The 124,155-nt window shown below is 45.3% G+C and overlaps 2 protein-coding genes, 1 long non-coding RNA gene and 3 other non-coding genes across 7 annotated transcripts; 1 reads left to right on the top strand and 5 right to left on the bottom strand.

Annotated features, from left to right (window-relative positions):
• Positions 1–16,323: 16,323 nt before the first annotated feature.
• Positions 16,324–41,410, bottom strand: LOC122673568 (sodium-dependent phosphate transport protein 2B-like). Its single transcript, XM_043871469.1, has 13 exons — positions 41,317–41,410; positions 30,198–30,312; positions 29,959–30,093; positions 28,908–29,036; positions 27,490–27,633; positions 26,205–26,316; positions 23,959–24,154; positions 22,979–23,074; positions 22,452–22,572; positions 21,099–21,266; positions 19,618–19,734; positions 19,397–19,521; positions 16,324–17,789 (listed from the first exon to the last, which is right to left on the bottom strand). The coding sequence occupies exons 1-13, from the start codon at positions 41,335–41,337 to the stop codon at positions 17,175–17,177; spliced, it is 2,094 nt and encodes a 697-aa protein (XP_043727404.1). The 5' UTR covers positions 41,338–41,410; the 3' UTR covers positions 16,324–17,174.
• Positions 41,411–44,419: 3,009 nt separating this feature from the next.
• Positions 44,420–44,523, bottom strand: LOC122673643. Its single transcript, XR_006334767.1, has one exon. It is a non-coding gene; the product is annotated as a U6 spliceosomal RNA (small nuclear RNA).
• A 2,452-nt stretch (positions 44,524–46,975) lies between these two features.
• Positions 46,976–76,324, bottom strand: LOC122673567 (sodium-dependent phosphate transport protein 2B). Of its 2 annotated transcripts, none has more exons than XM_043871466.1 (13): positions 76,083–76,324; positions 61,347–61,461; positions 61,108–61,242; positions 60,077–60,205; positions 58,504–58,647; positions 57,558–57,669; positions 55,579–55,774; positions 54,591–54,686; positions 54,064–54,184; positions 52,711–52,878; positions 51,230–51,346; positions 51,009–51,133; positions 46,976–49,392 (listed from the first exon to the last, which is right to left on the bottom strand). In XM_043871466.1, exons 1-13 carry the CDS (start codon positions 76,101–76,103, stop codon positions 48,766–48,768), a joined length of 2,106 nt encoding a protein of 701 aa, XP_043727401.1. In that variant the 5' UTR covers positions 76,104–76,324; the 3' UTR covers positions 46,976–48,765. The 2 variants fall into 2 exon arrangements, with proteins under 2 accessions (XP_043727401.1, XP_043727402.1); XM_043871467.1 differs by lacking the exon at positions 76,083–76,324 and adding an exon at positions 75,917–75,950.
• Positions 76,325–79,477: 3,153 nt separating this feature from the next.
• Positions 79,478–79,584, bottom strand: LOC122673641. Its single transcript, XR_006334766.1, has one exon. It is a non-coding gene; the product is annotated as a U6 spliceosomal RNA (small nuclear RNA).
• A 25,563-nt stretch (positions 79,585–105,147) lies between these two features.
• Positions 105,148–106,254, bottom strand: LOC122673307. The gene is made up of 2 exons (XR_006334663.1): positions 106,084–106,254; positions 105,148–105,670 (listed from the first exon to the last, which is right to left on the bottom strand). It is a non-coding gene; the product is annotated as an uncharacterized LOC122673307 (long non-coding RNA).
• Positions 106,255–117,616: 11,362 nt separating this feature from the next.
• On the top strand, positions 117,617–117,695 carry TRNAR-UCU. Its single transcript has one exon. It is a non-coding gene; the product is annotated as a tRNA-Arg (tRNA).
• Positions 117,696–124,155: the final 6,460 nt, after the last annotated feature.

Here is a 124,155-nt window from a genome sequence, read left to right as displayed (position 1 = left end):
GAGAGGTGCTTTTACAGATTTGTCAGGCAGCCTTGCGCACCTCCCATCTTGAGCTACTCTGAATAATTCTGACATCTTCTTAGGCTGTTAATAGAAACACATGACTCCTCAGGGTTTCACTCTGACTATCAGGATCAAGTCCAAATTCCTCAAAGAGCATGCACTCCCTTCTTTATCTGGATCTGAGCCGGCTTATCGACCCTTCCAAGCTCATCTCTCACAGGCTTCCACTTACAGCCCAACCTGCTACCCTGTAGGCAATTCCTTGAAAATGTTCGAATGTCCTGTTCTGCTCCTAGCCTTTGTTCCCCTTTTCTTGGAAAGTGCCTCTTTTAGCCACGCCCCCCCCCCCCCCCAGTCTCTTCTCACTTATCTGATGACCCACCATAGGTCAAAATTCAGTGTTGTGTTCATATATCACCCCCTCTGGGTAACCTCCCCCCGCAACCCCAGCCTTAAGGCATCAGGTCCTCTTACTTCCTCTGTGCTTATTTCTCAGAATTAATAAAATCGTGTGTATTTAAGTCTCATCTGAAACAATATAATTAAGAATATAAAAAAAAAATCCATATTTCCCTGCCCCAAGTATGGTATTTATGCCCTGTGGGGTTACATGAAGTGTTTCTACGGGAACTTGAATTTTTACAGCTATGCATTTGTTTTAATGTTCATTAGAAGAAAAGATAGGACTCATGCATCAAAACCAGGATTTCACGAATATTGCTGCTTAGGAAGCAAAGACCCCTGGAGAGACTCCCTGGAGAAGTAAATGGCAACCCACTCCAGTATTCTTGCCTAGAGAATTCCATAGACAGAGAAGTCTGGCAGGCTACAGACCATGGGGTTGCAAACTGAAGCAGCTTAGCTTTCGTACTCAGGAAGCAAAAATGGGGGACGGTATTAATGAAATAATTGTAGAGGTTACAGGGAGGTGGAGAAAACATTTTAAAGGAGAGATGATAATAATTCCTGAGGCTTGGGACAATCTCATTTCAGTCCTTACAACCACCTGTGAAATAGCTATCTTCACATTTCTGAGACAACAGCTCCTAAACGTAACTTGCCTCAGGCCACAGCTTTAAGGAAGGACTAGAATTTGCTCCAGATTGGCTTGATTCCTCCTGCCCTAGCAAAACTCAACACTGGCTTTGTGTAAGTGTGTTTCTTTCTCTGGACAGCTGAAGTGCCTTGAAAGCAGGAAAGTGCCTTCACTGTGCGTATAGCCCATGCCCAGTGCATCCTGAAGCACAGAAGAACTTCCTAAGGTTTTGTGGGAAGCACTGAAGGCTGCAGGGGTGACGGCTGGGCACAGTTTGAAAAGCACTTTCACAAGCATCTGCATTTGATTCTCCCAAGCACCTTGTGGTGTGAGGCGGAGGCGGGGTGGGTGGGGAGAGGAGAGGCACCCCGCCGGGCTCTGCAGGCCCAGGCCAAAGGAACTTCCTGGCCGGACAGCACACGTGGTCACTTGGGAGGCTTCTTTGCAGTCACAGGAACACCCCCCTGGTTCCCTCATTTCAGTTGCTCAGTCGGGTCCAACCCTTTGTGACCCCCACGACTGCAGCATGCTAGGCTTCTCTGTCCATCACCAACTCCCGGAGCTTACTGAAACTCATGTCCACCAAGTCAGTGATGCCATTCAACCATCTCATCCTGTCGTCCCCGTCTCCTCCCGCCTTCAGTCTTTCCCAGCATCAGGCTCTTTTCCAGTGAGTCAGTTCTTCGCTTCAGATGGCCAAAGTATTGGAGTTTCAGCTTCAGCATCAGTCCTTCCAATGAATATTCAAGACTGATTTCTTTTAGGATGAACTGGTTGGATCTCCTTGCAGTCCAAGGGACTCTCAAGAGTCTTCTCTAACACCACAGTTCAAAAGCATCAATTCTTCGGTGCTCAGCTTTCTTTATAGTCCAACTCTCACATACATACATGACGACTGGAAAATCATAGTTTTGACTAGACAGACCTTTGTTGGCAAAGTAATGTCTCTGCTTTTTAATATGCTGTCTAGGTTGGTCATAGCTTTTCTTCCAAGGAGCAAGCGTCTTTTAATTTTATGGCCGCAGTCACCATCTGCAGTGATTTTGGAGCCCAAAAAAATAGTCTCTCACTGATACTAGGAGACAAAGACTTGTTCTTGAGCAAGGAGATACTCAGGGGTCAAATCTGGTTTCCCAATTGACACACTCCTAAAAGTCATTCAAGTTTTTATTTTCTTTATTTTATTTCTTTCCCAGTGACAAAACAAATTCAAAAAATTGGAAAGAGGGCCAAAAGACATAAATATAAGCATTTCTATCTTCTTATGTATTCAAATATAATGACTAAATTGTTGCTGTTGTTTAGTCACTAAGTCGTATCTGACTGTTTTGCTTCTCTAGGAACTGTAGCCCATCAGATGCCTCTGTCCATGGGACTCTCTGGGTAAGAATACTAGAGTGGGTTCTCATTTCCTTCTCCAGGGGATCTTCCTAACCCAGGGAATGAACCTGAGTCTCTTGTGTTGACAGGTGGATTCTACATCACTGAACCACCAGAGAAGTCCAATGGATAGGACATGTGTATACACACACACACACACACACACATATATATATATATAATTTTCTTTATAAATGTTTATTACCACCCAGGAATAACTGCGAACATTTTTGCATGTATAAGAAAAATGGAGGAGGAGGAAGGAAGGAAGAATGGAGAGACAGAGGGAGAAAAGGAGAGAAAAAGAAAAGGCTTGGCAAACTATATGAAAAAGCTTCTTCATTTTTGCCCTTTGCTGAGGACAGAGTCTCTCCGGGTATGATTTGAAGATTAGCAGCATCAGGATTACTTGAGAAATGAACATTCCTGGCCCTCCACCTACTGAGTCTGAGATGAGGCTCGGGGTTCTGCATTTTAACAGGTTCTGTGAAGTTGCAACACTCCAGTAACAAGGGACCCATAGACGTCATCCTGGAGACAGGCGACGGAGGAGCTGCTTTAGGTGGAGGAAAACCACTCCACGCTCATACCAGGGCCTGACCGGGACACCTGCGGTTTAGAAGGAAGAGCCCCACCATTCCACAGGGCCCGGGATCAGGGTGCCCGCCTCAGCTTACCAGAATGCTCACTGATTTGGGGACTCCTCTGTGGACACCCGGGATACAGGGAGGGAGTTTGGAGGTCCCGGGGCGTGGGCCAAGGGGAATTGAAAGGAGGCTGCGATCCCAGAGGAGGGTGCTTGCTCTGCAGAGGGAGCTAGGCCAGGGAACAAACCGGCCAGGTGAGCACAGGAAGCCGACAGGTGGAGGTGAGATGGAAATTTTGCATCTTGCCTTGTCTGCCCCATGACATTCTCAAGGTTTCAGGAAAGCCTGTGACTTTAACGCAGTTTCGGTGCTTTGGGAGTGGAATGGAAAGGGCGAAGTAATACCAAGTGAGGAAGCAGTAACCAATGAGTCCAGCTATGAGCAGGAGACAGTGCAGCTTGGAACCAAAGGTGGCCAGTCACAACCAAAGGTGTGAGCACTCCTGGCAAGCCTCGAGTTACCAGGAATGAACCAGAATTCCTGTTATCCTCGACTGAGGGTGATTTTTAAAGGAAACGTCGAGAATATAGAGACTGGGCTGAGGGTGACAGTGACCCCTGTGTCTCCACACACATCCACACACACAGACCCCTCACTTCTGCCTCTCTCCAGCTGGGCCCTAGGAGCATGGAAGTGAAAAATAAAGTTGGCTTCCAAAGACTCTATCTTGCCCTAGGCTGGGGCCTTTCACTCATTGGGAAGAGGTGGGCCCTTAGGAGGCTGACTGCCCCAGGGGCCCAATCTGCACACTATCTGGGATTAGAGGACTTTAGCCAGATGGAAAAATTTTATCACATGGCCTGCTTGCCCTCTCGTGACTTTTACAGCCATCTAATTATTGGCAAGTTTCAGCTTTGACTCACTGAGGAATTTGAACCCCAGTGGTTCATCCCTGAATGTCACACTCAGCTTTGGAAGAATAGAGACATATTCCAGGAAGTGGTATCTCCTAAGGTGTCTTGGGGAAAAGAGGGCAAGCACCTGGCTTCCCAGGTGATCCCTTCCCACCTTCCCTCTCCTGATGCTGCAAACTCATCCCTTTGTCAACTCCAACTCTCTCTCTGTCTCTGGATTTTTTTTGTTTTGTTGTTGCTGTTTATCTTTTAATGATCATACAGTGTATGCTTATGTTAATGGAAAGTTTAGGAAGGTATAATAAAAACTGCCTATTAATTATACACTTTTTTCTTTAATAAATATTACATTGCATATGTAATTTTGATTCCTCCTTTTTCCACATTTCTTTCTAGGCTTATTTCTGGGTAGCTAATGGCATTATTACTATTGTGAGTGATATTTCTTTGCACTTTATTTTAGAAATGGTTTAGACTTTTGGAATCATGGTATTTAGTTGTGATGGTAATATGAATCTTTGTCTTGTTCCTAATTTTAATGAGACTCCTTTTGGTATCTAACTTTTAAGCGTGATACTATTTTTTTTTTTTAAGATTTATTTTACTTTTTGGCTATGGTGGGTCTATTGCTACAGGAGGGCTTTCTCTAGTTGTGGCAAGTAGGGGCTACTCTCTATTGTAGTGCTCAGGCTTCTCACTGCAGTAGCTTCTCTTGTCGCAGAGCACGGTCCTAGGTGCCCCAGCTTCAGCAGTTGTGGTGCCTGGGCTTAGCTGCTCCTTGGCATGTCGGATCTTCCCAGGCTAGGGATCGAATGGTGTCTCTTGCATTGCAAGGCAGATTCTTACCCATTGGACCACTAGGGAAGCCCTGATATTAATTCTTATTTATACATGTTAGAGATTGGATGTTGAGATGGATGTTCTATATCATGAAGAGAAAGCATTTTTTTTTTTTAATCAAAGTTCACTTTTTAGATAAATCAGAAGTGGATATTGGAGTTTATTAATTTTTTTCAAAACTATTTGGCAGAGAATTGATGTGATTTTTAAGAATAGAAGTTCTATAATGAACCTTCCTTAAATTTCTGCCATAACATAATTTGTTATTTTATGTACTGCTTGACTTATTTACTGGAGTTGTGTTTAAAATTCTTGTCTCTATATAAGTAAACAACATATACATCATTTATCTTTTCTTTTTAAACTTTGTGTCTGCGTTAGCTTTAAAACTGAGTTGTGACAGAACCCATAGTTTCTTCTATCCTTTGTTCTGCAACAATTTCTTTCTTATGGGAATTATTTATTCCTCAAAGTTCTTTCATAAAATCCAAGATGTGTTTTCCTTTACAGTGTATCTCAATTCAGATGCTAAATTGTCATCAGTTATTGCTCAGTATTTAGATTGCATAAAATTTACAGTTTCAAAAGTAGATTCACATATCCAAATTGTTCTAAACATTCTTTAAAAATTGTCAATACTGAATCAAGTATCGTTTTTAAAATTATAATAAAATTAATTAAAATAAAAATTTAATTTCCCAGTTACAGTAAGCACAAGTACTCAACACTTGTAACTACAACATATTGCATTGGGCAGTGAAGAACTATGTCCTTTATTTTACTTATTTTTTACTGCAAGATCTACTAAATAGATGTATATTAAAATGTCCAACTACTTTAAATAAATTATTGTTAATTTTTAAGATATGCTAATGGTATTGTATTTTTTAAGATTTTTATTGAGCTATAACTGACATATAACATTCTATTAGTTTCAAGTACACAACACAATGATTCATTGTATTTATATATTATAAAACAATCACCACAATGTCTAGATAACACCCATCATTGTGTGACAATTTTGTTTAAAGCATTCTTATCTTTTAGAAATGCATGTTGAAATGTTTATGAATGAAATCATATGATCTTTGAGCTTGGTTTTGAAACAACCTGGGAAGGGAGAAAGTGGGTTGGGGTATAGATGAAAAAGTACTGGCTCTGAGTTGATAATTACTGAAGCTTAGTGAAAGGCGTGTAGGAATTCATTATACTTTTTTGTTTAGTTTTTTTTGTGACTAAAAAAAGAAAGCATCAAAAAAACACTTTGGAGTAAACCAAACATTTTCCCTTATGAATCTTTTTCTATTAAATGTTCCCTGCATTTTGTTTTATGTATTTCAGTGCTGTATTTTTTATCTTTAAAAGTTGTTTAATGGAAAGTTCTTTATTTGCTTCCTCATAAATCACTATAATTTTTCTAGTCCTTGTTAGGTTAAGAGAAAGTCTTAACTTGGAAACAACCTGATGCTCATCCATGGATGAATGGATAAAGAAGATGTAGTGTATACACACATACACACACACACACACACACACACATACACATAAAGGAGATCAATCCTGGGTGTTCGTTGGAAGGACTGATGCTGAAGCTGACACTTCAATACTTTGGCCACCTCATGCGAAGAGTTGACTCATTGGAAAAGACTCTGATTCTGGGAGGGATTCAGGGCAGGAGGAGAAGGGGACGACAGAGGATGAGTTGGCTGGATGGCATCACCAACTCAATGGGTAAACTCCGGGAGTTGGTGATGGACAGGGAGGCCTGGTGTGCTGCGATTCATGGGGTCGCAAAGAGTCGGACAACCCTGAGCGACTGAACTGAACTGAACACACACACAAACACACACACACACACACACACATATATATATACACAATGAATATTAGCCATAAAAAAGGATGAAATAATGCCATTTGCAGGAACATGGATGGATCTAGAGATTATCATACTAAGTGAAGTAAGTCAGAAAGAAAAGACAAACTTTATGATATCACTTAGTTTGGAATCTAAAATATAACACAAATGAAGGACTTCCCTGGCTGAAACTCTGCGCTTCTTGTGCAGGGGGCATGAGTTCAATCCCTGGTTGGGGAACTAAGATCCCACATGCCATGGGGTGTGACCAAAAAGTAATAAAATTAAATATGACACAAATGAACTTATCTATGAAACAGAAACAGACTCACAGATAAAGAAAGCAGACTTACGGTTGTCAAGGAGGGAGGGTTCTGGGGCAGGGATAGACTGAGAATCTGGGACTAGGAGATGCAAACTATTATATATAGAATGAATGAACAACAAGGTCCTACTGTATAGCACAGGCAGCTATGTTCAACATCCTATGATATAAATGATAATGGAAAATAATACGAAAAAGAATACATATAATTGAATTGCTTTGCTGTATGCCAGAAACTAACACAGAATTGTAAATCAACAATACTTCAATTTTTTTAAAAAGCGTTAGTTTTGAAAATGAACTTATGGTTATCAGGAGGTAAGCGTGAGAGGGAGGGATAGATTGGGAATTTGGGATTGACGTACACACTGCTGTATTTAAAATAGATAAACAACAAGGACTTAGTGTAAAAGAAAAAAATTAATTAAAAAAAGAAGAAAACATTTAAATTAATCACTGTATGTTAAAAGAAAACAAAGCAGAAAGCAAAACTATATGTGAATAAACATGTTTTGATAGGTTTGAGCATGAGAAAAGAAAAAAACCTGAAAGAATACTTCAAAATATTGGCACCAGTTATCTTGGAGCGGGCAAGCATGAGTTCTTCTCTTCAGTTTTTCCTTTAATGTCTCTATGTTATTTGCTGGGGAGTACTGACTCTATGCTGTTTTTCTAGATAAGTAGAAAATTCAGTAAGATATTTCTTATCAAAAGCATGCAAAAGAGGAAGATCTCAAAGTGTTCCAAAACTTTTTGTAAGGAAAAAACTCCTGTTTTTTTTCCTCCCTATTAAGTGAGCTGTACTGACTTGTCAGCCTTGAAACAAAGGAGGACTTGGGGCATCCTTGAGCAAACTTGCATTGTTCTCAGGTACTGAACGTTCTCCCCTGTGATATTGTTGAAATGATTAACATACGTTAGGAAGGAGGGACTTTCTAACAAAGGTGAACTTCACTGCTGCCTAAATTATATCCAAAAAATTGCTTGCAGTGTTTGAATATTGAGATTAGAAAAATCAGGGACCTTCTTAACGGCTCAATGGTTAAGACTCTACACTTCCAAGAGGGCAGAGGGCATGGGTTTGATTCCTGGTCAGGAAATTCAGATTCTTTTTATTTTTCTTTTTCCATTTATTTTTATTAGTTGGAGGCTAATTACTTTACAGTATTGTAGTGGTTTTTGCCATACACTGACATGAATCAGCCATGAATTTACATGTATTCCCCATCCCGATCCCCCCTCCCACCTCCCTCTCTACCCGCTCCCTCTGGGTCTTCCCAGTGCACCAGGCCTGAGCACTTGTCTCATGCATCCAACCTGGGCTGGTGATCTGTTTCACCCTAGATAATATACATGTTTCGATGTTGTTCTCTCGAAACATCCCACCCTTGCCTTCTCCCACAGAGTCCAAAAGTCTGTTCTGTACTTCTGTGTCTCTTTTTCTGTTTTGCATATAGGGTTATCGTTACCATCTTTCTAAATTCCATATATATGCATTAGTATACTGTATTGGTTTATAATAGCCAGGACATGGAAGCAAGCTAGATGTCCATCAGCAGATGAATAGATAAGGAAGCTGTGGTACATACACACCATGGAATATTACTCAGCCTTTAAAAAGAAATCATTTGAATCAGTTCTAATGAGATGGATGAAACTGGAGCCCATTATACAGAGTGAAGTAAGCCAGAAGGAAATTCAGATTCTATATGCCACACAGTGCAGGAAAACTGAAAAAATCTAAACAAAAGATCCCCTTCAGAGCAATTTCAATACGTAATTGATCCACCAGTGAGCATTTCTGTGAGTCCCAGAAGGTCCCTAGATGTTTATCATAGAGATAAAGAGAAAAGTCTAAATACACATAAAAATTAGAGAATGTAGTGGGACTAAAAGTAATCTCTCTACACAGTGCCCAGTTTTAGTGCTGTAGATCAAAGAGTGAAGAAATGAATAAAGGCTTCCGGATTTGGATAAATGATACAATGAAGATATCTGCATAACTGGAAATAAAATACTAAATAAATAGTCTTCAGTTCAGTTCAGTTGCTCGTCATGTCCAGCTCTTTGTGACCCCATGAATCACAGCACGCCAGGCCTCCCTGTCCATCACCAACTCCCGGAGTTTACTCAAACTCACATCCATTGAGTCGGTGATGCCATCCAGCCATCTTATCCTCTGTCATCCTCTTCTCCTCCTGCCCCCAATCCCTCTCAGCATCAGGGTCTTTTCCAATAAGTCAACTCTTCGCATGAGGTGGCCAAGGCATTGGAGTTTCAGCTTCAGCATCAGTCCTTCATAGACCATTCAGGTATGACCTAAATCAAATCCCTTATGATTATACAGTGGAAGTGAGAAATAGATTTAAGGGACTAGATCTGATAGACAGAGTGCCTGAAGAACTATGGATGGAGGTTCATGACATTTTACAGGAGACAGGGATCAAGACCATCCCCAAGAAAAAGAAATGCAAAAAAGCAAAATGGCTGTCTGAGGAGGCCTTACAAATAGCTGTGAAAAGAAGAGAGGTGAAAAGAAAAGGAGAAAAGGAAAGATATTCCCATCTGAACGCAGAGTTCCAAAGAATAGCAAGGAGAGGTAAGAAAGCTTTCCTCAGTGATCAATTCGAAGAAATAGAGGAAAACAACAGAATGGGAAAGACTAGAAATCTCTTCAAGAAAATTAGAGATACCAAGGGAACATTTCATGCAAAGATGGGTTCAATAAAGGACAGAAATGGTATGGACCTAACAGAACCAGAAGATATTAAGAAGAGGTGGCAAGAATACACAGAAGGACTGTACAAAAAAGATCTTCATGACCCAGATAACCACGATGGTGTGATCACTTACCTAGAGTCAGACATCCTGGAATGTGAAGTCAAGTGGGCCTTAGGAAGCATCACTACAAACAAAGCTAGTGGAGGTGATGAAATTCCAGTTGAGCTATTTCAAATCCTGAAAGGTGATGCTGTGAAAGTGCTGCACTCAATATGCCAGCAAATTTGGAAAACTCAGCATTGGCCACAGGACTGGAAAAGGTCAGTTTTCATTCCAAATCCCAAAGAAAGGCAATCGCATAGAATGCTCAAACTACCACACAATTGCACTCATCTCACACCCTAGTAAAGTAATGCTCAAGATTCTCCAAGCCAGGCTTCAGCAATACATGAACCGTGAGCTTCCAGATGTTCAAGCTGGTTTTAGAAAAGGCAGAGGAACCAGAGATCAAATTGCCAACATCTGCTGGATCATCAGGAAAGCAAGAGAGTTCCAGAAAAACATCTATTTCTGCTTTATTGACTATGCCAAAGCTTTGACTGTGTGGATCACAATAAACTGGAAAATTCTGAAAGAGATGGGAATACCAGACCACCTGACCTGCCTCTTGAGAAACCTGTATGCAAGTCAGGAAGCAACAGTTTGAACTGCACATGGAACAACAGACTGGTTCCAAATAGAAAAAGGAGTACGTCAAGGCTGTATATTGTCACCCTGCTTATTTAACTTATATGCAGAGTACATCATGAGAAACGCTGGGCTGGAAGAAGCACAAGCTGGAATCAAGATTGCCGGGAGAGATAACAATAACCTCAGATATTCAGATGACACCACCCTTATGGCAGAAAGTGAAGAGGAACTAAAAAGCCTCTTGATGAAAGTGAAAGAGGAGAGTGAAAAAGTTGGCTTAAAGCTCAACATTCAGAAATCTAAGATCATGGCATCTGGTCCCATCACTTCATGGGAAATAGATGGGGAAACAGTGGAAACAGTGTCAGACTTTATTTTGGGGGGCTCCAAAATCACTGCAGATGGTGATTGCAGCCATGAAATTAAAAGACACTTACTCTTCGGAAGGAAAGTTATGACCAAACTAGATAGCATGTTAAAAAGCAGAGACATTACTTTGCCAACAAAAGTCTGTCTAGTCAAGGCTTTGATGTTTCCATTGGTCATGTATGGATGTGAGAGTTGGACTATAAAGAAAGCTGAGCAATGAAGAATGGATGCTTTTGAACTGTGGTGTTGGAGAAGACTCTTGAGAGTCCCTTGGACTGCAAGGAGATCCAACCAGTCCATCCTAAAGGAGATCAGTCCTGGGTGTTCATTGTCTTAAGATCTCTTAACTCACAAATCTAATGGGGTGGGTTAAAGATGGCTGCAAATTCTTTGCCATTCTTCCTATGGAATGGTGGAGTCTCTTCCCCTTTTACTGGGATTGTCGTTGCTTTAAACAATAAAATGTGGTAGGAGTGATGCTATATAACTTCTGAGGAAAGGCCATATATAAGAGGTCCAGAGCTGCTTCTTCCCAAGTCTTGGTCCAATCCCATTTTGAGCCAGTCCCCACACTTTGTGAAGCCCAAGCCGCAAGGAGAGGTCACATGAAAGAGAACCATGGCACCCCGGTTGACAGTCACAGTTGGGCTCCCAGTCAGCTTGAATTTGTGACGTAAGTGATCCTAAGACTGTTTATTTATTATATATCTTATTTCTGGTTATGCAAACATTTCCACTATAGCATTTATCCAAATGTGGCAGCCTTTATTCATTTCTTCATTCCTTGAATATCCACAGCCCTGAAAGTAGGCAATGTGTAGAGAGATTATTTTTTTTCTCATTACATTCTCTAATTTTTATGTGTATTCGTGTGAGTGAGCCATACTGGACATCATTCAACTGTCTGTCAGATAGGACTGCTGCTATTTCTCAGACACAGCCCTTTTTTCTGACATAAGATGGGTCCCCAGTTGTGGGACACTCCTACCTCACTCTCTGAGGGTTTCACTGAAGTCATCTCACCAGACCTGAGTGCAAGGCAGCATGCCTGTCTGGACTGGTATTCCTACAGAAACATGTGAGGGAGTCGGGAGCAGGAGTTAATGATCACAGCTACCAATTACCAGACCTGTTTCTACCCTAACTAACTCCCTGCTCTATCTAAAATAAGTCTCCTGATAATATCTTTTCACCACCACACTTAAATTCTTAATGCCTTCCTTCCTTGAGGAAGTTTTCTTGAGGAGCAAAAATGACTGTCAAGAGGAACAAAGAAGGAATGTGACTCCTTTATTGTTTTCAGAAAGAATGAGGAGAGCTAGGAGTAGGATAAGGTCAGGGGATGTTCACTTCCTTGAGCAAAGCTTGCCTGTTGTCTTACTTGGGACTAAAACTCCAGGGGGAAGAAAAACGCCCCCTTTCTCACCTCAACCGTGGGTGTTTGGGAAGTGACTTGCGGCCTTGACTCAAGACATGTCCAACACGTACTTCACTCAAGGACCAGGACACCTGTGAGGGCAAGGGAGCTGGCCTTGGGGGTTTGATGATGCCCCATGGGGGACACCTGTGGCATTCACATCTGCCTGAGTAAATTGGTTTCATTCCAAGGTGGAATGTTAGCAAGCTTTTCCCCTCTCCGCAGAGCTAAAAGAAAGCCATGTCTTAAAAATCAGCTTCTTTAGTAATACAATGGATATTTTCATCTCCATAAGTCTATATTCTGCCTTATTTTTCACTTGATTCCAAATTCTATAAGGGAAAAAAGGGACAATATTTTTGGACTTCTAAGATTCCAGTGGAAAATGTAAATACTCAGCACTAACGGGCAGACCCTAGAACCCGTCTGCAGACTATGTAATGAACTTGGGCCAAGTGAGGAAGCACTATTCTATTCTATTTATGTTTTTGCCAAAATTGTGGGATCTTAAAGTTTCCCCACCAGGGAGTGAACCTGGGTCCAACCTGGGTCCAACTTGGGCCCTGGCAGTGAGAGCACCAGGTCCTAACCACTGGATGAGGCAAATGACAATGCTGACAGTTGTAAACTGTCTCCAACTATTGGATTTTTAACCTTGACACAAATAATGTAAAAATCCTGTAAAACAATGCCCACTACCACATCCTAGACTGTGGCTAGAAAGTAAGTCACTTGTTAGAGGACAACACCAGTCTGTTTCCTAGTGATGCTTTGCATCCTATCCCCCACTTGCTCTCACCCTGTCTCTCAGCTGACCCCAGATCCACTTGGAGATGCACCATGAGACCCTAGTCCAGCTCATCCTAATAATGAATCCAAGGCTAGTTCTGACCTCTATGGCTTGGGTTTGATAGTAGCTTTCTTGACTTGGTACTTCACTTTAGAAATACTCAAGGAAACAAAAATGCAAAGAAGTGTGGGAAGTGTATATGTACCACATATGTTAGTCCAATATATTTTGAGGCATAACTGTGTGCCAAGCACTTGGAGTAAACCAGCTCTGGGGCTAAATGTTTACATATATTGTTGTTTAGTCGCTAAGTTGTGTCTGACTCTGTGACCCAATAGATTGTAGCCTGCCAGGCTCCTCTGTCCATGGGATTTTCCAGGCAAGAATACTGGGGTAAGTTGCCATTTCCTTCTCCAAGGGATCTTCCTGACCCAGGGATCAAACCTGCATCTCTTATGTTTCCTGCTTGGCAGGCAGATTCTTTACCACTGAGCCACCTGGGAAACTTACATACATTACTTCGTTTTAATAACCATAGGAAGCCAAGTGTTTCTGTCCCATATTCCAGATGAGAAAATTGACACCGAGAAAGGATACTAGGCTTGTTAGTAAACGACAGAGTCAGGGATGGAACCCGATATTCAGATGATCCCAACCCCCATTCTGGGGCCTCATTCTTTAGCTGAAATGCTCTGTTGTCAGGGTCCTGAAATTCTTAACAACTTTTTCTTTTAACTTAGCTTGGTAAGTTAAGTGCAATGAGGCAACGGGGCAGAAGCAGATGGGCAGTGTGCATGCCTGAGTTCTCTGCCACCCGACTCACACAGAGCATGTGCAATGCCCTGGTGGGTCAGATAGTAAAGAATCCACCTGCAATGCAATGGAGACTCCCACGGACAGAGAAGCCTGGTGGCCTCAGTCCATAGGGTCCCACAAAGAATCAGTCACGACTAAATCAACTTAGCACACATGCATGAGTACAAAACTTCAGCAGATCACAAGTGGGAGTACAGCAAGACCTCAAAGTATCGGTGTGCTACATCTATAACTGATCAAACAAGGGCCCCCAAGAGGCCATGCTTCCCATTCAAACCAGAGTTTTGTCCAAATACAACACAAGAAATAACTAGGAAGCCATATCACATCTTTCCTCACCACTGTTACTTTCCTGTGTTAGCGATCCACTCAAGGCTGAAAATGCTGACACAGAAGGAAAGGGTAACCTTGAGTTCTCCCTTTCATTGCCTCCTTACTCATCAGTAAGGTAGGGAACGTCAGCAGAATGTGCACAAACAAGAAAAGAAATTAAAACAATTGAGTGAATTCTGTGAGGTGTCCCTGCTGTTCTGGTGGACACAAACTAGGTGTCCGAGCTAACAGACACGAATTGTGTACTTCTAGGAAAACCGCATTTGAGTTAAAAAGTTCTTGCTTGTATTTGAAGTGAAGTGAGGTGAAAGGCGCTCAGTCGTGTCTGACTCTTTGCGACTCCATGGTCTGTTCATGGAATTCTCCAGGCAAGAATCCTGGAGTGGGTTGCCATTCCCTTCTCCAGGGGATCTTCTCAGCCCATGATTCGAACCTGGGTCTCCTGCACTGCAGACGGATTCTTTACCATCTGAGCCACCAGGGAAGCCCTGCTTGCGTCTAAAGCTGGCATCACAATATAAAGAGGAAACATAAAATTCACACTAATAATTTTAAAATTTCAACTTAAAATTAAGTAGTCCCATCAGCAGATGAATGGATAAGGAAGCTGTGGTACAATACACCATGGAATATTACTCAGCCATTAAAAAGAATTCATTTGAATCGGTTCTAATGAGATGGATGAAACTGGAGCCCATTATACAGAGTGAAGTAAGCCAGAAAGATAAAGAACATTACAGCATACTAACACATATATATGGAATTTAGAAAGATGGTAACGACAACCCTATATGCAAAACAGAAAAAGAGACACAGAAGTACAGAACAGACTTTTGAACTCTGTGGGAGAAGGTGAGGGTGGGATGTTTCGAAAGAACACCATGTATATTGTCTATGGTGAAACAGATCACCAGCCCAGGTGGGATGCATGAGACAAGTGCTCGGGCCTGGTGCACTGGGAAGACCCAGAGGAATCGGGTGGAGAGGGAGGTGGGAGGGGGGATCGGGATGGGGAATACGTGTAAATCTATGGCTGATTCATATCAATGTATGACAAAACCCACTGAAAAAATAAATAAATAAATTTTAAAAAAATTAAGTAGTAATTTTTTAAAAAGTCAAAAAGAGGGACTATTGAAGAAATGAAAACTTGATATTTTTAGTACCTCTCATGGCATTTTTTCCTGCTTTTCAAATGAGGGACTCCACAAATTACATAGCTGGTGCTGTTGGTGAGTAGTGACATTAAATGAGGGAACGACCTCAAATTTTTAGGAAATAGATCTAGGAGGTCTTTATTTCCCTATGACTGAAGACAACTGGCTCCTTTGGGGTTTTGAATATCTTTTTTATTTCTCTCACGTCCCACAACCAGTTAAAAAAAAAAAAAGATACAATCAAAGCAGGTAAAAGGATCCAATTTTTAAAAATCAGAGTACAAAGAGGACCACAGCCCTGCCCAGGTCTAACTTACATATTTACATTTATGGAGAGGTGTGTGGTGTGGGTGTGGCTGCAGAAGCACGTTTAAAAGGCAGTATTACAAAATATACAAAGGTCGTCTTTCTTAGTAGAACCTGGCCTAGTTTCCAAATGAGAGCGCTACATAACACCAATCACAGTACTACTTACTATGTAACTTGCGAAAAATGCTGTACAGTTGCAAGAGTATAAATATAGAGTATAAATGGCTCTGTTTTGGAATCTGTATCTATACAAGGAAGGTCAGGGAAGACTCAGTTCGGTATCCCAACCTGCTAAAGTGATTGAGAAGCTAGGATAGGGACGGACAGGGTCTGGGAGCATGGCTGCATTGATCCCATTTCCCAGGCTTGGTTGAAGCTCACTCTCCAGGGAGAACTAGGTGTGTTGAGGGTAAGAAGCAATGGCAAGAGGAGGTGTAAATAATAATACAACAGGGGCTCTCGAAGGCACAGAGAAGGCATCTGGGCCAAGAAGGAGCACACTTCTTGGATCCACAGACCAACTGTCACTTGATGATCACGGTTCTGTGGGCAGTCCAGCCATGCCCTGGTTTCTACCCTCAATGAAAAATTTGGAGCTTTGCAGACGTGGAGAGAGGGCAGATGAACCAAAGTTCATTTATGGATGGGACTATGGGAGAATGTCTGGAAAGAGGTTCTGGCTTTGAGGGATGGATGGGTGGGTGGAAGTATGGACGGAAGCTGACCACTGAAAGCTGACCCAGATAGTCATTTTGTACAGAGAGAGGTGTAGAGCTGTCCTACGCTCAGGTGCTTTATGCTTCAGGGGGCAGAGTGGAGGGGACTCGGAACCGGCATATCTTACTCCAGAAGACTCAGCAGGGGTGATTTTTATCAGCACTAGGCTTTAGCCAGGACATATGCTGATTTGGTTTTTAAATTAGCTGGGTTAAGAAGCACCCAAGGCTCTTGTGGCAGAGATGAACCATCTCCCTCAAATGTTCCTCAAATTCCCTCAAATTCCCAGCACTCATCCTCCACCTGAGAGCTCAGGGCCAGGACTGCTCTTATGAAAACCCTGCCAGGGGATGTGAGGAGCCCTGAGAAGGGGAAAAGGCCACACCGACGTATTCTCCAAATCCCAGGCAATTACACCATTTCCCCTGGATTGGGCTGCCCTTGGACTGTAAGGGAGCGGCTACTCTTGGTTGAAGCCAGTCTTTGGTAAAAGAGAGAAGCCTGAGCTGGATCATAATAAAGAAAGGTGTACTGAATATGCACCTCTGAGAACCTGCTTTAAATTCCTCCCTTGGGGCTTTTCCTTTGGAAGAGGATGGTCAGGGGAGAAAAAAGGCTTATTGACCAACCCAGCTGTGTGCTGGGGCAACTGTGATCATCTCTCTGGCCGGGTTTCACTAATGCTCTTTCAGTGTTGTTTTGCCCCTTCCCGAGCCTCGAAGGCCCAGGGAGCATGGGGCTGGGATGGAACTACTGTGTGGGCTTGATACACTGGGCCAAGGGAATGAGAGCTGGGATGGATGTCATTTCTCAGTGGGGAAGGAATTCCCCTGAAATGGAGGAAGAGCCAGGAGGGAGGGAGAGCGTGTGGACTATGGGGCCCTCCTCCCGCCTCCGGGCAGCCCCTACCTACAAGGCTGTGACGCTGGAAATGGTTTTGGTGCCTGAGGCATCCACCTCAGACTTGGTGACCCCATCCCAGGCCTCTTTGTCCATGGCCAAGTTATCGAATGCCTCAGGGGCCTTGACGGGCTCGTCCTTCACCTCCTCCAGGTCTTCGCAGCACTTGCTGCAGCGGCAGCACTGGCAGCAGCCACACAGCTCACAGCAGATGCGGCAGCAGCAGCAGCAGCGCCTCTGGAAGCAGCTGGTGAGGGAGGAGATGAGCTTGTCCCAGGGCTCCAGGGAGCGCATCCACACGGGCAGGAAGGCCCAGCTTCGGAGCTTCTGGGGCAAGGCGCCAGGGCAGAAGGACTGCAGGATCTTGAGGACCAGCACCAGTAAGATCACAAGGACGCTGGGCGAAGCCACGCCCACCAGCACCGGCCAGCCAATCAGGGAGAGGCCAAACACCGCCAGAGGGATCAGGAAGAAGAAGACGACCAAGTAGACGATGGCGAACCAGCGGTACTTAGCTGAGATGCTGCCCAGCCGTTTGGCCAGGAAGATGGGCAGGCGAGTGAACGGGATTGGGTACCACAGAATGATGCCTGAGATGTTGAAGAAAAAGTGGCACAGGGCAATCTGAAAAGCAAGAGGTTGGAGAGGTGAACCGGTCTGCCGCACGGCGGCATCGGAGAGAAGAGAGCGTCATCTAGAAGTGGAGTCATGGGTCTTCCTCACCTTTGTACTCAGCCCAGAGTCGGAGGGATTACATTAGCTGGGGGCCTAATACGTTTCTTCGTGAGTGTTGCGGAGAGGCCGTGGGGACGGGGGACGGGCAAGGTTGGGAGAGGGGAAGGCAAGGGAAGTGACCACCTGAAACACAGGTCATTAGTTTATAGGGCCTGGAGTCCATTAGGCCAAATCTAACAATGAACTTTGAGAAATTGAAGCACTATGAGGTTAAGTGATTTTCCTCAAGTCACACAGATGGGAGATGGGATTCAAACCCAGATAGCCTGGCTCCAGGGGCCACACACTTTGTACTTTCCTATGTGTTCCCATCAGGCTCGGAGCATGATGTTAGGGGCTTTGGACCAGCCCTATCCGATACATTAGTCACTATCCACTGAGATGTGGCATAAGTGTAAAATATCTACTGGATTTCCAAGACAGTCCAAAAAAGTTGTAAATGACTTTCCTGGTAGTCCAGTGGTTAAGAATCCACCGGCCAATGCAGCAGACATGAGTTCGATCCCTGGTCCAGGAAGATTCCACATGCTATGGAGCAACTAAGCAAGCCTGTGCACAACAATTACTGAGGCTGTGCTCTAGAGCCCATGCTCCACAAGGGAAGCTACCACAACGGGAAGCCCACTCAAGGCAACAAAGATAGCTCCCACTCACTGCAACTAGATAAAGCCCATGTGCAGCAACAAAGACCCAGTGCAGCCAAAAGCAAATTAATAAATGGATTAATAAATTCATTTTAATAAAGGAATATAAAATATTTTTAATATCAGTTATAGGTTGAAATGATAATGGTTCAATCAAACACATTTAAAATTAATCTCCCTGTTCCTTTTTGACTCCTAAAACTGTGGTACTAAAAGTTTCAGATTTCATGAGTGATTCACATATTCTATATTCATTCTATACTTCTATTCACAGCATGGCTTTAGAGAGAGCCTCATCAGATCTTTAAAATAATCCTAGTGAGCTAGAGATTATGGTTCCCATTTTTCAGATGAGGGAATTGATGCTCAAAGGTTAGGTCACCTGTCTAAGGGCACTGGGTGTGTAAATGGGGGACAGTGATTCAGACATCAAAGGTCATCTTGCCCAAGGTCATCTAGCTGATCCAGGCAAGGCAGATCTTCCTGATTCTTCTCAACGCAAGGCTTAGGACACAAGTGACCTCTCATTGTTCAGGCAGACTTTGCCAAGAGGAGGGCAAGGAGACAGGAAGTGGTATCTATGTTTCTGGAATACCATTTCCTCCTCCAGCAAAACAGCCACCTCACCTTTGTTTAAACAACCTCTGGTGACAGGAGCCTGACTACCACTCTAGGGATCAGGTGCCTTTGGTTGTTCTCAAATCTGTCTCCCTGAGGTATCTCCACCTCACAGTTTTGGACACAACAGAGAAAAGCTTGACTTGGTTTCTTGTTTAGAAACCATGTGCTTACAAGACCATGGATGGGTTTGGATCCCTCCCAGAGCCCCTGTCCCGTGAAGCATTTCCTTACCTGGAGTGAGCTCTTCAAAGTATTGCCTGGGCTGGCTAAGGCGGCCAAGATGGCGGTGGTGGTGGTGCCGATGTTGGCACCTAGCGTTAGTGGATATGCTCTTTCAACGGATATCACACCGATGCCTGGGGGGATGAAAATACAAAGCCCGTGACATCAGCCCCAGAGGATGGCAGGAGATGGTAATGAAAGACAGAAGGAGACCCGGGGGAGAAACTCACCGATCAGTGGGGTCATAGCAGACGTGAACACAGAGCTGCTCTGAACGATGAAGGTCATACCTGCCCCCACAAGGATGGCCAGGTAGCCAGTCACCCAGCCAAAGGGGTAAGGGAAATCTGGAAGACAGAGGATAAGAGATGCATCACAATCCTTCTGGAGGAGGCATGGGTTGGGAGGCCCAGCTGGCATCTCCCTAGGGCCCAGGCAACACAACTGGGCCAGAGGTTTAGGTTGTGTAAACTCCTCTCCATACCCACACAGAAGTCAGAAGCTGCAAATTGGATTTTTTAGCATTCTTTCACCTTGCATATTCGAGTGGTGGAAGCAATGATGTGTTGCCAAGACAAAATCACATATTCACTGGAGTTTCGAATGCTGAACCCATCTGTTATGCATGGAATGTCTGTGTCATTTCCCCCACCCCGAATCCATGTGTTAAAACCCTAATCCCTAATGTGATTGTATTGGGAAGTGAGGCCTTTGAGAGATGGCTAGGTCATGAGGTTGGAGTCCTCAGGAGTGGATTAGTGCCCTTTTAGAAGGGAGAGCTTGTCCACCTGAGGACATGGTGAAAAGACAGCCATCTGTAAACCAGAAAGTGGGTTCTCACCAGAACCCAACTGTGCTGGCACCCTGACCTTAGACCTCCCAGTCTCCAAGACTGTGTGAAACAAATTTCTGTTGTTTAAACCATCCAGTCTATGAGAATTTGTTACAGTGGTTGGACCAAGATGTCACCCAAATAACAGCAAAGCACTCTGAGCATTGAGACTCTAGCTTTCCTGCTCTCTTGGTCTCCCAGTCCTGCATACCCTCCACTTTTGTTTCCACTTAAAGGGGCACTGAGGATGTGAAGCAGCTTGGAAGCCCCAGGAACCCTGTTCTTGGCACCACCAGTCCAGGACCATGCCCCGCATAGCAAAAAGCACCCAGAGAAGAGTCACTCAGCTCACCCTCACGACAACCTTGGGAGGTAGACATCCTCAGCCCCATTTCACAGGCAGAGTTCATGGGGTATGTTTTCATTGGCCAGGATGCCATTCTCAGCAATAGAGTCTCACTGGCTATTTCAAAACGCTGATGTATTTATCCAGAACCACATGTTCTTCCCAAGAGCTGAAGGGAAGTAAGGGTCACAGTAGACTTCTGCTACCCTTTATTACCTAAGGGATTCTCATGGACTCAGTAAGTCCTGGGCAAACAGGGAACCTGGCAGGAAGGAAGGCCTAATTCACAGCAATTTGAACTTAAGCTAGCTCTTTCTCCAGACCTTGCAAACAAGTGCTTCCCAGGCTCCACTCAAAACACTAAGGAGGATTTCGAGGGCAAGTGGCATTGTAACTTTCACAGCTTCTCAAGCCAAGACAGAAACTCCATGTGGAGGCTGTTGCTAGAAGAGAATCAACAGGAGCTCCCCTCTAGGGGAGGGGCACAGTGACACCACCCCTAGAAGGTCCAGAATGAGAGGCGGCAAGCTTACCAGTGTTGATTGTCTTCTTGATGACAGTAGCCACCTGCCCCCTGAGCACAGAGCCCAAGAGCTTGACGATTAGGATCAGGCAGGTACAGAGGATCAGCAGGGAGGTTACCAGCAGGATGGTGCCAACAATAGCATCTGAGAGGTTCAAATTCACGAAGATGTGCCGGCCTGGAGAGACCATAGACAGCCCTTGTTAGGAGGGCATGGAGCCTCTGGCGGCCACAGATTGTTATTGATTCCCCAACATCCTTCTCTCTCAAAGGAACAGAATCTTGGTTGTCAGCTTGACACAGGGCAGCCCAGAATTAAGACCACTCTTTCAAGCTTCCCTTGCAGCTAAGTATAACCCTGAGGTTATGTTTAGGCCAATGGGATCTCATGAGGGTGAAGATGTAGTAAAATTCAGGGGCAGACTCAGGCTTCCAGCTCCATTCTTCTGCCTCTAAATCCCATTCCGTGTTTTACTCATGATAATGAGGATACCTACAAGTATTCAAGGAGCAAGTTGGGGCAGGAAGGGAAAATCAGAGTGGTAGCAATTGTTAATTATAAAACTGCTTGTGTTTTTTTCTTTTTTTAAATCCCTGTGTGTCCCCATGTTGATTCCAGAAAAAACATAGTTATTTTATTGGATGTACAGCAGCTACAATAGAAGAGGTGATACATTCACATGATTCTGTGAGGTAAACCACAACTGGAGTAGTAAGGTATATGGCTCAGAATTAATGTGGGGATGGATGGAGAGGAGGAGATGCAGAGATATGCAAATGGGCAGATAAGGAATAAATAATTAGAAGAAATAGCATCAGGGCCATAAAAGAGTCCAGAGGCAACAGTATAGTTTCTTAAAGAAATGGAGCATCACTGTTCCAATTGGAGCCGTCAGCTCACCGCTTTCTTCAGTGCTATAGCCCCAGTGCCTCAAACGGGGCCTACTGTACAACAGGGACTCCTGACTCAAGGGTGATGGTATCTGCTGTGTATATGCCCCACACCACCTTCAAATCAGTCTGTCATCTCCCTACAGTTACTGCCAAAGAAATACCAATGCCCATGGAGAGAGTGCTTTGGAATCTGTTGATGAGTTCTGAATTGGTCTGAAATGGCCAGAAGAACTGAGTTCCAGGTCCTAGCTCTTCCCCTTACAGGGGGACCTTTAGCCTGCCCCCCGGTCCCCAAGCCTTAGTTTCTTCTGCCGTGAAAGCTCACAGCTCACTGTCCCATGTAGGATTGGTGTTCAGTGACTCTCACTGCCCTTCTTTGCCTCACTCACTGGGGCTCCACACAGATAGGAAATCACCATCACCCCAGACAGCCTGTCCCAATGGCTGATGCTCTGTGAGTTCCACTCACACTTGGCAATGTTCTCCTTGTAGGTCACGTTCTTGATGGTCCAGGTGTACAAACCATCCGTCCAACAGAGGGAAGGGGAGGTGCAGTTCTCAGGCGAGGGGACGGTGACATTTCTCTCAGTCTGAGTGGCAAACATGAGAAATACTATGCATCGTCTACAACCCTCTGGTTGGGGAATGGAGGGAAATTTGGGGCATCAGAGAAACTCCTTAAGTGTGGTACACTGCTTTCACAAATCCCTCTATAAATGGAAGCAAGGTGGCAGCCAGAGATAGGCCAGGAGACATGAACATAATTAGCCAGCAATAACGTGTCCATGATGTGGGCTGGTCCTGTCTGTCCTACAGCATGTTTGTCCATCTAGAATTCAAGGACTTAAGGATTCTCACTGTCTAGATTTGACTTTTCAGGAATCCTTGATTTTTCTTTCTCCCGTCCTTTTATATGCCCAATCTGAAGGCAAAATCTTACTTTATCCAGTACAGACAAAAGGGCTAACTCAGCCAGCAATATTCTGAGAAACTTACCATGTTAGTAAAAGTTTTGCACCAAATCTTGATCAAACTTTTGTTTTGGACCGACTTATCATTCATTGCAATTTGGTTGAGAATACTTTTATCCAGCTGAGGAAAACAATGGACAGAAGAGAGTTAGCCCATTGTCAAAACCGCTGTGGGACAGATGTTAAGCTGTTAGGAGGGGCTCTGAGGATGTGAACCAGATTGCAGCGGTGAGCTGGGACTCACCCTATCTGCACTCTCAGGGTGGAGCATAGCACCTTGATGTCAGTGAGTGCTCAATAAATGAAGGACTGGTATGAACAATGGACGTGTATCTAGGAAGCATGCAGTAGAATATTCATTGGATAATCAAATAAGAGAAAAAAAAAATGAAGGTAAGAGTGAACGAGCAAGGTCCAAGCTGGCCCCTTCTCCAAGGCAACATCTACAAAGCCTTCTTCCATTTATTTCAACAATATGGACAGACCCTGGTGAGCAGAGGGATAAGATGTGAGGAAAGGCAGTAAACTCTTTTCTCTGGCTGTGAGTAGGATGTGACTTTAATCAGTGAGCCCAGGGGTGCCAAGGTCAAAGGTGGGAACGAATTGTCCAATGCAGAGTCTTTGATTCTCGAGAAGTGCTCACTACCACCCACCACTCCCACGCAGATGATCCAAGTGTGCTAAAGTCACAGAGATAATAAATACCAATTTCTCCAGGAGAAGTGGATGGCAGAGGATGAGATGGTTAGATAGCATCACCAACTCAACAAACATGAATTTGAGCAAACTCCAGGAGATAGTGAAGGACAGGGAAGCCTGGTGTGCTGCAGTCCATGGAGTCACAAAGTCTGACACGACTGAACAACTGAACAAAACTCTATCCCATCTGGTGTTCCTGAAGTTCTGCCTCCCTTGGTTTTTTTCAGTGGCAGCTAAAGGGCAGTGATTACAGACCCTCATCCATCTCTTCCATCCCTTTTCCCTCTATGCAGGAAGCCAGGTTACCTGGATAATGAGCTTTGTGAAGGGATCTGTGATAACTTTCAGAAGTTCTGGGGCTTCCTCTCCATTCTTGAAGTGGAAGCTCTCCACTACGAAGTTGGTCAGGCGCTCCAGGTAACCGGTGGCGGCCTCCAGAGGCAAGAGCACCAGCACGGAGAGCCAGTTGAAGAAGTCGTGGACGGTGGCCCCCGCAAAGGCCCTGCAGGAGAACCCCACCCCGAGACAGATCGGTCATCGAGTGGCTGGGTACCACCTAGGCAGGTCATCACTTGCAGGTGACTTACAGGTCGTCACTGACAGGTGTCACCTACCTATATGTATATAGGTATGCAATATCACTTTTCTTCTTACAGCAATCCCCAAAGTGAGTGGTATTAATACTACCCCCTGCCCCCGCCATTCATCAGATGGAGAAACTGAGGACCAGCAAACACAGGAATTGAAGATCACTGCATAGTGCTGGGCCCAGGAATCTCATCTCCTACTGCCTTGCAGTGCCTTTCCTACCAGATCAGACAGTGGACAGTTTGCTCTGCGTGGTGGAAGGGAACTATCAATAGAGGTTATTTTGGCTGCAGTTATTAATGCAGCAAGTGGCTGTTTGAAAAAACTTCATCAAGATTGCTTCTGAATTGTGCATACTGAACACAATCTTCCTTTATAAATTTGCAATTTGTTTGCAAGTACAAATTTTTACTTATGCTTCCGGCAGAGGGTGATTTAAGACATTTTCATACACTGCTGACTCAAAGTGTTACAAATATTTCTTTGTAGTTTGGAAAACTGTTAAAAAGCCTTATAGGTGTTTGATATAGTTGTTGTTGTTTCAGGAATCTATCGAGGAAAAAATTATCAGAAAAGAATAATACACATCTCCAAAGATGTTATTGAAAGCAATCTATTTAAATTATCTCCAAAAGGGGTGAGCTAGATCAATTATAGTCCATGTGTAAAAACTTTCATGTTTATACATCCAGAGGTAAAAATCAGTGTAACAGTGAAAAGAACCCAGAATTTCCAATAAGAAAACCTGGATCGAGTCCCAGCTATACTCCTCAGCGAAGTTACTTAACCTATTTGTGCTTCTATATTAATAAAATGGTGCATAGAAAAGTCTACTCAGTTTCTTAAGATCAAATTAGCAAACACCCTGGGTGATAGGTATTATAATATAGACCTCAGAACATTTTATCATGGACCAGGAGTTCAGCTATCGTTGACAGAAAATGAACGGCTCTGAGGACATCTGGTGCCTGCCAGTTCACCCATGGACGAGGCATGGTGTTTGCTGACCACCCCCAGCAGCCTGTTTAATGTCATCTGTCTGATGTGACAGTTGCAGTATAGTTGGTGTACAATATTATATAAGCTACAGGTGTTCAATACGGTGACTCACAATTTTAAAAGGTTTTATTCCATTTATTAGAAAATATTGGCTCTATGTCCTGTAGTGTATTTTATACCTAATAGTTTGTACCTCTTACTTCCCTACTTCTATCTTGCTCATCCCCCTTTTGTTTCCTGGATGGTAACCACTAGTTTGTTCCCCAATCTGCAAGTCTGCTTCTTTCTTGTTTTATTTATTAGTTTGCTGTATTTTTTAGATTCTAGATATCAGTGATAGCATACAATTTTTGTCTTTCCCCGTATGACTTATTTCAGACACTTAGGTTGCTTCCATATCCTGGCAATTCTAAATAATGCTGCTGTGATCATTGGGGATGCATTGTACCTTTGCAAATTGGTGTTTTTGGCTGTGTTGGATGGGGACTGTTTCACTATTTTAATAAGCTCTGGAAAAACCCATAACCAGTCAGAAGAGAGGCTGGGCATTGTGTTTAATGGACGCTTTAGGAAGTCAGAATTATTTCCAAGTGAGATAGTAAATGCTATTCTAACTGGCCTTGTTTTAACTATGCCACAGGTCAAGCTTCTAGCTAAAACTTGTAGTCAGGCAGCCCTGACTAGGTGCCAGGCACCTTGCTAAGTATTTATCTATATGATTGTGTTAATTTCTTTAGGCAACATGGAGGTTGATAGATACTGTTATCCAAGCTCTGCAGATCAGGGAGCTGAGTAACCACCTGATAAGTATGTGATCTGAGCCTCCAGCCCTACTCCACTGTAGCTACTTCTAAGAGGTCCAGGGATAACAAACATACTCTCCTAACAACAGTTAGGAAAACTCGACCAACCCCTATATGGGCCTGGTGGTGGCCAAGGCTGACCGAGGTGGCCAAGCCTCCTACCTTCTGAACTCTTTCCGATCTCCTGCTTGCATGAGCGCCACGAGGGTGTTGGTAATTGAAGTCCCGATGTTGGCCCCCATGACAATGGGGATGGCAGCACGCACGGGCAGCACTGAAGGGTGGAAAAGAGGAAGCTAGCAAGTTAGTAAAGTTGAGGAAGGCATCTTGGCTGTGTTCCCGATGTGGCCCAAGGCAAACTGACCTCATTCAAGCTGGTAATTCCCTAAAGCACTAGGTTTTAATCTCTGTAGGGTCTGACCTCACTGTGAATCTGAAAAAAATTTGGGTATCTCACTATAGAAATAGGCACATATGCCAAAAAAGATTAAAATAAAAAATTTCAGCACTTAATTGCAGGGAATTCAGAGACTACATAAAACTCTCCTGTTTAAAAGTTTCAGTTTAAAAGTTCCATTTTAAATCCCTCTGTCCCCCCATTCCAGATGGCAGGGTAGCTTAAGGAAGACCAGGAAACAATGTATAAGGACTTGTGTATTTATTATGGAAAATTTATGGCAATATCTTTTTCCCACAAAATTAATACATTGCCATATGTTCTAATGTATAAAAGCTTAAAAGTACTTATATAAAAGTAAATGTTATAAAGGTATTAAGAATTATTAAAAAGTATAAGTTATACAAGTAGAAAAGTATTTTGCAGAAGCAATGAATATTTTTCTAATTTGGTCCTCAAAAAGTTGTTCTACTTAATTTTAGATAAAAATACTGGTTTGGGTTGAAAATTAACCAGTTCAAAGTGGCTCCCCTCAGAGGGTCTATCTCACCATATCCAGGGCAAACATTGAGTGGGTTCAGGTTTGTAGTGTCAGGTCCCCAAGCACAGATACCTCAAGGCCAACATGTGATGTGATTACATGAGGTTTTATTCTTAGCCCTGAGAGCAATGATGGACATGTTCTAAATTTATGTGGTTCAATATGGCAGCCATTAGCTACATGTGATCCTTTGAAATACAGCTCTTACAGCTCATCAGCTGAATTCAAGGTTAAATGAAACAGCCACATGTAGTTTAGTGGCTACTAGACTAGACAAAATAGTTCTAGAGAATTCAGAACTGAGCCTTCAAGTGTTGGGGCCAATTTAAGGCTTAGCCTTGGGAAGGGAAACAGGAGGATGCACACTGTCTAAGCAGAGCACATCATAACTGCACAAGTTAGGAAAGTAATGGCAACAAGCCTGGACATATTCAGAGTAAATCCCAGCCTCCCCAGCTGAACAGGGAAATGCCTGAAATGCGTCTGGGCCCTCAGGTTCCTGGACTCACATGAGGAGGCCACCATGCTGACGACAATGGACGTGGAGGTGCTGGAACTCTGCACCAGGACCGTCACCAGAACCCCAATCACCATCCCCGCCAATGGGTTGGACATGATGGAGTTGTTGTTGAAGAATTTCCCGGCTACCTTTCCTGAAAAACAAACCCATAGCCATGTGATGGGTGTTAGGTGGGCGCTGAGCGACTTCAACCACGTTCATCAGCAAGCCCTCCTCTAGTCATCTTTGATCACGAATCTGGCCTCAGCTCTGTACTTCGTTTGATGAATGCCAGTGCATCTCTTGATGGCCTCATTCTGGTCAGGGATGTATTCCCAACTCACGAGATTTATCCATGTAGATCTTCTCGTTCTTCTCTATCCAACCCCTTCGATTCAAGCCCCTAGCCCCAGTCTATAACTGAACACTAGGAACATCACTTGAGAGTGTGCTCTGAGACCATCAATCCATCCCCCCAGTTAATGTTTAAAAGAAGACTGAGACTGGGGAGTGGAATGCCTTTGTCTGAGAGACAGCAAGGCCCCTTGCTGATGCTGTGTGGGATAGGGGCAGACCAGAGTGGCATTCAGCAAGTCAGTCTGTCCCTCACACTCCCCCAGCTCTCCTAGACCACAGAGATGAGTTCTCAAGAACAGAACCAAGGGATGCAGAAACCTACGGTCTTCCATGTCACCAGATCTCAGTTTGAATCCCACTAGGCCAATTACGGGCTGTGAAACTCAGTGCTGGGTACAACCTTCTAGAGCCTTGGCCCACTCCTCTGTAAGTGGGAAGGACTTTGGGAAGGAATGTTTAAGACAATGCCCCTACGTCAGTAGGCACTTCGAGGGCTGGCTCTTACTACTGTTGCCCATCGGGGATAGGCAGGTGACCAAGCATACAGTCATTTCACTTCTGGGTCCCCTCACCCCTCATTTCCATGCTCAGTCCTGGGAGGTGTTTAGGCAACTGCAGTGAAAGCAGATCCCCCAACAAGGGACCCCTGTCCTTCTCCAGCAAAGGACCAACTTTGAGTTTGAGTAGTTGCTTTAGACTAAGAACACTCTTAGTCAATGGTGCCCTGAGGTGTGGAGGCCCCAAGACAGCCAGAAACCCTCACATAAGCCTTTAGGTCAAACAGCTTCCTGTCCGGGGATCGCAGACAAACACAAGGAGCTGACCGCTTGCCCTTGGCATTGGCTCTGGCCTGGCCTAAGCCACTTCAGCCAGCCTATCATAACCCTCTCATGGGCATCGGTTTTCTCTTCTGTGAAATGGGGCATGACCTCAGATGATCTCAGCTGACTTCCATTCTAGAACACTCAGGTAGACTGCAACTGCATGGGGCTTGCTGAGTTGTGACTTTCTGAAATAAATTCACAGAAACCAAAACCCCTACCCTGGACCTTTGACGTCTTCCATCCATACCTCCAACCAGCTGGAAGGCGCTGCTCAGGACATCCAAGGAGCACACGAAGAAGTAGAGAAACACCAGAAGTAAAATAAATTTCCCAATCCCTTGGAAGACGCAGAGAATCTTCCCTTTGGTGTCTCTCTCTGGAGGAGGGGAAAAGGCATGGCTGAAACACTGAGAAGTTTGACAACGAGCTCAGACTCCCCCAACTCCCCTCCTAGCCAGGCAGCTACAGTCTTAAATCTAGCAAGACCGAGCAATGGGATGCATTCATGGCTGGCTGTAGTTTTCAAAGTAATTACCACTGGAGTCCATTCAGTTGAAACCTGTGGTGAAATGTGGTGAAAAGGATTGGGCTCTTGGGAGGAGGGGGTTGGTGAGGTCTGAGGCTCACAGGGGCAAGAGCAGTGTCACTGATGAGCCACTTAAGAGCACTTGACCCTGCTAAATGCAAGGTCAGAGATAAAGGCTTTTCTAAGCACCTTCAGAACCAGGCAGAATATTTTCAACAAAGTGGCTGCAAGGTAGCAATCACAGCCTCCATCTGGGGAGGGTCTGGACCCTCGTAGGTCCTGGAAGCCTACATCCTCGGCTGTCGTTTTCTCCACTCACTTTTTTTTTTTTTTTTCTCCACTCACTTTTAAAGTGGTTCTCACATCCCTCTTCTACCTGACCTGCAGACTGATCTTACTGCTTGGAACAGAAGTGCGGCATCTGCTTGCATCTCTGCTGTTTTGTCTATGTAGACTGCCTTCTATAATCTCTGATGCCCACATTGAGGTCTGGGGACCCCTCTTCCCCAACCCCCAGGTGTCTCAGAGATGGGGCCTCGTCCATTTCCTGCTGCACAGGATCTGGTCCGTTTATAACCTGGTTCATTTGTTGAATGAATGAATGAAAGGATCAAAGATCTCCCAGTCATCACAGGAGGCTTGACTCTTAAAGCCAGGACTGTTGCTTGAACAATTGAAGGGAAGATGACCCAAGGTGACACCGTAAAGTCGTGATCTCAGTCTCTTGCCAACGGACAGTCCCCTCCCGCCTGCCTCAGCTGCCCTCATTTACCTGACCACTTGATCCCCGTGTCCTTAAGCTCGGGCAGGTCCCAGGGGTCTTCCACCTCGGTGGGCTCCTCGATCAGTGCCGCAGTGGAATGAGACGGCGCAAGTTCTATCTTGGTGATAGGGGCACCGGTGTCATCTGCCCGGACAAGTAGAGAAGGCCATGAGGAATGAGGAACCAGGCCCGGGTCTCCTGGGGCCTTCCCAAGGGGGCCAGCCCAGGGCTGGAGGGGGGGCACTTACCTTTTTCAGTCTCCTTGCCTTTCTCAGGCTTGGCAGACTGCTCACCATCGGCCTTTACAGTGTATTTCTCCGAGGTAGGCTGGGCATTTTCCAACTCAGGCCAAGCAGCCATGGTCTGTGATAGGAAAACAGCTTAAAGAAGCAGCCGCTGAAAGGAAGCCCATTCAGTTTCCACAAGAAGAGACAGTGGTTGCAAAGATTCATGCTTGTATGTCCTATGTGTGGACCCTCAAGCACCGTATTTCATGCCCCTGGGGGCCTCCCTCCCTCACTCACCCAGGCTGTCACTAAACTAAACCACTGTTTCCTATGTTCCCATCCTAGCCTCAAATCCATACACCAGCTGAGCCTCTTCTGGTTGCTCTGTCTGTCTTGGTCTGTCGTGACTCTCTCCTTTAGTCAGAAAGGGAATACGAAGCCATTCATCTTCATCAACTCGTGGTCCCGCTAAGCCCTCACGATCATCCAATGTGCACCCCATCTGCTTCTCATGAAAGGACCAGCTCACCTGCAGATCTGCTACAGACCTCACCTACTGGACTTATGGTCTGTGTTCATGCTCGTATACACTCTACCTGCTTTACCTGCCGCTGGGTCCTCTATGAGAAGCACGATATAGTAGACCTGGTTCAAGGCCCACAGGTGCCCCTTATCCGTGGGTGTGTGTTTAGGGGAGTCCCTTTAGGCCTCTGAGCCATCTATTAAATGGAGACAATGCTTCCTGCTTTGTAGGATTATGAGATTAATGGTTATGTCCAGAAAGTAGAATTGCTCAGTCGTGTCCAACTCTTTGCTACCCCATGGACTGCAGCCTACCGGGCTCCTTTGTCCATGGGATTTTCCAGGCAATAGTACTGGAGTGGGCTGCCATTTCCTTCTCCAGGGAATCTTCCCTGGGTCTCCCACATTGTAGACAGACACTTTACCATCTGAGCCACCTGGGAAGTCCTATGTCCAGAAAGTGCCTGGTAAATAGTAGCAATGATTACTAGGGTATGCTGCCTGGATTAACAACCCTTTGTTGGAACCACATTCTTCCCAGCCTCTGATAGAGACTTCCTCACAACCCATTTTCTCAACAAGGCCTTTCTCAGCTCCGTGGAGAGGAAACCTGGCTCCCTACATCCAGGACATCGACTACTTGCACTTGTTGTCCTAACACACACGTCAGACAACGCAACCCAAAGGACTGGAATGAACAATTCACAGAAGAGGAAGTACAAGTGGTTCAAACACTTATTACAAAGTAAGAGTTCGGCTCCATTAACAACCCAAGATTGCAAAACATTGAGGTAAGTTTCAAGTATCACATTAGCAAAAAAATAAAAATTTAAGTATGACGTATGATTCTGGAGGCAATCCAGTGAAATGAGCATTGCCAAAGTTCTGGAAAGAAGTTGGTAAATGTCTAAACTCCACACATATTTCATACATCTCTGACCCAGTAATTTCACCCATAGGAATTAAAAATCTAGGGACATTTTTTTTTGTTTCTCTCAGAAAATCGAAAGTACTGCCTTGCTCTGATCACCTCTTTGGAGAGGGTTTCCCAGAACCTGGGTCTGTTTCCTTTCCCATTTTTCTTGAACAGAAATCATTACCGCCTGTCAGAATGTAACCTCTACCAAAAAGGGGGCCTTTGTCTTGCTGATAACTACATCCTCAAGGTCTACAGCTCTGCCTGGGACATTGATGAGGCCCAGTAAACACTGACGGAGGAATGTGATGCAAACCAAAATGCACTCTTACTTACAGGCTGAAAAATAAAACCCGGGAAACTAATGTATTAACTATGGTTCATCCACGCAGCAAAGAGCATGCCATTATAAAGAACCAGCAAAACAAACTAAATAGAAACTCAGGAAAATGCTCTAGATAAATTGTGAATAGAAGGCATATTTATGTCCCATTCACAGCATGATCACGAAAGGATCCAGAAATGTTCCATGAGGGACACAAGGGGTGGCAGGATTGTTTGCGATTTTTATTTTCTTCAGAGATGCAGCCCCATCCCCAAACTCACAGAAGTTAGGTGATTCAGGAGCACTTGTATGGTTCCTGTCACTCATACTGCTAAAGCCAGGAGGTGACAGAAGCTGATTCTGTGAGTTCCCATCATGAGAGGATTTCATGCATTTGTTTGGCCCAAGGAACTTTCCCTGTGTGACTACAGAGCATGGCACATACTTCTGTGATCAAAGCCAACATCCTGCCGTCACCGGCTTCCAGGAAGGCACAGACCAGCTCTTTCACTTCAGCTTCACGAGCACCCAGTGCCAGGCCTGGCACCTAGGCTTCGTGTGCTTTCCGAACAGGATGCTGGGACCTGCCTAGCCAGCAAGAGCCAATAGCTGTGCTCAACCTCACCACCGCCCATTCGGAGAAGTGTTGTTATTCTGCCATTATATGGCATCCAAGATGAAGAACCTGCTTTATAGAACAGGGAGCTCAGCGCAGTCTCTGTGGTGACCTGGGCGGGGGGGGGGGATGGGGTGGGGGAGGAGGTCCAAGACAGAGGGGACGTGTGTGTACAAATAGCAGATTCACTTGTTGTGCAGCAGAGGCGAACACAACATGGGAAAACATGTGCATGTGCATTTGTGCAAAGAGTCGTGTCCGACTCTTTGTGACCCCATGGATTGTAGCCTGCCAGGCTCCTCTGTCGATGGAATTGTCCAGGCAAAAATACTGGAGTCAGTTGCCATTTCCTCCTCCAGGGGATTTCTCAACCCAGGGATCGAACTCATATCTCCTGACTCTCCTGCACTGGCAGGCAGATTCTTTACTACTAAGCCATCAGGGAAGCTCCCAAAGCAATTATACCCAATTAAAAAAAGAAAAAGAAAAACTCAGCTACAGGGAGACCTGTGACTTGCCTAAGGCCCCCCACGGCAGAGCCTTGGACCCAGGTGAGATTCCGTCCAGGCCCCTGCAGTACAGCTGACCACCCTGGGTGGGGCAAAGCCCACTGCTTTCCAGGCCTGCTGACGGGGCGCCATCCGGGGTGTGCTGAGAGGCAGCTACAAGGCTGGGCCTGGGCAGGGGTAGTGGGGTGAAGCTGGGTGGCTGGGGAGGAGAGACCAAGGTTGACCTAGGAGAACTTCAACCTCAGCTCAAGGCTGCCACATCTGAAATGTGGGTTTGAAATGGCTCTGAGGTTAAAAAGAAAACACAGGGCTGGCTCTAGGCTAGGTATTATATAGCACAGAGGTTTTGAACCAAACCCCAGCTCTGCCCCAGATACACTGTGACTTTGAGCAAGTCACTGCTCTGTGCCTCCATTTCCCATACATAGGAATGTAGTTTATGTTTATAAACCACTGGGTTACTAGGCAGCTTCAATGACTTATTTTCTGTACAGTAATCTGTTCAATAAATTGATCCTCTTAACTCCTCTCATCAACTCTGTAAGGGGTTAGTGTGGTTCCCATTTTATAGATGAGAAAACCAGAGCACCCAGACAGATGAAGTCACTTGGCCCAAGGTCACAGACATGATTTGAGAGTTTCTTTGACTCCAGAGTCCACATGCTTGCCTCTCAATGACTAGATGGCCTGGAACTCTCCTAGAAGGAGTGAGTCATGCATTAATAACATCAAAAGTCATATCTATCTGATTAAAGGCCCAAATCTAGACAAACGGAAAAGATGCTTCCACACTCCAGTGGAAGTCAGCATCCCACTTTCTGCACACAGAATCCAGGCAGGGTGCCTTCTCCACCTGCCAGAGCGAGAGACTGTGAGTTCAATCCCTGGTCCAGGAAGATCCCACGTGCCTTAGAGCTACGAAGCCTGGGAGCCACGACTACTGAAGTCTGGGCACCTAGAACCCATGCTCTGCAACAAGACAAGCCACTGCAATGAAGCCTGCACACCGCACCTAGAGAGTAACGCCAGCTCGCCACAGCCAGAGAAAAGCCCACGCAGCAACAGAGACCCAACACGGCCAAAAATAAATAAATTAAAAAAAAAAAAAAGATTCCAGGGAGTCTCCCACAGTCTCCAAGCATCTCCCACCCCAGATATTTGTACAAAAGCACTTAGCCTGCATCCAAACTACCTATCTACACTGTTCACGGACCATTTACATCTGTCAGCATTTAGACGTCACCTTAACTTAAATCCAACTCATTTCCCCATCATTCCCAAAGTTCCCCTTGGTGGAGCTTTGCTGTTTATGTGACTCCTGTCATCATCAGCCGAGGATCTCCAAGTCATCTCTGACAGCTCCCAAACCCAGCCAGCACCAGGACCGTGCATTTTACCTGGGAGCAACTTGGTTCCTGGCGTCTGGTTCCTTGGGGCCACCTCCCCATGCTGAGCCTCTGTACCTCCTGCCTAGAGGGACACAGCAGCCTGTTGAACTGGTTTGGGCCCAGCCTCTCTCTACAGCTTAACTTACCCAAGACACAGCTGTGATCGTGTGTACTCATCTCTTTATGGCTTACTGCTCCCCAAATGATCCCTGGCCTTGGTCACACCAGCCTAAAACTGGGACCCTGAACCCTCTCCCCTGCTTCTGCCCAGGCATTCCCCCCAAATAGAAGACCCTCCCCCCACCTTTCTCTCTACCTCTTTAGGCGCAACCCAAGCCCTCTCTCCCTCCTCTGCCTGGGTTCCCCAGGCCTCTAGTCGTGCCCTTCTCTAAGCATGTGTCCTACCTATGTGACTCATCTGAAACTCCATCACACACCACCGTGGTATCTGTACTTGATTTCTGATAATAACAACTCCATTTTAAAGAGTGACAGGTGCCAGGAGCTCTGCCACTGCTTGACACACACACCACTCAAATCTTTAGGCAGAAAAGGCGTGAACACCGCGCTGCGCTGTGCTCAGGGGCTTCAGGCGTGTCCGATCTGCGATCCTACGGGCTGTAGCCCCCAGTCTCCTCTGTCCTGGGACTCTCCAGGCAAGAATACCAGAGTGGGTTGCCATGCCCTCCTCCAGGGGATCTTCCTGATCCAGGGATCGACTGGGTCACCTGCTTTGCAGACGGATTCTTTACCACTGAGCCAAGGTACACATTTCATCAGGAACATTGTCATTTGCAAATGGGAAAACCCTGCGATTCCAAGACATCCCAGCAACTTTTTCAAAGTCACCCAGTAGGTGAGTGACGGAGCCAGTTTTTAAACACAGCTCTACCTGTCAGGGAGGTTGTGGCCCTGATCAAACATATCCTTGGTTGGGACAAAGACATATCTTCATGGAACACTACTTTAACACACATGTGGAGCAAGGGAATGTTAAATGACTTACATTATTACTGTTAAATGATGTACACTTGATTAACCCTATGAGGGATTATTGTGATGATCAAGTGTGGGGTGGTAGGTGCTAGACATCTCTGGATGGAGAAGTCAACATCCAGGGTTTACCTAAGGAACACCTTAGATCCACACTGATCATGACCAGGAAACAAGTCATCCCTGAATCTTATGATGAGTGCTTGCTCCTCATCACTATAGGCAGCCCATTTGGCCAAGATCTGTTGGATGGAGCAGCTGTCTCAAGAAGCTACAATCTGGATGTCATAGCAGCCTGGCTTGGGAAATTCTCATCAGCAGTAAGGTGTTATTATTTAAACTATTTCCAGTGACTAAATTTCTGACTGATCAGAATCATTTTCTTTAAGGGGTGTACAAAGTATCTAGCGAATTCAGAACCAGACACTTCCATGGTCCGAAATACAAGTAATTCACAATAATACAAGCAATGGAATAGGCAGACACTCATTTCCACTGAACTGGACAGAAGAGAGAGTAGCATATGACCCCAGGGATTCAACAAACTAGGGTGCCTTGAATCCTTCCTCTGTGTGAGGCCTGTGCTGGCTTCATTCCTCTCTGGGTCCTCATTTCTTATTAATCAGCATCACCGAGAAGCAAAGGCAACTTTCTAATGGAAGTCCCTACTCTTTTTTCCTAGAAATCTTGCTTCCCCTACTCTAAGATCAGCCATCTGTCCCTCGCCCAAATCCCCTTTCCAGACACATTCCTGATAAAGCATTTTCCTACATCCAGTTCAGTAGTCCTCCTTGTCCTTGGCTTCTGCATCTGCAGTTTCAGCCAACCAGGGATGGAAAACATTCAGGGCAAAAAATTATTCCAGGAAGTTCCAAAAAGCAAAAGCTGAATTTGAAGCACACAGGCAACTATTTCCCTAGCATTTACTTTGTCTTTACAACTATTTACATAGCATTTACACTGTTAGGTACTATAAACCCTCTATCTAGAGATGATTTAAAGTATATGGGAGGATCGCATTGGCTATATGCAATTACACTATTTTAAACATGAGACCCTGCAGATCTCAGGTTCTGTGCTAAGTCCTGGAACCAAACCCGGCAGACACCTGGGGACCACTGACTTCGCTGTCTGGTACACTCGTCTACTCCACCATCACTCACGGAGGGGTCACGGCGCTAGTCACTTGGAGTAAAGGAGAGAATGTGCAGGTCCACGTATCGAAGGTCCACTGCCCCCGGAGGGGCTGGCAGCCAGCACATCTGACCCAGCCCAGAGCATTCTGAAGTGACAGACAGCCCCTCCCTGTCCTCCCCACCCCACAGCTCAAGATGTTCTTCTCAGCACCTGGAAAGTGGGGAAATGCAGGCCACCAGGTACCCAACCATCGCCCTTGGCAGGGTGGCTACAGAGTCCCTACTCCCACTGCCTTCCCAGTCACCAAAGCCTCAGCGCTCTGAGCAGGCTGACCCTGCAGATTCCGAGTAAAGGGGGACTTGGAGCAAACGCAGCACGATTAGCCCTGAGACTAGGGAGCTGTTCAGTCTGCTGCCATCATAGTGCCTGGCAAACCGCCTGGAAAGAGAACCATCGGCAGGGGAGGGCTGCCTCTGCAGAGCCCTGCCACTTACTGTGTGAGACTCTGAGCCTCAGTTTCACCTTTTCCAAAATGATGGACAATGTGTCTCCCTCCCTAAAGAGCTGTTATTAGGCTAACTGATTAATGAGTGTAGTTGAGGCCCCGAGTAAACACTCAGCACTTTGTGAAATGAACTGCATCACAAACAACAAATAGACTCAACTCCACTTTGCCCCAGCCCATAAGTTCTTCATCTAGGTGCACAGCTGAGTGAACCCCGGTAAATATTTGTGTGGCCACTGAATTCAAAGGACATAAGAAAGAGGATCTAATGTTTGTTTTGTGATGCGAGAGTGTTCTATATGATTTGTGACCTCATTCAATCTTAGGATAAAGAGGTCTTCTATCCAGTTTACAAAGAAACTCAGGCCCAGAGAAATTAAGAGTCTCACAGCTTTCCAAAGATCATGCTAAGTTGCTTCAGTTGTGTCCAACTCTTTGCGACCCCATGGACTGTAGCACGCCAGGCTCTTCTGTCCTTGCGAGTCTCCAGACACAAATACTGGAGCGGGTTGCCGTGACCTCCTCCAGGGGTCCTTCCTGACCCAAGGATCAAACCTGCATTATGTCTCCTGCATTGGCAGGCAGGTACTTTACCACTAGCGCCACCTGGGAAGCCCAAGGATAGGGTTAAATATGAAGCCAGGACTGCTGGTTCCAAAGCTGGATGGCCTTTCCACAGAACTCCACCAAGTGTCAGGCGGAGGAAGAACTTAGATATCATCCAGGCCCCATCAGAGCAGTGAGGCACCTACCTCGGGTCCAGGCTCAGTGGGGCTCTGGAGGTGTCTGGGATAGCTAGCTGACTGACACCTCTGCAGGGTCGGTCTTACCTAGCCATTCAGACAGCTGGAAATGCCAGTCAAGATACTCTAAAGGTAGGCTGCTGACTCCACACAAAGGCTCAGGCATACTAAGGGGCCTGGATTCGGCGTATGTCCAAATTCAGGAGGCTCAGCTGAGCAGGAGAATAGGCAGTAAATGAGCCTGACAGAAGATGTAGACTGAACCTGAGGCCACTGCTCCCAGGGGTGTGGCAGACACCAGTGCCGATTCCCTTGGGAGGCACTTTGGCACTCAGAGGGGTCCCTAGAGCTTGTGGTCCCCTCCAAAGGCTTTCTCCCATCCCCCTCCCTCTGATTCAGCTGTTCCCTCTCCCCGCCTTCCCCCAGGGCTGTGCTCTCCTATACCTGCCAGAAGCAGAGAAGGATTAAGTCATCCCTTTGGGCGATTTGGTGCTAATACCCAGGAAAATGTTTTTTATTGCTCAGGCACAAGATTAGTGACTCTGACCACACTTCTGCTCCCTTGCCCCCACCCCAGGCTCCTCCCTGCAATTGAGCTGGATGTATTGATAACTCTTTTGGCTCAACTTCCTGCATCCACATGTGCATAGGATGCCAAGAGGAACTCTTGAGGGCCAAGGGGGAAACCAAAACAAACCTGCTCAGCCCTTCTAAGACCTGGGCAGTGGGGAAAGGTAAGGCAGCTGGCAGTCACCCAACCCCTACGCTTTGCATTGTCTGAGCCTCTCCAACCAGGGCCTGTTCTGGGCCACCTCCGCTCAGAACAGCAGTAGCTCAAGGCCATCTGAAGAAGTGGGGAGAGGAGGAAGGAGGCAAGGGGCATCGTCCTGCTGAGAGACCGAGGCACACAGGCGTTTTCCCACTGGGCTGTGACCTCCACAAGCGTAGGGGGGATGACCCCATTCCCCAGCGTGCCGGACAGTGTCTGCCAGCCAAATTCTTCCAGGGGGTTTTGTGCCAGGCACTGCAGTAAGCCCTGTTAACAGACTAATCTGTTTAGTCTTACAAGCACTTGATGTATTCCTGTCAATTTGCTTGAGGTGGCTCAGACAGTAAAGAATCTGCCTGCAATGTAGCAGACCCGGGCTCGATCCCTGGGTCGGGAAGATCCCCTGGAAAGGAAATGGCAACCCACTCCAGTAGTCTTGCCTGGAGAATTTCATGGACAGGGGAGCCTGGTGGGCTATAGTCCATGGGGTCACAAAGAGTTGGACACAACTGAGCGACTAACACTTGTTACCTTAGTATCAATGCGATCCCCCATTCTACAGGAAAGGAAACTGAGGCACAAAGAAATAAATCACTTCAAGTCACACCAAGCCTGTAGAGACAATTCAAACTTGAGTATTTTAACTTCAGTGGTCTCAATATACTTGAGATACATTTTCTTCTACTTTGAAAGAATGACCAAGAATTCAAAAATTCCCAAGAGAATGGCGGTTACTTTCCTTCAACTTCCTCTAAACATCGCAAAAATAAGCCCTGGAGGACAGAATGGTGAAGGTGTGAGAGACAAAAGCAGCTCACTTTTACCTGATGAATGGCTTTTAGGCTTTTGAAGGTATGAACTAATAGGATTTTAAAAAGACATTCACTATCACTTTAAACTATGACCCTTTTAACCAAACCACACCTGCCCTCATCTGCACTTCCAATTTGCAATTACTTTAAAATAAATCCTATAATTAACTTATAACCATATTATTTTTTCATTGTATGGGGGGGTTAAAAGAGCTAATTTATAAAAGAGAAACATCTTAAAATGCATTGTCATCTTTTTGCCGCCTTCTTTCTGCACACTTTTGCATCTTTAAAATTCACTAGAATTAATTCTGCTGGGATGTCCTGATTACTCCCTGCTGATACTGCCTTTCTGTTCCCAGGGTGGAGCTGGGGGGAGGGCAGGACAAAGGCAGGGTGGAAGGTGGCTAAGAATTGTTTATTCCAAATCACTGATCCTGAGAAGCTATTGTCTTCATTAATCTTCATCAATGAAATAGTTGGGTTGACTTAGGGTGGATTTTGGTGGGGTTAGTTTAACACTGAGCCTTTACAAAGCATGCCCTTCTAGCCACCAGTTCCCAAAGTTACAAAAATAGAGATCATTATCAGCTAACTGACTGGCAGGGGCTAGAGATTCAAACATGCTCAACAGTCTGAAATGATGGTCACTGCCATGAGGCACAACTTTTTTTAAGAATACCCAACACAGGAAAAAAAAAGAAAAAAAAAGTAATACCCAACACAGAACAGATTAGAGGCTTCCAGCCCAGGAGGAAAGTGGTATGGAGAAAAAGTCCAACAGGGCTGCGGCAAGCAGAGTTAACTCAGATCTCATGATGAACCCAAATAGGGAGGAAGAGAGGATTCTAAGTGATGCAATCCACAAGCTGCCTCCATGAAACCAAGTTTGAGAAAGCTGCCTCTTCACTAAGAGAATAGGAGAGACAACCTCAGTGCCAGCTACCCAGAGAATCTGAAGACTGAAATCACTCCATTCCACATGCCTTCCTCTTCCTGACCTGGAGATGTTTGATCTCCCCAACACAACGGCACCTTGCCCACATCTCCCTAGACCCCCACCCTGCTGCGTCTACCTCCAAAAACACTGGAAAACTGGGGACTCCGTTCTCCCAAGACAAGCAGAAGGCTGGGCCCTTTGCTGATGCCGCCTGCGCTGATGGGACTAGCAGACCAGGACTGTGCCTTGCAGTCCCTTTGGGTAAATAACCCTGCAACTGGAATAGCAGCATGTGGGGGTCACGCTGCAGGAGGCGCTGCGTCAGTGGACAGCCACCCAAACCTGGAACTTTTGCAGTGAAGACAGCAGAAAGGACAGACCTTGCTGTTTCCCTTCTGGGAAAGAGGGGGGAAAACTGAGGCCTTGGTGCTCACAGGGACCTGCCTCAGATCACACAGCTACTTAGTGACCAAAAAGATAGCCTAGCTGTCCTGATTCCTATGTGGTAGGAATCCCCCCACATCTTTAATTTTAGAATCCCCAAGTATGCTGTTACTAATAGGATAGTCACTGGAGTTGAAATAACAGCAACAGTAACGACATAAAGAAGAAAAAGAAAATTCTGAAAATGTGGAGAAAGTTCTTTTCCCCTCTTCTGTAGCCCAAAGTCAGCCAAGTTCCTTGAGAACAGGATCGAGGCAGATCTAAAAGAATTAGGTAAATTAAAAGTGAATTAAGTTTCTTTCAAGAGGCAGGAGGGAGGAAGAAGCGCCCAGACCCCAGCGGCGGTACTCACTGGCGCTCTCTCTGCAGGTAATGGACCGGAGCAGGCACCCAGGTAGAATGCGGCGCTCTGGTATATATAGGGAAGGTGTTGCGCAAAAAGGCCGGCGGCAGCTGCAGTCATCACGCCCCTCGCACATTCCAGGACCACCTGCTGCTGCCGCCGCGGGGGCACTGCCTACCTGCCGGTTTAATGAGGCCATCGTGACCTAGCCGGCTACTCCGAGGAAAGAGGCGGCCGGGCTTGGGAGCGAGATCTCAGACGGCGGCCCCCGCGCCGGGTAGGCAGGCAGCCCTTGCGCCCTGAGCCCCGCCTTGTCACCGGCCCCAAGATCCCAGCCAGGGCGACCTAGCGGAGCTCCTTGTCTTCCCCAGCTTTCTCCTCCCCAAGAACCTGAATCCTCTAGTTTAGCTGCTCTGAGACCAAAAATGTCAGTGACGTTGAGACTTAAGTAGAAGCCAACTGGAACCTCAGGGACAAATCCTTCCAAAACAAAGCCAGGATTGTTTGGTCTTAGGCTTGGAGATGCTTTCTGTCCTGGTAGCTTGGACAGTCACACACTTGGCCAGCTGGAGCCCTGGGTCTGCAACAGGCTGAGAAAATCGCAGGGCTGCTCACCACCAGATCCTCCCACCTGCCTGTCCCAGCTTGGGCAAAACTTGACCCTTCTGCTCTGCCCTGTATTCCTGGTATGGCCACATGTTTCTCCATCCTGGCTTTGAGAAGACCTGTCCCAGGGAGACCCCATCATGACGCTGATCGCAGTAACAGCCCAATTAAGTGTGGAGCAAACATTTCCCCCAGAAGGGCTTTCCTGGTCCCTCAGACCATAGAGCAAATGGTCTGACCACAATGCAGGAGACCTGGGTTCGATCCCTGAGTGGGGAAGATCCCCTGGAGGAGGAAATGGCAACCCATTCCAGTATCTTTTTTTTTTTTCATTTATTTTTATTTGTTGGAGGCTAATTACTTTCCATTCCAGTATTCTTCCCTGGAAAATCTCATGGCCAGAGGAGCCTGGCAGGCTACAGTCCATTGGGGCTGCAAAAAATTGGACACAACTGAGTGAGTAACACTTTCACTTCCTTGGGGAAAGAGCAAGCTCCCTTTCCAGTGGAGGTTGGAGAGGTTAGTGGACATAGGATCCCTTAGAGTTGCTGAGCTAGGATCAAGCTTGGGTTTCATTCCACTATTGAGGCCCTTTTCCTCTGTCAAATAGTCCTGGTTTTACAGCTGAGGAAAAGACTTAGCAAATTTATTTGTTGCTCAGCTGCCAGCAACTAATAGTGGAAGTATCCCACTGGAACAAGGGTGGTTTCCTTTTCTGGCCATAAGGGGGAGAAATTCAGGGGTGCTGTTTCCAGAAAACCAGAGCCAGGCTCTCTGAGGCTGAAAAGTTAGTTGGTCACTCACAATAACTCCTGGGCCCAACTGCCTGAGACCAGTGTCCTGTCTTGCCCCTTGCTTTTCCCCTGCCTTTGCCTGCTGTGTGTAAAATGGGAATAATGGTCTCTGTCTGTTAGAGTAAAGTGAGCTAAAATATATATAACACATAGAACAGTACCTGCCACATGAGGGGTACATGTCAACTGTTAGACCTTCACTGGAAGCCTCTGGTGTTGGGAGATGAGTGGGAAGATGTGATTAGACTCACCTGGAACCCTGGGAGTCTGAGGTCATTACTCCACAGTCTCAAATGCTGGTCATTTTAGTCCAAGGGCTGACACATATTGCTTGAGAGTGGGCACTAGAAATCAAATCCAGCGGGCCTGTTCTTATTAGAACGATTTTGCCGGTGGGTGCTGGTCTTCAAATCCAGCCCTTGGAGACAGTGAGCAGGCAGCACCTCTCCTGGGAGCGACTTCCACAGCAGAGTCCACCAGTGATAGGGATCTGCTGGCGTGGATCATGGAGCTCAGCTCTGCCTCTAGCCCTGGGCAGGCGGCAGATTCATCTCGGGGACTCCCAGGGCGGGCCTTAATTGCACACTGGTCCTGCTGAGTCTCCCCCAGTAGGTGTGGACTCTGTGTGGGATACGAATCTAACTCAATTCACAATGCCTTCCTATCACTCCCAACAAGGATCTGACAAATGGAAATTTCAGAAAACCTGGAGTAGGTCTCAGGTCTCCCTTTTATGGTCCAATGAAAAAGGCAAAATACTGGTTCAGTCAGGAGGTGCTTTTTTTTTTTTTTTTTTAATAGAAATGGATTTCATTTAGAGGTCAGAGATACTATCTGTTTGATTCTGGTTTTGGATTGTAGGGTTTTATATTACTTTGTGTGTGCTAAGTCACTTCAGTTGTGTCCAACTCTTTGCAACCCCATGAATGGTAGCCCTCTAGGCTCCTCTGTCCTTGGGGATTCTCCAGGCAAGAATCCTGGAGTGGGTTGCCATGCCCTCCTCCAGGGGATCTTCCTGATCCAGGGATCAAACCTGAATCTCTTAAGTCTCCTGCATTGGCAGGTAAGCTCTTTACCACTAGCAAAAGGGTGGATAGGGTGTGTGCATAGAAAGTCTATAATCTGTCCCCTTAGGGGAACATACTTTCCTATCTTCATTCCAATCCTAATACAGAAAGCTATCATCACTCAGCACTATAAAGCACAGCCTATGCTTATGCATAAACTTCTAAACTGCTCCTCAGCAAACTTGATCTGCATACTGTTTTCCTACAAGGTAGAACTGACTGATTTAGATGGGCCTACCTAGAGGCCACACAGTATTTTGTCCAAAGTTACAATCTCTGTGCTAATACATGTCCACATTCCTTATTGAGTCCCTGGGTCCAGATGTAGTTCAGAATATAAAAATTTATATTTTTAGAAAGCAAGATGAAGATATTCCAGTGGGACTTGGGCAGTATCCTGTGATCAAACTCATTGATATTTTTCTGTAAAAATGTATACATATTGGTATTAAGTGGAATAAACTTGATTTTATACATCAGGCTAGGGCATGGACTGAGTTTTTAAATGGCAGATTGGAGATCATAACTGCTTTTTTTTTTTTTTGCCACGGCCAAGTATTTTATATTTATTTATAATATTTTTCATGTGTAGGATATTCTTCATTATATATACATGTTTTCTATTTATCTATACTTTTACTATAAACATTTTTATTTTTATCAATTTTTTGTTTGTTGGTTTTTGGCTGTGCAGGATCTTAGTTCTTCCTGTGTGTAGGCGTGTGTGCCCGCGCATGGTCAGGAGACCAGGTGTCAAACCCATGCCCCTGCAGCTCGGAGTCCTAACCACTGGACCACAGAGAATTCCCTATGAACACTGTTTAAACGCTTCATGAATTTGCATGCCATCCTTGCAGAGGGACCATGTTCATCTTTGTATCGTTCCAGTTTCAGTATGTGTGCTGCCTAAATAAGCACCCTATAAACATTTTTAAACATGCAGAAAAGTGGAAATATTTTTACACTGCATATGTGTATACATTCTACCTAGATTTCCTAATAAACATTTTACTATACTACTTGCTTTTATTATGTATCTATCCTTTTATCAATTTTCCTGTTAATCCGCTATTTTGCTTAATTTTTACATCAGTTCACATCAGCTATAAATTCTTCAGCATGCATATTAGTAACCAGAGTTCAATATTTCTTTCTGGTTTATTTTCTAAGTAATATTTACAAAAGAGGATGCAAATTGTAAATGTATCTTTTGACACATTTTTATAAATGTGTAAGCTTGTGAAACTCAAACTCTTTATCAAGGTACAGAATATTTCTATCACCCTAAGAAATTCCTTCATGCCTCTTCCCAATAACTCTAAACTCACCTTCCCTCAAAGGCATGACTTTTACACAATTGTTTTCCACAAGAGTTTAGCTTTTCCTGTTCTCAAACTCCATATAAAGGGAAATGTATAGTATGCGCTCTCTTGTGACAGATGTGATTCACTTAAACTAATGTGGCCTGTATCAGTAGCATTTCTACTTTTTTTTTTTCATTTCTACTTTTTTAATTGAGGTATCATTGACATATAATATTATATTAGTTTCAGGTGTACAACATAAATGTTCACTATTTGCATATACAGTAAAAAGGATCACTACAGTATGTCTAGTTAACACCTGTCCCCATGCATAGTTACAAAAATGTTTTTCTTGTAATGAAGACTTTTAAGGTCCTTTATTGAGTGCTTACTGTGTACAAGTACTGTTGTAAACATTTTACATATGTGTATATATATAGTCATTACTCCTTGTAACACAATGAGCTAAATATAAAGATGGAGAAATGGGGCCCCAGAGAAGTCAAACAATGTCCCCAATGTTACAAGACTAGTAAGTGGCAGAATTAAGATCTTAACCCAGTTACCAATTTCAATCACATAATCAGCAAAGTTTTCTGCTACTTTCTTACCTCCTTTTCCTTATAGGGATATTTGTTGCCAGAGGACTTGTGTGATGAGGAGGATGAAATAAAATGGACAACCCAGAAACACATATGGATACTTGCTTTACAACAATATCACTGCAGGCAGTAGGTACAGACAATCTGCAATAAATGGTATCCAGATGGAAACAAATGAAACTTCACTCTCCACCTATTCCCTCACCGCCCCCTGTCCCCCAAAAAATTTATTTAGAGGCAAAAGGCAAAACAATAGGACTTCTAGAAGACAAAATAGACAAGTATTCACGAACGAAAGGTAGGAAAGCCTTCTTCAACAAGACGCAAGATATTCACACAGAGCATGTGCAATGCCCTGGTGGGTCAGATAGTAAAGAATCCATCTGCAATGCAATGGAGACTCTCACGGACGGAGAAGCCTGGTGGCCTCAGTCCATAGGGTCCCACAAAGAATCAGTCACGACTAAATCAACTTAGCACACATGCATGAGTACAAAACTTCAGCAGATCACAAGTGGGAGTACAGCAAGACCTCAAAGTATCGGTGTGCTACATCTATAACTGATCAAACAAGGGCCCCCAAGAGGCCATGCTTCCCATTCAAACCAGAGTTTTGTCCAAATACAACACAAGAAATAACTAGGAAGCCATATCACATCTTTCCTCACCACTGTTACTTTCCTGTGTTAGCGATCCACTCAAGGCTGAAAATGCTGACACAGAAGGAAAGGGTAACCTTGAGTTCTCCCTTTCATTGCCTCCTTACTCATCAGTAAGGTAGGGAACGTCAGCAGAATGTGCACAAACAAGAAAAGAAATTAAAACAATTGAGTGAATTCTGTGAGGTGTTCCTGCTGTTCTGGTGGACACAAACTAGGTGTCCGAGCTAACAGACACGAATTGTGTACTTCTAGGAAAACCGCATGTGAGTTAAAAAGTTCTTGCTTGTATTTGAAGTGAAGTGAAGTGAAAGGCGCTCAGTCGTGTCTGACTCTTTGCGACTCCATGGTCTGTTCATGGAATTCTCCAGGCAAGAATCCTGGAGTGGGTTGCCATTCCCTTCTCCAGGGGATCTTTTCAACCCAAGAATCGAACCTGGATCTCCTGCACTGCAGACGGATTCTTTACCATCTGAGCCACCAGGGAAGCCCTGCTTGCGTCTAAAGCTGGCATCACAATATAAAGAGGAACCATAAAAGTCACACTAATAATTTTAAAATTTCAACTTAGCATTAAATAGTAATTTTTTAAAAAATCAAAAAGAGGGACCATGGTAGAAAGGAAAACTTGATATTTTTACTACCTCTCATGGCATTTTTTCCTGCTTTTCGAATGAGGGACTCTACAGATTGCGTAGCTCGTGCTGTTGGTGAGTAGTGACATTAAATGAGGGAACGACCTCAAATTTTTAGGAAATAGATATAGGAGGTCCTTATTTCCCTATGATTGAAAATAACGCACTCCTTTGGGATTTTGATTATCCTTTTTATTTCTCTCACTTCCCACAACCAGTTAAAAAAAAGAAAGATACAGTCAATGCAGGTACAAGGATCCAATTTTTAAAAATCAGAGTACAAAGAGGACCACAGCCCTGCCCAGGTTTAACTTACATATTTACATATATCCAGGGGTGTGTGGTGTCGGTGAGGCTGCGGAAGCACGTTTAAAAGGCAGTATTACAAAATATACAAAGGTGGTCTTTCTTAGTAGAACCTGGCCTGGCTTCCAAATGAGAGCGCTACATCACACAAATCACAGTGCTACTTACTATATAACTTACGAAAAATGCTGTACAGTTGCAAGAGTATAAATATAGAGTATAAATGCTCTGTTTTGGAATCTGTATCTACACAGGGAAGGACAGGGAAGGCTCAGTTCGGTATCCCAACCTGCTAAAGTGATTGAGAAGCTAGGATAGGGACGGACAGGGTCTGGGAGCATGGCTGCATTGATCCCGTTTCCCAGGCTTGGTTGAAGCTCACTCTCCAGGGAGAACTAGGTGTGTTGAGGGTAAGAAGCAATGGCAAGAGGAGGTGTAAATAATAATACAACAGGGGCTCTCGAAGGCACAGAGAAGGCATCTGGGCCAAGAAGGAGCACACTTCTTGGATCCACAGACATGCATGCACCCCACTGCCACTTGATGATCATGGTACTGTGGGCAGTCCAGCCATGCCCTGGTTTCTACCCTCAATGAAAAATTTGGAGCTTTGCAGACGTGGAGAGAGGGCAGATGAACCAAAGTTCATTTATGGATGGGACTATGGGAGAATGTCTGGAAAGAGGTTCTGGCTTTGAGGGATGGATGGGTGGGTGGAAGTATGGACGGAAGCTGACCACTGAAAGCTGACCCAGATAGTCATTTTGTACAGAGAGAGGTGTAGAGCTGTCCTACGCTCAGGTGCTTTATGCTTCAGGGGGCAGAGTGGAGGGGACTCGGAACCGGCATATCTTACTCCAGAAGACTCAGCAGGGGTGATTTTTATCAGCACTAGGCTTTAGCCAGGACATATCAGCACTAGGCTTTAGCCAGGACATATGCTGATTTGGTTTTTAAATTAGCTGGGTTAAGAAGCACCCAAGGCTCTTGTGGCAGAGATGAACCATCTCCCTCAAATGTTCCCCAATTCCCAGCACTCACCCTCCACCTGAGAGCTCAGGGCCAGGACTGCTCTTATGAAAACCCTGCCAGGGGATGTGAGGAGCCCTGAGAAGGGGAAAAGGCCACACCGACGTATTCTCCAAATCCCAGGCAATTACACCATTTCCCCTGGATTGGGCTGCCCTTGGACTGTAAGGGAGCGGCTACTCTTGGTTGAAGCCAGTCTTTGGTAAAAGAGAGAAGCCTGAGCTGGATCATAATAAAGAAAGGTGTACTGAATATGCACCTCTGAGAACCTGCTTTAAATTCCTCCCTTGGGGCTTTTCCTTTGGAAGAGGATGGTCAGGGGGGAAAAAAGGCCTATTGACCAACCCAGCTGTGTGCTGGGGCAATTGTGATCATCTCTCTGGCCAGGTTTCACTAATTCTCTTTCAGTGTTGTTTTGCCCCTTCCCGAGCCTCTAAGGCCCAGGGAGCGTGGGGCTGGGATGGAACTACTGTGTGGGCTTGATACACTGGGCCAAGGGAATGAGAGCTGGGATGGATGTCATTTCTCAGTGGGGAAGGAATTCCCCTGAAATGGAGGAAGAACCAGGAGGGAGGGAGAGCGTGTGGACTATGGGGCCCTCCTCCCGCCTCCGGGCAGCCCCTACCTACAAGGCTGTGACGCTGGAAATGGTTTTGGTGCCTGAGGCATCCACCTCAGACTTGGTGACCCCATCCCAGGCCTCTTTGTCCATGGCCAAGTTATCGAATGCCTCAGGGGCCCTGACGGGCTCGTCCTTCACCTCCTCCAGGTCTTCGCAGCACTTGCTGCAGCGGCAGCACTGGCAGCAGCCACACAGCTCACAGCAGATGCGGCAGCACACCCGGCAGCAGCAGCAGCAGCGCCTCTGGAAGCAGCTGGTGAGGGAGGTGATGAGCTTGTCCCAGGGCTCCAGGGAGCGCATCCACACGGGCAGGAAGGCCCAGCTTCGGAGCTTCTGGGGCAAGGCGCCAGGGCAGAAGGACTGCAGGATCTTGAGGACCACCACCAGTAAGATCACAAGGACGATGGGCGAAGCCACGCCCACCAGCACCGGCCAGCCAATCAGGGAGAGGCCAAACACCGCCAGAGGGATCACCAAGAAGAAGATGATCAAGTAGACGATGGCGAACCAGCGGTACTTAGCTGAGATGTTGCCCAGCCCTTTGGCCAGGCGGATGGGCAGGCGAGTGAACGGGATTGGGTACCACAGAATGATGCCTGAGATGTTGAAGAAAAAGTGGCACAGGGCAATCTGAAAAGCAAGGGGTTGGAGAGGTGAACGGGTCTGCCGCACGGCGGCATCGGAGAGAAGAGAGCGTCATCTAGAAGTGGAGTCATGGGTCTTCCTCACCTTTGTACTCAGCCCAGAGTCGGAGGGATTACATTAGCTGGGGGCCTAATATGTGTGTGTGTGTCTGTGTAGGGGCGGGGGCCGGGGGAGGGGGCGGGGGCAGGCGAGTTGGGGAGAGGGGAAGGCAAGGGAAGTGACCACCTGAAACACAGTTTAGTTTATAGGGCCTGAAGTCCATTAGGCCAAATCTAACAATGAACTTTGAGAAATTGAAGCACTATGAGGTTAAGCGATTTTCCTCAAGTCACACAGATGGGAGATGGGATTCAAACCCAGATAGCCTGGCTCCAGGGGCCACACACTTTGTACTTTCCTATATGTTCCCACCAGGCACGGAGCATGATGTTAGGGGCTTTGGACCAGCCCTATCTGATACATTAGTCACTATCCACTGAGATGTGGCATAAGTGTAAAATACCTGCTGGATTTCCAAGACAGTCCAAAAAAGTTGTAAATGACTTTCCTGGTAGTCCAGTGGTTAAGAATCCACCGGCCAATGCAGCAGACATGAGTTTGATCCCTGGTCCAGGAAGATTCCACATGCTATGGAGCAACTAAGCAAGCCTGTGCACAACAATTACTGAGGCTGTGCTCTAGAGCCCATGCTCCACAAGGGAAGCTACCACAACGGGAAGCCCATTCAAGGCAACAAAGATAGCTCCCACTCACTGCAACTAGATAAAGCCCATGTGCGGCAACAAAGACCCAGTGCAGCCAAAAGCAAATTAATAAATGGATTAGTAAATTCATTTTTAATAAAGGAATATAAAATATCATTTTTAATATCAGTTATATGTTGCAATGATGATGGTTCAATCATACACATTATTAAAATTAATCTCCCTGTTCCTTTTTGACTCCTAAAACTGCAGTACTAAAAGTTTCAGATTTCATGAGTGATTCACATATTCTATACTCATTCTATACTTCTATTGACAGCATGGCTTTAGACAGAGCCTCATCAGATCTTTAAAATAATCCTAGTGAGCTAGAGATTATGGTTCCTGTTTTTCAGATGAGGGAATTGATGCTCAAAGGTTAGGTCACCTGTCTAAGGTCACTGGGTGTGTAAATGGGGGACAGTGATTCAGACATCAAAGGTCATCTTGCCCAAGGTCATCTAGCTGATCCAGGCAAGGCAGATCCCCCTGATTCTTCTCAATGCAAGGCTTAGAACACAAGTGACCACCCATTGTCCAGGCAGACTTTGCCAAGAGGAGGGCAAGGAGACAGGAAGTGGTATCTATGTTTCTGGAATACCATTTCCTCCTCCAGCAAAACAGCCACCTCACCTTTGTTTAAACAACCTCTGGTGACAGGAGCCTGACTACCACTCTAGGGAGCTGGTGCCTTTGGTTGTTCTCAAATATGTCTCCCTGAGGCATCTCCACCTCACAGTTTTGGACACAACAGAGAAAAGCTTGACTTGGTTTCTTGTTTAGAAACCATGTGCTTACAAGACCATGGATGGGTTTGGATCCCTCCCAGAGCCCCTGTCCCGTGAAGCATTTCCTTACCTGGAGTGAGCTCTTCAAAGTATTGCCTGGGCTGGCTAAGGCAGCCAAGATGGCGGTGGTGGTGGTGCCGATGTTGGAACCTAGCGTTAGTGGATATGCTCTTTCAATGGATATCACACCGATGCCTGGGGGGATGAAAATACAAAGCCCGTGACATCAGCCCCAGAGGATGGCAGGAGATGGTAATGAAAGACAGAAGGAGACCCGGGGGAGAAACTCACCGATCAGTGGGGTCATAGCAGACGTGAACACAGAGCTGCTCTGAACGACGAAGGTCATACCTGCCCCCACAAGGATGGCCAGGTAGCCAGTCACCCAGCCAAAGGGGTAAGGGAAATCTGGAAGACAGAGGATAAGAGATGCATCACAATCCTTCTGGAGGAGGCATGGGTTGGGAGGCCCAGCTGGCATCTCCCTAGGGCCCAGGCAACACAACTGGGCCAGAGGTTTAGGTTGTGTAAACTCCTCTCCATACCTACACAGAAGTCAGAAGCTGCAAATTAGATTTTTTAGCATTCTTTCACCTTGCATATTCGAGTGGTGGAAGCAATGATGTGTTGCCAAGACAAAATCACATATTCACTGGAGTTTCGAATGCTGAACCCATCTGTTATGCATGGAATGCCTGTGTCATTTCCCCCACCCCGAATCCATGTGTTAAAACCCTAACCCCTAATGTGATTGTATTGGGAAGTGAGGCCTTTGAGAGATGGCTAGGTCATGAGGTTGGAGTCCTCAGGAGTGGATTAGTGCCCTTTTAGAAGGGAGAGCTTGTCCACCTGAGGACATGGTGAAAAGACAGCCATCTGTAAACCAGAAAGTGGGTTCTCACCAGAACCCAACTGTGCTGGCACCCTGACCTTAGACCTCCCAGTCTCCAAGACTGTGTGAAACAAATTTCTGTTGTTTAAACCATCCAGTCTATGAGAATTTGTTACAGTGGTTGGACCAAGATGTCACCCAAATAACAGCAAAGCACTCTGAGCATTGAGACTCTAGCTTTCCTGCTCTCTTGGTCTCCCAGTCCTGCATACCCTCCACTTTTGTTTCCACTTAAAGGGGCACTGAGGATGTGAAGCAGCTTGGAAGCCCCAGGAACCCTGTTCTTGGCACCACCAGTCCAGGACCATGCCCCGCATAGCAAAAAGCACCCAGAGAAGAGTCACTCAGCTCACCCTCACGACAACCTTGGGAGGTAGACATCCTCAGCCCCATTTCACAGGCAGAGTTCATGGGGTATGTTTTCATTGGCCAGGATGCCATTCTCAGCAATAGAGTCTCACTGGTTATTTCAAAATGCTGATGTATTTATCCAGAACCACATGTTCTTCCCAAGAGCTGAAGGGAAGTAAGGGTCACAGTAGACTTCTGCTACCCTTTATTACCTAAGGGATCCTGATGGACTCAGTAAGTCCTGGGCAAACAGGGAACCTGGCAGGAAGGACGGCTTAACACACAGCAATTTGAACTTAAGCTGGCTCTTTCTCAAGACCTTGCAAACAAATGCTTCCCAAGCTCCACTCAAAACACTAAGGAGGATTTCAAGGGCAAGTGGCATTGTAACTTTCACAGCTTCTCAAGCCAAGACAGAAACTCCATGTGGAGGCTGTTGCTAGAAGAGAATCAACAGGAGCTCCCCTCTAGGGGAGGGGCACAGTGACACCACCCCTAGAAGGTCCAGAATGAGAGGCGGCAAGCTTACCAGTGTTGATTGTCTTCTTGATGACAGCAGCCACCTGCCCCCTGAGCACAGAGCCCAAGAGCTTGACGATTAGGATCAGGCAGGTACAGAGGATCAGCAGGGAGGTTACCAGCAGGATGGTGCCGACAATAGCATCTGAGAGGTTCAAATTCACGAAGATGTGCCGGCCTGGAGAGACCATAGACAGCCCTTGTTAGGAGGGCATGGAGCCTCTGGCGGCCACAGATTGTTATTGATTCCCCAACATCCTTCTCTCTCAAAGGAACAGAATCTTGGTTGTCAGCTTGACACAGGGCAGCCCAGAATTAAGACCACTCTTTCAAGCTTCCCTTGCAGCTAAGTATAACCCTGAGGTTATGTTTAGGCCAATGGGATCTCATGAGGGTGAAGATGTAGTAAAATTCAGGGGCAGACTCAGGCTTCCAGCTCCATTCTTCTGCCTCTAAATCCCATTCCGTGTTTTACTCATGATAATGAGGATACCTACAAGTATTCAAGGAGCAAGTTGGGGCAGGAAGGGAAAATCAGAGTGGTAGCAATTGTTAATTATAAAACTGCTTGTGTTTTTTTCTTTTTTTAAATCCCTGTGTGTCCCCATGTTGATTCCAGAAAAAACATAGTTATTTTATTGGATGTACAGCAGCTACAATAGAAGAGGTGATACATTCACATGATTCTGTGAGGTAAACCACAACTGGAGTAGTAAGGTATATGGCTCAGAATTAATGTGGGGATGGATGGAGAGGAGGAGAGGCAGAGATATGCAAATGGGCAGATAAGGAATAAATAATTAGAAGAAATAGCATCAGGGCCATAAAAGAGTCCAGAGGCAACAGTATAGTTTCTTAAAGAAATGGAGCATCACTGTTCCAATTGGAGCCGTCAGCTCACCGCTTTCTTCAGTGCTATAGCCCCAGTGCCTCAAACGGGGCCTACTGTACAACAGGGACTCCTGACTCAAGGGTGATGGTATCTGCTGTGTATATGCCCCACACCACCTTCAAATCAGTCTGTCATCTCCCTGCAGTTACTGCCAAAGAGATACCAAAGCCCATGGAGGGAGTGCTTTGGAATCTGTTGATGAGTTCTGAATTGGTCTGGAATGGCCAGAAGAACTGAGTTCCAGGTCCTAGCTCTTCCCCTTACAGGGGGACCTTTAGCCTGCCCCCCGGTCCCCAAGCCTTAGTTTCTTCTGCCGTGAAAGCTCACAGCTCACTGTCCCATGTAGGATTGGTGTTCAGTGACTCTCACTGCCCTTCTTTGCCTCACTCACTGGGGCTCCACACAGATAGGAAATCACCATCACCCCAGACAGCCTGTCCCAATGGCTGATGCTCTGTGAGTTCCACTCACACTTGGCAATGTTCTCCTTGTAGGTCACGTTCTTGATGGTCCAGGTGTACAAACCATCCGTCCAACAGAGGGAAGGGGAGGTGCAGTTCTCAGGCGAGGGGACGGTGACATTTCTCTCAGTCTGAGTGGCAAACATGAGAAATACTATGCATCGTCTACAACCCTCTGGTTGGGGAATGGAGGGAAATTTGGGGCATCAGGGAACCTCCATAAGTGTGGTACACTGCTTTCACAAATCCCTCTATAAATGGAAGCAAGGTGGCAGCCAGAGATAGGCCAGGAGACATGAACATAATTAGCCAGCAATAACGTGTCCATGATGTGGGCTGGTCCTGTCTGTCCTACAGCATGTTTGTCCATCTAGAATTTAAGGACTTAAGGATTCTCACTGTCTAGATTTGACTTTTCAGGAATCCTTGATTTTTCTTTCTCTCGACCTTTTATATGCCCAATCTGAAGGCAAAATCTTACTTTATCCAGTACAGACAAAAGGGCTAACTCAGCCAGCAATATTCTGAGAAACTTACCACGTTGGTAAAAGTTTTGCACCAAATCTTGATCAAACTTTTGTTTTGGACCGACTCATCATTCACTGCAATTTGGTTGAGAATATCTTTATCCAGCTGTAGAAAACAATGGACAGAAGAGAGTCAGCCCATTGTGAAAACCACTGTGGGACAGATGTTAAGCTGTTAAGAGGGCTCTGAGGATGTGAACCAGATTGCAGCGGCGAGCTGGGACTCACCCTATCTGCACTCTCAGGGTGGAGCATAGCACCTCGATGTCAGTGGGTGCTAATAAATGAAGGACTGGTATGAACAATGGACGTGTATCTAGGAAGCATGCAGTAGAATATTCATTGGATAATCAAAGAAGAGAAAAAAAATGAAGGTAAGAGTGAACGAGCAAGGTCCAAGCTGGCTCCTTCTCCCCAAGGCAACATCTACAAAGCCTTCTTCCATTTATTTCAACAATATTGACAGACCTTGGTGAGCAGAGGGATAAGATGTGAGGAAAGGCAGTAAACTCTTCTCTCTGGCTGTGAGTAGGATGTGACTTTAATCAGTGAGCCCAGGGGTGCCGAGGTCAGAGGTGGGAACGAATTGTGCAATGAAGAATCCTTGAGTCTCGAGAAGCACTCATTACCACCCACCACTCCCACGCTAATAAATATGATACATGTGTGCTGAGGTCACGGATAATAAATGCCACTTACTCCAGGAGAAGGGGATAGCAGAGGATGAGATGGTTAGATAGCATCACCAACTCAACAAACATTTATTTGAGCAAACTCCAGGAGATAGTGAAGGACAGGGAAGCCTGGTGTGCTGCAGTCCATGGGGTCACAAAAAGTCTGACATGATTGAGCAACTGAACAACAAGAACTCCATCCCATCTGGTGTTCCTGAAGTTCTGCCTCCCTTGGTTTTTTTCAGTGACAGCTAAAGGGCAGTGATTACAGACCCTCATCCATCTCTTCCATCCCTTTTCCCTCTATGCAGGAAGCCAGGTTACCTGGATAATGAGCTTTGTGAAGGGATCTGTGATAACTTTCAGAAGTTCTGGGGCTTCCTCTCCATTCTTGAAGTGGAAGCTCTCCAGTATTAAGTTGGTCAGGCGCTCCAGGTAGCCGGTGGCGGCCTCCAGAGGCAAGAGCACCAGCACGGAGAGCCAGTTGAAGAAGTCGTGGACGGTGGCCCCCGCAAAGGCCCTGCAGGAGAACCCCACCCCGAGACAGATTGGTCATCGAGTGGCTGGGTACCACCTAGGCAGGTCGTCACTTGTATTCTCTGGCAGGTGTCACCTACCTATATGCATATAGGTATACAATCTCACTTTTCTTCTTACAGCAATCCCCAAAGTGAGTAGTATTAATACTACCTCCCCTCCAAAGCCCAAAGGTGTTTGATATAGTTGTTGTTGTTCAGGAATCATCCAAGAAAAAATTACCAGAAAAGAATAATACACATCTCCAAAGGTGTTATTGAAATTTTGAAATAACAAAGATGTTATTGCTATTTAAATATCTCAAAAGGGGGTGAGCTAGATCAATTATATTCTATGTGTAAGCACTTTATACATCCAGAGGTAAAAATCAGTGTAACAGTGAAAAGAACCCAGAATTCCCAATAAGAAAACCTGGATTGAGTCCCAGCTATACTCCTCAGCAAAGTTACTTAACCTATTTGTGCTTCTATATTAATAAAATGGTGCATAGAAAGGTCTACTCAGTTTCTTAAGATCAAATTAGCAAACACCCTGGGTGATAGGTATTATAATATAGACCTCAGAACATCTTATCACGGACCAGGAGTTCAGCTATTGTTGATAGAAAATGAACGACTCTGAGGACATCTGGTTCCTGCCAGTTCACCCATGGACGAGGCATGGTGTTTGCTGACCACCCCCAGCAGCCTGTTTAATGTCATCTGTCTGATGTGACAGTTGCAGTATAGTTGGTGTACAATATTATATAAGCTACAGGTGTTCAATACAGTGACTCACAATTTTAAAAGGTTTTATTCCATTTATTAGAAAATATTGGCTCTATGTCCTGTAGTGTATTTTATACCTAATAGTTTGTACCTCTTATTTCCCTACTCCTATCTTGCTCATCCCCCTTTTGTTTCCTGGATGGTAACCACTAGTTTGTTCCCCAATCTGCAAGTCTGCTTCTTTCTTGTTTTATTTATTAGTTTGTTGTATTTTTTAGATTCTAGATATCAGCGATAGCATACAATTTTTGTCTTTCCCTGTATGACTTATTTCACTGAGCATAATGCCCTCCAAGTTCATCCATATTGCTTCAAATGACAAAAATCTGTTCTTTTTGGTGGCTGAGTAGTATTCCATTTTGTTTGTGTGTGTGTGTGTGTGTGTGTGTGTAGATGGATCATGTCTTTCGTTTATCGGTTGATGGACAATTAGGTTGCTTCCATATCCTGGCAACTCTAAATAATGCTGCTATGATCATTGGCGGTGCATTGTACCTTTGCATTGGTGTTTTTGGCTTTGTTGGATGGGACTGTTTCACTATTTTAACAACAAAAACCCATAACCAGTCAGAAGAGAGGCTGGGCATTGTGTTTAATGGACGCTTTAAGAAGTTATCATTATTTCCAAGTGAGATAGTAAATGCTATTCTAACTGGCCTTGTTTTAACTTTGCCACAGGTCAAGCTTCTAGCTAAAACTTGAATTCAGGTAGCCCCGATAGGTGCCAGACACCTTGCTAAGTATTTATCTATATGATTGTGTTAATTTCTTTAGGCAACATGGAGGTTGATAGATACTGTTATCCAGGCTCTGCAGATCAGGGAGCTGAGTTACCAACTGATAAATATGTGATCCCAGCCTCCAGCCCTGCTCAACTGTAGCTACTTCTAAGAGGTCCAGGGATAACAAACATGCTCTCTTGTCAACGACAGTTAGGAAAACTCGACCAACCCCCTATATGGGCCTGGTGGTGGCCAAGGCTGACTCCAAGCCTCCTACCTTCTGAACTCTTTCCGATCTCCTGCCTGCATGAGCGCCACGATGGTGTTGGTAATTGAAGTCCCGATGTTGGCCCCCATGATAATGGGGATGGCAGCATGCACAGGCACCACTGGAGGGTGGAAAAGAGTAAGTTAGCAAAGTTGAGGAAGGCATCTTAGCTGTGTTCCTGATGTGGCCCAAGGCAAACTGACCTCATTCAGGCAGGTAATCCCCTAAAGCACCAGCTCTTAATCTCTTTAGGGTCTGCACCTCACTGTGAATCTGAAAAAAACTTGGGCATCTCACTATAAAAATAGGCACGTATGTCAAAGATTAAAATAAAAAATTTCAGCACTTAATTGCAGGGAATTCAGAGACTCCACAAAATCCTCCTGTTTAAAAGTTTCAGTTAATACTGACTTGGGCTGAAAATTAACCAGTTCAAACTGGCTCCCCTCAGAGGGTCTATCTCAACATAGCCAGGGCAAACATTGAGTGGATTCAAGTTTGTAATGTCAGATCCCCAAGCACAGATGCCTCAAGGCCAGCATGTGATGTGATTACATGAGGTTTTATTCTTAGCCCTGAGAGCAATGATGGACATGTTCTAAATTTATGTGGTTCAATATGGCAGCCATTAGCCACATGTGATCCCTTGAAATACAGCTTTTGCAGCTTATCAGCTGCATTTAAGGTTAAATAAAAGAGCCACATGTAGCTAGTGGCTACTAGACTAGACAACACAGTTCTAGAGAATTCGGAACTGAGTCTTCAAGTGTTGGGGCCAATTTAAGGCTTAGCCCTGGGAAGGGAAACAGGAGGCTGCCCACAGTCTAAGCAGAGCACCTCATAATTGGACAAGTTAGGAAAGTAATGGCAACAAGCCCGGACATGTTCAGAGTAAATCCCAGCCTCTAACACTGAACAGGGAAATGCGTCTGGGCTCTCAGGTTCCTGGACTCACATGAGGAGGCCACCATGCTGACGACGATGGACGTGGAGGTGCTGGAACTCTGCACCAGGACCGTCACCAGCACCCCAATCACCACCCCTGCCAAGGGGTTGGACATGATGGAGTTGTTGTTGAAGAATTTCCCGGCTACCTTTCCTGAAAAACAAACCCATAGCCATGTGATGGGTGTTAGGTAGGCGCTGAGCAACCAGCCTCAAGTTACTGGCCGGTGGCTGTAGGTACCAGCCTGCAGACTTGCTGGTGGTATCTCAGGCGTCTTGCTTCTTCAGGCTTCTCCCCACTGCTGCTCGAATCCCACCCACCCCTGTTCCTCTTGTCCCTTCACCCTGCACCTTCCTATCTACTTCAACCACGTTCATCAGCAAGCCCTCCTCTAGTCATCTTTGATCACGAATCTGGCCTCAGCTCTGTACTTCGTTTGATGAATGCCAGTGCATCTCTTGATGGCCTCATTCTGGTCAGGGATGTATTCCCAACTCACGAGATTTATCCATGTAGATCTTCTCGTTCTTCTCTATCCAACCCCTTCGATTCAAGCCCCTAGCCCCAGTCCATAACTGAACACTAGGAACATCACTTGAGAGTGTGCTCTGAGACCATCAATCCATCCCCCCAGTTAATGTTTAAAAGAAGACTGAGACTGGGGAGTGGAATGCCTTGTCTGAGAGACAGCAAGGCCCCTTGCTGATGCTGTGTGGGATAGGGGCAGACCAGAGTGGCATTCAGCAAGTCAGTCTGTCCCTCACACTCCCCCAGCTCTCCTAGACCACAGAGATGAGTTCTCAAGAACAGAACCAAGGGATGCAGAAACCTACGGTCTTCCATGTCACCAGATCTCAGTTTGAATCCCACTAGGCCAATTACGGGCTGTGAAACTCAGTGCTGGGTACAACCTTCTAGAGCCTTGGCCCACTCCTCTGTAAGTGGGAAGGACTTTGGGAAGGAATGTTTAAGACAATGCCCCTACGTCAGTAGGCACTTCGAGGGCTGGCTCTTACTACTGTTGCCCATCGGGGATAGGCAGGTGACCAAGCATACAGTCATTTCACTTCCGGGTCCCCTCACCCCTCATTTCCATGCTCAGTCCTGGGAGGTGTTTAGGCAACTGCAGTGAAAGCAGATCCCCCAACAAGGGACCCCTGTCCTTCTCCAGCAAAGGACCAACTTTGATTTTGAGTAGTTGCTTTAGACTAAGAACACTCTTAGTCAATGGTCCCCTCAGGTGGGGAGGCCCCAAGACAGCCAGAAACCCTCACATAAGCCTTTAGGTCAAACAGCTTCCTGTCCGGGGATCGCAGACAAACACAAGGAGCTGACTGCTTGCCCTTGGCATTGGCTCTGGCCTGGCCTAAGCCACTTCAGCCAGCCTATCATAACCCTCTCATGGGCATCGGTTTTCTCTTCTGTGAAATGGGGCATGACCTCAGATGATCTCAGCTGACTTCCATTCTAGAACACTCAGGTAGACTGCAACTACATGGGGCTTGCTGAGTTGTGACTTTCTGAAATAAATTCACAGAAACCAAAACCCCTACCCTGGACCTTTGACGTCTTCCATCCATACCTCCAACCAGCTGGAAGGCGCTGCTCAGGACATCCAAGGAGCACACGAAGAAGTAGAGAAACACCAGAAGTAAAATAAATTTCCCAATCCCTTGGAAGACGCAGAGAATCTTCCCTTTGGTGTCTCTCTCTGGAGGAGGGGAAAAGGCATGGCTGAAACACTGAGAAGTTTGACAACGAGCTCAGACTCCCCCAACTCCCCTCCTAGCCAGGCAGCTACAGTCTTAAATCTAGCAAGACCGAGCAATGGGATGCATTCATGGCTGGCTGTAGTTTTCAAAGTAATTACCACTGGAGTCCATTCAGTTGAAACCTGTGGTGAAATGTGGTGAAAAGGATTGGGCTCTTGGGAGGAGGGGGTTGGTGAGGTCTGAGGCTCACAGGGGCAAGAGCAGTGTCACTGATGAGCCACTTAAGAGCACTTGACCCTGCTAAATGCAAGGTCAGAGATAAAGGCTTTTCTAAGCACCTTCAGAACCAGGCAGAATATTTTCAACAAAGTGGCTGCAAGGTAGCAATCACAGCCTCCATCTGGGGAGGGTCTGGACCCTCGTAGGTCCTGGAAGCCTACATCCTCGGCTGTCGTTTTCTCCACTCACTTTTAAAGTGGTTCTCACGTCCCTCTTCTACCTGACCTGCAGACTGATCTTACTGCTTGGAACAGAAGTGCGGCATCTGCTTGCATCTCTGCTGTTTTGTCTTGTAGACTGCCTTCTATAATCTCTTTCTGATGCCCACATTGAGGTCTGGGGACCCCTCTTCCCCAACCCCCGGTGTCTCGGAGATGGGGCCTCGACCATTTCCTGCTGCACAGGATCTGGTCTGGTTATAACCTGGTTCATTTGTTGAATGAATGAATGAATGAAAGGATCAAAGATCTCCCAGTCATCACAGGAGGCTTGACTCTTAAAGCCAGGACTGTTGCTTGAACAATCGAAGGGAAGATGACCCAAGGTGACACCGTAAAGTCGTGATCTCAGTCTCTTGCCAACGGACAGTCCCCTCCCGCCTGCCTCAGCTGCCCTCATTTACCTGACCACTTGATCCCCGTGTCCTTAAGCTCGGGCAGGTCCCAGGGGTCTTCCACCTCGGTGGGCTCCTCGATCAGTGCCGCAGTGGAATGAGACGGTGCAAGTTCTATCTTGGTGATAGGGGCACCGGTGTCATCTGCCCGGACAAGCAGAGAAGGCCATGAGGAATGAGGAACCAGGCCTGGGTCTCCTGGGGCCTTCCCAAGGGGGCCAGCCCAGGGCTGGAGTGGGGGCACTTACCTTTTTCAGTCTCCTTGCCTTTCTCAGGCTTGGCAGACTGCTCACCATCGGCCTTTACAGTGTATTTCTCCGAGGAAGGCTGGGCATTTTCCAACTCAGGCCAAGGAGCCATGGTCTGTGATAGGAAAACAGCTTAAAGAAGCAGCCGCTGAAAGGAAGCCCACTCAGTTTCCACAAGAAGAGACAGTGGTTGCAAAGATTCATGCTTGTATGTCCTATGTGTGGACCCTCAAGCACCGTATTTCATGCCTCTGGGGGCCTCCCTCCCTCACTCACCCAGGCTGTCACTAAACCAAATCACTGTTTCCTATGTTCCCATCCTAGCCTCAAATCCGTACACCAGCTGAGCCTCCTCTGGTTGCTCTGTCTGTCTTGGTCTGTCGTGACTCTCTCCTTTAGTCAGAAAGGGAATACGAAGCCATTCATCTTCATCAACTCGTGGTCCCGCTAAGCCCTCACGATCATCCAATGTGCACCCCATCTGCTTCTCATGAAAGGACCAGCTCACCTGCAGATCTGCTACAGACCTCACCTACTGGACTTATGGTCTGTGTTCATGCTCGTATACACTCTACCTGCTTTACCTGCCGCTGGGTCCTCTATGAGAAGCACGATATAGTAGACCTGGTTCAAGGCCCACAGGTGCCCCTTATCCGTGGGTGTGTGTTTAGGGGAGTCCCTTTAGGCCTCTGAGCCACCTATTAAATGGGGACAATGCTTCCTGCTTTGTAGGATTATGAGATTAATGGTATTTCCAGAAAGTGCCTGGTAAATAGTAGCAATGATTACTAGGGTATGCTGCCTAGATTAACAACCCTTTGTCAGAACCACATTCTTCCCAGCCTCTGGTAGAGACTTCCTCACAACCCATTTTCTCAAAAAGGCTTTTCCCAGCTCCGTGGAGAGGAAACCTGGCTCCCTACATCCGGGACATGCACTACTTGCACTTCTTGTCCTAACGCACACGTCAGACAACGCAACCCAAAGGACTGGAATGAACAATTCACAGAAGAGGAAGTACAAGTGGCTCAAACACTTATTACAAAGTAAGAGTTTGACCTCATTAATGACCCGAGATATGCAAAACAGTGAGGTAAATTTCAACTATCACATTAGCAAAAAATAAAAATTTAAGTATAATGTACCATTCTGGAGACGATAAATGAGCACTGCCAAAATTCTGGAAAGACGTTGGCAAATGTCTAAACTCCACACATATTTCATATATCTCTGACCCAGTAATTTTACCTATAGGAATTAAAAATCTCGGGACAGTTTTTTTTTCTCAGAAAATCAAAAGTACTGCCTTGCTCTGATCACCTCTTTGGAGAGGGTTTCCCAGAACCTGGGTCTGTTTCCTTTCCCATTTTTCTTCAACGGAAATCATTTCTGCCTGTCAGAATGTAACCTCTACCAAAAAAGCGGCCTTTGTCTTGCTCGTAACTGCATCCTCATGTCTACATCTCTACCTGGGACGTTGATGAGGCCCAGTAAACATTGACGGAGGAATGTGATGCAAACCAAAATGCACTCTTACTTACAGGCTGAAAAATAAAAACCGGGAAACTAATGTATTAACTATGGTTCATCCACGCAGCAAAGAGCATGCCATTATAAAGAACTAGCAAAACAAACTAAATAGAACCTCAGGAAAATGCTCTAGATAAATTGTGAATAGAAGGCATATTTTTGTCCCATTCACAGCATGATCATGAAAGGATCCAGAAATGTTCCATGAGGGACACAAGGGGTGGCAGGATTGTCTGCGATTTTTATTTTCTTCAGAGATGCAGCCCCATCCCCAAACTCACAGAAGTTAGGTGATTCAGGAGCACTTGTATGGTTCCTGTCACTCATACTGATAAAACCAGGAGGTGAAAGAAGCTGATTCTGTGAGTTCCCATCATGAGAGGATTTCATGCATTTGTTTGGCCCAAGGAACTTTCCCTGTGTGACTACAGAGCATGGCACATACTTCTGTGATCAAAGCCAACATCCTGCCGTCACCGGCTTCCAGGAAGGCACAGACCAGCTCTTTCACTTCAGCTTCACGAGCACCCAGCGCCGGGCCTGGCACCTAGGCTTCGTGTGCTTTCCGAACAGGATGCTGGGACCTGCCTAGCCAGCAAGAGCCAATAGCTGTGCTCAACCTCACCACCGCCCATTCGGAGAAGTGTTGTTATTCTGCCATTATATGGCATCCAAGATGAAGAACCTGTTTTATAGCACAGGGAGCTCAGCACAGTCTCTGTGGTGACCTGGGGGGGATGAGGTGGGGAAGGAGGTCCAAGACAGAGGGGACGTGTGTGTACAAATAGCAGATTCACTTGTTGTGCAGCTGAGGCGAACACAACATGGGAAAACATGTGCATGTGCATTTGTGCAAAGAGTCGTGTCCGACTCTTTGTCACCCCATGGATTGTAGCTTGCCAGGCTCCTCTGTCGATGGAGTTTTCCAGGCAAGAACACCGGAGTCAGTTGCCACTTCCTCCTCTAGGGGATCTTCTCAACCCAGGGATCAAACTCACATCTCCTGAATCTCCTGCATTGGCAGGCAGATTCTTTACTACTAAGCCATCAGGGAAGCTCCCAAAGCAATTATACCCAATTAAAAAAAGAAAGAAAAACTCAGCTACAGGGAGACCTGTGACTTGCCTACCGCCCCCCATGGCAGAGCCTTGGACCCAGGTGAGATTCCACCCAGGACCCTGCAGTACAGCTGACCACCCTGGGTGGGGCAAAGCCCACTGCTCTCCAGGCCTGCTGTGGGGCGCCATCCGAGGTGTGCTGAGACGCAGCTACAAGGCTGGGCCTGGGCAGGGGTAGTGGGGTGAAGCTGGGTGGCTGGGGAGGAGAGACCAAGGTTGACCTAGGAGAATTTCAACCTCAGCTCAAGGCTGCCACATCTGAAATGTGGGTTTGAAATGGCTCTGAGGTTAAAAAGAAAACACAGGGCTGGCTCTAGGCTAGGTATTATATAGCACAGAGGTTTTGAACCAAACCCCAGCTCTGCCCCAGATACACTGTGACTTTGGGCAAGTCACTGCTCTGTGCCTCCATTTCCCATACATAGGAATGTAGTTTATGTTTATAAACCACTGGGTTACTAGGCAGCTTCAATGACTTAATTTCTGTACAGTAATCTGTTCAATAAATTGATCCTCTTAACTCCTCTCATCAACTCTGCAAGGGGTTAGTGTGGTTCCCATTTTATAGATGAGAAAATCAGAACACCCAGACAGATGAAGTCACTTGGCCCAAGGTCACAGACATGATTTGAGAGTTTCTTTGACTCCAGAGTCCACATGCTTGCCTCTCAATGACTAGATGGCCTGGAACTCTCCTAGAAGGAGTGAGTCATGCATTAATAACATCAAAAGTCATATCTATCTGATTAAAGGCCCAAATCTAGACAAATGGAAAAGATGCTTCCACACTCTAGTGGAAGTCAGCATCCCACTTTCTGCACACAGAATCCAGGCAGGGCGCCTTCTCCACCTGCCAGAGCGAGAGACTGTGAGTTCAATCCCTGGTCCAGGAAGATCCCACGTGCCTTAGAGCTACGAAGCCTGGGAGCCACAACTACTGAGCCTGTGCTCTAGAGCCTGGGAGCCACGACTACTGCAGTCTGGGCACCTAGAACCCATGCTCTGCAACAAGAGAAGCCACTGCAATGAAGCCTGCACACCGCACCTAGAGAGTAACGCCAGCTCGCCACAGCCAGAGAAAAGCCCACGCAGCAACAGAGACCCAACACGGCCAAAAATAAATAAATTAAAAAAAAAAAAGATTCCAGGGAGTCTCCCACAGTCTCCAAGCATCTCCCACCCCAGATATTTGTACAAAAGCACTTAGCCTGCATCCAAACTACCTATCTACACTGTTCACGGACCATTTACATCTGTCAGCACTTAGACGTCACCTTAACTTAAATCCAACTCATTTCCCTATCATTCCCAAAGTTCCCCTTGGTGGAACTTTGCTGTTTATGTGACTCCTGTCATCATCAGCCGAGAGTCTCCAAGTCATCTCTGACAGCTCCCAAACCCAGCCAGCACCAGGACTGTGCATTTTACCTGGGAGCAACTTGGTTCCTGGCGTCTGGTTCCTTGGGGCCACCTCCCCATGCTGAGCCTCTGTACCTCCTGCCTAGAGGGACACAGCAGCCTGTTGAACTGGTTTGGGCCCAGCCTCTCTCTACAGCTTAACTTACCCAAGACACAGCTGTGATCGTGTGTACTCATCTCTTTATGGCTTACTGCTCCCCAAATGATCCCTGGCCTTGGTCAGTTCAGTCGCTCAGTCGTGTCTGACTCTTTGCGACCCCATGAATCACAGATGCCAGGCCGCCCTGTCCATCACCAACCCCGGAATTTACTCAAACTCATGTCCGTTGAGTCGGTAATGCCATCCAGCCATCTCATCCTCTGTCGTCCCCTTCCTCTCCTGCCCCCAATCCCTCCCAGCATCAGGGTCTTTCAAATGAGTCAACTCTTCCCATGAGGTGGCCAAAGTACTGGAGTTTCAGCTTCAGCATCAGTCCTTCCAATGAACACCCAGGACTGATCTCCTTTAGGATCGACTGATTGGATCTCCTTGCAGTCCAAGGGACTCTCAAGAGTCTTCTCCAACACCACAGTTTAAAAGCATAAATTTTTTGGTGCTCAGCTTTTTTCACAGTCCAACTCTCACATCCATACATGACCAATGGAAAAACCACAGCCTTGACTAGATGGACCTTTGTTGGCAAAGTAATGTCTCTGCTTTTAATATGCTGTCTAGGTTGGTCATAACTTTCCTTCCAAGGAGTAAGCGCCTTCTAATTTCATGGTTGCAATCACCATCTGTAGTGATTTTGGAGCCCAAAAAAATAAGGTCTGACACTGTTTCCACTGTTTCCCCATCTATTTCCCATGAAGTGATGGGACCAGATGCCATGATCTTAGTTTTCTGAATGTTGAGCTTTAAGCTAACTTTTTCACTCTCTCACTTTCATCAAGAGGCTTTTTAGTTCCTCTTCACTTTCTGCCATAAGGATGGTGTCATCTGCATATCTGAGGTTATTGATATTTCTCCCGGCAATCTTGATTCCAGCTTGTGCTTCTTCCAGCCCAGTGTTTCTCGTGATGTACTCTGCATATAAGTTAAATAAGCAGGGTGACAATATACAGCCTTGACGTACTCCTTTTCCTATTTGGAACCAGTCTGTTGTTCCATGTCCAGTTCTAACTGTTGCTTCCTGACCTGCATAGAGGTTTCTCAAGAGGCAGGTCAGGTGGTCTGGTATTCCCATCTCTTTCAGCATTTTCCATAGTTTACTGTGATCCACACAGTCCAGGCTTTGGCATAGTCAATAAAGCAGAAATAGAAGTTTTTCTGGAACTCTCCTGCTTTTTTGATGATCCAGCGGATGTGGGCAATTTTATCTCTGGTTTCTCTGCCTTTTCTAAAACCAGCCTTGGTCACACGAGCCTAAAACTGGGACCCTGAACCCTCTCCCCTGCTTCTGCCCAGGTATTCCCCCCTAATAGAAGACCCTCCCCCCACCTTTCTCTCTACCTCTTTAGGTGCAACCCCAGCCCTCTCTCTCCCTCCTCTGCCTGGGTTCCCCAGGCCTCTAGTCGTGCCCTTCTCTAAGCATGTGTCCTTCCTATGTGACTCATCTGAAACTCCATCACACACCACCGTGGTATCTGTACTTGATTTCTGATAATAACAACTCCCATTTTAGAGAGTGACAGGTGCCAGGAGCTCTGCCGCTGCTTGACACACACACCACTCAAATCTTTAGGCAGAAAATCATGAACACAGCGCTGTGCTATGCTCAGGGGCTTCAGGCGTGTCCGATCTGCGATCCTACGGACTGTAGCCCCCAGTCTCCTGTCCATGGGATTCTCCAGGCAAGAATACCAGAGTGGGTTGCCATGCCCTCCTCCAGGGGATCTTCCTGATCCAGGGATCAACTGGGTCACCTGCTTTGCAGACGGATTCTTTACCACTGAGCCAAGGTACACATTTCATCAGGAACATTGTCATTTGCAAATGGGAAAACCCTGTGAATGCAAGACATCCAAGCAACTTGTTCAAAGTCACCCAGTAGGTGAGTGACGGAGCCAGTTTTTAAACACAGCTCTACTTGTCAGGGAGGTTGTGGCCCTGATCAAACATATCCTTGGCTGGGACACAGACATAATTTCATGGAGCACTACTTTTATACACATAAAGGGGTAAGGAAATGTTAAATGACTTAACATTATTACTGTTAAATGATGTACACTTGATTAACCCTATGAAGGATTATTGTGATGATCAAGTGTTTGATGGTTAAAAAGCCCTCAAAATGGTGCCACATATTGTAAACTTGTGTGGTTATCAATGATCATACTAAAACAAGCATGGACATATTATAGTATAGAATGCAAAATATATATAAATTGTCTTAGTTTAAAAAGAAGGACACAAAAATCTGGTTTGAGCTGCAACCAGCTGTTCTGGGCTTTCTCACCAATGTCCAAGGATTCAAACACCTGGCTCTCTGATTTGGGGGGCATTTTGAAGGGAAAATTTGGTAATTCTATCACCTCTTTCTCTTATAATCTGAATTCACCCTAGAGCTGTCCTACTCTTATGCACATTTACACTGACTTCTCAACTAAAATTTAAGCTTTGGAGAGCTGGAACCCTGTTACACATTTTCTCCCAGTCACATAGTAGGTGCTGGACATCTGTGAATGGAGAAGTCAACATCCAGGTGTTTACTGTAGGAACACCCTAGATCCACACTGATCATGACTAGGAAACGAGTCATCCCTGAATCTTATGATGAGTGCTTGCTCCTCATCACTATATGCAGCCCGTAGGGCCAAGATCTGTTGGATGGAGCAGCTGTCTCAAGAAGCTACAATCTGGAAGTCATAGCACCCTGGCTTGGGAAATTCTCATCAGCAGTAAGGTGTTATTATTTAAACTATTCCCAGTGACTGGATTTCTGACTGATCAGAATCATATTCTTTTAAGGGGTGTACAAAGTATCTAGCGAATTCAGAACCAGACACTTCCATGGTCCGAAACACAAGTAATTCACAATAATACAAGCAATGGAATAGGCAGACACACATTTCCACTGAACTGGACAGAAGGGAGAGTAGCATATGACCCCAAGGGATTCAACAAACTAGGGTGCCTTGAATCCTTCCTCTGTGTGAGGCCTGTGCTGGCTTCATTCCTCTCTGCATCCTCATTTCCTATTAATCAGCATCACCAAGAAGCAAAGGCAACTTTCTAATGGAAGTCCCTACTCTTCCTTCCTAGAAATCTTGCTTCCCCTACTCAGCCATCTGTCCCTCGCCCAAATCCCCCTTTCCAGACACATTCCTGATGAAGCATTTTCCTACAACCAGTTCAGTGGTCCTCCTTGTCCTTGGCTTCTGCATCTGCAGTTTCAACCAACCAGGGATGGAAAACATTCAGGGGAAAAAATTATTCCAGGAAGTTCCAAAAAGCAAAAGCTGAATTTGAAGCACACAGGCAACTATTTCCCTAGCATTTACTTTGTCTTTACAACTATTTACATAGCATTTACACTGTTAGATATTATAAACCTTCTATCTAAAGATGATTTAAAGTATATGGGAGGATCGCATTGGCTATATGCAATTACACTATTTTAAACATGAGACCCTGCAGATCTCAGGTTCTGTGCTAAGTCCTGGAACCAAACCCGGCAGACACCTGGGGACCACTGACTTCGCTGTCTGGTACACTCGTCTACTCCACCATCACTCACGGGGTGGTCACAGCGCTAGTCACTTGCAGTAAAGGAGAGAATGTGCAGGTCCACGTATCGAAGGTCCACTGCCCCCGGAGGGCAGGCAGCCAGCACATCTGACCCAGCCCAGAGCATTCTGAAGTGACGGACAGCCCCTCCCTGTCCTCCCCACCGCACAGCTCAAGATGTTCTTCTCAGCACCTGGAAAGTGGGGAAATGCAGGCCACCAGGTACCCAACCATCGCCCTTGGCAGGGTGGCTACAGAGTCCCTACTCCCACTGCCTTCCCAGTCACCAAAGCCTCAGCGCTCTGAGCAGGCTGACCCTGCAGATTCCGAGTAAAGGGGGACTTGGAGCAAACGCAGCACGATTAGCCCTGAGACTAGGGAGCTGTTCAGTCTGCTGCCATCATAGTGCCTGGCAAACCGCCTGGAAAGAGAACCATCGGCAGGGGAGGGCTGCCTCTGCAGAGCCCTGCCACTTACTGTGTGAGACTCTGAGCCTCAGTTTCACCTTTTCCAAAATGATGGACAATGTGTCTCCCTCCCTAAAGAGCTGTTATTAGGCTAACTGATTAATGAGTGTAGTTGAGGCCCCGAGTAAACACTCAGCACTTTGTGAAATGAACTGCATCACAAACAACAAATAGACTCAACTCCACTTTGCCCCAGCCCATAAGTTCTTCATCTAGGTGCACAGCTGAGTGAATCCCGGTAAATGTGTTCTATATGATTTGTGACTTCATTAAATCTTAGGATAAAGAGGTCTTCTATCCAGTTTACAAAGAAACTCAGGCCCAGAGAAGTTAAGAAAGTCTCACAGCTACCCGAGGATCATGCTAAGTTGCTTCAGTTGTGTCCAGCTCTTTGTGACCCCGTGGACTGTAACACGCCAGGCTCTTCTGTCCTTGCGAGTCTCCAGACACGAATATTGGAGCGGGTTGCCGTGACCTCCTCCAGGGGATCTTCCTGACCCAAGGATCAAACCTGCATTATGTCTCCTGCATTGGTAGGCAGGTACTTTACCACTAGCGCCACCTGGGAAGCCCAAGGATAGAGTCAAATTTGAAGCCAGGACTGCTGGTTCCAAAGCTAGATGGCCTTTCCACAGAACCCCACCAAGTGTCGAGAGGAGGAAGAAGTGAGATATCGTCCAGGCCCCATCAGAGCAGTGAGGCACCTACCTCGGGTCCAGGCTCAGTGGGGCTCTGGAGGTGTCTGGGATAGCTAGCTGACTGACACCTCTGCAGGGTCGGTCTTACCTAGCCATTCACATAGCTGGAAATGCCAGTCAAGATACTCTAAAGGTAGGCTGCTGACTCCGCACAAAGGCTCAGGCATACTAAGGGCCTGGATTCGGCGTATGTCCAAATTCAGGAGGCTCAGCTGAGCAGGAGAGTAGGCAATGAATGAGCCTGACAGAAGATGTAGACTGAATCTGAGGCCACTGCTCCCAGGGGTGTGCCCGGGACACCAGTGCCGATTCCCTTGGGAGGCACTTTGGCACTCAGAGGGGTCCCTAGAGCTTGTGGTCCCCTCCAAAGGCTTTCTCCCATCCCCCTCCCTCTGATTCAGCTGTTCCCTCTCCCCGCCTTCCCCCAGGGCTGTGCTCTCCTATACCTGCCAGAAGCAGAGAAGGATTAAGTCATCCCTTTGGGCGATTTGGTGCCCAGGAAATACCCAGGAAAATGTTTTTTATTGCTCAGGCACAAGATTAGTGACTCTGACCACACTTCTGCTCCCTTGCCCCCACCCCAGGCTCCTCCCTGCAATTGAGCTGGCTGTATTGATAACTCTTTTGGCTCAACTTCCTGCATCCACATGTGCATAGGATGCCAAGAGGAACTCTTGAGGGCCAAGGGGGAAACCAAAACAAACCTGCTCAGCCCTTCTAAGACCTGGGCAGTGGGGAAAGGTAAGGCAGCTGGCAGTCACCCAACCCCTACGCTTTGCATTGTCTGAGCCTCTCCAACCAGGGCCTATTCTGGGCCACCTCCGCTCAGAACAGCAGTAGCTCAAGGCCATCTGAAGAAGTGGGGAGAGGAGGAAGGAGGCAAGGGGCATCGTCCTGCTGAGAGACCGAGGCACACAGGCGTTTTCCCACTGGGCTGTGACCTCCACAAGCGTAGGGGGGATGACCCCATTCCCCAGCATGCCGGACAGTGTCTGCCAGCCAAATTCTTCCAGGGGGTTTTGTGCCAGGCACTGCAGTAAGCCCTGTTAACAGATTAATCTGTTTAGTCTTACAAGCACTTGATGTATTCCTGTCAATTTGCTTGAGGTGGCTCAGACAGTAAAGAATCTGCCTGCAATGTAGCAGACCCGGGCTCGATCCCTGGGTCGGGAAGATCCCCTGGAAAGGAAATGGCAACCCACTCCAGTAGTCTTGCCTGGAGAATTTCATGGACAGGGGAGCCTGGTGGGCTATAGTCCATGGGGTCGCAAAGAGTCGGACACAACTGAGCGACTAACACTTGTTACCTTACTATCAATGCGATCCCCCATTCTACAGGAAAGGAAACTGAGGCACAAAGAAATAAATCACTTCAAGTCACACCAAGCCTGTAGAGACAATTCAAACTTGAGTATTTTAACTTCAGTGGTCTCAATATACTTGAGATACATTTTCTTCTACTTTGAAAGAATGACCAAGAATTCAAAAATTCCCAAGAGAATGGCGGTTACTTTCCTTCAACTTCCTCTAAACATCGCAAAAATAAGCCCTGGAGGACAGAATGGTGAAGGTGTGAGAGACAAAAGCAGCTCACTTTTACCTAATGAATGGCTTTTAGGCTTTTGAAGGTATGAACTAATAGGATTTTAAAAAGACATTCACTATCACTTTAAACTATGACCCTTTTAACCAAACCACACCTGCCCTCATCTGCACTTCCAATTTTCATTTACTTTAAAATAAATCCTATAATTAAGTATAATTTTTGCATTGTATGGGGGGGTTAAAAGAGCTAATTTATAAAAGAGAAACATCTTAAAATGCATTGTCATCTTTTTGCCGCCTTCTTTCTGCATACTTTTGCATCTTTAAATTCACTAGAATTTACATGTAAATCCATGGCTGATTCATATCAGTGTATGACAAAACCCACTGGAAAAAAATAATAATAATAATAAAAAAAAAAAATTCACTAGAATTAATTCTGCTGGGATGTCCTGATTACTCCCTGCTGATACTGCCTTTCTGTTCCCAGGGTGGAGCTGGTGGGAGGGCAGGACAAAGGCCGGGTGGAAGGTGGCTAAGAATTAGCTCAATTCAGTTCAGTCAGTTCAGTCTCTCAGTCCTGTCTCTTTGCAACCCATGAATCGCAGCACACCAGGCCGCCCTGTCTATCACCAACTCCCGGAGTTTACTCAAACTCATGTCCATCAAGTCGGTGATGCCATTCAGCCATCTAATCCTCTGCCGTCCCCTTCTCCTCCTGCCCTCAATCCCTCCCAGCATCAGGGTCTTTTCAAATGAGTCAACTCTTAGGATCAGGTGGCCAAACTACTGGAGTTTCAGCTTCAGCATCAGTCCTTCCAATGAACACCCAGGACTGTTCTCCTTTAGGACGGACTAGTTGGCTCTCCTTGCAGTCCAAGGGACTCTCAAGAGTCTTCTCCAACACTGCCGTTCAAAAGCATCAACTCTTTGGCACTCAGCTTTCTTCACAGTTCAACTCTCAGATCCATACATGACCACTGGAAAAACCAAAGCCTTGACTAGACGGACTTTTTAATATGCTATCTAGGTTGGTCATAACTTTCCTTCCAAAGAGTAAGTGCCTTCTAATTTTATGGCTGCAATCACCATCTGCAGTGATTTTGGAGCCCCCAAAAATAAGGTCTGACACTGTTTCCCCATCTATTTCCCATGAAGTGATGGGACCAGATGCCATGATCTTAGTTTTCTGAATGTTGAGCTTTAAGCCAACTTTTTCACTCTCCTCTTTCACTTTCATCAAGAGGCTTTTTAGCTCCTCTTTACTTTCTGCCATAAGGATGGTGTCATCTGCATATCTGAGGTTATTGATATTTCTCCTGGCAATCTTGATTCCAGCTTGTGCTTCCTCCAGCCAAGTGTTTCTCATGATGTACTCTGCATATAAGTTAAATAAGCTGGGTGACAATATACAGCCTTGACGTACTCCTTTTCCTATTTGGAACCAGTCTGTTGTTCCATGTCCAGTTCTAACTGTTGTTTCCTGACCTGCACATAGATTTCTCAAGAGGCAGGTCAGGTGGTCTGGTATGCCCATCTCTTTCAGAATTTTCCACAGTTTATTGGGATCCACACAGTCAAAGCTTTGGCATAGTCAATAAAGCAGAAATAGAAGTTTTTCTGGAACTCTCTTGCTTTTTCGATGATCCAGTGGATGTTGGCAATTTGATCTCTGGTTCCTCTGCCTTTTCTAAAACCAGCTTAAACATCTGGAAGTTCACGGTTCACGTGTTGCGGAAGCCTGGCTTGGAGAATCTTGAGCATTACTTGACTAGCATGTGAGATGAGTGCAATTGTGCGGTAGTTTGAGCATTCTTTGGGATTGCCTTTCTTTGGGATTTGGAATGAAAACTGACCTTTTCCAGTCCTGTGGCCATTGCTGAGTTTTCCAAATTTGCTGGCATATTGAGTGCAGCACTTTCACAGCATCATCTTTCAGGATTTTAAATAGCTCAACTGGAATTCCATCACCTCCACTAGCTTTGTTCATAGTGATGCTTCCTAAGGCCCACTTGACTTCACATTCCAGGATGTCTGACTCTAGGTGAGTGATCACACCATCGTGATTATCTGGGTCATGAAGATCTTTTTTGTACAGTCCTTCTGTGTATTCTTGCCACCTCTTCTTAATATCTTCTGGTTCTATTAGGTCCATACCATTTCTGTCCTTTATCGAGCCCCCATCTTTGCATGAAATGTTCCCTTGGTATCTCTAATTTTCTTGAAGAAATCTCTAGTCTTTCCCATTCTGTTGTTTTCATCTATTTCTTCACATTGATCGCTGAGGAAGGCTTTCTTACCTTTCCTTGCTATTCTTTGGAACTCTGCATTCAGACACTTATATCTTCCCTTTTCTCCTTTGCTTTTCACTTCTCTTCTTTTCACAGCTATTTGTAAGGCCTCCTCAGACAGCCATTTTGCTTTTTTGCATTTCTTTTTCTTGGGGATGGTCTTGATACCTGTCTCCCGTACAATGTCACGAACCTCCGTCTATAGTTCATCAGGCACTCTGTCTATCAGATCTAGTCCCGTAAATCTATTTCTCACTTACACTGCATAATCGTAAGGGATTTGATTTAGGTCATACCTGAATGGTCTAGTGGTTTTCCCTACTTTCTTCAATTTAAGTCTGAATTTTGCAATAATGAGTTCATGATCTGAGCGACAGTCAGATCCTACTCTTGTTTTTGCTACTGTGTAGAGCTAAGAATTAAGTTTATTCCAAATCAGTGATCCTGAGAAGCTATTATCTTCATTAAAGTGAATTCAAGCAGTACTTTTGCCCACTTAGTGTCTAACAGCAATAAACCAGACGTCTATCCTCCCAAAACCGGGAACTTGTTTCAATGAAATAGTTGAGTTGACTTAGGGTGGATCTTGGTGGGGGCAGTTTAACACCGAGCCTTTACAAAGCATTCCCTTCTAGCTACCAGTTCCCAAAGTTACAAAACTAGAAATCATCATCAGTTAACTGGCTGGCAGGGGCTAGAGATTCAAACATGCTCTACAGTCTGAAACAATAGTCACTGCCATGAGGCACAGCTTTTTTTTAAGAATACCCAATGCAGAACAGATTAGAGGGTTCCAGCCTAGGAGGAAAGTGGTGTGGAGAAGAAAAAGTCCAACAGGGCTGCAGCAAGCAGAGTTAACCCAGATCTCATGATGAACCCAAATAGGGAGGAAGAGAGGATTCTAAGTGATGCAATCCACAAGCTGCCTCCATGAAGCCAAGTTTGAGAAAGCTGCCTCTTCACTAAGAGAATAGGAGAGACAATCAACCTCAGTGCCAGCTACCCAGAGAATCTGAAGACTGAAATCACTCCATTCCACATGCCTTCCTCTTCCTGACCTGGAGATGTTTGATCTCCCCAAAACAAAGGCACCTTGCCCACATCTCCCTAGACCCCCACCCTGCTGCGTCTACCTCCAAAAACACTGGAAAACTGGGGACTCCGTTCTCCCAAGACAAGCAGAAGGCTGGGCCCTTTGCTGATGCCGCCTGCGCTGATGGGACTAGCAGACCAGGACTGTGCCTTGCAGTCCCTTTGGGTAAATAACCCTGCAACTGGAATAGCAGCATGTGGGGGTCACGCTGCAGGAGGCGCTGCGTCAGTGGACAGCCACCCAAACCTGGAACTTTTGCAGTGAAGACAGCAGAAAGGACAGACCCTGCTGTTTCCCTTCTGGGAAAGAGGGGGGAAAACTGAGGCCTTGGGGCTCACAGGGACCTGCCTCAGATCACACAGCTACTTAGTGACCAAAAAGATAGCCTAGCTGTCCTGATTCCTATGTGGTAGGAATCCCCCCACATCTTTAATTTTAGAATCCCCAAGTATGCCATTATTAATAGGATAGTCACTGGAGTTGAAATAACAGCAACAGTAACGACATAAAGAAGAAAAAGAAAATTCTGAAAATGTGGAGAAAATTCTTTTCCCCTCTTCTGTAGCCCAAAGTCAGCCAAGTTCCTTGAGAACAGGATCGAGGCAGATCTAAAAGAATTAGGTAAATTAAAAGTGAATTAAGTTTCTTTCAAGAGGCAGGAGGGAGGAAGAAGCGCCCAGACCCCAGCGGCGGTACTCACTGGCGCTCTCTCTGCAGGTAATGGACCGGAGCAGGCACCCAGGTGGAGCTCGGCGCCCTGGTATATATAGGGAAGGTGTTGCGCAAAAAGGCCGGCGGCAGCTGCAGTCATCACGCCCCTCGCACATTCCAGGACCGCCTGCTGCCGCCGCGGGGGCACTGCCTACCTGCCGGTTTAATGAGGCCATCGTGACCTAGCCGGCTACGCCGAGGAAAGAGGCTGCCGGGCTTGGGAGCGAGATCTCAGACGGCGCCCCCTGCGCCGGCTCCGCGGCGAATGCCCCCGCGCCCGGTAGGCAGACGGCCCTTGCGCCGTGAGCCCCGCCTTGTCACCGGCCCCAAGATCCCAGCCAGGGCGACCTAGCGGAGCTCCTTGTCTTCCCCAGCTTTCTCCTCCCCGAGAACCTGAATCCTCTAGTTTAGCTGCTCTGAGCCCGAAAAGGTCAGTGACGTTGAGACTTTAGAAGCCAACTGGAACCTCAGGGACAAATCCTTCCAAAACAAAGCCAGGATTGTTTGGTCTTATCAGGCTCGGAGATGCTTTCTGTCCTGGTAGCTTGGACAGTCACACACTTGGCCAGGTGGAGCCCTGGGTCTGCGACAGGCTGAGAAAATCTCAGGGCTGCTCACCACCAGATCCTCCCACCTGCCTGTCCCGGCTTGGGCAAAACTTGACCCTTCTGCTCTGCCCTGTATTCCTGGTATGGCCACATGTTTCTCCATCCTGGCTTTGAGAAGACCTGTCCCAGGGAGACCCCACCATGACGCTGATCGCAGTAACAGCCCAATTAAGTGTGGAGCAAACATTTCCCCCAGAAGGGCTTCCCTGGTCCCTCAGACCATAGAGCAAATGGTCTGACCACAATGCAGGAGACCTGGGCTCCATCCCTGAGTGGGGAAGATCCCCTGGAGGAGGAAATGGCAACCCATTCCAGTATCTTTTTTTTTTTTTTTTTTCATTTATTTTTATTTGTTGGAGGCTAATTACTTTCCATTCTAGTATTCTTCCTTGGAAAATCCCATGGCCAGAGGAACCTGGTAGGCTCCAGTCCATTGGGACTGCAAACAGCTAGACACAACTGAGTAAGTAACACTTTCACTTCCTTGGGGAAGGAGCAAGCTCCCTTTCCAGTGGAGGTTGGAGAGGTTAGCGGACATAGGATCCCTTAGAGTTGCTGAGCTGGGATCAAGCTTGGGTTTCATTCCAATACTGAGGCCCTTTTCCTCTGTCAAATAGTCCTGGTTTTACAGCTGAGGAAAAGACTTAGCAAATTTATTTGTTGCTCAGCTGCCAGCAACTAATAGTGGAAGTATCCCACTGGAACAAGGGTGGTTTCCTTTTCTGGCCATAAGGGGGAGAAATTCAGGGGTGCTGTTTCCAGAAAACCAGAGCCAGGCTCTCTGAGGCTGAAAAGTTAGTTGGTCACTCACAATAACTCCTGAGCCCAACTGCCTGAGACCAGTGTCCTGTCTTGCCCCTTGCTTTTCCCCTGCCTTTGCCTGCTGTGTGTAAAATGGGAATAATGGTCTCTGTCTGTTAGAGTAAAGTGAGCTAAAATATATATAACACATAGAACAGTACCTGCCACATGAGGGGTACATGTCAACTGTTAGACCTTCACTGGAAGCCTCTGGTGTTGGGAGATGAGTGGGAAGATGTGATTAGACTCACCTGGAACCTTGGGAGTCTGAGGTCATTACTCCACAGTCTCAAATGCTGGTCATTTTAGTCCAAGGGCTGACACATATTGCTTGAGAGTGGGCACTAGAAATCAAATCCAGCGGGCCTGTTCTTATTAGAATGATTTTGCCGGTGGGTGCTGGTCTTCAAATCCAGCCCTTGGAGACAGTGAGCAGGCAGCACCTCTCCTGGGAGCGACTTCCACAGCAGAGTCCACCAGTGATAGGGATCTGCTGGCGTGGATCATGGAGCTCAGCTCTGCCTCTAGCCCTGGGCAGGCGGCAGATTCATCTCGGGGACTCCCAGGGCGGGCCTTAATTGCACACTGGTCCTGCTGAGTCTCCCCCAGTAGGTGTGGACTCTGTGTGGGATACGAATCTAACTCAATTCACAATGCCTTCCTATCACTCCCAACAAGGATCTGACAAATGGAAATTTCAGAAAACCTGGAGTAGGTCTCAGGTCTCCTTTTTATGGTCCAATGAAAAAGGCAAAATACTGGTTCAGTCAGGAGGTGCTTTTTTTTTTTTTTTTTTTTTTAATGGAAATGGATTTCATTTAGAGGTCAGAGATGCTATCTGTTTGATTCTGGTTTTGGATTGTAGGGTTTTATATTACTTTGTGTGTGCTAAGTCACTTCAGTTGTGTCCAACTCTTTGCAACCCCATGAATGGTAGCCCTCTAGGCTCCTCTGTCCTTGGGGATTCTCCAGGCAAGAATCCTGGAGTGGGTTGTCATGCCCTCCTCCAGGGGATCTTCCTGATCCAGGGATCAAACCTGAATCTCTTAAGTCTCCTGCATTTGCAGGTAAGCTCTTTACCACTAGCAAGAGGGTGGATAGGGTGTGTGCATATAAAGTCTATAATCTGTCCCCTTAGGGGAACATACTTTCCTATCTTCATTCCAATCCTAATACAAAAGGCTATCATCACTCAGCACTATAAAGCACAGCCTATGGTTACTTCCCTTGGAGAAGGCAATGGCACCCCACTCCAGTACTCTTGCCTGGAAAATCCCATGGACGGAGGAGCGACTGAACGACTTCACTTTCACTTTTCACTTTCATGCGCTGGAGGAGGAAATGGCAACCCACTCCAGTGTTCTTGCCTGGAGAATCCCAGGGACGAGGGAAACTGGTGGGCTGCCATCAATGGGTCGCACAGAGTTGGACACAACTGAAGTGACTTAGCAGCAGCAGCATGGTTGCTTCCCTAGCTATGAACTTCTAAACTGCTTTCCTTCAGCAAACTTGATCTGCATACTGCTGTCCTACAAGGTAGAACTGGCTGATTTAGATAAGCCCACCTAGAGGCCACACAGTATCTTGTCCAAAGGTACAATCTCTGTGCTAATACATGTCCACATTCCTTATTGAGTCCCTGGGGCCAGATGTAGTTCAGAATATAAAAATTTGTATTTTTAGAAAACAAGATGCAGATACTCCAATGGGACTTGGGCAGTACCCTGTGATCAAACTCATTGATATTTTTACTGTAAAAATGTATACATATTGGTATTAAGTGGAATAAACTTGATTTTATACATCAGGCTAGGGCATGGACTGAGTTTTTAAATGGCAGATTGGAGATCATAACTGCTTTTTTTTTTTTGCCACGGCCAAGTATTTTATATTTATTTATAATATTTTTCATGTGTAGGATATTCTTCATTATATATACATGTTTTCCATTTATCTATACTTTTACTATAAACATTTTTATTTTTATTAATTTTTTGTTTGTTTGTTTTTGGCTGTGCAGGATCTTAGTTCTTCCTGCGTGTAGGCGTGTGTGCCCGCACATGATCAGGAGACCAGGTGTCAAATCCATGCCCCTGCAGCTCGGAGTCCTAACCACTAGACCACCAGAGAATTCCCTGTGAACACTGTTTAAACGCTTCATGAATTTGCATGCCATCCTTGCAGAGGGACCATGTTCATCTTCTCTGTATCGTTCCAGTTTCAGTATGTGTGCTGCCTAGACAAGCACCCTATAAACATTTTTAAACATGCAGAAAAGTGGAAATATTTTTACACTGTGTATGTGTATACATTCTACCTAGATTTCCTAATAAACGTTTTACTATACTACTTGCTTTTATTATGTATCTATCCTTTTATCAATTTTCCTGTTAATCCACTATTTTGCTTAATTTTTACATCAGTTCACATCAGCTATAAATTCTTCAGCATGCATATTAGTAACCAGAGTTCAATATTTCTTTCTGGTTTTTTTTCTAAGTAATATTTACAAAAGTGAATGCAAATTGTAAATGTATCTTTTGACACATTTTGACAAATGCATAAGCTTGTGAAACCCAAACTCTTTATCAATGTACAGAATATTTCTATCACCCTAAGGAATTCCTTCATACCTCTTCCCAATAATTCTAAACTCACCTTCCCTCAAAGGCATGACTTTTACACAATTGTTTTCCACGAGAGTTTAGCTTTTCCTGTTCTCAAACTCCATATAAAGGGAAATGTAGAGTATGCGCTCTCTTGTGACAGATGTGATTCACTTAAACTAATGTGGCCTGTATCAGTAGCACTTCTACTTTTTTAACTGAGGTATCATTGACATATAACATTATATTAGTTTCAGGTGTACAACACTGAAACTATTTGCATATACAGTAAAAAGGATCACTACAGTATGTCTAGTTAACACCTGTCCCCATGCATAGTTACAAAAATGTTTTTCTTGTAATGAAGACTTTTAAGGTCCTTTATTGAGTGCTTACTGTGTACAAGTACTGTTGTAAACATTTTACATATGTGTATATATATATATATAGTCATTACTCCTTGTAACACAATGAGCTAAATATAAAGATGGAGAAATGGGGCCCCAGAGAAGTCAAACAATGTCCCCAATGTTACAAGACTAGTAAGTGGCAGAATTAAGATCTTAACCCAGTTACCAATTTCAATCACATAATCAGCAAAGTTTTCTGCTACTTTCTTACCTCCTTTTCCTTATAGGGATATTTGTTGCCCAGAGGACTTGTGTGATGAGGAGGATGAAATAAAATGGACAACCCAGAAACACATATGGATACTTGCTTTACAACAATATCACTGCAGGCAGTAGGTACAGACAATCTGCAATAAATGGTATCCAGATGGAAACAAATGAAACTTCACTCTCCACCTATTCTCTCGCCACCCCTCTTCCCCACCCCAAGAATTTATCTAGAGGCAAAAGGCAAAACAATAGGACTTCTAGAAGACAAAATAGACAAATATTCATGAATGAAAGGTAGGAAAGACTTCTTCAATAGGATACAAGATACATTAACCATAAAGAAAAAGATGCTCTTGACAAGGAGAAAAGGACAACCAGAATCAAGGGAAAGATCTGGAACACATATAATTGACTAACAGCTTATTCCAGAATTTGTAAAGAATGTTTGTACATAAAGAAAAAAGAATCCAATTGAAAAATGTTTGGTAATTCCCTTTCAGGCCGATGGTTAGGACTCTAAGCTTCCACTGCAGGTGGCACGGTTCAATCCCTCGTTGGAGAACTAGGATTCCACATGTCGTGGGGCACAGTTAAAAAAAAGGAAAAATGGTTGAGACTAGAATAGGGACTTCACAAATGGAGGTAGTTAACAAGCACATTAAAAGGTTTATTTATCACAGTTGAGGGGAATGCAGTTTAAACCACAGTGAGATTTAAACCCAGTGTATGTCTGTCCACGCCCACGCCACTGCCCAAGAGAAATGCACCCATGTGTTCACCAAAAAGCACACACAAAAATGCCCACAAAATGGCCTGGATGTCCATTTCCATTCATAGAATGGAATATTAACTGTGAAACACTCCCACAATGAAATACTGTTATACAATTGCCATTTTTGTAGTAAAAATTTGTCAAATAGTATGCATCAGTGATAATGAAAAATTTATTTATTATCCCATGGAACAAAATGGATAAGTCTCATCTCACAAGCATGATGTTAAGTTAAAGAAGCCAGACTGAAACTTTCATACTGTTTGATTCTAATACTTGTAGAAAAGTCCCAAGCCAGCCAAAATGAGATTTTAGTGGTCAGGAATGTGTGGTTAAGCGGTAACTGAAGAAAAGAAGCAAAGTCTGACTTCCTGGCGGTTCAGTGTTAGGACTCCGTGCTTCCACTGCAGAGGGCCTGGGTTCCATTTCTGGTCCCACAAGCCATGCAGTGTGGCCAAAAAAGAAGGAAAAGTCAGGTCCAGGTCACTTTGGTGGGAAGGAGGGAGTAAGACTGAGGGAACATGAGGAGATTTCTGAGATGGTGGCAGTCTTCTTGGTGGTGACTGTTTGATTTGTGATAAATCTTTGAGTTACACTAATCCTATGTATTTTTTTTTCTAGGAATGTCTCACAATTAAAAGATTTTTTAAAAACTTCATTAGCATTAGGCAGGAATTCAGGGAAGAAGATAGGTTCTGGGTTTATTTCACTGAGTTGGAATTCTTTTAAAGCCAGTAAGTTTGAGCCACTTACTAGCTATGTCACATGAATGTTTCATCAGTAGCAGAGCTAGTCCTTCTATATTTCTTGCTCTGTCTAGGATGCTTAATCAATTGTTGGTTCATTGATTGGCTCCACACACAGAAGGCAGGCAGAGATCCTAGAAAGAGGCAACCACTTTAGATTGGAAGGTGGCAGGTTTAGTAAGCCGGGAAACTCTCATGGGAGGCTTGTCTTGGGCAGCTGCAAAACAAGTAGATTTGTGCACCTGCTGCCAGAATTTTAAGTTTCTATGGAAGCCTTAACTGGGCTCAGTCACACATATCACCCAGATGGTCTCAACAACACTGTACTCTCCCAAGGCTGTGTCCTTGAAACCGCTGGGAGAATGTGCATTCCAAGAAACAGGGGAGGGAGTGAGGAACCAAGTGCCTGGGTCTAGCTCCAGGGTCAGCCAGTGGTCACATCCTCTCTATTACCTCCTCCAACACCAATTATGTGATAAACTTTTAAAATAGAACACACAGACTTTCCTAGGGAGAGTAAACTGAATATAACCACCTCCTGATGGCTTATTGACTTATGATCATTTTACAAAATCCAAAGACAATCCCAAAGTTCCTTAAGCACTTCAGAGCTGTTTTTATAACCTAAATAGGTCCAGATTACTAACACACCTTTAAATTTCCCCCATGTGTGTATGCTTTATCATCATCATTCATTATTATTATTATATTGCTATTTCTAACCAGTTGTGGATTAAGAAAATTGCCCATTTCATTTATTTATCTGTTCAATTAACAGTCATTGAAACTGTGTGTCAAGCAAGAGTAAGTCAGCCTGAATCTGTTTATATGCATCTTGTGCTACCTAGACTTAATAACATTTACTTAGGATAATCAGAAAACATTTCCTTACTTACTTACTGGGCCAGATTCTAAATATTTGAGGCCATTGCCACTAAACTCCTATTTTAAAAGGACATACCATAATAGGAATAAGCCTAACAAGCTGACTTCAATGTGGACCAGTATGTATGTGTGTATGTGTATATATGTGTATATGTGTGTATCTGAGCCTCAGATACACAGCCTGGGTGGTAGCCAGGGGTCCAGTGTGGATAAAAGGTGGCTTTCCTGCCATCTGGTCTGCTTTCTCCTTCTGTCACTCATTCCCACCCCAGGGCCTTTGCTCTTGCCATTCTCTGAGGGAAACATTCACTTGGGCGCTCACAAGGACATACCTCCTTATCATTTAGATCTCAGAGACCTTTGCTGTGCATTTTCTTGGCCCACCATTGTCATCCTATTTTTATCTCCTTCAGAGATTGTTGTAAGGCTTTTTTTGTTTTGTGTTTTTCAACAGTAGACCTCCAAAAAGATGACTTATTCCTGGGCTGAGGGATTGGGGTTTGAGGCTCTGATTGCTCCATATATATTTCACTTTCAACTTAAGATTTTTTTTTTAACTTTTTATTTTGTATTAGGGTATAGCCCCCACCGGGGCTTCCCTGGTGGCTCAGACGGTAACGTCTGCAATGCTGGAGACCCAGGTTCGATCCCTGGGTCGGGAAGATCCCCTGGAGAAGGAAATGGCAACCCACTCCAGTACTCTTGCTTGGAAAATCCCATGGACAGAGGAGCCTGGTAGGCTGCAATTCATGGGGTCACAAAGATATTGGACACAACTGAGCAGCTACTACTACTATAGCTAATTAACAATGTTATGACAGTTTCAGGCGAACAGTGAAGGGACTGAGCCATACATATGCATGTACCCATTCTCCCCTACACCACCCCCCTCATCCAGGTTGCCATATAACATGGAGCATAGTTTCCCGTGCTATTAAGTGGGTCCTTGTTGATTATCCATTTAAAATATAGCAGTGTGTACATGACCATCCCAAACTTAACCCTGGCAACCATAAGTTTGCTTTCTAATGACCTTTGCATTTCATAACCAAGGGGATTTAAAGTTTAGAACATACAATTTTTTATCACATTATTTTAAATTAATTCTTAATTAAAATCTAAAGATTTTAATAATAATTTGAAGTTCAAGAGAAACTCATAGCTCTGAACTTCAGTCTGAATGCCATCCAGGAGGCCTGCATCACCCTTCTACTCTCTGGTATCTCTGGGTCCAACAGTCCTGGTTGAAGACACCAAAGAAAGAGAAGTGAGTGATTCCCAAGCACCACACCCACACAGAAAGATCTCCTAATAGCCCTGTAGGGCATCTCATATTCCTATCATGTGCAATCACACCTCCCCCCTCCCCCCCCCCCCCCCCCCCCCCCACCCGCAGTGGAAGTTTTAGAACCCAGTGTGGGTGGAGTTCCGGGGGCGTGGAGGGGAAAGAGGGTGTGTGTATTATCTCAGGAGCAAGGCTGACAGCTGAAAGCAGTGCTTAGCTATGATCTTGGGACCTCCCTGGCAATCCAGGGATTAGGACTCAGTGCTCTCACTGCCAAGGGCCTAGGTTCAATCCCTGGTCAGGAAACTAAAATCCCACAGCCCATCACCCCGACCCCCTAATAAAAAGTCTTCTACTTTGCTTTAGCACCTATTCTGCTTCAGCTTTAGCTTCTACTCTCCGCCCCCACCACCCCCCCCCCCCCAAAGCATTATGTATTTAGATGTTCCTAAAGGTAGTACTTTAGAGAAGGCAATGGCAACCCACTTCAGTACTCTTGCCTGGAGAATCCCATGGACGGAGGAGCCTGGTGGGCTGCAGTCCATGGGGTCGTGGAGGGTCGGACATGACTGAGCGACTTCACTTTCACTTTTCACTTTCGTGCATTGGAGAAGGAAATGGCAACCCACTCCAGTGTTCTTGCCTGGAGAATCCCAGGGACGGTGGAGCCTGGTGGGCTGCTGTCTATGGGGTTGCACAGAGTCAGACACGACTGAAGCGACTTAGCCGCAGCAGCAGCAGCAACAAAGGTAATACTTCTGGTGCCAAACAATTGGAAATCACTTAAACGAGTGTATAACAACTTCAAACCTCACAATCTTTCCCACATTGACATCTATTATAGGTAATGCTATAGTATAGGCTAGATACAATGTTTACTGTTTCATATATACATAACAAAATCCTTACATCCAGACTACCATTGAGCCAATGGGGTATCACTGAAAAAGCACAGACTAGATACAGAGAGAAAAACATTAGAAGGTATATACTAGTCTTAACAGGGATAATCTGAGGATTTAACAATTTATTCTTGTATATATGTGTATGTATCTATACATACTTATTTTGAAATTAGAAACAGAAATTTATTTATTTATTTATTGGTCATGTCACACAGCTTGTGGGATCTTAGTTCCCTGACCGGGGATCAAACTCAGGTCCTTGGTGGTGAAAGCACCAAGTCCTAACTACTGGACTGCCAGGAAATTCCCAAGAAATAAAAATTTAATTTTTATCCATTATCCATCCATTTATTGCTAAAAGCCCAGGTGGCACAGAGGTAAAGACTCTGCCTGCCAATGCAAGGGATGCAAGAGGCATGGTTTCCATCCCTGGGTTGGGAAGATCCTCTGGAGGAGGCAATGGCAACCCATTCCAGTATTCTTGCCTGGAAAATTTCATGGACAGAGGAACCTGTTGGGCTACAGTCCATGCTGGTTATGGTCCATGGAGTCATTAAGAGTCAGACATGACTGACCAAGTATTCCTGAATTCCCAACCTAGAGGCCAGCAGAACACGAGCCCTTTGATAGAGTTCATACAGGTCTCATGGAGCAGAGAGCTTGGAAAGAAGGATAGACAGTGGATCTGAATAGAATAATGATTTATTCTGTCACTAACTGACATGGACAGGTCATCTAATTGAACCTCAGTTTTCTTACTTGTTATATGGAGGCAATGTTTTGATCTGCTTTACCTAACTCATCCCCTTCATGGATCACAGCTTTGGTGTGGGGAAGGGGTTTGCATAACTCAATGAAGCTATGAGCCATGCTGTGCAAGACCACCCAAGATGGACAGGTCATAGTGAAGAGTTCTGGCAAAACATGGTGCCCTGGAGCAAGGAATGGCAAATGACTCCGGTATTCTTTCCTTGAGAACCCCATAAACAGTATGAAAAGGCAAAAAGATTTGGAAGGTGAATCCCCCAGGTCAGAAGGTGTCCAATATGCTACTGGAGAAGAGTAGAGAAATAGTTCCAAAGAGAATGAAGAGTCTGGGCCCGAGCAGAAATGATGCTCAGTTGTGGATGTATCTGGTAGAGAAAGTAAAGTCCTGTAAAGAACAATACTGCATAGGAACCTGGAATGTTAGGTCCATGAATCGAGGCAAATTGGAGGTGGTCAAGCAGGAAGAGCCAACTCATTGTAAAAGACCTTGATGCTGGGAAAGATTGGGAGCAGGAGGAGAAGCGGGCCACAGGGAGGATGAGATGGTTGGATGGCATCACCAACTAACTCCATGGACATGACTTTGATCAAACTCTGGGAGATGGTAAAAGACAGGGAAGCCTGATGCACTGCAGGCCCTGGGATCACAACCAGTCAGAAATGACTTAGTGACTGAAAAACAGCAATCTCACAGATGAAGGAAATTTAGTAAGATAGCACAGGGAAAGAGTAACTCTAAAGAGTTACACAGATGTCTGGCAGTTGGATTGTTTCAACACTCTATATACACATACACAAATATTGTTGTGTTCAGTAGGTAGAAACAGGGTGGTCCTTCTGCATCCCCAATAACCTCTACCAAATGTGTACTTGTGCATTGACAAGGATTGGAATTCCATTTAGAATATTTATATCACTTATTTGTCCTTGCTTTTACCTGAAAAGCTGCTGAAATGCATAATAAATTATAACACAAACTCTAGCTTTTTGGGATACCTACTCTCATGCATGTAACAATCCAACCCAGGATTAGCTGAAGGGGAGGCCTGGCCTGTGTCAGGACACTCCTGTCCTATCTCTTCCTCCTGAAATGCATCCTGCTTTCACCCACCCTGTTATCTGCTTTACGCTTTACCAGTCAACAGGGGAAGGCTTTCAGACTTTTTGTTCATAAATAGTGTCCTTTCCCACTGTCTCCTTGTTGAAAGCTTTGCTACTACTGCTGCTAAGTTGCTTCTGTCTGACTCTTTGCGATCCTATGGACCAAAGCCCATCAGGCTTCTCTGTCCATGGGCAAGAATATTGGAATGGGCTGCCATTTCCTCCTCCAGAGGATCTTCCTAACCCGGGGATTGAACCCGTGTCTCTTTTGTCTCCTGAATTGGCAGGCGGGTTCTTTACCACTAGTGCCACCTGGGGAAATCCAGCAGGCTGAGACTCCCCAGATGTCCCTGCTTTCCAGAAAACCCCTCCCACCCCAAAGTTCCTGCCTTTGGAGAAGGAAGACTTTGGAGAAGGCAGGAGTCAGATATCTTTTTTTTTTTTTTTTAAGATATCTTATTTTTAAACTAATCAGTCTTAGCTGTTAAAGACACAGATAAAGTGCCTGAGCACAGATTGAGGCAGGAGTTACCCCCTCAAGGGCAGGCCCCAGGCAGGAGAAGACAGGTGTGTTCTGTGCTAATCTGAACAGGAGAGGCCAGAGAGAGCCTAGCACTGCCCCATAGGAACTGAGAGAACCATCTGGGAGCAGGGTTCACTTTGTACTGTCAGCCTGTTCACCAGTGTTTTCTTGCCAAGGAGCTAAGCCCAGGCCAGGGCTTAGCTCCAGATGTTGCAGGACAGATAGGGACAGGATACTGCCAGATACTTGGACTTTTCTGAAGAAGTCAGTTTTTCATGTGAAATTTACCACTAGAAAAAAAAATTGGCAGGCCAAACAAAACAGGCCTGTATGCGTGCTAAGTTGTGTCTGACTCTCTGAGACCCCCGTAGCCCACCAGGCTCCTCTGTCCATGGGATTCTCCAGGCAAGAATACTGGATTGGGTAGCCATTTCCTCCTCCAGGGGATCTCCCAACCCAGGGATCGAAACCGTGTCAACTGTGTCTCCTGCGTTGCAGGTGGATTCTTTACCACTGGAACACTGAGAAAGCCCCAAAGCAGGTCTGTGGACTGCCAATTCGGTGTTCAATCCTGATGCCAGAATCTATCCTCAGATGTTCAGACCCTGGCCCTTTTCACCAGCTATGTATTAATACATGGCTCGTCCTCTGGGCCCCTGGGTGCTTCTTCCTGCTGGTCTCCTAATCCACTCGGTGGGGCTGGTGTTCTTTAAAGTGGTAGAGAGAAGCTCTCAAGAGGAGACAATGGCTTTCTTGCTGGGAGACGGCTGTGCCCTGAGAGATGGGCACTGGGAGCCAGACTCTTTCATTTCTCTTCCTCAGCTCAGTGCCCTGCCCTACGGGTCACCAGGCCTGAGAAAACCGAGGCACTCTGACAGATAGGAAAGCCCACTCCTGGCCTTGCCCAGTTCATCCCCAATTCCTCAGCAGTGGGAAGCTGCCAGTGACTGAAACAAGAAAAAAAGGGGATGGCAAATATGCCTGTTTGGGTCTCAGCCGTGAGAACTGGGCCCGGAGAACTTGTCTGCTCAGGCACCCACCCCGGAGGGCAGTGGGCAAGCAGCATGTTCTGTCTTGACCACAGCCCCTGCAATAAAAAGGCATAAAGTGGTTTGTACCACAAAAGCCTGAAAAAGTAGCTCCAAAAATAACACCTGAACAAAACCACTTAGAACCTTTTGCATACATTAGGAGCTTCTTCAGGGCCTGTGGCAGCGTTGATAATTTTAGACTGTTCAGCCGGGCCCACTCTTCAATGCAGCCAGAATTCAGGAAATGTCAAAGAATATGCTGCATAGTTGTGAGACAGCACTAGGCTTCAAAGAATCAGGTTTAAATGGGAAAAGGTTAAAGAAATGGAAGACAGACTGACACAACTATAGGCTGTTTTCAACTTTGCTTAAATATGTGTATACATATGCAGAGAAAAATTCTGGAAAGCAATGCACAGAAGGTTCCCAGTGGCTTTATCTGGTAGTGGAAATGTAGCTCAGTCGGTAAAAAATCTGCCTGCAGTGCAGGAGACTAGGGTTCAATTCCTGGGTCAGGAAGATCCCTTGGAGAAGGAAATGGAAATCCACTCCAGTATTCTTGCCTAGAGAATCCCATGGACAGAGGAGCCTGGCAGGGTACAGTCCATGTGGTCATAAGAGTCAGACACAACTTAGCAACTAGACCACTGAAGAGGATTTTAGGAAATCTACAAAGACACAAAAGAAATTGATTCAAAATTAAGTGAGAAACAAGAGGCAAAGAGAAAGATGGGGAAGTAAGATTGAGGTAGGAAAGAGGCAGGTGCTGTATATTAAGTGGAACCAAATGAAATTGCCATTTTTTGTAGATCAAAAATCTTCCCCAATCTCATGTGGCCCAACTTAATATAAATTGCAGATCTATACTTGCTGGAGCTTGGGCAACTTTGGTTCTCAGTTTTCTAGTCACCAACTGGAAGGGGGAAATAACACTAGTTAAAAACCTATGGTGTCCATTAGATTAAAAAAAAAAAACTAGATGCTCAAGACTTTCCTTCTATTAAAATATTTTTCAAGACCATATTTTCCTTTCGTAACCAGAAATTCTTAAGGTAAATGCTTTTTAAAGAAATTGGTGCTGGACCTGAGCCCTCCATCCCTGAGTTCTCAGATTTGAAGCAGTGTCACTCCGTTTCTCAATAAGATAGTATCTATTCAACTCACTCCAAAGTTGGTTTTGAGTATTCAAATAAGATGATGTTCAATAAGATGTAAAATTCATCTAGAAGCCTTGCAGAGACTAGTAATGGCGTCATTTATTAAGTGCTTGCTATAGTCAGGTACTATGCTGGTATCTAGTAACAAGTCCTAGAGAGTTATAATCACAGGTGTAACAAACTCCTATGAAACTGATGAATGTAAATGTTTATGGGTAAAGTGCCTTGCATGATGTCTGACACACAGGCGATCAACCACAGTAATGACTGTTGGTACTTCTAAGAGATATGAATGTTCTGTTTGAGTAATAACTAATAGGTCCTAATAATAAAGTTTATAGAACTTTTCATATTTCATAAGTTGTTTAGTAAGTTAATGAATATCAAGTATTATTATAGTGCTTAGTACACAGTAGGGACTCAGGAAAAAGCTATTATTCCATTTATTTCTTGCTAAAGGTCTGTAACAACTAGAAGCAAAGTTAGGCTCGCAAACCTTGGCCTCTCTGGTTCTCAAAACCTTCTTATCACACATTTTGAACAGATAGAAGGTATGATGTATAATTATCAATTTAATGAGAAAGCTTCAGTACCTTGAGCTTTTTTCTTTTTTACCTTGAATCTTATTATTATTATTAATTATAAATGGTTCTTTAAAGTCCCCTGTTACCCTCTTTTGTTTCACTGCTACTTAATTTATCATAACCAGTTTCTTCTCCATCTCTCCTATGGGGATAAATCATTCTTGCATTTATTTTCCTCTGGAATCTGAGGTTTCCCCTGTCCTTTCTCTCTGGCCAGCTGAGAGACTGGGGCCCCTCCACAGCAGATAGGCAGGAAGCCTTTATGGAGCACCTACTATGTGTCAGGCTCTATGTGGAGACCTGGTCCCTGCACTTATAGTGCTTACAGCAGCAGGTTGCCATCAAGACTAATTTAACAGAGGCGTGTACAATACCAAATATACAGCTTGGCACACGGTAGGACTCTGCTGTGATTCTTGTCTTAATTCTATGTGGGGAGCCTCTATGTTCCAAACCCCAAATCTAGCTCCTCATGCATCATCTCATTTCATCCTCAGTTGTGTGTTAGTTGCTCAAACATGTCCAACTCTTTGCGACCCCCTGGACAATAGCCCACCAGGCTCCTCTGTCCATGGGATTCTCCAGGCAAGAATACTGGAGTGGGTTGTCATTCCCTTCTCCAGGGGATCTTCCTGACCTAGGGATCAAACCCAGGTCTCTCACACTGGAGGCAGATTCGTTGTCACTGAGCCACCAGGGAAGCCCATTGAGTGACTGGATTATTAATTATTTACATGCTAAAGATGAGAAATCCAGACCAAGAGGTTCAATACTTTCCCACCTGTTGAGATTCACTCACGTCTGCCTAACTCCAAAGCTTGTACTTCTGTCCAGGGCCTGGATCACGAGAGGCAGCAGTTAAAGCACAGAACTCAAGGACGGACTCACGCTCAGGTTCAAGTGCAGGCATTTCCATTCCCTCCAAGACCCCAAAAGTTTACTAATGTTTGCATCACCTCACACCTGGTGAGATTCAAATCTCTGTGATTTGAATCAAAGTGAAATTAACATGTTCTTTCTCTGGCTGTCGACTTCTTCCCTCCCTTTCTCTTCCTCCCCTCCTTTTTCCTTCTCCTTTGTTCATTCTTTCCTTTCTTCCTTTCCTCCTTCTTTCTTCCCTCCATCCCCCCACCCCTTTCTTTTGTCTGACCCACCTCAGAGTTGGCCTCTGTTCTGCTCTAAAACCATAGCAAGCAGGTCTCCCCATCCCTGGTTTTCCAGAAGCACAAATCTCAGGACCAGTGGTTTCTAAGGAGAAAGGCTGCTTCATGCACTGGGCTCACTTAAATCTGAATTACGGGGTAGTAGTCTAACAGCAGCAACAGACGCAGCTCCAAAGGTCAAGGATGCTTTATAGTCTCCAAGGCATCAAAGCAAGAGTCAGGCAGCTGGCAGGAGGGGCCAGAGAAATCACAACAGCTCCTCATTCTCTAAACACTAGTTCCTCAAATGTGGTTCCCAGACCAGCAGCACTGGGACCTTTTTGGCAATGCAGTTTCTTATTCCCACCCCAGATTTTCTGATGAGGAAGCCTGGAGATGTGGCCCAGCAGTCACACAGGTGACTCTGGTATGTACCTAATTTTAAGAACCACTAGCTGATAAGACAACCCAAAGTCTGCTCTGGCAGTCTCTCCATGGCTCTGCCTGTACATCCAACCTCATTTCTTTTCTTCCCCTGTGCCACCTCTCCCAGGAAGCCCTCCCAAGGAAGAGCCAACCCTGTACCTTCTTAATCTTTGTGTCCCTGGCGCCCAGCACAGAATCTGGTTCTCAGTGAATATTTGTTGAATAGTAATAAAATAAAAGCAGACATGAGAAAGCGGGGCTCAGGGTAGTGTCCACAGAAGTGCGACACCTCCCTGAGCTGGAACTCTGGCCAGGGGCCAGTGCCGCAGTCAGGCGAGTCTCCAGTGAAAAAGCCCAGTGTAACAGAAGGCCCCAGAATTCCCTGACAGTCCAGTGGTTAGGACTCTGTGCTTCTACTGCAGGGGGCACAGGTCCCACTCCTGGTGAGGAATCTGAGATCCCGCCAGCTGAGTAACCAAAAAAATAAAAAGCAGCAGCGGCCACTCCTCAGCTTCAGTTGATTGTTGCTATTTGGCATGAGGACCTGTGTTGCTACATCTCTCACAGCTCAAAAACTTAAGGCCTTTAGCGAAATTTTCAGAATTTGGGGGCTTCCCTGAGGGTCCAGTGGCTAAGACTCCATGCACCCAATGCAGGGGGCCTAGGTTCCATCCCCGGTCAGGGAACTAGATCCCACATGCCACAACTAAGACCCAGCCCAGCCAAATAAATAAATAAGATATCAAAAAAATAAGTGAAAAGAATAAAATTTCAGAATTTTTGAGGTTGGCTGAAAAATTTTAAATCATAAAAACCTCCAAAAACCCATCTTGGGGAGCCCAACAAAATATATCTCAGGCCAAATGCAGCATGCTAGCTGCTGGCTAGCTCACTGCCTCTGAATGGCATCAGTGTTTAGTTCTTTCTAGAACTAAGTTCTAGATGACAATAGAATATACACTGCATGGAGGCAGGGGTTTTTCCCTCCCTCATTGCTCTGACCCCCAAACTTGGAGGGGCACCTGGCTCAGAGTAGAACTCAGCTGACGTTTGTGGAGTGAATGAATGTCACAGAGAACAGGCCTATGTCATCATCATCGTGGCCTGCCTCTGTGCCAGTTTTCCCTTCATCAGAATCAGCCTCATCTCAGGAAAGAAGGCTCCTAAGAAACCACCTGATTGCAGGCATCGCATTCCTATCCCAACTCTTTAAAACGCCAGTGCCTTGCCATCACTAACGGTGATGTGGTTGCCCTTTGGCTCTCTCCCATCACAGAATGAAGAAGGTGAAGAGGGCCTCCTTGTCCCTGTGAGGTGTCCATGTTTGTACTGGGCAACTGTCCAGAGGATTTCATCCTGCGAGCAGCTGCTAGGTACCAGGAACAATGAAGTCTCTTTGTCCTTATAGAAACTCAACAAAATGAAAATCCTTTCCCTCCCTTGCTAGAAGCTTTGTAACTCCTGAGAAAGGGCAAGAGGTTTGCCATTTTTAACTGCTACTGTTCGCTGTTATTTCATTCTTTCTGATCTGTGGGGGATAGGAGGTGGGGGGGGGGACCCTTGAATGTGACTCAGAAAAAAAGCAGTGGGTAGACACAGTGGAGCAAACACAACCTAGTCTCATCTTGTTTCAGGAAAGGAACCTCTTCTGATTTGGGGTCACTGCACAAGTTACATAGTCCTTGCCCTGAATGGTAAGTTTGACCAAATTTCAATTCTTTCCAGAAACCTCTGAAGTAACCCTTCTGATCTAGACACTGTGGTACATGCTGAGCCCTCACACAGGGAACCTGTCAAAGCACTTTCCACTCTGCCAGGAATCTAAGGCGTCATCCTGTGTATAACTCTGTGGAAACCTTTGCTCAGATAAAATTACAGTACTGCAATCATCTCAACAATTTACAGGTAACACAGAACACAGAATGTTTAAGTTGGAACAAACCTTAGAAATCATCCGTTCCAGTGATTTTTTTTTTCTGTGCAAACAGATAAAACAGATAAAAGCAGAATTGAATGATCTGATCCCCCAGCCTCCCATGCTCTTTCCACCTCCCAATCTCCCTTCCAGCCTTTATAACCTGGGTGGGAGCTCTGGGGTGGGATAGGGGTGCAGATTAGGAGGGAGCTCTGTGAAACCCCTGGGATTTCTGAGTTGCGGCCTGCAAAACTGAATCAGTCCTCATATTCAGAAAAAAAGAAGAAAAATACATTTATTGAAGATTTCTATTATAAAAGGAATCTATGGCTGTTGTAGAAATTGTGACATTTCCAAAAAAGGAGGGAAGTTACTGTCAGTGAATAGTCACTATAATGAGTTTGGGTGCATTTCACTCTAGCTGTTTTATTTTCTCACACCCAGAGGTGTTTTGTTGGTTTTTAATTTTTGCCTGGGTCTGTGTGCCACCAGTGAAGACACCTCTTCCCCATGCATATGGAAGGGGGAGGCAGAACTGGGCCTGTGTTAGAGATGCACAGACTTCCATCCATGCTGGGCTGATTCCACAGACTTGGCTCCATTCCGTTTGGAATCACAATCATCCTTTTTGGTGGCCTCACTGTTTACCATGGATGAGCATAAGCTGCAGATTCAGGGCCCTTGGGAGAGATTTTGATGGGAAAGCAGGCTACACTTAGCCCCAAGTAAGCCCAGAGCGAAAGCCACCACCTGGACGTCCAAGCGTTCAGCCACAGTCAAGGGAGAGGAGGTAGGTACGCTCCAGCGGCAGACTGCGGACCACTGGAGGGCTTTATCAATTTTTGTTTGAGTGAGTGAGCAAGGATCTCTAACTCCCCCTACCTTCTCCTCAGCTAACAATACCATCTCTAATCTTGCTGAGAAAATGGAAGCTGAAGAGACCTTCCCATGCCTCCACCAAGCTGACTCATCCTCCTGAATTCGTACCCACGTCCTCTGCATTCCCTCTTCGTCCATGGCTGAGCCCTCCTGGCTCCTACACCAAATAACCCTTTACTAGATCCTCTCCCCTCCTCCCTCTGTCCTGCTCCAGGACAACTCTCCCAGTCATCCTCCTCACTGACCTCACATCTCCCTCTACTGTCCCATTTCTCTTTCTCACCTTTTAGTAAAATTCCTTCAGTCATCCAGACCCTGTCTTTACTTCTTTCCTCCATCCCAGTCTCTCTGGAACCCATTCTAACCAGGTTTTGGCCCCCATATGCCACCTAAAGCACTTTCTCAAGGTGCCCATTGCTTTCCATGTTGCTAATCTCATTTTCTGTGCTTGGTCACCTCACTCAATCTTGTGATAGCATTTTTGAGGCACACCATCTCTCTCACTGATTCAAATGCTTTCACTGCTCAGCTTCTTAATGTTCCTCCTACATCACTCCTTCTCATGAGTTGCTTGTTGGAATTCTTTGCTAAACTTTATACCTCAAAGTGCCCCAGGGATCAGTCCTCAGTTCTCTTTTACTCAACCCTTAGGTAAATGACCTTCAAACTTTTGACCATGACTCTCAGACAGTAAAGAGTCTGTCTGCAACGTGGGAGATCCAGGTTCAATCCATGTGTTGGTAAGATCCCCCGAAGAAGCGAATGGCTACCCACTCCAATATTCTTGCCTGGAGAATCCCATGGACAGAGGAGCCTGGTAGGACACAGTCCATGAGGTTGCAAAGAGTCAGACACAACTGAGCGACTTTCACTTTCACAGTAAGAAATACATTTTACATCCTGACCCAGTTTGTGCATGTACCCAAACACAACTGAAATAAAATATTTCACAAAACAGTGACCATGTACTATGCATAACACACTCTGAAATTTCTATTTTAGTCACTTTTTTTTTTAATGCTGATCAGGATTACCACTGGGGCATAGGTCATTAAATGCCTTTAAATGCCCTCTCTCTGCTGACAACTCCCAAATATTTATTTCCAGCCTGGAATTATCTGAGTTTCAGACATGAAATTCCAACTGCTTCTCAACAGTTCCTGTCATAGGCATATCCCATCAGCCTTTCAAACTTGACATGACCTAAATTCCACTCCTGACTCCCCCAGCCTTCCTGATTTTGGTAATAAGTTACTCAGTTGTCCACATTAAAAACTTTAGAGCATAACATTAGAAAGACATAATACCTATCCTTACCAAATTATTTTTAAAAATTGAAGAGGAAGGAAAGCTTACAAACTCGTTCTATGAGGCCAGCATTACCCTGATAGCAAAATCAGACAAAGACACCACCAAAAAAAAAAAAAAAAGAAAATTGAATGCCAATATCCTAGATAAAAAATAGATGGAACAAAAAATCCTCAGTAAAATATTACCAAACTGAATTCAATAATACTTTAAAAGGAGTATACACCATGATCACATGGAATTTATGCCAAGAGTATAAGATGATTGAATATTCATAAATCAACATGATTCATCACATTAACAAAATGAAAGATAAAAATCATATGACCATCTCAATATATGCAGAAAAAACACTTGACAAAGTTCAACATCCACTGACAATAAAAACTCACAACAAAGTGAGTGCAGAGGAAACACATCTCAGCACACTAAAGGCCACTTATGATAAACCCACAGCTAACATCACACTCAATGGTAAAAGTTGGGAGCTTTTCCTTTAAGAACAGGAATAAGACAAAGATGCCCATCTCACCACTTTCATGCAGCATAGCATTGTAAGTCCTAGCTACAGCAATCATAGGAGGAAAAATAAGTAAAAGACATTCAAATTGGAAGGGAAGAAGTAAAACTATCACTACTGGTAGATGATACTATATACAGAAAACTCGAAAGACTCTACCAAAAAACTCAGTAAAATTCAGTAAAATTGCAAGATACAAAATTAATATATACAGCTTGCTGTACACCCAAAACTAACACAACCTTGTTCATCAATTCTATACCGATACAGAATAAAATAAAAGTCAATATACAGAAGTACGTTACATCTCTATACACAGATAATAAGCCATCAGAAAGAGAAATGAAACAACACCACCAGTTATAATTGCATCCAAAAAAAAGAATAAAATACCTAGGAATAAATTTAACCAAGGAGGTAAAAGATCTATATAAGACAATGATGAAATATATGGAAAACTATAAGACAATGATGAAATAAATGGAAGACAACAAAAGTAAATGGAAAGATATTCCATACTCATGTTAAAGTGCTTATAATAACTCCAAACTATCTACAGATTCAAAGCACTCCCTATAAAAATACCCATGACCTTTTCTAGAAAACTAGATCAAATAATTCTAAAATAGAACTGCAAAAGACCCAAAATAGTCAAAGCAATCTTGAAAAAGAATAATAAAGCTGGAACCATTACATTTCCTGATTCCAAATTATACTACAGAGCTATAGTAATCAAAATAGTATAGTGCCGGCACAAAACAGACACACAGAATGGAGCAGAATAGAGCGCCCAGAAATAAACCTACACTCATATGGTCAATCTATATGGACTCTCTATTCTGTTCCATTCATCTACTGGTTTATTTTTGTGCCAGAATCTGCCTGCAATGCAGGAGACCCAGCTTTGCTCCCTGGATCAGGAAGGTCCCCGAAGTAGGGAATGGAAACCCACTCCAGTATTCTTGCCTGGAGAATTCCAAGGACAGAGGAGACTGCTGGGCTACAGTCCGTGCGGGTCGCAAAGAGTCAGACGTAGCAACTAACACTTTCACTCATGGTCAATCTATGACAAAGGAGACAAGAATATACAATGAGGAAAAACAGCGTCTTTAATAAATGATGCTGGGAAAACGAGACAGCCACATACAAAGAATGAAATTAGACCACCTTCTTACGCCATACACAAAAACAAATTCAAATGGACTAAAGACTTAAATGCAAGACCTGAAACATAATACCTTTAGAAGACAACATAAGGAGTAGGTAAACTCTTTGACATTGGTCTTAGCTGTATCTTTTTGGATCTTTCTCCTTAGGCAAAGGCAATAAAGTAAAAATAAACGAATTGGACTATAGCAAACAAAAAGGTCTACAGCAAGACCCGTAGGCTCTGGAGCCACTGCTGTGTGGCCCTGGAGCAGCTGTAAGGGGACAGCCCACACCCAGGGGCAAAGGAGAAGGCCCAGCAAGACGGTAGGAGGAATGAATTTGCATTTAGAATCAAACCCCATTTCTGCCAGAGACGCTCAGAGGGCTCAAACAAACCTTGTGTGCACCAGGACCCAGGGACCCCACGGAGACTGAGACAGACCTGTGTCTGAGTGTCTCCCGCAGTGTCTCCTGTCGGGTCAGCAGTGGTCTGCTGCAGGGGCAAGAGCTCTGGGTGCAGCAGACCTGGGTATGGCATAAGCCCTCTTGGAGGAGGTCACCATTAACCCCACCATAGAGCTGCCAGAACTTACATCGGACTGGGAAATAGAATCTTGGAGGGCACAAACAGAACCTTGTGCGCACCAAGACCCAGGAGAAAGGAGAAGTGGCCCCACAAGAGACTGACCCAGACTTGCCCAGGAATGTCCAGGAGTCTCCAGTGGAGGCATGGGTCGGTGGCGACCTGCTGCAGGGCTGGGGGAACTCTTATAGCAGCGCATACATGGGACCTTTTGAAGGAGGTCCCCATTATCTTCATTACTTCCACCATAGTTTGGCCCCAGATAAATAGCAGGGAGGGAACACAGTTCCACCCATCAACAGAAAATTGGATTAAAGATTTACTGAGCATGGTCCTGCCCATCAGAACAAGACCCAGTTTCCCCCTCAGTCAGTCTCGCCCATCAGGAAGCTTCCAGAAGCCTCTTATTTTTCTTCATCAGAGGGCAGACAGACTGAAAACCACAATCACAGAAAACTAACCAATCCGATCACATGGACCACAGCCTTGTCTAACTCAATGAAACTATGAGCCTTGTCATGTAGGGCCACCCAAGATGGACGGGTCACGGTGGAGAGTTCTGACAGAATGTGGAACACTGGAGAAGGGAATGGCAAACCACATAAGTATTCCTGCCTTGAGAAACCCATGAACAGTATGAATAGGCAAAAAGATAGGACACTGAAAGATGAACTCCCCAGGTTGGTAGGTGCCCAATATGCTACTGGAGATCAGTGGAGAAATAACTCCAGAAAGAATGAAGAGATGAAGCCAAACCAAAAACAACACTCAGTTGTGGATGTGACTGGAGATAGAACCCACGTCTGATGCTGTAAAGAATAATATTGCATAGGAACCTGGAATGTTAGGTCCATGAATCAAGGCAAATTGGAAGAGGTCAAACAGGAGATGGCAAGAATGAACATTGACATTTTAGGAATCAGTGAACTAAAATGCACTGGAATGGGTGAATTTAACTCAGATAACCATTATATCTACTACTGTGGGCAAGAATCCCTTAGAAGAACTGGAGTAGCCCTCATAGTCAACAAAAGAGTCTGAAATTCAGTACTTGGATGCAATCTCAAAAATGACAAAATGATCGCTGTTCATTTCCAAGGCAAACCATTCAATATCACAATAATCCAGGTCTATGCCCCAACCAGTAATGCTGAAGAAGCTGAAGTTGAACGGTTCTATGAAGACCTACAAGACCTTCTAGAATTAACAACCAAAAAAGACGTCCTTTTCATTTTAGGGGACTGCAATGCAAAAATAGGAAGTCAAGAAACACCTAAAGTAACAGGTAAATTTAGCCTTGGAGTACAGAATGAAGCAGGGCAAAGGATAATAGAATTTTGCCAAGAGAATGCACTGGTCATAGCAAACACCCTCTTCTAACAATACAAGAGAAGACTCTACACATGCGCATCACCAGATGGTCAATGCTGAAATCAGATTGATTACATTCTTTGCAGTCAAAGATGGAGAAGTTCTATAAAGTCAGCAAAAGCAAGACCAGGAACTGACTGTGACTCAGATCATGAACTCCTTATTGCAAAATTCAGACTTAAATTGAAGAAAGTAGAGAAAACCACTAGACCATTCAGGTATGACCTAAATCAAGTCCCTTACAATTATACAATGGAAGTGAGAAATAGATTCAAGGGATTAGATCTGATAAACAGAGTGCCTGATGAACTACGGATGGAGGTTTGTGACACTGTACAGGAGACAGGGTTCAAGACCATCCCCAAGAAAAAGAAATGCAAAAAATCAAAATGGCTGTGTGAGGAGGCCTTACAAATAGCTGTTAAAAGAAAAGAAGCAAAAAGCAAAGGAGAAAAGGAAAAAAGGAAAAATATACCCATACGAATGCAGAGTTCCCAAAAATAGCAAGGAGAGATAAGAAAGCCTTCCTCAGTGATTAATGCAAAGAAATAGATGAAAACAATAGAATGGGAAAGACTAGAGATCTCTTCAAGAAAATTAGAGATACCAAGGGAATATTTCATGCAAAGATGGTCTCAATAAAGGATAGAAATGGTATGGACCTAACAGAAGCAGTAGATATTAAGAGGAGGTAGCAAGAATACACAGAAGAACTATATAAAAAAGATCTTCATGACCCAGATAATCATGATGGTGTGATCACTTACCTAGGGTAAGACATCCTGGAATGAATGTGAAGTCAGGTGGGCCTTAGGAAGCACCTCTATGAAAAAGTTAGTGGAAGTGATGGAATTCCAGTTGAGCTATTTCCAATCATGAAAACTGATGCTGGGAAAGTGTTGCACTCAATATGCCAGCAAATTTGGAAAACTCAGCAGTGGCCACAGGACTGGAAAAGGTCAGTTTTCATTCCAATCCCAAAGAAAGGCAATCCCAAAGAATGCTCAAACTACCACACAATTGCATTCATCTCACACACCAGTAAAGTAATGCTCAAAATTCTCTAAGCCAGGCTTCAACAATTCGTGAATTGTGAACTTCCAGATGTTTAAGCTGGTTTTAGAAAAGATAGAGGAATCAGAGATCAAACTGCCAACATACGCTGGATCATCAAAAAAGCAAGAGAGTTCCAGAAAAACATCTATTTCTGCTTTATTGACTATGCCAAAGCCTTTGACTGTGTGGATCACCACAAACTGTGGAAGATTCTTCAAGAGATGGGAATACCAGACCACCCGACCTGCCTCTTGAGAAACCTATATGCAGGTCAGGAAGCAACAGTTAGAACTGACATGGAACAACAGACTGGTTCCAGATAAGAAAAGGAGTACGTCAAGGCTGTATATTGTCACCCAGCTTATTTAACTTATATGCAGAGTACATCATGGGAAATGTTGGGCTGGATGATGCACAAGCTGGAATCAAGATTGCCAGGAGAAATATCAATAACCTCAGATATGCAGATGACACCACCATTATAGCACAAAGCAAAGAAGAACTAAAGAGCCTCTTAATGAAAGTGAAAAAGGAGAGTGAAAAAGTTGGTTTAAAGCTCAATGTCCAGAAAATTAAGATCATGGCATCTGGTCCCATCACTTCATGGAAAATAGATGGGGAAACAGTGATAGACTTTATTTTCTTGGGCTCCAAAATCACTGCAGATGGTGGCTGAAGCCATGAAATTAAAAGACACTTGCTCCTTGGAAGAAAAGTTATTATGACCAACCTAGACAGCATATTAAAAAGCAGAGACATTACTTTGCCAACAAAGGTCCATCTAGTCGAGGCTATGGTTTTCCCAATAGTCATGTATGGATGTGAGAGTTGAACTATAAAGAAAGCTGAGTGCTGAAGAATTGATGCTTCTGAACTGTGATGTTGGAGAAAACTCTTGAGAGTCCTTTGGACTGCAAGGAGATCCAATAAATCCATCCTAAAGGAAATCAGTCCTGAATATTCATTGGAAGGACTGATGCTGAAGCTGAAACTCCAATCCTTTAGCCAAGTAATGTGAAGAACTGACTCAATTGAAAAAACCCTGAAGCTGGGAACGATCGAAGGCAGAAGGAGAAGGGGAAGACAGAGGATGAGATGGTTGGATGGCATCAGTGACTCAATGGACATGAGTTTGAGTAAACTCCAGGAGTTGGTGATGGACAGGGAGGCCTGGCGTGCTGCAGTCCATGGGGTCTCAAAGAGTCAGACACGACTGAGTGACTGAATTGAACCCAGAAATTTTAATTTCAAATAGTGATTGCATAATTGATGTAGATTTGTGAACTTAAATTGAAATTTTATTCAGTTTGTAAACCATATCAGAACACTTAAGAGTACTTAAAATCCATTATTTTAAGGTTTAATTTGTTTTATAAAAATGAGATAAGTATCTAGTTGTTATATTCGATTATCACAGTGACTTAAAGAGACCAAATATATTGAAAGTGCAAATGAAGTTTAAAATGTAAATAAAGTGATTTTAAAATTAGTTGTTCAAACTTTGGTAAGTTTATACATAGTAAAAAGATATTTTAAAACTGAATGAAGATGAAGTGAGAAGGGAAATTCCCTGATGGGCCTGTGGTTAGGATTCTGTGCTTTCACTGCTGAGGGCATGGCTAAGAAAAAAAGATGAAGGGAGAAGTAGAGGTTTTAAAAATTGAAACTTAAATCTTTATAGAATAATCCTTTCCATAAAGGATTATCCTTTCAGAATAATCCTTTCTGTAAAAGAATCCTTTCCAAATGCCAGTCTCCAGGGCACACAAAAGATAAACAAACAAAAAAATATCCAGTTGACAGCTGGGTTGAACTTGAATGAAGTTTTTCAGAGTAAGTGGATTTGTGCACTTTTCAAGAGAGTGGGTCCAATCTTTTTTCACATTCACAAGTGTCCTTCATCCCAAAAGTTTAAAAATCTTTTTCTGTGGATGGGCTGACTTAGACATCTCTCTCTCCAGCCCCATGGGTCCTGAGGGTACCCTGGAGCTTCACTTGGACCTCCCACCAGTGCCCCACATGCAACAGTCTGCAAAACCACTTTATGAGTGTGCACGTGTGCTAAGTCGCTTCAGTCATGTCCAACGCTGTGTGACCTCATGGACCGTAGCCCACCACACTCCTCTGTCCATGGGATTCTCCAGGCACGAATACTGGCAGAATGGGTTGCCATTCCCTTCTCCAGGGGATCTTCCTGACCCAGGGATCAAACCCACATCTCTTATGTCTCCTGCATTGTCAGGCAGGTTCTTTACCCCTAGCACCACCTGGGAAGCTCATTATTTTATGAGAAGGACCCTCCCAAACCAGTCCCTCCCACAGAGATGCCTCTCCAACCTGCAACCCAGATGCTCTCAGCTTCCAAAGCCCTTCTTTACCAAAAAATCTAACCAATGTCCTAATTCTATTGTTCTCTCTACTGGCTTTCCCTCTTCTATTGATTTCTGCAATTGCCTAACCTATTGATCAATTCTAATTGATTCTATTGGAGATCAATAGAATTAGACAACTAGTTGGCTGTTTCCTTTCCCTTTGCCACAAAGATCCGAGTTTCCCCCAAGCCCTAGTAATTCTTCCCTCTGAGTATTCCCCCTGTTTTCCTTTCTCCCAGTACTCACAGAAGCATCAGTGCTGCAGCAACTGATGGTTCTCCCCACCACCTTGAATGACGTTCCCCCCAAAGCCCTCAGTGTGTTGCTCTAGAGCCTTCCATGCTTCCTGGCTACCCCTGTGGAGGTCCCATCACCCAGGCAATGGTGACTTTATGCAAACTCTGAAAGTCACGCCAAGGACAGATCCCTGAGTGCAGCTGTTCCTGCCTCCATCCTCCAAATGCAGGGAATGCCCTTGGAGTGTCCTTAATTTTGCCTCTGGAAATCCCATTTTCCTTCAGGACTTAACCTCCTCAAGGGCCTTCTTTTCCTTTAAACGATTCAAATAATAATCACACATCCGTCTTCTGTTGCTGTGTTCTCCAGCCCCTCTGTTCTCAAAGCCTCTGGAAGACAGAAACCATGCCTTCCACCAGTGTGAAATCTGTGAAGGGAAGCCACGTTTCCACTCATTTCTTAAGCACCAACTCTTTGCCAGGCACTGTTCTAGGTGTTGGGGAGAATGAGGGAAAGAAAGTTCCTACTCTCAAGGAGTTTATGTCTTAGGGGGGTAGACAGGAGGTGAAAGGCAATCAACAAACACATACACACACACAATTGTTTCAGTGGTGACTGGTACATGAGGAGAATGAAACAGAGCTATGGGATAAAGTGTGACAGTTTGGGGGGGGGGCACTTGCCATCTGGGTGGTAGGAGAGCCCTTTCTGAGATGGTGACATTTGTACCAAGACCGGAATGGCGAGAAGCAAAAGCCCCATGTGGAGACCCGGGGACAGCGTCCTGGGAAGAGGGGGACAGTGAGGGCAGATGTGTGTGGGATGAGGGGACTTGTCCTAATGAGACGGTGGTCCCAGTGTGGTGACCGAGGAAGTGCTATACCAGAGAGGCCGAGTGGGGCCACAGCCCATCACATGAGGCCTCGAGAGGACGTGCTGAGGGGTCTGTGGGTTTAGGTGCATCAGAGGGTCTCAAGTAGAGGGTGCCATCCGAGTCAGTTGTCTGAAGGCTCACCCCGCCGCAGTGTGGAGCAAGGCTGTGGGTGCAGAGGGAAGGAGGGAGACCAGTTGGAGAATACGCAGTAGTGTGTATCAGACAAGTGAGGCCGTAGCAGGTTAGGGTGACCGGCTGCCCCTGTTGGCCTGGGACTAAGGGGTTTCCTGGGACACGGGACCTTTCCTGTTAAAATGGGAAAACCCCTGACCTGGGTGGTTGGTTATCATAGGCCACCACGCTTGGAGGCAAGGCCATCTGACTTGCTGATGGATGGGAGGGAAGGAAGAAAAGACAATCTACAGAGAATGACGGGAGTTAGCTTGAACAGCTGGGTAGATGGTGGGTGCCATTTACTGGTGGATGAGAGAGAAACAAGTTCAAGGATCAAATCAAGAGTTTGACTTTCTGAGTGCCCCAAAATGAGCTCCATAAATCTCTACCAAGTGGCAAAGCCACGATATAACTTGGGAGGGTGTTACTGCTATCCTGCAAGGACAGAGGACTAAAGGGTTAGTCACTCAGTTGTGTATGACTCTTTGTGACCCCATGGCCTGTGGCCCACCAGGCTCCTCTGGCCATGCGGTTCTCCAGGCAAGAATACTGGAGTGGGTAGCCATTCCCTTCTCCAAGGGATCTTCCCGACCTGGGGATGGAGCCCAGGGCTCCTGCTCTGCAAGTGGATTCTTTACCATCTGAGCCAACAGAGAGAAAAGCAAGTTCAGGAATAAAACCAAGAGTTCAAATTTCTGAGCACCCCAAAATGAGCTCCATAAATCTCTACCAAGTGGCAAAGCCACTATAATAACCTGGGAGAGCATGACCATTATCCCAAAAGTAGAGAGAACTAAAGTGGATATAAAAATAAGCATTCGGTCAATAGCAAAATCAATCTGGAACCTCTTAATTGCTAACAGCCACAGAGGAGCCAACCTTCCCAGAAAGAGTGGATGAATTCATTTCCTGCAGATGTGATGTTAATGAAATCCAGAAGTGGACCAAGGACCACACAGACCCTGGCCTCTGCAGTCTTGTGACGGGCCTCACTCCCAGCAATTTGTGATGGTTGGAAATGTAATTTAAGATGAAGATGGAAGGTCACAAAGAGGAGTTACATGGAGTTACTGCAGTAGCATCCTTCTCTGCCTCCTCTCTTGCATCCAAAATCCTCCAGCCAGCTCCAATTCAGTGCTCTTTCCTCTGTTACACAATAGCTTTCCCTGTCCTCTGCTTTCAGCTGCCAGTGACACCCTGACTGCAGCCTGTGCAGCAAATGGAGCTTTTGAAGCATTTCTCAACAGAGACATCCTCTCTCCCACTGATGTTAAGAGAAAACGCTCTCTTGTCTCCTGTTCTGGCCTTCCTCCCAAAGTCTTCCCCTTGCTAGCCATGCAGGTTTCTGGGAGAGAACACTACTTCTTGGAATTCCTCTAAGCTCAGCCATTCCTTCTGCTTTGCAGCAGCTATTCCTACTTCTCCCAGAGATTCCCCGCCCGCTTGCTTAAAGCTAAGACAAACCAGAAGGATAGATCCCTGGGTCCCAACTGGTGGGAGGAGAAGAGGCTGGCCTCCCTGTCTCTACTGACCAGCCTGAGACACTTCATGGTTTTCCCTCACTGTGACACGTTCTCATGGCAGGAGGAGAGGAGTGGTGACCCACACAGGAATTGACTCTTTAAACTTTGTTATGTTGTTCATCATGAATTTTTTACATGAATTTTGATTATTTTTAAAATATTGCATTAAAATGTAATTTCTCTTGATTACTGAGTATTTGTGCATCCATTTAAATTTTGGGCCCCAGGCAAGTACCTTACTCATTTCATCCTGATCTGGACCTTCTCCTTTGCCCTTTTCTGGGAGGTGGATCTTTCCATTTTAAAATTAGGGTGGTCCCAAGCAAATCAGTTAGAGTTGGTCACCCCTGGACTGCCAGATGTCAAATCCTGGTGTGGCTGCTCTGTGGTTTGGGACAACCTCTCTGTGCACGCATGTCCTCATCTACACAGCAGGAATGAAGCAGCAACCACCTCAGAGAGCGGCTATTGTGAGTTTGTCTGCAGTGAGCTTGGTACAGTGCCTGGCCCATAGCAAGTGCTTCAAAACATTAGCAGTGATGGTCATTTATTGAGTGTCTGCCACCTGCCAATTTCTGTGCCAGGGACAGGGCATCCAGTGTTGCTGGTGACAGACACAACCTTGCCCTCCAGGGGTCCATGTTCTAGTGAGAGGGTCAGACTGTTAACAGGTGATATCAAGGGTTATTTGTGTATGACAGACTCTAGTTCCACTTACAGCTCTACAAATGACCCAATTTCGTTCCCTTTTATGGCTGAATAATTTTCCATTTTATATATGTGCCACATATTCTTCATCTCTTCATCTGTTGATGGACACTTAGGTTGCTTCCATGTCCTGGTTATTGTAAATAGTGCTGCAGTGAATGTTGGGGTACATGCGGGGTACATTTTTGAATTATGGTTTTCTCAGAGTATATCCCAAGAGTGGGATTTCTAGTTCATATGGTAGTTTTGTACAGGGTGAGGTAAGTAAAAAGGAGGAAAACAGATATCGTATATTAACACGTATATGTGGAATCTAGAAAAATGGTACAGATGAACCTACTTGCAGGGTAGGAATAGAGACGCAGATGTAGAAAACAGACGCATGGACACAGAGGGGAAAGGAGAGGGTAGAATGCATGGGAAGATTAGGACTGACATATATATACTCTACGTGTAAAGTAAATAGCTAGTGGGAAGCTGCTATGTAGCGCAGGGAACTGAGCGAGTGTTCTGTGATGACCTAGATGAGTGGGATAGGGGCTGGGCGTGGGAGGAGGGTCCAAGACGGAGGGGATAAGTGTATACATATGGATGGCTGATTCACTTCATTGTACAGCAGAAACTAACATATCACTGTAAGGCAATTACACTTCAACTATATATATATATATTAAAGAATTATTTGTGTAATACACACGCCCGAGAATGTACTGAGGATGCATGGGATGTGTGTAACCCTCTCAACCTGCTTGTAAAGCAGGTTCTCTCACTGCTCCCAGATCTTGAAGGCCAGGCCAGTCAGTGCGAGATCAGGACTTGGCTGAGATCCCACAAGGAGCGAGAGACAGACTAGGGATTCCACACCTGCCCTCAGAGCTGATCTTCCGCCCACTGCCTCCTGGCAGCCCTGGGAGGTGTCTGGAGCAGCTAGGGCTCAGGAGGAATGAATGCCAGCTAACACTGTCTTACAGAAAATTCCTGACACCAACGGTAACCCGTGCTCATCAGGCAGATTCTCCCCTTGAGAAGGCAAATTACCCATTACCACTGACTGCTCTTACATGATGGAGCTGGCTGCCTGGGGAGGGACGGGGGGAACCAAAACATTGTGCTATGTACTCTGCACTTTTGAACTTTGAGCCATCTGAATATAATTATTACCTATTTTAAAATAAATGCTATTGGGTTATCGTTACCATCTTTTGAAATTCCATATATATGCATTAGTATACTGTATTGGTCTTTATCTTTCTGGCTACTATCAAGGGTGAAACAGACCACCAGCCCAGGTTGGATGCATGAGACAAGTGCTCAGGGCTGGTGCACTGGGAAGACCCAGAGGGATGGGATGGGGAGGGAGGCGGGAGGGGGTATCGGGATGGGGAACACATGTAAATCCATGGCTGATTCATGTCAATGTATGGCAAAAACCACTACAATACTGTAAAGTAATGAGTCTCCAACTAATAAAAATAAATTTAAAAAAATAAAATAAATGCTAATAATGAAGTTCAAAAAGAAAAAAAGAAAAGACAGACTTATGAATTATCTTCAGGAGAATCCTGGAGTGGATTAGACCCTAAATATGTTCAGTTTCAGCAAAACCTCAGTGGATCCCCTAGTATGGTCCTCCCTGGCTGGGGAGGGGAGCCAGTCTCTCCTGGGTGAATTCACCCTTGGGGTCGCATTCTAGATTCTCCAGATGTCCAAATTTCTGTTTCTCTCAGATAGACCTGGAGTGACATTGGGCCTGCAAGGCTTTCCTCAGAGCCTCAAATGATCCAGACACAAGAATAGGCTTCACAGGACAGCTCCTGAAGCATGTAGAGGAGTTGTAATGGGCCTGGACCACTCTCTCCGTTCATTGGAGAGGAAAAAGAAATATCACAGTCAATGACTCACATTTGGAAATAACTATGGAATCCAAGGGGCTTCCCAGGTGGTGTTAGGGGTAAGGAACCCACCTACCAATGCAGGAGATAGATATAAGAGACGCGGCTTTGATCCCTGGGTTGGGAAGATCCCCTGGAGAAAGGCATGGCAACCCACTCCAGTATTCTTGCCTGGAGAATCCCCATGGACAGAGGAGCCTGACGACTGAGTTACCAGCACAGCACACATGTAGAATCCAAGGTGACACCAAACCCACAGCCCTTCTGAGGGAAGATCACATCCTTCCCTCTACTTGGGTGAGAAGCTCAGAATAAAGCATTAATCTAAAATAAAACATGGGAGATGGTGCATGAGGTAAGGAGTGTCCCAGGCAAAGAACCCAGAGACCAATGAGCAGGTCCAGGCTCTGTCACAACCCAGGGAGGAAGGCTCCACATCCCGGGGGCTCTGAGTCCGTGGTGAGGGAGCTGGGCTGATGTCCCTCGGGCCCCTCCTGAGTTCTAACCCCTCATTCTGGGCGCCAACTCTCTCCCCTGTCCCTGGATTCACTGCCTCAGACCCCAGGAACCAGAGTCGCAGCTACCTGCCTGCGTGTCGGGGCAGAGCTGCCCGGGGCAGAGCTGGGCCTTCATTCACTTTGTACATCTTCTCACAGGCCCCACATCCTGCGCACACCCCTCCCCCAGCCTCCTCCTCCCCCCATATCTCCAGGGCTGCCTCAGCCAAGGCCGGTTCCCTCTTGCCTCTGGTCTCACAGGATGAGTGTCCTATCCTATCTGTCTTGCTGAGCTGCGAGGGTCTGTGAAGACCATTGATACTGGGGGTGACCCCAGACTAGGCCAGCTCCCCCTGAGGTGGGTATGGAGACGTCAAAGCATTGAACCACTATTGCAAGTAGTTTAAGAGCTGGCGAAGAGCAGGGTTACGTGTTTTCACAATCCAGCGCCCATCGCCTTCCTAATTAAGTCTTTGTTTCCTTTGGAGGAGTGACCCGTCTCCTCTGTGAGTCACTGCAGGGGTAAGTCATTCCAGGCTCACTGTGTTAGTGGGGGAACAAGATCCTTCTGCCCACCCCAGGGACCTCCACGTATAGGCTTTATGTCCGGAGCTGAACAAACACAATGGCAAGTGGCTGGCCAGGGACCGCTCACCCCGGTCGACTGAACAGTGGCTGCCTGACCGGGCTCTTGGAGCTCAGCCCTCCTCCTTTTGTCTTTCCAGGCAACCTGGGGCCTCACCCCATCTGCAGTCAGCCATGCGTGCACCCCCATCACTCTTCCTTTACACTTTATTTCTTTTAAAACAGGAGTTGCATTCTCTTGTTCACAAGTAAGAAGTCCTGGTTGACATTCATAGTTACAGCATATGCTAGGGTTCCATGAGACCATCCATCAGCCTGCAGTGAGATGGTGTGGATTGCCATTTCTTATGACCAAGAGTTCTTCCAGGTTGGGGTGGCTCCTAGACAAGTTGCTTAACCTCTCTAAGCCGGTTTCTTCTTCCTGAAAGTGGTGTCACTGATTCCCGCTGCGCAGACAAACTGGAAGGATAAAATAGCAACAATAATGAAGTCATTGATAACTTTTAGCTAGTGCTTAGCATGTTCCATCACCTGTCCAAAGAGCCTACATAGAGTAACTCATTCACAACAACCCCATGAAGTAAACCCTTTCACTCATTTTAAAGGTTAGGAAACTGTGAATCAGAGAGGCTAAGTAATTTCCCCAAAGCTACACAGCTAACAAGTGCCAGAGGGCCTCCTACTTGTGTTGCTGTGTGGTAGCTGTTATGTGTGTTAATCAAAGGATTTTAACAAGTCCCACAAAGCCAGTGTATGATTTAGGTAGCATCCCACACATGAGGAGGGGTTGTGTAGGTCTCCACCCAAGGCAGGTGCAAAATTTGAAATAACAGTCTGTCTCTCTCTCCATTCACACAATCCTCCCAGTGACCTCACCTCTCCCATGGCTTCAACTGGACTCTCTATCCGCACCCCCCCTCCCCCCAGCTGTCTGTCAGACACTTCTGCCTCAGTGGCCCATGGGTGGTTCAAACTCAGCACAGCCAATGACAAACATCGCATTTTTAACCCCAAGCCTTCTCTGCCCGCAGAACTTCCTGCTTCACTGAATGGTGTCGCTATCTGTAAGCTTCCTAAACCACCTGCCCAGGGCTCACTTCTCTTCCTCCCACATCCCAAATCCTCCTCGGAACCCGGTGCATCCTGCCTGGATAATCCTCATCTCTCCACTCCCTACAGCAGCCCACCTTCACTCCTGCCCCATCACACGATTGTTGGTCGCCAACCACCTCCTCCCCCTCCAGACCCATCCTACATCACAGCCAAAGGGATGCTTTTAGAACACAAATCTGGGACCTCCCTGGTGATCCAGTGGTTAAGAATTTGCCTGCCGAGGCAGGGGACACAGATTCGATCCCTGGTCCAGGAAGATTCCACATGCCAAGGGGCACGGGAGCCTCTGTGCTATAGCTATTGAGCCTGCACACCGCAACTAGAGAGTAGCCCCTGCTCACCCAGCCAGAGAAAGCCCGCTTGCAGTAACAAAGACCCAGGGCAGCCATGAATAAAAAATAAGAAGAACTTAAAAATAACAACAAAGCATAAATAAAGCACAAATCTGGTCGGTTGTTGCTCTGCCTAATTTTTAGTGGCTTCCCCTTGACCCCGAGGTAAAGTCCAAACCTTTTTTTATGGTCTACGGGACTTCCTGATCGAACCCCTGTCTACCTCTCCACTGTAAACTTTGAGATTTTCCCTCCAACACTTCCTGCTTCAGACATGCTAAACTTTCCCCGAGGGTTTTCACCATTCACTCACTTGCTATTAATTCAACAGATTTACTAAATCTTTGCATGAGCCAGGCACTGGGAGGTCAGTAAGATAAACATGAGTTTTGTCCTCAGGAGGCTTGTGCTGGTCTGGTTGGTTTCTTTCCATCACTGAGATCTCAGCTTACCCCCCACTTCCCCTGGTGGTGCCACATGGCCTGTGGGATCTTACTTTCCTGCCCAGGGATTAAACCCTAAGAAGTGAAAGCTTGAAATCCTAACCGCTGGACCCCCAGGTAATTCCCTGAAATCAGTTTTTATATGAGCTCTTCAAGGAAATGCTCCCTCTCCCCTAAACTAGGGTAAGTCCCTTAACGTGTATCCCTGGGTTACCTTATTCTCTGTTTAACATACACCACACCTTACTATTGTTTAACCTCTCTCTTTCCCGCCATACTGTCAACCCCACGGGGATGGGCACTGGCTCTCTTGCTCAGCTCTGTATCCCCAAGCCTGGTACATAATAGACTCAAAAATAGTTGATGAATGAGTGAATACATGAGTGAATAGCATTATTATACTCAGCAAATACTCATATGTCTGATTTTCCTACAAGATTGTAAGCTTTTTTTTTTTAATAGGACAGATCATGTCATATTTATATTTCTCTCCCAATGGCTTCTACATTAGTGCTCAAGGAGTCTTGGTTGAATGGATGAACAAGAGTATCTTCATGCAGGAAAATGAGAGTTAAAAAGGATGGTCAAAGCAGGAAGGCAAAAAAAAAAAAAAAAAGCAGGAAGGCAACATCTTTAGGTAAATGAAGAGTATGGGGAACTCTTATTTACAATCACATGATCTGCTTGTTCTCCAAAGGGGCATGGAGTTCTTTGCTTCTCAGTGCTTGCTGTATAGTGGGTTCACATGGGAAGGTTGACAAAATACTGATGCTTGGGCCCCTCCTGCAGAGATTCCAATTCAATGAGTCTGAGCTGAAGCTAAGCAATGGAAAAGAAATTTCTTTTAAGTTTCCCAAGTGATTCTAATATATAGTTTGGGATGGACAAGTGTGGGGCCCCCTGGAATCCAATTTGGCTGGATCTTAGTCTGCAGATAAACAGATAATCTGTCAGGGATTCCTGGAGTTGGATGTGGGCCAAGACTTATGACATAGTCAGAAGTGAAACCAAGGGAATGAAAACACGAGAAAGAGTTCAAGACCAATTGTTAGTCATCCCTTCTAGATACACACTTATTGATGAATGAGTGAATGAGGGAATGAAAGAAATGAGTGGGCAAGACTAGGTCCTTCAAATTGCTGTGAACTCACTGGGAGTAGCTTTCTTTATGGACATGAAGCTGCTAAGTATTCACAGGCAATTAGGAAAAAAAATTCCTAAACAGATTGAACAGTATTAAGCTGGTAGACTCTTCTGATATCATAGACCCCCAGGGGCTGCAGGGCCATCCACTCAATCTCTATTCACCCATTCAACAAACATCTACTGAGCATGTACTGTGTGCTAAGCACAGTTCTAGATGCTAGGAAGGATACAACTTGTTTGGGGCTGAACTGTTTCCACCCCAGATTCACATACTGAAGTCCTAACCCTAAGCATCTTACAGTGTGACTATATTTGGATATGGGATTTCTTAAGAGGTAACTGAATAAAAATGAAGTCATTAGGCTTATCTTAATCCAATATAACTGGTGCCCTTATATGAAGAGGAAATTTGGACACAGACATAGAGGGAAAACCATATAAAGACACAAGTAGAAAATGGCCATCTATAAGCAAAGGAGAAAGGTCTTAGAAGAGACCAATATGCTGACACCTTGATCTCAGACCTCCAGCCTCTAGAATTGTGAGAAAATGTGTATGTGTATGCATGCTGTTGTGTCAACTCTTTGCAACCTCATGGACTGTAGCCCTCCAGGCTGCTCAATCACTGGAATTCTCCAGGAAAGAATACTGGAATGGGTTGCCATTTCCTTCTCTAGGGGATCTTCCTGACCCAGGGATGGAACTGTGTCTCTGGTGTCTCCTGCCTTGGCAGGCAGATTCTTTACCACTGAGCCACCTGGGAAGGCCCTGTAAGAAAACAAAGGTCTATTATTTTTTTTTTTTTTTAAAGGTCTATTATTTAAGCTATCCAATCTGTGGTACTTTTTTTGCAGCCCTAGAAGACTAACACTGTAGTTGCAAAAGAGACCAAGTCCCTGTTTTCCAATGCATATATCCACAAAGCATTCATTTTTCAAAGGGCTATGTGCATACTTTAGGGGTATTTTTCTATTGCTATTTTTCAAGGCCTTATGGGCAATAGTTGCATTTAATAAAGTCCACATTCATTGAAAGAGTTCCTTGATTCTAAGTGGCATTTTGTCATTATATATATTTTGTACTAGATAAATTCTCAGTTGGGTACTAGCATGTCTTTAACACTTGTCTAACACTGGCTAAGCTCTCTTGTGTACAAAAAACCTCAGGCTCAGAACTGTCCCCAAGCAGGAATATCTGGCTATAACTGAATGGCATCACTGTTTTATTTTTACTATTCTATGTATTTGCACAGGTACATGTATTTAATAGCAAGTTTTAATGGCTTTCCATTTGTAGTAGTTATAGGGTGTTTTCATTTCAGATACATTTCTACAGCAAAAATCAAGTGATTATACTTTAAGAATGAATATTCAACAAATAATGGTAATGTTACTTATATATAAGGCAAAAGTCATGATATGTGTGTGCTCAATCATTCAGTCGTGTCCAACTTTTTTTGGTCCCATGGACTGTAGCCTCCCAGGTTCCTCCATCCATTGGATTTCCCAAGCAAGAATACTGGAGCTAGTTGCCGTTTCCTTTTTCAGGGGATCTTCCTGATCCAGGGATCTAACCCGCGTCTCATCTCTTGCATCTCCTGAATTGGCAGACAGATTCTTTACCTCTGACTAAACCACTTGGGAAGATCTAAAACTCATGATATGGTATGAAGATGACAAAAGAGTGGTAAACACTGAATGAGGTGATTTCATAGAAATAGATAGCTTTGTTATTATCATTCATTCTCTCACTTTTTCATTGCATCAATACTGATCACTTCATGGCAAATAGATGGGGAAACAATGGAAACAGTGAGAGACTTTATTTTCTTGGGCACCAAAATCACTGCAGATAGTGACTGTAGCCATGAAATTAAAAGACACTTGCTCCTTGGAAGAAAAGCTATTTAATACACTAGACAGTGTATTAAAAAGCAGAGACATAACTTTGCAGACAAAGGTCCATATAGTCAAATCTATGGTTTTTCCAGTAGTCATGTATGGATGTGAGAATTGGACCATAAAGCTGAGCACCAAAGAATTGATGCTTTTGAACTGCAGTCTTGGAGAAGACTCTTGAGAGTCATTTGGACTGCAAGAAGATCAAATCAGTCAATATTAAAGGAAATCAATGCTGAATATTCATGGAAGGGACTGATGCTGAGGATGAAGCTCCGATACTTTGGCCACGTGATGCAAAGAGATGACTCATCAGAAAAGACCCTGATACTAGGAAGGACTGAAGGCAGGAGGAGAAGGGGACGACAGAGGGTGAGATGGTTGGATGGCATCACTGACTCAGTGGACAAGCTCCAGGTTTGAGCCAGCTCTGGGAGATGGTGAAGGACAGGGAAGCCTGGCGTGCTGCAGTCCATGGGGTCTCCAAGAGTAAGACACGGCTGAGAGAGTGAACAATAATAACAACACTGATTGAGCACATACTAGCTTCCAGGCATTGTACTAAGTACCTTCTCACAAAATATCTTATTTAACTGCAGAAATATCAGAGAAGATGGAAACCACATCTGTCCTGTTCACTGATGCACATCCAGCACCCAGTGCAGTGAAGAAGCACTAAAAACGTTTCCTTGGAACGATACATGTGCATTTTTGAGTCAAGATTCAACCTACTAAAGGATGAATATTCAAACCCTAAGTGCCTGCCACTAAGAATTAGTCGGAATGAAGGGCCAGTTTCTGATTTTCTCTACTCCTTCGGTCTACAGGCTCTTTTGAAAGAATTATTGTTGTGAGACTATGGCGCTTTCTCGAGCCGTTAGGTGAGCTGCCCTATAACCTGAAATGGGCCTCTCTTCCCATCTATCCATAATCCACCATCTATCATCCATCCATCCAATGAAGAACCTCTGAAAAAAAACAAGAAACCTGTATCTATCTCTGAAGAGAACTTGATTAACATCTGCAAAGCAATTAATTGAATTCTATTAAGTGCCGGGCCCTGGGAAGGAGTGAAACTGTCTACCATGACCCCTTTTCCACCTTCAGGGAGCAGTCCAGTCACCCTCCCTGCCCCCCACCCTTCATGGTGATGTTCCAGGTCATTCAGAGTAAGTTGAATTTTGTGGTTATCGTCTATATTTGGAAAGCTCAAAACAAAATGATTCATCTTAGTCAAATTTCTAATCCAGATGTCTAAAAACTTTTTTAAGCATGAGTCTCTGTAGAATATTCACACTCAGTGCGTACATACATTCATTCAAAAAATAGTTATGAGCCCCTGCCATAGATCAGGAACTGTCCAATGAGGGAGAACAGAGGAGTGAGAAGACAGATGGGGTCCTTGTTCCATTGAAATTTACATTCTGGGTGGGGAAATGACCTTAAGTTAGGAAATACTTCAGTGAAGAAGGTGAGTTTAGATAAGAAGTTAAGTGCTGTAATACATATGAAACTAGATCGGAATGCTGTGTCAGGATCATGGGGTAGACCGTGCCTAGGGTGGGGCAGCCATGAAAGGCCTCACCGAGGAGGGACGTTGGGAGCCATTCCCATCCCCCATCCCACCCTCTTGGCTCCCAGACATGCCCTTCCCCAGCTGGAAGAATCTTTGTGTCACAGAGCCACTGACAGACTTCCCTGAGGTGGGGAGAAGAAAACAAAACAACCACATTCTTTGAGGGGTTTGCGCAAACTCAAGCCCTGCTTTCTAGAAGGAAGTTTTTGCAGTACCTGAATTAACACATCTTGCAGTTAATCTGAAGGCTGTCCCACTATGACCCAGAGTACACATTAGAGACAGGTCATCTGCTCTCAGTGGAGTGGATTGTTTTATTTCCCTTTGTTTAGCAACCAAGGCTCTGCTCCTCCCCACCTCAACCCAGGAGTTGATAACCAAACAGTGACTGTCACTAACTCAGCAGAAGGATGGGTTCTGCACTCACTCATCCAGAAATTACCTAGGACCAAGGCTTTTCATGGCCTGACATTTGGACACACAGCCTGACACTGACAAGCGATCCCTCAACAATTCCTCCAGGGCCAGCAACCATCTCAGTCTGGCTCCGACGTATAATCTGTGATTCCGTTCATGCCCTCTGCCTGCCAGCCCCCCCAGGAAGGTCACTTCATCTGCATCTGGGCACCTGGTTGTGATGTGCTCAGCTGTTTCATTCATGTCCTCCTCTTTGTGACCCCATGGACTATAGCCCACCAGGCTCCTCTGTCCATGGGACTCTCCAGGCAGGAATACTGGAGTGGGTTGCTGTGCCCTCCTCCAGGGGATCTTCCTGACCCAGGAATCGAATCCATATCTCTGGCATTTCCTGCATTGCAAGCTGGTTCTTTACCCACTGAGCCACCTCGGAAGCCCTTGGGCACCTGGCATCTTCTTTTAAAGGCTGTTCAAAAGCTTTCCGGAGAAGACAATGGCAACCCACTCCAACAGTCCATGGGGGTGCGCAGAGTCGGACACGACTGAGCGACTTCACTTTCACTTCTCACTTTCATGCACTGGAGAAGGAAATGGCAACCCACTCCAGTGTTCTTGCCTGGAGAATCCCAGGGACGGGGAGCCTGGTGGGCTGCCGTCTATGGGGTCGCACAGAGTCAGACACGACTGACGTGACTTAGCAGCAGCAGCAGCAAAAAGCTTTCACCTGCTTCCAGTGAGAATGTTGGAGCAGATTCCTGTTTCACTTCACATGCCTCAGGAATGTGTGTAATCCCATTTAAGATGCTTGATTAAGTCTTTAGAACCCAAATCAAGTTGGGGACTTTTCAATCCCAAGAGGACAGCCGGTCATGAGATGGAAACATTCCTAATCAAACATTGTCCTGGAGAGAAGTCTGCTTTGTCTGGTTCGAAGCATAGAGAGACGAGTTCCTGTAAGAAATAGCAGCCATTCCCACATATGAATTCTTCTAAGCCAACTCAGGACCTTCAGCCAAAGAAGGCACATGTACTGCTAGACAGACTTGGCCTCTGACAGAATCCAGAGAGTAGAAGCTGTATCATCAGACTTCATTTTGCAATGCATCCTCCCCAGCTGCCCAGCCGTGCAGGTGGAAGAATTTAATAATCAAATATGGGACTTCCCTGGTGGTCCAGTGGCTAGGACTCTGCGCTTCTAATGCAGGGGGCCCAGGTTCGATCCCTGGTCAGGCCTCTGGACCCCATACGCTGAAACTAAGAGTCTGCATGCTGCAACTAAAGATCCCACATGCTGTAATAAAAATTGAAGAACTCAAGTGCCACAACTAAGACCCAGGGCAGCCGAATAAGTAAATAAATATTTTAAAAAATAATTCTAATGATAAATAAAAAAGAGAAGCAAATGCACTGAACAATTATTGATATGAAAAGTATGCTCTCACATCATGGATCAAGTCAGTAGGAAAGTCTCCCTCTTGATCTCTCCCTCCAAGTGCAACAGCAGCACCCATCTACAGAAGTTATGAAGAAAGCGGAGAAGCTACCAAGCTGAGTGGTCTCAACCGCTGCAGAGCCCATGCCATCTCCCAAGGCCAACCCAAGGAAAGCGCATGGCTTCGAGGTAGCCACCCAAGGGTCAGAGTCCTCATCACAACGTGGAAGGAAAGCAGAGGACCTACTTTAAGACCACATCTGGGTTAGCGTGAACACTGGTGTGTATTTCAACAGGCAAGAATTCACTTGCCAAGTTCTATCAAAGGACTGTTTTTCCTCTGAGAGTACCTGGTGTGATTTGGCATATATGAATACCTGAATAGTTTCCCTCCAAGACTGCTGAGCTGGAACTAAAGGGTCTATAAACTGTGAAATGAGAAAGGGACGTGGTGCAGCTTAATGCTAATGACCACTCAGGTGATGGGGCTGGGCTTCCACATCCTTACAGCTCCCAGAACCAGAATCTGACTAGTAACTCTTTCAAGACTGAATATACAGTCTGCCCCAAATGCTTTCTAAATAAAGGGAGTGTTATGGGCTGCCATCAGTCTTTCCCTCCTGTTAATCATTTCAAGGATGCACACTGTGCACACAAGGTGACTATTAAGCAATTAACCCTTTAGGGTATTTTTTTTTTTTTTTTAATTTCAAGATTTAGCTGAACTTGAGGATGATCCTCCTTTCCCCTCCCCATCTCTATTCCTTTTAACTAAGGATCTGAATTCCTCTATTACAGCAGGGGTCCCCAACCTCAGGGATCTAGTGCCTGATGATCTGAGGTGGAGCTGATGCAATAATAAAGTGCACACTATGTGTAATGTACTTGAATCATCCCCAGACCACCCCTCCCCAAGGAACCCATGGAAAAATTGTCTTACATGAAACTGGTCCCTGTGAGGCAAGCAGAAGTCACGCCATGGCAGGCAGCTTAGATTAGGAGCAGGCCTTCCTACTTCTGGGTGGTAAGATTATCAGGCCACCTGGATACAACCAATCAGCTTTCCCTTAAACACTGTTTGCCAATTAGGAAATTAGGAACGGGGAGTGGGGGGGGGGGAGGGGGGGACCCCCCAGGGAAAGTCCTGCGCGCGCGAAAGTTTTGACCAATGAAATTGCTTTGCAAACTTGTAACCAATCCGCTTAAACCAACTACCAACGGCGTGTGCTCACCCTATAAATTTGTGTAAGAGCTTGGGCTTGGGGCTCTCTGACCCTCCTCCTGGGCAGGAGCCCTGACTCAAGTCAGCAATAAACTTCCCTTTTTGCGAGTTGCATTGTCTTGGAAGCCTTCTCTCTTCCCACTCGGGGATTCAGACATCGGGCATAACAGTCCCGTGTGTCAAAAAGTTTCAGTGACCGCTGCAGTATAGTCTGTTAAAGGTGTAAATAAACAAGTTACTAAATAACCTGGTGATAAAAGCCAGGGAAATTACTTCTATTTTTAAAAAACGTATTTGTATTAGGATCACTGCCCTTGATTACACAACTAGAAGCAATTATAGACCTGAAACTTCCTTTTCTAAAATTGTGTTGTTTTCATTGCTTCTGGAGTGGAATCGCTAATTTACTTCATTGTGCAACCTTGCTTTTCAATTCTGTGTATTTCTGTGAAAGATGTTGGCAATTCTTTTGTGTTTTTGTTTATGTGGTGATTTGGGGGATGGGATCCTGATGGGGAGGAAGGAAAAGTGTGATGTAAAAATTGGAAAAGCATTAGTGATATAGAGCTCTCCCTATAGCTTTACTGATTTGCAAAATTACTAATAATATGTGTAATCTTTCCCCCCAAACTGGCTTTTTTTTTTTTAATTGTGTCTGTGTATCTGCCCAAAGTCAGAAGCCAATTAGTCATTTTAGGATTTTCTTTCAATTTTAGTACCCACGCACCTCCAAACAATTACCAAAGCTAGATGATTCCACTTCTGAACTCTCCAGGAGAAGAGCCAGGTACCCTGCTGTCATTCAGGACCCAGTATTGTCTCCCAGGGCAGCGTGCAGTCCCATAACCAGGCTCCCTAGTACCAGTCTGGCCTTCCACACACCCAGCCTCCACACTGTGCCAGTGTGATGCCCTAAGAGCCCAACTTTCCACATCTACAAAGCCCCTCAGAAGAAGCCATCCATGACCCTTCTTGCCTCCCCCAGGCCAACTAGGGGCCCTTCTTCAAAATGCACCTCACCCTCCCCCCTTGTAAAGGCTTTCCTGGTGATTCAGACCATCAAGGTAAAGAATCCACCTGTAATGCAGGAGACACGGGTTTGATCCCTGGATGGGGAAGATCCCCTAGAGGATTTGGCAACCCATTTCAGTATTCTTGCCTGGAGAATCCCATGGACAGAGGAGCCTGGCGAGCTATGCAGCCCATGGGCTTGCAAAGAGTTGACACAACTGAGAAACTAGCACTCCTCCCTTGTAATGGATCACACTGGAATTTAATTTTGCCTGTAAAACGATCTCCCTCACTAGATTGTGAGCAGTCCAAAGTTGGAACTGTGATTTTTCCCAGGGCCCCACACAGAAAATGCTCCATAGATGCGTGTAAGAAAAGGAAGGGAAGAGAGGCAATGGGAAACTTTGAGCTGTGTGTGTTGTGATACCCCAAGAAATGGCTTGTCACCCTGCTCAGCTAATTGCTTAGAATAAACAAGGACATACCAGAGGAGAGGCCATTGTCTGGCATCCACACTCTGCTTCCATTTGGGGAGAACCCCTGGGCAGCATGGTCAACTTTTTGTGGACATGACCTGGGCAGTTGTCCAGCACTCCACACTGAGAGGGTCCCTGAAATTGCTTTGATGGTCTATTGTCACCATGCTGAAATTCTTAATACATTTTTAACAATGATCGCTATGTTTTCCTTTTGCACTGGGCTTTGCAAATTATATAGTTGGTCCTGCCTGGTGAGTATGGAAGTCGGGAAGAAGGGGCTGGGGGCTCAGATCCTCCTACTCTTCATCCCCTGGTAAACAAAGACCAAGTCCCTGTCGTCTGATGTACAGACTCATCTGTATCCACTACCCAGATTAAGAAAAAAATTACAGATAAAACTGATGACACCCTCTTTCCCCTTTATCATTTGGAGCCCCTTCTCCTACCCCAAGGACTTAACAGCATGAAATGCCTATACATGTCTTTACCTTTTTACTCCTTAAGTAGCTCTGTGCCAAATATAGCATGATTTTGCATGTTTCCTTCCACAACTTTTTTTGTTTTTGTTTTTCAACATTAAGTTTATGAGATTTGCCAGTACTGATACTCAATTGCCTTATTTTATTATTTTAATGGCTAGATGGTAATTCATACATGAAAGTATTTCATGTGTGATTTCAGCACAGTTTACTCTGCTATTGATAAGGAATGTAGTTTAACTTTCTAAGGTCTATTGGGGTGGAATTTCAAATGTCTTCAGAGCAAATGCGTTAGAGAAACACACGAAACGCTCTAGGGATAATAGGCAGATTAGTGTCCATGAAGACTGAGATGTTTGCATTTACATCTTAAAGCAGTGCCCTGGCTGAGCTAATCTGGCCGGGGAGCAGGATCGTCATGGGGTTCCACTCCTGTGTCCGCAAGACATGCCACAGAGGCTATCCATGACCATCAAAGCCCCATGGCAGACAGAACCAGACTTGCTACCAGGAAATGAAAATCGGGATCAAAGTGAGTAACTGGCTTGTGCAGTCCCCAAAGCCATGTCCCCCAGGTTCTGGAAAGATACTGATGAGTTCAGTGACCAATCATGAAGAAATTCTAGCACCTTTGCCAGAAATTCTGGATGAAAGGATTCAGGAGCTTTTATCCCCAGGGCTTACAATTAGTTAATTATTCTGTCACCCAAAGTTACTGAATCATAAAAAGTAGACACACATTTGCTATGATTCAGCTCCAGTCAGCAGAACCGGACCCTGTTGTGGGGAAAAGGGGAAAGAGCAGGCCTTTGTAGTGGAGCGCGCACAAACCCCCCTTCCTGCCACTTCCTGTGAGTGTGAACCTGGACAGACAGCTTCCTGCCTCTGACTTTTAGTTGCCTTGTCTCTAAAAGTGAGGTGAGAGTGGAGTGTTAGTCCCTCAGCTGTGTCCAGCTTTTTGGGACCCCATGGACGGTAGCCTGCCAGGCTCCTCTGTCCATAGGACTTCCCAGGCAAGAATACTGGAGTGGGTTGCCAGTTCCTTTTTTAGGAATTGCAGGGAGTCACCAAGTTTTTGACAAGAATCAAGGCAGTAAAGCAGCTTATATTGCTTAGAGGTGGGGAAAAAAAAAAAAAATTCCTAGTAGCATTCTCTGAGTGCTTAGATCAAGTTATACTGAAGGCCAAAACCCCAGCTCTTGGGATTTATAGTTTAATCTGTTTGATTTGCTTGAGCCAGTTTGAGTTGGGCTTTCTGTCACTTGTAGGATAGTAAGCCTTGACCAGTATGGTCTCATTAGGAAGCTGTGAGGATTAATCAAGATGGAACGACATGAACCTACTAAGGATCAGATTTCCTTTCCCTGCCTTGTTCTTGAAAGTGAAAGTCGCTCAGTCATGTCCGACTCTTTGCCATCCCATGGACTGTAGCCTGCCAGGCTCTTCTGTCCATGGAATTCTCCAGACCAGAATACTGGAGCCGTTCCCTTCTCCAGGGGATCTTCCCGAGCCAGGGATCAAACCCAGGTCTCCCACATTGCAGGCAGATTCTTTACCATCTGAGCCACCAGGGAAGCCAAATCGATCTTAATTTAACTCCTTTTTCTTTTTTTGGCTGCACTACTGGCTGCTTGAAGGGGTCTTAGTTCCCTGACCAAGCGTTGAACCCAGGCTCTTGGCAGTGAGAACAAAGAGCCTTAACCACTGAGACACCAGGGAATTTCCTTCATTTAACTCCTTTAAAAATTTTACGTACTACCAAAATCATTCTGGGTTTCTGTAAATGTCTCAAAACTATGATATATTAGAAGCTTGAAAAAATTAAAAAGCTTACCTTAACCATATGATCTAGCAATTTTACTCCTGGGCAAATATCCAGAAAAGATGAAAACCCTTCTTTGAAAAAATACATACATCCCAGTGTTCACAGAAGCAATATTTACAATAGCTAAGATGTGTAAACAACTCAAATGCCCATCAACAGATGAGTGGTTGAAGATGTAGTATGTACATACATTTACTATTCAGCTGTGAAAAAGAATGAAATACTGCTATTTGCAGCAATGTGGGTAGACCTAGAGAATATCATACTAAGTGAAGTAAGTCAGGTAGAGAAAGATAAATATTGTATGGTATCACTCATTGTGGAATCAGAAGATAATACAGATGACTCTATATACAAAACAGAAACAGATTCACGGTCATAGAAAAGAAGCCTATGGATACCAAAGGGGAAAGTCAGGGGTGAGGGATAAATTAGGATTATGGACTAGCAGATAAAACTCCTATACTTAAAATAGACAAGCAACAAGGATATACTGTACAGCACAGGGAACTATATTCAATATCAAATAATAGCTTTTAATGGAAAATAATCTGAAGTATATATGTGTTTATATAATAAATATTACTGTATTTTATGTGTGTGTACTAAATTGCTTCAGTTGTGTTCGACTCTTTGTGACTCATACAGACCTATGGACTTTAGCCCTCCAGGCTGCTCTGTCCATGGGATTCTCCAGGCAAGAATACTGGAGTGGGTTGCCATGCTCTCCTCCAGGGAATCTTCCTGACCCAGGGATCGAACCTGCTTCTTTTATGTCTCTTGCATTGGCAGGCAAGTTCTTTACCACTAGTGCCACCTTGGAAGCCCATTTATATTATATATAGACATGTATATCAGATTATTATCCATGTACTACAGATATATTTATGACCAAATCACTTTGCTATAGGCCTGAAACTAACATAATATTGTAAATCAACTACACCTCCAAAAAAACAAAAATTACAGTGCAAAAGGCGCTTTGGCTTAGAAAAGATTGTTTGGTAAAATAATAGCTTTCTTAACATACTTGAGGCTGTCACAGGAAAAAGAAATAGATGTCAACCTGAAGAGCAGAATTGGGTGACTGGGCGGCAGTCAGAGGATGCATGGCTTCCACGTGAGGACATACTGTCTAGTAACAAGCTCTGGATTGCATCTCTGAGGGCGAGGTCTCTCATCACAGGAGATACTCATGTTGAGAATGGACAGCCTCTGACTCCAGTAGTGCAGATTTCTACTTCAAGGGCAC

The sequence above is a fragment of the Cervus elaphus genome, chromosome 17 (assembly GCF_910594005.1).
Source record: "Cervus elaphus chromosome 17, mCerEla1.1, whole genome shotgun sequence".
NCBI classification, from domain to species: domain Eukaryota; kingdom Metazoa; phylum Chordata; class Mammalia; order Artiodactyla; family Cervidae; genus Cervus; species Cervus elaphus.
Note: the sequence above shows the minus strand (reverse complement) of the source record. Positions and strands in the feature narration are given on the sequence as shown.

Excerpts from the sequence above, each read along its gene's own strand:
- LOC122673568 (XM_043871469.1), bottom strand. The coding sequence starts at position 41,337 with ATGGCCTCATTAAACCGGCAG. Across the intron at positions 27,634-28,907 it reads CGCCTTCCAGCTGGTTGGAG|GAAAGGTAGCCGGGAAATTC; the intron begins GTATGGATGGAA and ends TTTGTTTTTCAG. Across the intron at positions 19,522-19,617 it reads TGCTATGACCCCACTGATCG|GCATCGGTGTGATATCCGTT; the intron begins GTGAGTTTCTCC and ends TCATCCCCCCAG.
- LOC122673567 (XM_043871466.1), bottom strand. The coding sequence starts at position 76,103 with ATGGCCTCATTAAACCGGCAG. Across the intron at positions 54,687-55,578 it reads TCACAAAGCTCATTATCCAG|CTGGATAAAGATATTCTCAA; the intron begins GTAACCTGGCTT and ends TGTTTTCTACAG. Across the intron at positions 54,185-54,590 it reads GCAAAACTTTTACCAACGTG|ACTGAGAGAAATGTCACCGT; the intron begins GTAAGTTTCTCA and ends TTTGCCACTCAG.